The sequence below is a fragment of the Oncorhynchus mykiss genome, chromosome 9, assembly GCF_057628025.1.
Source record: "Oncorhynchus mykiss isolate SJ-2025 chromosome 9, ASM5762802v1, whole genome shotgun sequence".
NCBI classification, from domain to species: domain Eukaryota; kingdom Metazoa; phylum Chordata; class Actinopteri; order Salmoniformes; family Salmonidae; genus Oncorhynchus; species Oncorhynchus mykiss.
The window spans coordinates 40,229,410-40,373,588 of record NC_143030.1 but is presented as its reverse complement, the minus strand read 5'-3'; the positions used below and the strand labels follow the sequence as shown (position 1 = coordinate 40,373,588).

Genomic DNA, 144,179 nt, shown 5'->3' with positions numbered 1-144,179 from the left:
TGTCTAATATTGTTTGCGATGCGTGGTGTAGAGTTCCATTAATATTAAACCCAAAAACCCTCTGTGGATGTTTGAGATGGTTGACTGGGGATACAGAACAGCCTCATAGTCTGACCTGCCCATTGGCCACTCTTCTCTTTCAATAAATCTCTCCCTTTTTCACACTCTCTCCTTCCATATCTTCTTCTCCATTTTTGTGGTGGCAGGTGGCCGAAGGGTTAGAGCGTTGGGCCAGTAACCGAAAGGTTGCTCGATCAAATCCCAGAGCTGCCAAGGAACAAATCTGTCATTCTGCCCCTGAACAAGGCACTTAACCCACTGTTCCCCAGTAGGCTGTCATTGTAAATAAGAATTTGTTCTTAACTGACTTGCCTAGTTAAAAAAATAAAATAAATCTGCCTCAGTGTCAAGCTCTCTTTCTCCCTGTCTCTTTTTTATTCTAGGTCTCTCTTTCCCTCTCTCCCATTTTCAGTCCAGTTTTTTTTTAAATCTCTCCCTACCCCTCTCTCTTCCTTTATTTCTCTCTCTTATTTCTCCCTCATAAACCTCAAGGGTGCAGTTGATCCGATGGCACTTGATTAATTCTGTACAAAAAGTAATTAGATTGCCATTGTGTTGGTTCAAATTACTCTGACTCCTGATGCAAAGCTATTCTATTTTACTTTATGAAGCAGAATGATAAACATAGGCAGTTAGACTGAGGGAGCATATAGCCCTATACAGCCACTGGATTTGTCTGCCAGTGAACCAGTCATCCATGCTAGTCGTCTGTCCACCCAGTCCGTCAGTCAGACAAACAGGCCTTTAATTAGTTCCCCCTATGTGAGGCTCTTTGGCTTCCTCCCCAGGCCCTCTCTGTCTCCACATTGTCAGAATGACTCAGTGGGATAACTGTAATAAACATCATAGAGGTTAAAGTACCATCATACCTCTACTACACGCGTGTCCACTCTCCATTCCCCAGGGCTCTGGAGATAAATGAAATTACATTGGATGGAGGGATCAGAGTACCAGCCTGGGGTTAAATTACAGCGAGGTCAATTCCCTGTATGATGATCCAGCTATTTATTGTTAGTTATCTGTAGGACAGGGTGTATTTACTGGTCTGGAGTTTGCTAAATTTGACCTTTTATTTTTGTCCTTCATCCATATGACTCTTTTCCCCTTACCCATATCACTTCCATTTACTTTACTTCCTTACTCATGCTAATCCCATTCTGTCCTCCTTACCTTGCATGTGGCCCTCACCCTATTCTCTCCATCCACCCAACATGTGCTCTGCTCTCATCCTTTTCCCTCTTCTAATAGAATGTCAATAAAGTGGGACCCTGGTTCTTGGTCTGTCTCCCTACAGAGTAGTGCACGAGTCAACATTTCAGAGGGATCATGTCCAGAGAGGATCATCACCATCACCGGCTCTACAGACTGTGTCTTCAGGGCATTCACCATGATCACATACAAACTGGAAGAGGTAAGACAACACAATCACTGTTTCCCTAAGATACTGTATGTTCTTAAGCGGGGCAAAGCTGCCCCTCGGCTTCAATTGATTTGATTTACAGTACCAGTCAAAAGTTTGGACACACCTACTCAACTCAAGGGTTTTTCTTTATTTTGAATATTTTCTACATTGCAGAATAACAGTGAAGACATCAAAACTATGAAACAGTACATATGGAATAATGTAGTAACCCAAAAAATGTTAAACAAATTAGAATATATTTGAGATTCTTCAAAGTAGCCACCCTTTGCCTTAATGCAGCTTTGCACACTCTTGGCATTCTCTTAACCAGTTTCATGAGGCAGTCACCTGGAATGTATTTCAATTAACAGGTGTGCCCTGTTAAAAGTTAATTTGTAGAATGGTTTTCAAGGTAGAGGTGGTATATAGAAGATAGCCCTGTTTGGTAAAAGACCAAGTCTATATTATGGCAAGAACAGCTCAAATAAGCAACGAGAAATGACAGTCCATCATTACTTTAAGATATGAAGGTCAGTCAATCCGGAAAATTTCAAGAACTTTGAAAGTTTCTTCAAGTGCAGTCGCAAAAAACATCAATCTTAATGAGAAAACTGGCTCTCATGAGGACTGCCACAGGACAGGAAGACCCAGAGTTACCTCTGCTGCAGAGTATAAGTTCATTAGAGTTAACTGCTCCTCAGATTGCAGCCCAAATAAATGCTTCACTGAGTTCAAGCAAAAAGACACATCTCAAAATCAACTGTTCAGAGCAGACTGCGTGAATCAGGTGTTCATGGTCGAATTGCTGCAAAGAAAACATTTTTAACGGACACCAATAAGAAGGAGCGACTTGTTTGGGCCAAGAAACACGAGCAATGGACATTAGACCGGTGGAAATCTGACCTTTGGTCTGATGAGTCCAAATTTGAGATTTTTGATTCCAACCGCCGTGTCTTTGTGAGACGCAGATAAGGTGAATGGATGATCTCCGTATGTGTGGTTCCCACCGTGAAACATGGAGAAGGAGGTATGATGTTGTGGGAGTGCTTTGCTGGTGACACTGTCAGTGATTTATTTTACATTCAAGGCACACTTAAACCTCTACCCCCCTACTTTTTTAAATTTCCGCCTGAAGACATACCCAAATCTAAGTGCCTGTAGCTCAGGCCCAGAACCAAAGATATGCATTTTCTTGGCTTCATTTGAAAGAAAACACTCTGAAGTTTGTGAAAATGTGAATTGAATGTAGGAGAATATAACACAATAGATCTGGTTTAGATAATACAATGGAAAAAAACATATGTTTTTTTCTTCTTTTTCTTGTTGTATCATCATCTTTTAAATGAACAAGACAAAACAAACATTCAGATCAGATGATGGGGACAATTTCAGTGACAAACAGAAGAGGGCAACAGAGTACTTGTGCAAAGTTTCAGAATGATAACTTCCAAAATGAGTGTTCCTACATGACATTTATCATGAAGTCACCCAGGTGTCCCACACAAGTAACCCAAATGTACCCAAGTGGCCAAATTGGTGAAGTTATACATTTTGAATGGAATAACTATATACAAAATACCAAAATGGTATTATAACACAACCCCCCAGAAAATGGAGAAAAAACATGGGGGAAAAAATATACATTTACAAAATAACACTTTCAATATTTGGAAGACCCTCAGTCCTCTACGCAATATTGTGCTGCTGATGCCAGGTGCCATAGCAGTCTCTTTCTGCTGTAAAGCAGAGGGTCACCAAGCATGTGGTGCAGGTGATGGGGGACTTAATTTTGCAAAGAACACAGCGACGCCTCCATGCTGTGCCCTTTTGGCCCTGAGGCATATCCATGCCTGCAGAAATACATTTGGGCAGATGAACACCACTTGTGGCAGGAGCAGAAGGGACAGAGGTAGAGGGGCCAGAACATGGTGCAGTGATGCTGTGGTGCTGTAGCCAGCAAGCTCCTTGATGAGCAGCTCTCTGAAGGCTAGCTGTGAGATGGGGGGCTTTCCACAGCTCTTAGCCATTTCCTTGTGTAGGATGAATGCATTCACCACAGCAATGTCGATGAAATGATAGAAGAAGGTTTTGTACCATTTCATCGTCTTATGGAGAACATTGTAATAGCCTATCAGCGCATCTGACAGGTCCACACCTCCCATGCCCTTATTGTAGTCCTTTATTGCAATTGGAATGGGGACATTTTTTTGCGGTCCATGACCGAGTAGCGCTGAGACAACAGGTGTCCGGCTGGATGAACCAGCTTCAGTGGGGGATGGACACCTTGGCACTGGGGGCTCCCATTCGGAGTCAGTGTCACTGTGAAAGAAAATGTTCAGTTAGAATAGTTTCACATATGAGCCCTGTATCAACAGGCATAATAAACAGATATCTAGAGAGTACAGGGAACATGAGGTTGACTATATTATTATAGACCTGCTAGATCTACTGTCTCATTTATATTATGACATTTAAGCTAGATCTACTGTCTCTATTATATTATGACAGACCAGCTGTATCTACTGTCTCCATTTCACTTTGGCCATTGTTATGGGCCTGCCCTCCCCTCAACAGCCTCAAATAGGCTACAGTGCCTTGCGAAAGTATTCGGCCCCCTTGAACTTTGCGACCTTTTGCCACATTTCAGGTTTCAAACATAAAGATATAAAACTGTATTTTTTTGTGAAGAATCAACAACAAGTGGGACACAATCATGAAGTGGAACGACATTTATTGGATATCTCAAACTTTTTTAACAAATCAAAAACTGAAAAATTGGGCGTGCAAAATTATTCAGCCCCCTTAAGTTAATACTTTGTAGCGCCACCTTTTGCTGCGATTACAGCTGTAAGTCGCTTGGGGTATGTCTCTATCAGTTTTGCACATCGAGAGACTGACATTTTTTCCCATTCCTCCTTGCAAAACAGCTCAAGCTCAGTGAGGTTGGATGGAGAGCATTTGTGAACAGCAGTTTTCAGTTCTTTCCACAGATTCTCAATTGGATTCAGGTCTGGACTTTGACTTGGCCATTCTAACACCTGGATATGTTTATTTTTGAACCATTCCATTGTAGATTTTGCTTTATGTTTTGGATCATTGTCTTGTTGGAAGACAAATGTCCGTCCCAGTCTCAGGTCTTTTGCAGACTACATCAGGTTTTTCTTCCAGAATGGTCCTGTATTTGGCTCCATCCATCTTCCCATCAATTTTAACCATCTTCCCTGTCCCTGCTGAAGAAAAGCAGGCCCAAACCATGATGCTGCCACCACCATGTTTGACAGTGGGGATGGTGTGTTCAGCTGTGTTGCTTTTACGCCAAACATAACGTTTTGCATTGTTGCCAAAAAGTTCAATTTTTGGTTTCATCTGACCAGAGCACCTTCTTCCACATGTTTGGTGTGTCTCCCAGGTGGCTTGTGGCAAACTTTAAACAACACTTTTTATGGATATCTTTAAGAAATGGCTTTCTTCTTGCCACTCTTCCATAAAGGCCAGATTTGTGCAATATACAACTGATTGTTGTCCTATGGACAGAGTCTCCCACCTCAGCTGTAGATCTCTGCAGTTCATCCAGAGTGATCATGGGCCTCTTGGCTGCATCACTGATCAGTCTTCTCCTTGTATGAGCTGAAAGTTTAGAGGGACGGCCAGGTCTTGGTAGATTTGCAGTGGTCTGATACTCCTTCCATTTCAATATTATCGCTTGCACAGTGCTCCTTGGGATGTTTAAAGCTTGGAAAATCTTTTTGTATCCAAATCCGGCTTTAAACTTCTTCACAACAGTATCTCGGACCTGCCTGCTGTGTTCCTTGTTCTTCATGATGCTCTCTGCGCTTTTAACAGACCTCTGAGACTATCACAGTGCAGGTGCATTTATACGGAGACTTGATTACACACAGGTGGATTGTATTTATCATCATTAGTCATTTAGGTCAACATTGGATCATTCAGAGATCCTCACTGAACTTCTGGAGAGAGTTTGCTGCACTGAAAGTAAAGGGGCTGAATAATTTTGCACGCCCAATTTTTCAGTTTTTGATTTGTTAAAAAAGTTTGAAATATCCAATAAATGTCGTTCCACTTCATGATTGTGTCCCACTTGTTGTTGATTCTTCACAAAAAAATACAGTTTTATATCTTTATGTTTGAAGCCTGAAATGTGACAAAAGGTCGCAAAGTTCAAGGGGGCCGAATACTTTCGCAAGGCACTGTATTTCATGTGGGGGTGGGGTAGGGTGGAGCGGCAGACACACGCATCTCGGCCATGCTCCCTCTAATCCACAATATGTATATATACACACACAAACATAGGCAATGGGTCATACACATACATACAAACATAGGCTATGGGTCATACACATATATACAAACATACCCCCACCCACAATGTATAGCCAATGTGTACTTTACACATTTCATTACATTTTTATACATTGCTACTAAAAAAAATTTTTCAATCACAAATAATATTTTTGATTATTAATTTCAAACAACGGCATTAGCATGAGAAGAATTTACCAATCCAAAACGATGTCCTCTCCGTTCCAAAAATATTCCTCCATTTGGGAATCAAAGCTATGCTAGCTAAATGAATCGTCCTCCAACAATCTCTGTCTCACTTTCCCGATCAATTTCTTCTAAAATTGTGTGTACATCTGTATATCTAGACTTAGATTTAGCTTTCCCTGACTTATTTGCCATACTGATTAATATATAAACAGCTGAAGATGCGCTTTACCAAAATATTGCTGTGTGTAACATGCCAGGCTCTTTCCAGGATGAATCTTCAATGGTGAATGACCCTCTTTACGCCGGAGTTTACTACATGGGTTGGTCTTCCAACACATAAACATTACATATTGCTGTTTACCTCAGCTCATTGGCTATCTACCCAGCTAGATTTCAAGACGATCAGTGGTCATTGGGTTAAAATACAGTCAATCAACGAAACAGAGGTCATGTCATTGGTGCACAATGATGTCATTACTTGTTGTCTTTAAATCGGTTTCTTTCAGTCAATACGTCCCGTGAAATGACCCATCAAGTTTGGTTGTGTTACAAACAAACCAGTTGATTGCAATGAAACCAAACATGACTGGATAAAGTCACTTTAGTGTGTGTATTTACATTGAATGTGTCGTCGAATATGGAATGAGACGCAATTTATCAATCAAAAGACCATTCATTGTGCAACAATGAGCATTGGGATTGCAAACAGAGGAAGATCGTCAAAGGTAAACAATTTATTTTATTGCAATTTGTGATTTTGTCACGCCTGTGCTGGTTGAAAAAGTTTTTTTTATGGGGCTCTGTCCTCAGATAATCGCATCGTATTCTTTCTCAGTAAATCATTTTTTAAAATCTGACAATGCAGTTGGATTAGCAAGATTCTAGGCTTTTGACCCATGTGAGACACTATTTTCATGAATGTTTAATATGACTATTTATGTAGCGATCACCGTATGTTGTCGAATTTAATCACGCTAATGGGTTCGGTGCATTCTGCAGTGATACTCCATCCCATCTGGTTTGTGCTTAGTTTGTGCTTAGTGGGACTATCATTTGTTTTTCAACAGGACAATGACCCAACATACCTCCAGGCTGTGAAAGGGCTATTTGACCAAGAAGGAAAGTGATGGAGTGCTGCATCAGATGACCTGGCCTCCACAATCACCTGACCTCAGCCCAATTGAGATGGTTTGGGATGAGTTGGACCGCAGAGTGAAGGAAAAGCAGCCAACAAGTGCTCAGCATATGTGGGAACTCCTTCAAGACTGTTGGAAAATGATTCCAGGTGAAGCTGGTTGAGAGAATGCCAAGAGTGTGCAAAGCTGTCATCAAGGCAAAGAGTGGCTACTTTGAAGAATCTAAAATCTAAAATATATTTTGATTTATTTAACACTTCTTTGGTTACTGCATGATTCCATATGTGTTATTTCATAGCTTTGATGTCTTATTATTATTATTCTACAATGTAGAATATATTCCAAATTAAAAAAAAAACTTGAATGAGTAGGTGTGTCCACACTTTTGACTGGTACTGAATAATTTCCTGGTTTCCAATTCGGTAAAATGTTTTTATTTATACTGTACAGTTCATCATGTAAATTGAAGATATCGTGGAAAATCATTAGTCACATTTAATAGCAAGGTTTCCTCCCAGGTTGGCTTCTACTGCTGATTATTTTGACACTGGATACCAGTTAGACGTTTGCTGCTCTTGGTGCACGAGCCTTTTAGTTTCTCATTATAATACTGCAGTGTGAAGTGTAACTAGCACTGGGGCTTTTATGCAGCATAGTAACTTATTCAAAAGAGCTTCACATTGGAACAGCTCAAACAACAGGAGAGGAACAGACAAGTGTCTCCATGACTTTTATAGACAGTATATTGCATTGAGGGAGAACATGCATCAGTGCTCCAGGTCCATTGATGAAAGAACAGATGATAATGTGTTAACATGCTAATTAATTAAACAGATGAGGTTTGTGTTTAAAACCTTCATGTTTATATTTATCCATCAGCAAACTAATTGACATGGTAGATTCAGGAACATTTCGGTTGGTCTACCTGCAGTTACTCCCCGCATAGTCAGGCCAACGGTGCCTTAACAAATGCTGGCTGGGAGCGCGCGGAACTGCATTCATTAAAAATGTTAAGCTCTCACCTCTTTCCAACCCTACTGTCAGCCGGAACTCCCGAGTTGTCATGGTAACCTGTTGGCTGACCTACAGCGGCATGTCTCTCACCATGCCTGAGTGTTATGTGTCTGACATCTTTAATTAAAGGATCAAAAGAAGAAAAAACAACATCTCAACTCTTTTTGGCCAATGGGTAAAGAAGTTATAATGTTCTCTACTCTCTACTCTCATCGTTGACTTGATCATGATGATATAATCATTAAGGCGGTCAATTAAATACATTTTATCCAGTCATTATATGAGCACAAGGAAAGAGATAGGCCGAACTTGAGTCTGGGCAGAACGGCTCTCTAATCACAAAGGACCACAGTTCAGCTCCTAAGAAAGGAAATAGAGCATTTATTTGCAGCAGGTTAGTCATTCTCCATTGATGTCTTATTGTCCTAACCACAGCATACACGGGGGATTAAGCTCAGTGCCTCTTTGTGTGACTGCAGCTTCTTGTAACCCCCGGACTTATTTCCACCAATTTGCTTTTGAAATGTCGCTCACTGAGTATGGAAGGATCAGGCCGTTCACCGTTGTTATAATAGGATGCATATTTTTAGATCAAATATGGGAGATGATGCCCAGAGCTCTAATGAGACAACAACACACCAGCATTGCGGCCTTATCCATCCACCTCACGTAATATAGATACTGAGAGAAAAGTGTCAGAGCCGCATTAGATAGATACATGGGTTTTAAATTGAAAAGTAGGCCCACGAGAACTGTTGGAGAAATACATGTATTTCTTCTCAAATCCCCGCGAGGGCACCTCTGTAAAGTACGTGAAATTAATATTATTATTGCACACCGACTTGCTAATGCATTCTGTTTGAAATACATGTGGTGTATTTGCCATTCTGCCAGGGAAGGGCGGGAGAGAGAGAGAGAGAGAGAGAGAGAGAGAGAGAGAGAGAGAGAGAGAGAGAGAGAGAGAGAGAGAGAGAGAGAGAGAGAGAGAGAGAGAGAGAGAGAGAGAGAGAAGAGAGAGAAAGAGAGAGATTAAAAAGCAAATTCATATTGAAATACCTTTTAAAATTTGGCTAAAACTAATTGAATATGTCATTGAACCAACTGCACCGTATGGCAGCGAGGTGTGGGGTCCACTTGCAAAACAAGATTTCATCAAATGGGACAAACACCCCATTGAAACCCTGCATGCAGAGTTCTGTAAGATTCTCCTACATGTCCAGGAAAACGACAAACAATGCATGCAGGGCAGAATTAGGCCAATCTCCACTAATAATAAAAACTCAAAAAAGAACAATTAAGTTTTGGAAACATCTAAAATACAGTGACCCCTCTCATATCATTACCAAGCCCTGCAATGCCAAGAGCTGAGCAAAGAAAATAGTTCCCTCATCCAGCTGGTCCTGGGGCAGAGTTCTGAAGCCTCAGGACCAGAACATCCAATCAATCAGGATAAACCAAATTACAACACAGTCAAAACAAAACTATATTGCTTATAGGGAAGCACAAGCACAAACACAAAGCAAAATGCAGTGCTATCTGGCCCTAAATCGACAGTACACTGTGGCTAAATATTTGACCATGGTTACTGATAAAAACCTTTAAAAAATCTTGACAAAGTACAGGCTCAGTGAGCACAGCCTTGCCATTGAGAAGGGTAGACACAGGAAAACCTGGCTCCCTGTAGACGAAAGGCTGTGCAACCACTGCACAACAGCAGAACCTGAGACAGAGCTGCATTTCCTGACAAAATGTCAAAAATATAAAACAATTAGAGAGTGTCATTTCCCCAAATTTGAAACCCTTTTTCAGCGATGAGAGTAGGCTACCCGTCCTGTTGGGGGAGGACTCGGAGAGCTGTGGGTTGGCAGCGCACTACATTGCTGCCTGCCTTAAGTTGAGGGACAGTGTCTGACAGACCAATCAACCTGCACATGTACTCTACTGTATGCTTATTGTTGAATGTATGGTTAATGTTGTTACTGTTGTTACTGTTGACCATTTTGATTCTCATTTTGATTTTTGATTTTGTAAATATCCAAAATAAGCTTTTGCAATATGTACATTGTTATGTCATGCCAATAAAGCAAATGTAATTTAATTGAGAGAGAGAGAGAGAGAGAGAGAGAGAGAGAGAGAGAGAGAGAGAGAGAGAATTACCACACTTGAAGGAGAGGCTATTTACTACCTGGTCAGATGAGGGAAAATAGGAAATGGCGATGACTGAGGCCACGGCTACCTTTACAGGGCCACTTAAGGGCCCTGTATTATTATCATTATCATTTCCCTATCATTTCCTCCTCTTTCTCTCCCTCTCCCCAGGACCTCACCACACTGGTGGCCAACGGCACCATCAGCAACAAGCCCCCAGTGACCCTACGACTGGTCATCCCAGCCAGCCAGTGTGGCTCCCTCATTGGCAAGGGAGGGGCAAAGATCAAGGAGATCAGAGAGGTGATAGACTAATACAGAACAGCTGCAGAAGTAGGATCTTCATTTGAGCCAGTTTGCTGCAGCAGGAAAATAATCCTGCAACAACAGGAAATGTGAATTATTATGTGGATTATAATTAATGGACATTTTTGTGTGGGCTTTTACCTTTTCTGTAAGGGAAGATTAAGTCTGAAATGTCAGTGGAAATTTCACACTTCAGAAGCCTTTTTTAAACTTCAAATACACTTCAAGTAAAACATTTCCTGCATTGCAACAGGGCGATCAAGGCAAGAAACAAGACCCTTAACAGTGAGAAAAAGGCAGCCATTTCACTTGACTGTAGATTGGGGAGTTAGCTAGTTCCTTCCCTGATCAGCCCTCGAGGCCACTAAATGCCAGTCTGTTTCATGTCTGGTTTGTGTTTATTTCAAGGGCACCAAGCTTCTATAGCAATCTTACACGATATCCTGTGGTCAGGATGCATTATGCCCTCTGATTGTTCTCATAGAGTTGCTCTGTTATTTGATTTTACTGCAAGCTGACTTTCTTTGCAGATCACTACAATTTGTATGCAGGTCTTTGCATCCATCCATCCATGACCACCCAATGTTTAGTGCTAAGCTTTCATATTTATTAGGTCAACAAACCACAGAGGTGGACCCATGTCAGTGTGATTATTAGAATGCCATGTCTTTCTAAATCGGTGTAATCCTTTCTTTAAACTGCTATCATTGACAGAGCACGCGAGCACAGATACAGGTGGCAGGAGATTTGCTGCCCAACTCTACTGAGCGAGGGGTGACGATATTGGGGAGTCAGGACTCGGTAATCCAGTGTGTCAAGCTCATCTGCACTGTAATCCTGGAGGTAGGGTGACATTTATCTCCTTCTCCCTTTCCTATCCCCCTCACACACATCCATAACCAAGAGTGGAATTCAATCAAACCCACACTCCACTGCCACCGGAGTAACAATAACAATGGTTCTGTATTTTCGTAGCACAAGAGCAATGTTATATTTCTCCTGCCTTGGTATTATCCATAGTGTTGATTTGATTGAATTACTGCCCTACCAAGAATACAATTAGGAGGGGACGATAGAATTGTATTTGCTGTTATACTAACCTGAGCCTTAGGGAAATGTGGTATCCTTCCTGAAGAGCCAGCTATAGTTGACGTCTCCTAGGCTTAGTAGACATTAGTCAGGTTCCTCTGGTTTTGACCTTGTTGGATCCTGAGAGAAGATGAAAGAACCCTGGCTCAAAAAAACAAACTGACCTGCAGCAAAGTGTGTTTTCCTTCAAACAACCGCTCTCTTAAGAAACAGGAGTGGTGGAAAGGGAAGAAACAACGCAAAGGATTATTTCCCTCCAATGCGTTCATGCCGCCCTTTTTGTTTTTGCATTGCAGTTGGACCGGACTGCCTAATTGCTAGTTTGATCCAGTTTTCCAGGGCTTTCTTCAAAGGCTTGCAACTTTAATTTGGATTCTCTTCCAACGGGGCCTTCAGGATTTAAATTATGCAAAGTTATACAAAGAATCGGCTTTGACTGCTCCCACAGAAAAGATGCTACACATTTCCGGAAAACCCTGCATCCTTATGATAAATTATACAACTTCCGGTCTGTTGTTTTAACAATGTTTTTGTTTACTTTTTTAATTGGCGAGTTCATGAGTTCTCTCTGAAGGGGAGTTTTGTCTGTCTGTCTGTCTGTCTGTCTGTCTGTCTGTCTGTACAGTGCACACACCCGTTTGAAATATCCAAAGGAATGTTGAACAACTTGAGCCAAAGGCTGAGATTACAAACTCAAGAACAATCCAATCAGCCCTAAAGAGCTGCCGTTTCAATGGTTGAACTGTCACAGTAAATGAATGACTAATGTCACCAGAAGAAAAACAAAGGAACAAATATCATGTAACTGTCATTAGCAGTTTACAGTTTTTCTCAGTCGCTTTGGTGCATTTGTCACATCATCCCTAACATGTGCAAAATAATAAGTGCATTTCTCAGAACAATTTGTACAAACTGCAATATAGAATAGATATGTTTCTAAAGCTAGTCAGTCACTAAAAATCCTTAGTACATCTCTCAAAAGTAAATATTCATGCCAATGATCATGTCAGTATCATCAGAATGATAAGTCATTGAGTCATTGTTCACGAACAAGGTCGTGGAAATGTTTAGGCATGTTGTCAATGTAACTGTGTACTTTGACAGTATTACCCGATGTAAACTTAGGCTACAGTTTGGATGACAGTTACTGTATTGAAAATGCACAAGGCTGCACTTCTATGGCATATATCAATTTCAACAGTACTATTTACATACTACTATATGTGGGTTATTGATTGAAATAGACTGGACAACCCAACCCACAACTAAATTAGAAAGAAACACAGGAAACCACCCCTAAGGCACAACTTTGCCCGCAGCATTGTTGTGCTGTCTCTACACATCCAGACGTTCCTGTCTGTCGGCCCACATATTCTCATCCACATCACACCAGATATTTTCCCTTCCAATGCAACGTGGAAAAAATATTTTGGAATGCCTTATCCATCCTCTGCAGGCGTCTACTGTGATGTCCTCACATGCTGCATCCATTGCAGCCAGCAGTGTCATCTGTGTGTGTGGCTGACGATCGTACACCTTCCACCTCCATGCTGAAAATAACTCCTCAATTGGATTAAGGAATGGTGAATAAGGTGGGAAGAATTCTATGAGCATCCTCGGGTGGGTCACAAACCATTGCCTTATGATGTTTGATCGATGGAAACTCACATTATCACAAATGACCACATACTTTGGCAAATCATCTCTAAACAGACGCCTCTCATCATCAGGGATGAGAGCCCTGTAGAGAGTCTCTAAAAAGTTGCGTAGATGCTGGGTGTTGTATGGCCCTATAAGGGGGATATGGGTTAGGACACCATGCTCCGAAATAGCAGCACACATGGTGATATTTCCTCCCCGTAGGCCTGGCAAATCCTCAGTAGCTCTGCTATATTCCGACCCCGCCTTCTGCATTTGGTCAGGTTGAAGCCAGCCTCATCCACGTATACAAAGTTGTGAGAGGGTTCACTTGATTCCAACTCCATTATACACTATATCCCAGAACACACAGTTGAATTTGTTTTGGTAAGGAAGAGTGACATAAAATGTACATATATTGCATGTTCCTTACACAGCAATGGAAATGTGTGCAGTTTATGCTTCCTGTACTATGTATCACTATAAAATGTTGCTGTAAAGTAGTTACATAGATATATGTTTTACCTGTACATACTGGTAACGTAGCTCCTTAACTCTGTCCTCATTCCTTTGGAATGGTACACGGTACAGCTGTTTCGTACTCATCTGGTTTCTATGCAGCACCCTGTCGATGGTTGAGATGCTAACCGTACGAATGTTTTCAAAGACATCGTTGTCTTCTATAATGGTCCTTTGTATTTCCCTGAGTCTCATGGCATTGTTTGCTCGGACCATGGTGCAAATAGCCTCCTCCTGTTGAGGTGTGAAAAGGCGTCCTCTGCCACCGGTTTTAGGTAATCTTGCAGTCCTATGTGGGGAAAAATGCAGTGATGCATCGCACACTTTCACAAAGACAAAAACTATGCGAACACAAATTTTACTGTAAAACATACAGGTGGGTGCATGTAAGGTGCAGTATGTATCTGTATAGAGTATATTTCTGTATGCTGTGAAATACAAGTGGACTACTGTAATATGAAGCATTGTAGGAAGTATACAGTATACTGCTTATATACAGTAACAGTGCACTGTACATTGGTGGACATACCTGTTCTATCTTCGAAACGTTTGAACTATTTGAGGACACGGTTGATCTCCCAATATTCGGCTGCACCCTTCGACCCGCCTCAGCCATTGTAAGGCCACGATTGACAACATGGTCTACAATAGTGGCCCTTATGTCATCAGATATGCGCCTATGTCCTCTTCTGCCTCTTCCTCTGTTTTGCCTTCCACCACGCATCCTTGCTCCTCTTCTTCCTCCTCTTGGCTGTTGACCCTGTTCGTTTCCTGGTCCATCCATTATTGGAAAATTGCAACTCTGTGTTGTTGTCTGTCTATATATGCTTGCCAATTGATTCTTCATGAGATGCACCTTTGAGCAATTCAGACAACTGGTTGATTGTTGGTTGAACTAACACTTTACATTTGTTCATGAGTGAGGGTCAATTTCACCTGCACGATTCATCAATTCAGGTTTTTGTACAAAAGGTCTAATAGAAATGTGTAAAACTATGCTTGACAGTTTATGACAAATACTTCAACAATTTTGCATGTAATGGCTTATGCAAGGAACTAATGCCTAGATGTTTTGAGGGGTAAGACTATTCAACAGAGAACCATCTACTATATTTTGATCAACATGACATGAGCAATTGATAATGTGGAAAAAAGCTGACACTTGTACACTATCAATTGCAATTTGTTCAAAGGAACAAGAAATTGCTTTAATGATGTGCACAAGTGACTAGATGATTTGGAATTTGTACAAGATGTATCAAGAATTGCACTTTTGATCTAAGAAATGCACCAAAGCGACTGAGAAAAACTGTAATACACCATTAATTGTCCTTGTGTTTTATGTGCTTAATAGTTCAATGCCATTTGTTCAATTTCTTTCCCTCCTACACAACATAAGTGCCACAATAGCCAGACTTAAAATTAAACATCCTTCATACATGGTTTGACTTGCCTCTGTCATATTTATTTTGGTGATAAAGGTGTTTCGATATCTCACAACACCAGACCCCTTGACCTATGTTTGACTCCCCAGTCTCCCCCGAAGGGTGCTACCATTCCCTACCGGCCCAGCCCCTCCCCAGGAGCCCTCCTCATCTCTGGCAACCAAGTGAGAAAGCCACAAACCCATTTACACCCTTTATAGACGTATCATGTGAAATATAGTCCAGTGTACTTATTGAGGGACTTTAGAGCACTATTCTATGTAAGATCCTTAGTTATGGTACATGATGCACCTCAATGCCACCCCATGACTCAACCCATGAAGATATGAGGTAGTTTTGCTACTTGGGGGTTGTACTGTATGTACAGTATGTGTGTGTGTGTGGGGGGGGGGGGGGGGGGGGGTGAGATTGTGGGTGGGGGTGATGTTAGGATGCATGGAGTGAAACATTTTAGACACTCAGTCTAGAGACCTTTAGCATTCGGCTCGAACTGCGATGGATCCTGGCTTCTATGCCTGCCTGCGCTGGTGATCCAAAACCTGTTACAGCATATGAGCTGTCTGAGCATTACTCTCAAATGTTTGATGTGGTGTTGTGTTGAGATAGTGCTCATAATAACATATCAAATTAAAGTGCAGGGTGAATCTATGGTCAGAGGAAGATGAAGCACTTTAATGAATCCAGAGCAGTGATAAGGAGTGTTTGTGTAATTTGTCAGAGGATGAACAGGAATGGGAAAACACATGGCTGGATGGTGACTCATACCATAAGCCAGTTAGGTGAGAAAGTTTGACATGGACCACTCGGGACCTATTTGATCTAAGGAAGGAAGAAAACATTAATATATGTTATTTTAAATTTCAGTGGAACCAAAGGGGTTTTCAGTGATACATTTCAGTTGGAAAATGAATGTAGTCAGTGGGAATTTCCCATATTTGTATGGTATATGATGTTGAAAGTGCTCTAGGAGGACACTTTAAAAGGCTAGTTCTTGTTGATTAATTACATGATTTTAGCTTATCCTAGATAAACTGAGTTTACAGTATGTAATTAATGAGCTAACTAACATTATCTGGTCAAATAAAGGTAAAGAATAGTAATAATGTGTGTTCCCTGTGTGTGTTTAGGTGTTTGAGGCATCAGACTTTTCCCCCCACCCTCTGTACTCTCTCTCCCAGGGTGGTCTTGACCTGCATCAGGTGAGTGTCAGATGATCTGATGTCACCAACACCTTTAATGGTGAATAGTTGTCATTTTCATCCCTCAAAAGTGATCTTAAAGGTCAATTTCATTATCTCCATCACAATACCAGTGTATATGTGGAAATGGTGCATTTCTACGTTTTGTAGATAAAAATATAAAGTTAAAAAGTTACAGTTTTTCTTAATTTTAGTCCTGTTCTGTGATGTCACAGAAGCCTTGTTTAGGATCTTTCTTTATAACTACAGACGACACATACAGTGCCTTCAGAAAGTATTCATACCCCTTGACTTATTCCACAGCCTGAATTCAAAATGGATTAAATATATTTATTTCTCTTGCCCATCTACACACAATATCCCATAAGGACAAAGTGAAAACATGTTTTTAGATTTTTTTGCAGATGTATTGAAAATGTAATACAGAAATAGTTAATTTACATGAATATTTAGACCTCTGAGTCAATACTTTGTATAAGCACATTTGTGTCTCGTTTCATGAAACTAGGCGTATGTTGCAGGTCACTACATCACAGGAGAGGCATTTGAACGTAAACTTTTTTATATAAAAAAATGTTGTTTATTGGCCTTCTGGAAATTGTAAACTTTCATGTGCCTTAATAACAGACTTGTATGCCATCTGTAAATATTAATAAAATTGTTAAAATTACAAGCCTAGTCTAAAGCGGCTTTAAAAAAACATGTATCACGTAGTAGAACTGCTCTCCACTTTCTGGAGGACCGAGTTTTGAAATCAGCGGAATTAGAGTATGATAGCTAAGGAGACAGAGAAAACACCTGTGTGCGGATTGCATCTTCAAACTAAGGGCAACCATGGCATCCGCGACACGGAGAAGAATCCGCCCATGATTTACACGGGTAAATTACATTTTTGTGGCTGCTTTGTGTGATGTATTGTTGTCTCTACCTTCTTGCACTTTGTGCTGTTGTCTGTGCCCAATAATGTTTGTACCAGGTTTTGTGCTTCTACCATGTTGTGTTGCTACCATGTTGTTGTTATGTTGTGTTTCTACCATGCTGTGTTGCTACCATGTGTTGCTGCCTTGCACTATTGTTGTCTTAGGTCTCTCTTTATGTAGTGTTGTCTCTCTTGTCGTGAAGTGTGATTTGTCCTATATTTATATATATATATATATATATATATATATATATATATATATATATATATATATATATATATATATATATATATATATATATATATATATATATATATATATATATATATATTTTATATATATATATATATATATATATATATATATATATATATATATATATATATATATATATATATATATATATATATATATATATATATATATATATATATATATATATATATATATATATATATATATATATATATATATATATTTTATCCCAGCCTGTCACACCCTGACCATAGAGAGCCATTTATTCTCTATGTTGGTTAGGTCGGGGTGTGACTAGGGTGGGTAATCTAGGTTATGTTATTTCTATGTTGGCCTGGTATGGTTCCCAATCAGAGACAGCTGTTTGTCGTTGTCTCTGATTGGGGATCATGTTTAGGCAGCCATTTCCCCACTGTGAGTTGTGGGATCTTGTTTATATGTAGTTGCCTGTGAGCACTCCATAGCTTCACGTATCGTTTGCCTTTTATTGTTTTGTGCGTTTCACGTCAATAAATATGTGGAACCCATATCACGCTGCGCTTTGGTCCGAATGTTCTTACGACGATCGTGACATAGCCCCCATCCCCGCAGGAGGCCTTTTTCCTTTTGGTAGGCTGTTATTGTAAATAAGAATGTGTTCTTACCTGACTTGCCTAGTTAAATAAAGTTTTTTTTTATATAAAAAATAAATTGCAACATAAATTGCATGTTTCTAGTTTTGACAGAAAGTCTTTTTTATTTTAAGGTCAATTGTACTGTTAGCTAACTAGCTACGCTAGCTGTATGATCGTATTATTCCTTTCTCAGAGCCATTTGCTTTGCTTGTTATAGCCTAAATTTAGCTAGCTAACATTGATCCTGGTTAGTTAGCTACCTGCAGATTCATGCAGGGTAGTAACGTCATGAGTTGGTATTATGGTTCATTGTTAACCTAGCTGGCTTAGCTACATGTCTTAACAAAAGACTCCACTATGCCAGTAATCATTTCAATAGAATGTCATTGCGACAGCTGTTGATATTCATAGCTGGTAAATTCACTCTGGCTATCTACTCAGATTCCAGAGCACTCTCGTCTGCGTGTGCCAGAGCACAGAATAAATTACGAATTTACGAACGCTCAACACTCATTGAATATGGCCGGTGTCAGTGTAAATTGTTTCCAGCAGCACAGTTGTGGTCACCAGCGCTCTGGATAACATAACAACCTAACCAGCTCTGCTAGGGCGAGTAAAATGGTCAGTGAGCTGTACTCTCATTTGTGTCTGGAAGAAGCTAGCCAACGTTAGCCAGTTAGCTTCGGTGCTTGCCTGTTGTTGTTAGGACAGAATGCTCGGATTAACCCATAAAGAGATGGGTGGGGTTAAAGCTTAAGAGCGTGTGAACGATGAGGTTACAAGTTCATCAACTTTCAAAGTAGAATTACTTTCCCATTGTTCCTCAAATCCTGTGTATGATATACCATGTTGTATCTCTGTCTCTGCTTTTATGCAATGTAAAAAATATTTTTTTTAAATGTTGCTACATAAGACCGAATCAAGGCAGTCGGTCACATTTGGCAGCAATTACAGCTGTGTCTTTCAGGGTAAGTCTCTAAGAGTTTTCCACACCTAGATTGTGCAACATTTTCACATAATTATAATTATTTTTGAATTCTTAGGCTCTTTCAAATTGATTGTTGATCCTTGCTAGACAATCATTTTCAGGTCTTGCCATAGATTTTCAAGTAGATTTCAATCAAAACTGTAACTCCAGTGTAGAATTGGTCTTGTGGTTTGGGTTATTGTCCTGCTGGAAGGTGAATTCCTCTCCCGGTGTCTGGTGGAAAGCAGACTGAATCAGGTTTTCCCCTAGGATTTTGTCTGTGCTTAACTCCAGTCCGTTTCTTTTTTATCCTGAAAAACTCCCCAGTCCTTAACGATTACAAACATGCCCATAACATGATGCAGTCACTAATATGCTTGAAAATATGTAGAGTGGTACTCAGTAATGTGTTGTCACACCCTGATCTGTTTCACCTGTCTTTGTGATTGTCTCCACCCACCTCCAGGTGTCGCCCATCTTCCCCATTGTCCCCTGTGTATTTATACCTGTGTTCTCTGTTTGTCTGTTGCCAGTTCGTCAAGCCTACCAGTGTTTTTTCCTCTGCTCCTGTCTCTCGATTGTTCCTGTTTTCTTGTTTTCCCGGTGTTGACCTCACTGTCTGCCCTGATCTTGAGCTTGCCTGCCATCCTATACCTTTGCCCCACCTATCTGGATTACTGACCTCTGCCTATCCCTACCCTGAGCCTGCCTGCCATCCTGCACTTTTGCTCAACCTCTGGATTACTGACCTCTGCCTACCCCTACCCTGAGCCTGCCTGCCATCATGTACCTTTTCCCCACCTATCTGGATTACTGACCCCTGACTGCCCTTGACGTGTCTTTTGCCTGCCCCTGTTGGATTAATAAACTGTTGTTACTTCAACTTTGTCTGCATCTGGGTCTTACCTGAAACGTAATAGTTGTATTGGATTTGCCCCAAATGTAACATTTTATTCAGGACAAAAAGTTAATTCCTTGCCCCATTTTTTGCAGAATTACTTTAGTGACTTGTTGCAAACATTGTATGTACAGGCTTCCTTCTTTCACTCTGTTCATTAGGTTAGTATTGTGAAGTAACTGCAATGTTGTAGATCCATCCTCAGTTTTCTCCTATCACAGCCATTAAACTGTATAATTGTATTAAAGTCTTCATTGGCCTCAAGGTGAAATCCCAAGCGGTTTCCTTCCTCTCTGGCAACTGAGTTAGGAAGGACACCTATATCTTTGTAGTAACTGGGTGTAATTAATAACTTCACCATGCTCAAAGGGATATTCAATGTCAGCTTATTTTTTTACCATCTACCAATAGGTGCTCTTCTTTGCGGGGCATTGGAAAACCTCCCCGGTCTTTGTAATTGAATCTGTGTTTGACTGATCTCTTATTTGACTGAGGGACCTTACATATAATTGTATGTGTGGGGTACAGAGATGTGGTAGTCATTCAAAAATCATGTTAAACACTATTATTGCACACAGAGTGAGTCCATGCAACTTATTATGTGTCTTCTAAAGCTCGTTTTTACTCATCAACTTATTTAGGCTTGCTATTAGAATGGGGTAGAATACTTATTGACTTTTCAGCTTTTAATTTTCCCTTAAGTCGATCATGGTTATTGTTCCTGCTCTATCTCTTCTAGTGATAAAAATATGACAGTATTAACAATGATTTGACATTGTTTCCTGTGCTTAGAGTTGATTGTGTCATTTTGGTGCATAATAGGGAATTGCGTCTAACGTCTCCATGGAGCGGTAATACTAGCCAGACTGCTGCCGTCGGTCAGAATTGAGTTTAGCTAAGTGCTGTCTGGCCTGACAATGGGGATACATGGACACCACCCTGACTTATGAGGGATGAGGAGCAGCGAAAGAGAGAGGATGGGTGGGAGGAGAGGAGAGACAGGAAGTGGAGAGAGAGAGAGAGAGAGAGAGAGAAATTACAGGAGGCACGTTACAGAGTATGAAGGTTGGTTAAATGGCACTCTGCTGTGAAGATTGCAGACCCCTGATAATGTCCAATCTGGACTGAAGTGCAATCACATTAAAGATGCTGGAAACACTTTCTATGTGCAACATGTAGTGTAATGCATTATGGATGCATTTAATGGCATTATATAGCCTGTTATAGAGCCACAAGCTATACATTCCTATAGCAAGTGTATAATACTCAATAACCACTTTGCTTCCACATACTTAGCCATTGTTGATGTAGTATACTGTATAAATATTACATATGTCAGTGATGCACTTATGTACACTGTCTTCTAAGTGGTTATTGGCATAACAATGTGTTTTTTACTGTCATTTGCCTAATGCAGAGTGATCTCTTCCAGGCCTACTCTGTACCAAACCAATATGGCATTCCACATACAGAGGTAAGTGGGGTTATATAGACAGCAGTTCTATATAGTAACCTAACTATCCCACTGTCATTTTTTATGTAGCCCTTTCATGCAGTCAAATGACCACGTGGCCTTATGGGTGGAATATTATTCATATTTTTCATCATTTCATAATGAATAAACGTGTTTTTTAACAGTTGAAAATCCGGTGTTTGATTATATTTCAGTTTTCTGTAATATACAGTATATAAAGTGTAATATTGGGATGATAATTCAAAATGGAATACAGTTCAACTCTATAACTGACATGGTACATGTGTTTCATTTTTTGTAACCCCATAACTATGTGTGTGAGGTGTATACATTTGTTTCAAAGTAGATTTGTTTAAGACTACCAAGAAACACTCTGTGTGACCCTGCCCACTGCAGTAAAAGTTGAACATATATTTTGGATGCTCTTTCTTCCTGTATCTCAGTTGGCCAAGCTACATCAGCTATCCATGCAGCAGAACATGCAGCAGAGTCCCATGTGCCAGCCGACTATAACTGTTCTCCCTGGTATGAGCTTACTTTATTTAGCCCAAATGGCAGTCAAATACATTTAACAGTGAGTAACAATAGTCATAAAAGCTGTAGGAGAGGTAGGGATCAGAAAGCATGCAGCAAAACTGAACCTGATGTCCTCTCTTGATGGCTGATGTTAGTCCACAGCGAACATGTTCCACTAACTACACTACAGCTAGATTTTGGCTTGGCACTTACTGGTACTGTAACACTTATTGCAGCGGCAGGTAGCCTAGTGGTTAGAGCCAGTCACCGAAAGGTTGCTGGATCAAATCCCAGAGCTGACAAGCTAAAAATCTGTTGTTCTGCCCCTGAACAAGGCAGTGTTCCCCGGGAAGGCTGTCATTGTAAATAAGAATTTGTTCTTAACTGACTTGCCTAGTTACAGTGCTTTGCGAAAGTATTCGGCCCCCTTGAACTTTGCGACCTTTTGCCACATTTCAGGCTTCAAACATAAAGATATAAAACTGTATTTTTTTGTGAAGAATCAACAACAAGTGGGACACAATCATGAAGTGGATCGACATTTATTGGATATTTCAAACTTTTTTAACAAATCAAAAACTGAAAAATTGGGCGTGCAAAATTATTCAGCCCCTTTACTTTCAGTGCAGCAAACTCTCTCCAGAAGTTCAGTGAGGATCTCTGAATGATCCAATGTTGACCTAAATGACTAATGATGATAAATACAATCCACCTGTGTGTAATCAAGTCTCCGTATAAATGCACCTGCACTGTGATAGTCTCAGAGGTCCGTTAAAAGCGCAGAGAGCATCATGAAGAACAAGGAACACACCAGGCAGGTCCGAGATACTGTTGTGAAGAAGTTTAAAGCCGGATTTGGATACAAAAAGATTTCCCAAGCTTTAAACATCCCAAGGAGCACTGTGCAAGCGATAATATTGAAATGGAAGGAGTATCAGACCACTGCAAATCTACCTAGACCTGGCCGTCCCTCTAAACTTTCAGCTCATACAAGGAGAAGACTGATCAGAGATGCAGCCAAGAGGCCCATGATCACTCTGGATGAACTGCAGAGATCTACAGCTGAGGTGGGAGACTCTGTCCAACAATCAGTTGTATATTGCACAAATCTGGCCTTTATGGAAGAGTGGCAAGAAGAAAGCCATTTCTCAAAGATATCCATAAAAAGTGTCGTTTAAAGTTTGCCACAAGCCACCTGGGAAACACACCAAACATGTGGAAGAAGGTGCTCTGGTCAGATGAAACCAAAATTGAACTTTTTGGCAACAATGCAAAACGTTATGTTTGGCGTAAAAGCAACACAGCTCATCACCCTGAACACACCATCCCCACTGTCAAACATGGTGGTGGCAGCATCATGGTTTGGGCCTGCTTTTCTTCAGCAGGGACAGGGAAGATGGTTAAAATTAATGGATGGAGCCAAATACAGGACCATTCTGGAAGAAAACCTGATGGAGTCTGCAAAAGACCTGAGACTGGGACGGAGATTTGTCTTCCAACAAGACAATGATCCAAAACATAAAGCAAAATCTACAATGGAATGGTTCAAAAATAAACATATCCAGGTGTTAGAATGGCCAAGTCAAAGTCCAGACCTGAATCCAATCGAGAATCTGTGGAAAGATCTGAAAACTGCTGTTCACAAATGCTCTCCATCCAACCTCACTGAGCTCGAGCTGTTTTGCAAGGAGGAATGGGAAATAATTTCAGTCTCTCGATGTGCAAAACTGATAGAGACATACCCCAAGCGACTTACAGCTGTAATCGCAGCAAAAGGTGGCGCTACAAAGTATTAACTTAAGGGGGCTGAATAATTTTGCACGCCCAATTTTTCAGTTTTTGATTTGTTAAAAAAGTTTGAAATATCCAATAAATGTCGTTCCACTTCATGATTGTGTGCCACTTGTTGTTGATTTTTCATAAAAAAATACAGTTTTATATCTTTATGTTTGAAGCCTGAAATGTGGCAAAAGGTCGCAAAGTTCAAGGGGGCCGAATACTTTCGCAAGGCACTGTAAATAAAGTTACAATTAAATACCCCCCCAAAATGGTCTTATATTCTGTTAGTCATATTTTAATATCATCTGCCAAATATCAGTACCATCAACAGTTTGTCGGGGAAGGATGAGCTGCAGGGACAGAACATATCCTGTTACAACAATGCTAAGTGAAGGGATCCATGTCATCAACCCAACTGATTATGTGCTTGTGGCGGTGAAGATGAGAGGAAGCTCCCTACAGCTCTTCATATTTGGCAGTGAAAAGGGAACGTATTATAAGAAATGATGTGTTCCGCCACAGTTTCAGAGAGCCTGGAGAAAGGTGGCGTGTTAAACATAAGTCTATTCAAATGGAAATGAGCTGCTTAGCTAAATCTAGCTGTTATACCACCAAATATATATATCATTATGCTGGTTTCAGTGGAGGCTCTGCTTTGGGGAGGATGGCTCATAATGAATGCTGGAACGGTGTGAATGGCGTGGCATCAAACATAAGGAAACCCTGTGTTTGATGTTGTTGATATCTTTCCACTTATTCCTCTTCAGCCATTACCACGTGCCCATCCTCTCCAATGAAGGTGCCACCAACCTCATGTGTCTGGTTTGCTTGACCTGCAAACCACATTTAATGTATGAATATATGAATGAATGTATGAATGGGATTGTTAAGTTACATATTTTCTCTCACTAGGGATGGACTCAAACTCCCAGACATCGCAGGAGCTCCTTATTCCAAATGACGTGAGCAGTTAATTGAACATAATATTACATTCTACATTTAAATTATTTTTTTCAGATATCCTCTGGGTTAAGTCTATTCAGAAGGTGAATTGAACTTCCAATTAAATTCTAGGAAATTTGAAATATACTCATTGAAAATAATTGCCGCTTTTCAATCATTGAATGTGAATTTAAATGAATCTCCTAAATTGACTGAATTTAAATGGAATTTACCCGCAACCCAAAATGCTGTTATTCAGAACAATCTACTCTAGGCTTCATTCCAAACAACACATCAAACAGCAGCATAAGCAGAAATATCACATTGCACGTAAACAACTCATAGAAGCAGGTGACACCAGCTAGACAGATGCTCAAGGGTTGAAAGCGGGCGAGAGACTGTAGTCTTGGGTAACTTCAAAGGAGAGAAGGGAATACATCTTGGCAACATACTAATTATCCAAGTCATTATAACCCCAGACGAACCCAAGGTCGTTGGGATTTTGAGCCGATATGGATCCCCTGGTGTTATTGTCTGGGTTCCAGTTGCAGTGTCTCGGAGGGACTCCCATGAATACCCAGTAAATCCTCTCATGTTCCCTGACCTACTTAGACACTCTCTCTCTCTCTCTGCTGTCAAAACAGCCAATAAAAAAACAGCCAGCAATTCTCTCCCTCTCACTCAGACGCCGCATGTGAGGCCTCTCCAATCAGAGCAAAAGACAGAGATGCTGGAATACATTCGGAAAGGAAGACTACTCGGATTGTCCTCTGTGATGATCTAGCACTGGCTGTCTGACTATTTGAATGGATCAGAGACTGCATGTACTCTACAGTCTTGAAATGAATCACACCATGACAGAATGCAATAAGCTCTCCTATTCAAGATGACATGCCAACCAGACATAACTGTTGGACAACGTTTTTCACCCCAGCAAACCCTTAAATACCAAACCTTCCAATCCATCAGTGGAATGGCTGGTGCTGTAGAGTGGGGTACATGACTGGGACAGCTGAGTCTAAGCTCCCTCTCTCTCTCTCTCTCTCACTCACTCTCTCTCTCTCTTTCTCTCTCTTTCTCTCTCAGAATCAGAGCAAAAAACTGTAGGATTGAAGATCCATTCTTAGAGGTGCAGTGGGAGTTTTAGGCTGGGTCCATCTCAATAGTCTGAAACAGCTTCCTCTCCTCATCAGCTTATCTTGATCTGCACTGATCTGAATACATAGCAGAGGTAAAAAGCAATCTGTGGACATACGAGGCATTTGCTTTCCCCTGTCCTACCCTTCCATGGGACTGTAGCTGAAGAAAAGGAGATGAGGTAAATAGGTCACATATACTATTGAGATGCAGCCTTAGGGTACAGAGAGAGAGGCATTGAGGAAGAGCTTAGACATGGTCAGCAATATACTGTACTTCTGCCTAGGGAAGATTTAGCCTGGATAAAAATGGTGACTCTCCCACCACATCCTTCTTCCTGTGTCATTTTCCAAATGACTACTTCAGCAGGAATTCTAAGATAATATAGGCCAGTTACACAGTAGCAGCTGAGGTGAAACAGTTGAGGTGAGGCATGCAGTGTTACTGTACTGTGTATGCCCTGCTTAGGACTGGTAATCACCAGCGTACACAATGTTCTATTTGCTGCCTGGTATTTCACTTTCTCTACACTAAATCAGGAAGCCCCTAGAGCTCCTACACATACCTCTGAAATTGGCCCTTCAGACATTCAAAATTAGCCTTCTACTCCACATTGTTTTTGGATTAAAATGGTCTAAACAGAACTTTGTTTTTAGCAATCAATTTAATATAAGCATCAGGATGAATTGGTTCAGTTTGCTGATAATTCATGGATTGTTCTGAGGTACTGATTCTCCCTCCCAGCAGGGGAGAGTACTGGTCAAATCCCTGATCCCAGGTCTGTGTTAGTGGTGCTCATTGTCTCCCAGGGCCGCTCTTTAGCCTGGCTGGGCTGTGCCAGTGCCTAGCTAGCTGCTCCCAGAATAATCTGCTGTGCCAAGAATAGCCAGAGACCAACCAGGATGCTGTGTGACCAATCAGATGCTGCGAAACAGGACTGTGACTTCTCAGGAAAGGAATGTGAAATACAGAGAGAAGGACAGAAGCAGGAGAACTGTGTGTGTGTGTGTGTGTGTGTGTGTGTGTGTGTGTGTGTGTGTGTGTGTCGCAGGGGCCACTATCAGTCATCCATCATTAAACTGCCAACACACACATACTGGGGATACTCCATCACTGTCAAGGCCTCTCACCGTATATCTGACAGCATTTGTATTTATTTTTTTATTTCACCTTTATTTAACCAGGCAGGCTAGTTGAGAACAAGTTCTCATTTGCAACTGCGACCTGGCCAAGATAAAGCATAGCAGTGTGAACAGGCAACAACACAGAGTTACACATGGAGTAAACAATAAACAAGTCAGTAACATAGTAGAAAAAAAGAATCTATATACATTGTGTGCAAAAGGCATGAGGAGGTAGGCAATAAATAGACCATAGGAGTGAATAATTACAATTTAGCAGATTAACACTGGAGTGATAAATGATCAGATGAACTTGTGCAGGTAAAGATACTGGTGTGCAAAAGAGCAGAAAAGTAAACAAAATAAAAACAGTATGGGGATGAGGTAGTTAAATTCAGTGGGCTATATACCGATGGACTATGTACAGCTGCAGCGATCTGTTAGCTGCTCAGATAGCAGATGTTTAAAGTTGGTGAGGGAGATAAAAGTCTCCAACTTCAGATATTTTTGCAATGCGTTCCAGTCGCAGGCAGCAGAGAACTGGAAGGAAAGGCAGCCACACGAGGTTTTGGCTTTAGGGATGATCCGTGAGATATACCTGCTGGAGCGCGTGCTACGGGTGGGTGTTGCCATCGTGACCAGTGAACTGAGATAAGGCGGAGCTTTACCTAGCATAGACTTTTAGACGACCTTGAGCCAGTGGGTCTGGCGACGAACATGTAGCGAGGGCCAGCCGACTAGAGCATACAGGTCGCAGTGGTGGGTGGTATAAGGTGCTTTAGTAACAAAACGGATGGCACTGTGATAAACTACATCCAGTTTGCTGAGTAGAGTATTGGAAGCTATTTTGTAGATGACAACGCCGAAGTCAAGGATCGGTAGGATAGTCAGTTTTACTAGGGTAAGTTTTGTGGCGCGAGTGAGGGAGGCTTTGTTGCGAAATAGAAAGCCGACTCTAGATTTGATTTTGGATTGGAGATGTTTGATATGAGTCTGGAAGGAGAGTTTGCAGTCTAGCCAGACACCTAGGTACTTATAGATGTCCACATATTCTAGGTCGGAACCATCCAGGGTGGTGATGCTAGTCGGGCGTGCGGGTGCAGGCAGCGAACGGTTGAAAAGCATGCATTTGGTTTTACTAGCGTTTAAGAGCAGTTGGAGGCCACGGAAGGAGTGTTGTATGACAGCATAACTGACAGCATAACCCTGCCTCTGTGGCCTGACACCCTGCACTCACCCTTAGCCCCTTGGAATAGACTCCGATCTTTAGGCCTAGCATGATCCTCCGGCCTTGGCCCTTGTTCTCTAGAAACAGAAACTGATAGAAAGAGGATAACATCTTCTAAGACCCAATATAAACACGTCAGTATCTTGTGAACTAATGTCAGCAAAAAGACACTACACAAACCGTCCGGATTATACTGTAGAACATGTTTTGAATTATTTTCCTATTCTGTTTTCCATTAGCCAAGAGATGATTCTCTTCTGGGTCGTGTTTGGGAAGTGATTTGTTTGGAAAGTTGCCACGGTGATGGAAATCAATAACCTTTTAGCTACTCAGATTAATAAGAGGCAAATTTGCCGACTCTCGCTACCCTGTCTCTTTTACCGGGGCACGGCGCACTGCAATTAAGGAAGAGGTTGGAAAAACAGTGTATTTCACATGCGTGATAGATGACAGGGCCATAACATACAAACAATGTGATCACAATGTTTAGAGAGGAGTGCATTTCATACACAGACCATAGAAGACCAACAATAGCATGTAAGCACATTCTCAACACAAGCTTTTGCAATTATTGTTAGCATTTTTAATCATTATTAATACCACTCATCATCATCAACACCACTTTCATATAGCCTACAATAGCTTTGTTTGATGTATTGCAATATTGAGACTCTTGCAACAACTGTCAATGTAATAAATAACTCTTAGGCAAATCTCTGCTTAAATAGATATCCACTGGATATAGTTGTCCATCCATCCATCCATCCATCCATCCATCCATCCATCCATCCATCTATTGTTCTATGTCTTGCAGCTGATAGGCTCGATCATCGGCCGACAGGGCACTAAGATCAATGAGATCAGGCAGGTGTCGGGGGCTCAGATAAAGATCGGCAGCCAGCTGGACGGAACCAATGACCGACACGTCACCATCACTGGCACACCAGTCAGCATCAACCTGGCTCAGTACCTCATCACCTCCTGGTAAGGCCAATGCGATCCAGGCTAACCAATCAGCAGGAGAGGGGATTTGGCAGGTAGAGGGAATTCTGTTTCCATAACAGGCCAGGTTAAAGGTTAAATAACTTGGGGATAGGCAGTGATGAGGTCATTGTGCTCTTGTTCTGGTAATAACCCCTTAGATAATTCATACACCTGTATTGTATTGCATTGTACTGTATTCTAATATATAGTATTGTAAGCCACTCTTCTCTCTCCATAGTTTAGAGACAGCTAAATCCACGGCCCAGGCAGCCTCCATGGCCACCCCCAACATGGCTGACCTTAATATGGTCTTCACACATCCTGCTTCCCCGGCCTCCTCCCCCCACACCGCCTCCACTTTGGCAGCCATGGGTACCCTCTCCCCCACCCCCGTCATGGGCCACCCCTACGGCGCCCTACCCTTCTCCAGTCTGTTAGGGGTCAAGTCTGTCCCCTTCCTGACTCTCTCCAGCCCCGCCCCCCAGGTCGCTGTCACCGCCGCCCCTTCCCACGCCTCCCTGGCAGCCTACACTACCAAAATCTCCTCGGCCAACTGCATCAAGAAACCCGACAGGCAGAAGTTTGCACCCTACTGATGCTACATACTACACGTCGCTAGCCTTCTTCTGAAGGCTGAAATTAAGGACAACTGTCTCTTATGGCTACATCTCAAATGACACCCTATGTCCTACATAGTGCACTCTATGGTGAATAGGGTGCCATGTGAGACTTGCCCTATGTTCTTCCAATCACGCCCTGATGTAGCCATATCTGCTGCCAGAGATTATCTTGGCTGTACTTTATAATTCACCACAAGGAAGAGACCAACAGAGATTTGGATGAAAGCTATCATAAGGTATACTATACATTACCTATATAGATGATTTGTGAGTTCCCCATGAATTTATGGACCGCTTTCACCCCCACCTCATTCTACTGTATCACTCGTATAGAGCACAGTCCTAACTTGGGAAATGCACTAACTTGGAATTTCATGTAAATCATACACTGATGTAATGGTAAGTGTGTATCTCTCGAGTTAGGAATAGGCCCAAAAGTATTTATCCTTCAGTATAATCTGATACGGATGGCTGCTCAACTGTATGATGCTTTTATACAATGTCTGTGATTGCTTCTTGAAGTTTTTAAGAAAATCTGTAAATGTTTGGGAAGAAAAATATTGTTTTTTTTATGCCTTTGTGCTATAGCTAGTACTGTACTGTTCAGTGTTATGTTGTTTTGTTGGGTTTTTTGAAATGTGCAACTAGTTTTTATCTTGTTTCTTTGTATTGTTTTGTTTATTAAAAGTATTTGTTTCTTGAGGTAGCTGCAGGTATGCGTCTCCCTTTAAATTCTACCTTTGTCCATTAAAGGTGGAGTCTGCAACTTCTTTGTTGCCTGTGGTAACCAGAAGAAATGCTCAAACAGTCAATGTGCAAACAAAAACACACTCAAAAACAAAAGCCAGTCAGTGTGCTCCAAACATACTGCAAAATACATGAAACACCAAAGTAGTGGTCCTGCTTTTCTTTTACAGATAATCAATATTTTTTAAACCACAGTGAAGAAGGCGCTTGTCAAGACACTTTACACACCATACAAAAATGACATAACACCAATTCTCCTCCAGCCAGGTTATTTTTATTTCCCCCCTAACTGTCACGAGCCAGTGGGTGGCACATCATTCCAAATGCCAGGTTTTTGGAGGGATGCTCTTCGCATCATTGTGCTCTTGTCCTCGAACAATAACTGCAGTGAGACAGACAGGCTCCTCAACCCCACTGGAGCAGAGGGCTCCGCCTGCATTCACAAATACCCGGCACACACAGACAGGGTTACTATGTAAACACACACTGCACACACACTTGGATGGTGAACTCACACGCATGCTTGCACGCACACATATTTACGTTTTAGTCATTTAGCAGAAGCTCTTATCCATCCATACAGTTTGTGCATATAGTAAGCCAGCTTGGTCAGACAACCACATATCACAGTCATAGTAAGTGAAATGTTTCCTCAATGAAGTAGCTATCAGCAAATTCAGTGCTAGTAAGAAAAGAGAAGGGCTAGTGTCAGCTCAAGAAAAGTGGTGCTCATTCTACCATTTGAGTGCTAGGGCAGAGAAGAGCTTTGACTGGGCTGCCCTGTATTGAAATGGCGCCGGAGGAGATGGCCGCCATTTTACGGTCTCCTAACCTATTGTGCTATTATGTGTTTTTTTTGCAATATTTGTAAATTATTTTGTACATAATGTTTCTGCAACCATGTCTTACGGAAGAAAAGAGCTTCTGGATATCAGGACAGCGATCACTCACCTCGGATTAGACAAAGATTTTTTCAACAACAAGCAGGACTCACACGATATTCTCCAAACACCCCGCAGGGCAGACATCCCAATTATTCGCATAAGGAAGCGACGCAGAGGAAGTAGAGCCAGATGCCTCGTCTGGATCCGCAGAAGGCGAGTAGGAAAGCTGCCATTACCGTCAATATTACTCGCCAACGTGCAATCATTGGAAAATAAACTAGACAAAGTACGATCACGAATATCCTACCAACGGGACATCAAAAACTGTAATATCCTATGTTTCACGGATTCACGGCTGAATGTCGACATGGATATTCAGCTAACGGGATACACGCTCCACCGGCAGGATAGAACAGCACACTCGTAAGACGAGGGGGGGAGGTCTATGCATATTTGTAAACAACAGCTGGTGCACGAAATCTAAGGAAGATCTAAGGAAGATTTTCCTCGCCTGAATTAGAGCATATTGTGATAAATTGCAGGCCACACTACTTGCCTAGAGAGTTCTCAGCTATACTTTTTGTGGCTGTCTATTTACCACCACAATCAGATGCTGGCACTAAGACCACACTCAGTTAGCTGTATAAGGAAATAAGCAAACAGGAAACCACTCACCCAGAGGCGGCGCTCCTAGTGGCAGGATACTATAATGCAGGGAAACTTAAATCACTACCAAATCTCTATCAACATGTTAAATGTGCAACCAGAGGGAAACATTTTTTAGATCACTGGTACGCCACACACAGAGATGCGTACAAAGCTCTCTCTCGCCCCCCATTTGGGAAATCCGACCACAACTCTGTCCTCCTGATTCCTGCTTACAAGCAAAAATTAAAGCAGGAAGCACCAGTGACTCAGTCTATAAAAAAATGGTCAGATGAAGCAGATGCTAAACTACAGGACTGTTTTGCTATCACAGACTGCAACATGTTTCTGGGATTCTTCCGATGACATTGAGGAATACACCACATCAGCCACTGGCTTTATCAATAAGTGCATTGAGGACGTCGTCCCCACAGTGACTGTACGTACAGTGGGGCAAAAAAGTATTTAGTCAGCCACCAATTGTGCAAGTTATCCCACTTAAAAAGATGAGAGAGGCCTGTAATTTTCATCATAGGTACACTTCAACTATGACAGACAAAATGAGGAAAAAATATCCAGAAAATCACATTGTAGGATTTTTTATGAATTGATTTGCAAATTACGGTGGAAAATAAGTATTTGGTCACCTACAAACAAGCAAGATTTCTGGCTCTCACAGACCTGTAACATCTTCTTTAAGAGGCTCCTCTGTCCTCCACTCGTTACCTGTATTAATGGCACCTGTTTGAACTTGTTATCAGTATAAAAGACACCTGTCCGCAACCTCAAACAGTCACACTCCAAACTCCACTATGGCCAAGACCAAAGAGCTGTCAAACGACACCAGAAACAAAATTGTAGACCTGCACCAGGCTGGGAAGACTGAATCTGCAATAGGTAAGCAGCTTGGTTTGAAGAAATCAACTGTGGGAGCAATTACTAGGAAATGGAAGACATACAAGACCACTGATAATCTCCCTCGATCTGGAGCTCCACGCAAGATCTCACCCCGTGGGGTCAAAATGATCACAAGAACGGTGAGCAAAAATCCCAGAACCACACGGGGGGACCTAGTGAATGACCTGCAGAGAGCTGGGACCAAAGTAACAAAGCCTGTCATCAGTAACACACTACGCCGCCAGGGACTCAAATCCTGCAGTGCCAGACATGTCCCTCTGCTTAAGCCAGTACATATCCAGGCCCTTCTGAAGTTTGCTAGAGAGCATTTGGATGATCCAGAAGAAGATTGGGAGAATGTCATATGGTCAGATGAAACCAAAATATAACTTTTTGGTAAAAACTCAACTCGTCGTGTTTGGAGGACAAAGAATGCTGAGTTGCATCCAAAGAACACCATACCTACTGTGAAGCATGGGGGTGGAAACATCATGCTTTGGGGCTGTTTTTCTGCAAAGGGACCAGGACGACTGATCCGTGTAAAGGAAAGAATGAATGGGGCCATTTATCGTGAGATTTTGAGTGAAAACCTCCTTCCATCAGCAAGGGCATTGAAGATGAAACGTGGCTGGGTCTTTCAGCAAGACAATGATCCCAAACACACCGCCTGGGCAACGAAGGAGTGGCTTCGTAAGAAGCATTTCAAGGTCCTGGAGTGGCCTAGCCAGTCTCCAGATCTCAACCCCATAGAAAATCTTTGGAGGGAGTTGAAAGTCCGTGTTGCCCAGCAACAGCTCCAAAACATCACTGCTCTAGAGGAGATCTGCATGGAGGAATGGGCCAAAATACCAGCAACAGTGTGTGAAAACCTTGTGAAGACTTACAGAAAAAGTTTGACCTCTGTCATTGTCGAAAAAGTGTATATAACAAAGTATTGAAATAAACTCTTGTTCTTGACCAAATACTTATTTTCCACCATCATTTGCAAATAAATTCATTAAAAATCCTACAATGTGATTTTCTGGATTTTTTTTTTCTCATTTTGTCTGTCATAGTTGAAGTGTACCTATGATTAAAATAGGTCTCTCTCATCTTTTTAAGTGAGAGAACTTGCACAATTGGTGGCTGACTTAATACTTTTTTGCCCCACTGTACATACCCCAACCAGAAGCCATGGATTACAGGTCACATTCATACTGAGCTAAAGGGTAGAGCTGCCGTTTTAAGCTTACAAGAAATCCCGCTATGCCCTGCGACGAACCATCAAACCGCCAAAGCGTCAAAACAGGGCTAAGATTGAATCATACTACACCGGCTCCGACGCTCGTCGGATGTGGCAGGGCTTGCAAACTATTACAGGCTACAAAGGTTAGCAGAGCCGCGAGCTGCCTAGTGACACGAGCCTACCAGACGAGCTAAATCACTTCTATGCTCGCTTCGAGGCAAGCAACGCTGAGGCATGCATGAGAGCATCAGCTGTTCCGGACGACTGTGTGATCACGCGCTCCGTAGCCGACGTGAGTAAGATGTTTAAACAGGTCAACATACACAAGGTTGCAGGGCCAGACAGATTACCAGGACATGTGCTCCGGGCATGTGCTGACCAACTGGCAGGTGTCCTCACTGACATTTTCAACATATCCCTGATTGAGTCTGTAATACCAACATGCTTCAAGCAGACCACCAGAGTCCCTGTGCCCAAGAACACAAAGGCAACCTGCCTAAATGACTACAGACCCGTAGCACTCATGTTCATAGCCATGAAGTTCTTTGAAAGGCTGGTAATGGCTCACATCAACATCATTATCCCAGAAACCCTAGACCCACTCCAATTTGCATACCGCCCAAACAGATCCACAGATGATGCAATCTGTATTGCACTCCACACTGCCCTTTCCTACCTGGACAAAAGGAACACGTATGTGAGAATGCTATTCATTGACTACAGCTCAGCGTTCAACACCATAATACCCTCAAAGCTCATCACTAAGCTAAGGAACCTGGGACTAAACACCTACCTCTGCAACTGGATCCTGGACTTCCTGACGGGTCGCCCCCAGGTGGTGAGGGTAGGTAGCAAAATATCTGCCACACTGAGCCTCAACACGGGAGTTCCCCAGGGGTACATGCCTAGTCCCCTCCTGTACTCCCTGTTCACCCACGACTGCATGGCCAGGCACGACTCCAACACCATCATCAAGTTTGCTGTTGACACAACAGTGGTAGGCCTGATCACGACAACGACGAGACAGCCCATAGGGAGGAGGTCAGAGACCTGGCCAGATGGTGCCAGAATAACAACCTATCCCTCAACATAACCAAGACTATGATTGTGGACTACAGGAAAAGGAGCCACGAGCACGTCCCCATTCTCATCGACGGGGCTGTAGTGGAGCAGGTTGAGAGCTTCAAATTCCTTGGTGTCCACATCAACAACAAACTAGAATGGTCCAAACACACCAAGACAATCGTGAAGAGGGCACGACAAAGCCTATTCCCCCTCAGGAAACAAAAAATATTTGGCATGGGTCCTGAGATCCTCAAAAGGTTCTACAGCTGCAACATCGAGAGCATCCTGACCGGTTGCATCACTGCCTGGTACGGCAATTGCTCGGCCTCTGACCGCAAGGCACTTCAGAGGGTAGTCCATACGGCCCAATACATCACTGGGGCAAAGCTGCCTGCCATCCAGGACCTCCAGGACCAGGTGGTGTCAGAGGAAGGCCCTAAAAATTGTCAAAGACCCCAGCCACCCCAGTCATAGACTGTTCTCTCTACTACCGCATGGCAAGCGGTACCGGAGTGCCAAGTCTAGGACAACAGTTTTTACTTCCAAGCCATAAGACTTCTGAACAGGTAACCCAATGGTTACCCGGACTATTTGCATTGTGTGCCCCCTCCCCCCAACCCCTCTTTTACGCTGCTGTTACTCTCTGTTTATCTTATATGCATAGTCACTTTAACCATACATCAATGTGCATACTACCTCAATTGGACCTACCAACCAGTGCTCCCGCACATTGGCTAACCAGCTATCTGCATTGTGTCCCACCCGCCAACCCCTCCTTTTACGCTACTGCTACTCTCTGTTCATCATATATGCATAGTCACTTTAACCATACCTACATGTACATACTACCTCAATTAGCTAACTAACCGACTAACCGGTGCCTGTATATTGCCTTGCTACTCTTATTTTCAAATGTAGTTTTACTGTTGTTTTATTTCTTTACTTACCTACACACAAACACACCTGTTTTTTTGCACTATTGGTTAGAGCCTGTAAGTAAGCATTTCACATTTTAACTGTTGTATTCGGCGCACGTGACAAATAAACTTTGATTTGATTTTGACCGGGTGGGAGGGCCAAGAGACCCAAGGTGGCAGAATGGAGTGCTCGGGTTGGGGTGTAGGGTTAGAAAGTAGGGAGGGGCAGTTCCCCTTGCTGCTCTGTATGCACACACACACACTCAGATACTGTGTACACACACACACACACACACACACACACACACACACACACACACACACACACACACACACACACACACACACACACACACACGCACGCACGCACACGCACGCGCACGCGCACGCACACACACGCACACGCACGCGCACGCACACACATCCAGATCAACTGATGCACAGAGACGAGGGTACAGGTGGAGAGAGCAAGGAAGATAAGGGCACATGCAGTGACAGCTGGAAGGCAAAATACTGTGAAAGGAAATTCAGCAACAGCATCAACATTCACCACAGCAAAATCATCCTCTGGAGAGAAAACCAGCCTTGTTTCATTCCACTCTTAGAATACTTCTCAGTGGGATTGACAGGAGGCCTTGACAGTGACGTGTCATTACTGTTGCCATAGTTATTCACTTACACGTGGTCTCAGAAGACATGCAACAATATTACCCTTTCACCAGGCTGTGACGTCCCTTTATGTAAATTCAGCTGAGGGCCGTGAAAGTATTCCAATTATCCAGTTTCTTTAAGCTGCTGATATGGAAGAGCTATTGTTAGTGTTGGCTGTTTTGCCTACTGTAGAATTGGATCTCCCTCCCTCCCTCACTTTCTCTGTCTCTCTCTCTCCTCCTCTCTACAGCCTAATTCTGCTCCAGAGCATTGAGCCAAAGGTCATAAAATATCCATGCCCTCAATGGTCTGTCTCTACCTCCCGCATCGCTTTTCGCTCCATATTTCTACTCCCCCTCTCTTTCTTTCTTGCTCCTTCTCACTCACACCCTATTTATCTTCCTCTCTCATATTCTTACTAAGATCTCTCACTGCACACAATAATACAACAAATTGATTCATGCATACACTGAAAGCAAAACATCATTATCTTGCATTATCTACAAATCAGAAACTACTATCTTTGATTATGTTTACGTCCCAACACTACATCATTAACAAATATTGTGCTCTGTACAAATGCCCATACTGTATATATGAATGAGAATGCACAGGAGCACTTGTGCCACCTGCAGGAACAAGTATACATAGCACCATTGAATGCACGGCTGCCTAGGTCTGCTACCTAGTCTAATGCATTTTGACAGCTAACTGATGGAGTGAATTGAACAGCCGTTGACCTTTATCACACAATCTATCCATCTCACTCTCTCTCTCCCCCTTAATATGTACAACACCCTGTACAGGCCTCCTGTTTTCTATGTACGTTACATGGAAAGACTTTGGAATGAGAGCAAATGAGAATAAATGAGCTGTGATGTCAGACCACAGTAGCTATGCTACCTTTATTATTCAGGTTATTTTTCCTAATCCATTCCCAGAGTTTGTATTATTTGCTGCCTGAAGCACAGGAGGAGGGAATTGTGTAGGCTAAAGCATCTTCTAGGGTCTGCCATGTACCCAGGGGTCCGAAGTGAACCCTTTCGTAACACACACACACACACATGCACACACACTTTCATGTACGGACACTTTCTTACTTGCTTACACTGTAAAAAGAAAAGGTTCCTGGAGAATCCTTTAGGGATTATTCAAATTGAAAAAAAAGTATTTAGTCAGCCACCAATTGTGCAAGTTCTCCCACTTAAAAAGATGAGAGAGGCCTGTAATTTTCATCATAGGTACACTTCAACTATGACAGACAAAATGAGAAAAAAATCCAGAAAATCACATTGCAGGATTTTTAATGAATGTATTTGCAAATTATGGTGGAAAATAAGTATAAAAAGGAGGATGGTACATGTGATCTGCATAACATACCAATACCAATTTGTATACCTTTGTAAGCCTCTTCCTCTGTATACCTGCAGACACAAAAGTGAGCAGTTCAGTCATCTGCACCCAATACAGCTAGCCTTCAACATGTTCATTTTAATTGTTTTATTTAACCTTCATTTAACCAGGCAAGTCAGTTAGGAACAAATTCTCATTTACAATGACAGCTTACCCCGGTCAAACATGGACGACGCTGGGCCAGTTGTGCGCCATCCTATGGAACTCCCAATCACGGTCGGATGTGATACAGCCTGCATATTCTTAACTCTTTGTTGATTTAATATTCATCTTCTAAGTGTTTTGAGGATCTTAGAAGAACCCTTGTTGAACACCTCATTTTTAGAGTGTATGGCGGCACAATGCACACATACACAGTGTGGGTGACAATAACTGTGGTGTAGGCAACACAATGCAGTTACTGGAATCATCATGACCACAGCATCAAAGACCTGACAGATTCTCTACTATTTATTCAAACACAAAGCATAGCAAATGGATGGAGTTGAGTAGTTAACAACATTTCCACTGATGTCTGGCTTTAAGCAAACAAAGCATATTGTGTGCATGTCCTGAAGGAAAGTGTCCATGTTGTTTTAATTAGGCTACTAGTCAGCTTGAACTTGAGACCAAGAGTGCATTTTCTAGATCATCATCGGATATAACACATTCATATACCACACCGTTACAAAAGGCCTTAAATGAAAGATAACAATTTGCCATTTCTGTTCATTAATAGTCAATAAAAAAGGTGTTCACAAAAATGAATATGGATAGCATCTTTTTTTTTAAGTTGCTTGTTGAAGCATGTCACATGAGGGAAGTTTGTCCCCAAAGACCCATCAAAGCCTCATGTACATATACATTAGTCTATAAAACAGTTTTCCCCTATCTGTAACTTGGGGACCCCTAGGTTTGCACATCTTTGTTTTTCAAATCAAATCAAAATGTTTTTGTTACATATGCCAAATACAACAGGTGTAGACTTTACCGTGAAATGTTTAATTATGAACCATGCTGTAATATTTGTGTTGTGGAGAAATGACCAGGCAGGAGACGGGAGTACAGTTAGTTTTCGTTTAGTCAAAACCCCTCGTGCTCTACAGTTCCCGGCATTCCAGTGCGCATGTGCATTTCCTATTAGGTGTAGTAACGTAACACTGCCGTAATGCATTACTGCTTAGTAACAGCACAGTAACTAATATAAACAGATCTTAGATACTACACCTGCATTGTTAAAAATAAGAAAAAAAACGAATAAGTAACATATCGGATTAAAATACACAAGAACTTAGCTATATACGAGGAATACATTTTCACGCCCTGGCCTTAGTATTTTGTGTTTTCTTTATTATTGTGGTTAGGCCAGGGTGTGACATGGGTGATTTATGTGGTTTGTTTTGTCTAGGGGTTTTGTAGTTTATGGGATTGTGTTTAGTTAAGTAGTCTAGGAAAGTCTATGGTTGCCTAGAGTGGTTCTCAATCAGAGGCAGGTGTTTATCGTTGTCTCTGATTGGGAACCATATTTAGGCAGCCATATTCTTTGGGTATTTCGTGGGTGATTGTTCCCGTCTCTGTGTTTTGCACCAGTTAGGACTGTTTTCGGTTTTCTTGTTTTGTATAAGTATATTGTTCACGTTATCATCTTTATTAAAGATGTTTATAAATAACCACGCTGCGTTTTGGTTCGCCTCTCTTTCACCAGAAGAAAACCGTAACATAAATACACAATGAGTAACGACTTGTCTATATACACAGGGTACCAGTACCATATCAACGTGCAGGGGTACAAGGTATTTGAGGTAGATATGTACATAAAGGCAGGGTTTAAGTGCCTAGGCATCAGAATAGATTATAATAATATAAGTAAAATAAAGAACAGGGTACCAGCAGCATAGGATGTGTGTGCGTGTGTGTGTGTCCGTGTAGTGTATGAGTTTGTGTGAGAGTGTCAGTTGAGAGTGTGACTGAGTGAGTGAGTAGAGTCTTGTGAGTGTGCATAGAGTCAGTGTGAGATAAGGTCAATGCAGATAGTCCAGGTAAACATTTGAGTAACTATTTAGCAGTCTTATGGCTTGGGGGTAGAAGCTGTCTGTTGGTGCGAGAGGCGATGCTCTATTACCATTTGCCGGATGGTAGCAGAGTGAACAGTCTAAGTGTAGCAATTTTTTGGGCCTTCCTCTGACACAGCCTGATATAGAAGTCCTGGATGGCAGGGAGCTCAGCCCAAGTGAAATCCGCACCACCCTCTGTAGCTTTGCGGTCGAGGGTAGTGCAGTGGCCGTACCATTCAAGATGCTCTCAATGGTGCAGCTGTAGAACCTTTTGAGGATCTGAGGGCCAATGCCAAATATTTTCAGCCTCCTGTTCCAGCCCAGCATTTGCATACCTGTTAAAAATAAATGATGAAGCGTTTAACTGGTTAAATCAGGTGTGCTAGTACTGTGACATTGAGTAGAGACGTTACTATATCTGAAGAGAGATGGAGAAGAAGAGGGATATACACAATATCCTTAGCAGATGGAAAAGCTTTGGATCTGGAACCTCAGCCATTCCCTTTGTAGGTAAGAACTATTCTCTTTTATTAAAAAGACTGGTATACCATCTTGACTTGGTTGTTTAAAGGTATTCCAAGGAAACCTGACATATTAATGAATCAAACTTTGAAAATAATCATAATGACAAATACTGTAAAAATAAATATCATGCCATTGTCACTATCTTAGAATGTAATCACCGAAATTTGAACGTTCAATGTTGAATAGGGAGGAATTATATAATGTGTTACGTAATGGACAAAGGAGTTTGACCATCGTTACTATTATTCCTTGTTTTACAACTAACTCCATTACAGCTATGGAGGGGAGGACATTTCTCGTCTTGCCCCTCTCAGGTCAGTGGCACTATTTTTTTGTCTGTCTGTCTGTTCATCCGGCCGTCTGTCATTCTGTTTGTACAGTTGTGTGTGCGTAGTTGTGAAGCCCAGAATTACTGCAGAGGGAGGTACACTGACCTGGCCACCATGGACAGCATGGAGGACTCTGTAGGCGGTGGTTATAGAGGATTAGTCTGGATAGGGCTGCAGAAAGAGGATTCTGTCAGGTGGTATTGGTTACATTCAGGGGAATGTCTAGACGGAAACTTGGGTGATGACAACCCAACACTATTGTGCACAAATGCACTGGACGACTGGAAGATGGTACGGTACAGATACGGTACAGATTTAAAAACTGCATAATAGTGCGATTAACATTTTAAGGTATTATCCGATTGAACCGACATATGTAGAAGTTACCGTGAATGCATTCTCAGCATTCAAATCTTCCACGATACGGATTTAATCTCGGCCATAACATATTTTTGTTTTTATCAATACATGTCTTTACTTCCCCAACCACTTAAACACTAACCCACAAATCCCTTGACAGTAGTCCTTGTATTTACAGTAACTATTGGGGTTATGAAATCTGCCTATTTCTCTCATTTCTGAGAAAAATTCCTCAGATGTTGCTGTGGACTTAGCATTTATCTGGGAAGATTATCAGAAGTACCGTCGACAGCACCACACAGACCTAGCCAGTGCCCTGAACCAGAATGAAAACCAGAGGATCCAGACAACTACAAAGTGGGGGTATCACATGTGGATCGGCCTGCACAGAGACTCCTTCAAGTGGTCAGACCAGAGTGCCGACTCATTAAAAAACTGGGAGCAAGGACAACCTCAATACAATGTGACCCACAAATGTCTGGTGTCTTCTACACACAAATGGGAATGTGAAGTTGAGAGATAGGAAATGACGTAGCCATGGTGCCCTCCATGTATGAAAAGATAAGCAGTCAGAGTGAAGCTGATGCCAGACTCCTCGTGACCATGACTGATCCGGCTGTGCTGGAGGCCACCTTAAAGGTACAAGTATAAAAGGATGGAGAAAGAGATGTCTCAAGCTGCCAAACCGAGTTGGAAAAGGCAGCCAGGCGGAGAAGACTTCAAGGAGAAGGAGATGTCTCAAGCTGACAAACTGAGTTGGAAAAGGCAGCCAGGCGGAGAAGACTTCAAGGAGGAGAAGGAGATGACTCAAGCTGCCAAACTGAGTTGGAAAAGGCAGCCAGGCGGAGAAGACTTCAAGGAGAAGGAGATGTCTCAAGCTGCCAAACCGAGTTGGAAAAGGCAGCCAGGCAGAGAAGACTTCAAGGAGGAGAAGGAGATGTCTCAAGCTGACAAACCGAGTTGGAAAAGGCAGCCAGGCGGAGAAGACTTCAAGGAGGAGAAGGAGATGTCTCAAGCTGACAAACCGAGTTGGAAAAGGCAGCCAGGCAGAGAAGACTTCAAGGAGGAGAAGGAGATGTCTCAAGCTGCCAAACTGAGTTGGAAAAGGCAGCCAGGCGGAGAAGACTTCAAGGAGGAGAAGGAGCTGGAGAGATGTGAGAAGAAAAGGGGGAAGAGAAAAATGAAGGGAAAAAGATATTTATAACTTTGTGAAATATCATCTGATCTACAGTTAATCTCCTATGTTCTGATGGGATATTTAGTATTGTCACATTTTTTGTCAAGAATGTATTGTGAAATGTGTACCTTAACTAATACAAAAGCATTTACTACATGCTAATAAAAAAAGATGTTAAAAAATGTATTGGTGGAGATTGTGGAGAACCACAACTCCTCTGTTCTAATAAGTGGTAGCCGTGGTACAGGCCGGTTAACCCCATGCAGACATTTTGTTTGTTTGCAGTAAGTTATGACATACTGTACATGTAGCCTGCACAGCTCAACTCTGAATATTTATTACTGTTTCAAATACATTTGTTTTTATTGTCTAACATTACCATTAACTTGCACCACTGTCTTTGGCTGAGTTTGGTGGAGCAGGAACAAGCAAGTATCATGCACTAGGGGTCAAAGTGTGTTCCCGAAACAATGCACATACTTGCTAGAGCACCTTTACACTGCGCAGGCGCTACTCTGTTCTTGAAGAAGGGGTGGTATCATTTTGGTTCATTAATTATTTTGCCAGTAATAAAATGTGTATGCTCAGCATTTATATATTGAAAAACTAATCTAAAATGTATATAAAGAGAATAAATAAATAAAAATTCTATGCATGGAATGTTTATGTTTAAAATATGTTTAAAATATGTAATCATTTGACTTATGCTCCTTTTGTAACCAGGAGAGAAGTGGGAATTTACCAGTAGTGATACCATTCCATATTTCCCGCTCCTAGCCATTACTACAAGTCCATCCTCCCCAATTAAGTTCCCACCAACCTCCTATGATTCATGTGCTTTGAACTTGTTGAGAAACACTGATTGGCTAATGGCCAAAAAGCTACATAAACCATCAACTAAAATTAGGATTACAGCTATCATGTTTGTAAACAAATGATAGTGTTCAACAACCATATTAATGGAGAGCTTTTTATAAATCATGTTTTGCTGCATTTAAGTGCAGAAAATGCGGTTATCAAGGTAATTTCCTTAGGAGAGTGGGAGCTCTGGATAATAGGCGAGTTTCCACTAGTAAATACCAGTTGGAGCGCCGTTCAAATCGATTATTCACAGTCGTATGTGGTAAATGTCCACTTCCTACTTGGTTACGAATGCAGCATTACACACCTGCCCTTGCTGTCTTCCAGATATGTGGCAGGTAATGCTACGATCCTAACCAAGTACCACTGGGGAAAATCCACTTGAACGTCACTCCAACTGGTAATTACTAGTGGGAAACTCATCTATCGTGCCTGAGCTCTGACTTACCCACATGCTGACCTCTGGCCAAGGCAGCAGCTACTCTTCCTGGGGTCCAGCAAAATTAAGGTAGTTCATACAATTTTAAAAACATAACAATACATTCACAGATTTCACAACACACTGTGTGCCCTCAGGACCTTACTCCACCACATATCTACAGTCCACAATCCGTGTATAGTGCGCATGTTTTATAGTGTGTGTATGTGTCTGTGCCTATGTTGCTTCACAGTCCCCGCTGTTCCATAAGGTGTATTTTTAAAATCTAATATTACTGCTTGCATCAGTTACTTGATCTGGAATAGAGTTCCATGTAGTCATGGCTCTATTTAGTACTGTGAGCCTCCCATAGTCTGTTCTGGACTTTGGGACTGTGAAGAGACCTCTTGTGGAATGTCTTGTGGGTTATGCATGGATGTCCGAGCTGTGTGCCAGAAGTTAAAACAGACAGCTCGGTGCATTCAACATGTCAGTACCATATCATATCATAGTGTGCTCCTAATCTCAGTTTGTTACCTGTATAGAAGACACCTGGGAGCCAGAAATCGTTCTGATTGAGAGGGAGTCAAATACTTATTTCCCTTATTAAAATGCAAATAAATTTATAACATTTGACATGCGTTTTTCTGGATTTTTGTTGTTGTTATGTCTCTCACTGTTCAAATAAACCTACCATTAAAACTATAGACAGATCATTTCTGTCAGTGGGAAAACGTAAAAAATCAGCAGGGGATCAAATACTTTTTTCCCCTCACTGTACTTAAGTCGTTTTTTTGGGGTATCTGTACTTTACGACTGATATTTTTTACAACTTTTACTGCCACATTCCTAAAGAAAATAAAGTACTTTTTACTCCATAAATTGTCCCTGACACCCAAAAGTACTTGTTACACCTTAATTCTTATCAATAGAACATCCCTACTGCCTCTGATCTGGAGGACTCACTGAACAGAGAACATCCCTGGTCATCCCTACTGCCTCTGATCTGGAGGACTCACTAAACAATTGCTTACTTTGTAAATTATGATGATTCTGATTGTTGAAGTGTGCCCCTGGCTATCTGTATAAAATAAATGAAAATGGTGCAGTCTGGTTTGCGAAACTCTTTATACTTAAATATATTTAAAGCAGCTGTCAATTTAGCTTTGCTTTTGGTGAATTATCTTCACTTCATTTTCTTTTTAAAACTTTCTATACAAAGTTCCTACAAGAGGTCATGCCTTTGAACCTTACAAGGGAAAAAACTTTTCACAACCAAATGTCTTTCTTAATAGCTAAATATGTGTATTGAACTGTCACATTTGTCTGCAACCAAATGTCCTTCTTATAAAGATTGACTGACAGTGATTTGTGTATGTGGAAGTAACGGTGTCACCTACTGTCAATTTCCATTCCCAGTCAAACATACTGCCAATCATCGGTTCTATTTTCCACAGAGCAGCAAGCGATGGAAATGACAGAGACAGAGCTGATAAAAGATTGTCTTTAATGTTTGGCATTGTTAATGAATCCATACCACAGCAGTTATGGGAGTAGGAAAACCACCTTTACAACCAAACACTGTTTGATCATGCTAACACCATCTGTACAAGAAAGCACATTGAAAAGTGTATAAAGTATTTATAGTTGAAGACTTGAAGTCAAGAACAATGCAGACAACCACAGTCTAATGTATTTGTCTTCTTTAAACATCGATTATAGATATTCATCAATTACATCGATTTCTGGAGTACATGTATTTACACAAAACAACAATAAAATTATTTTAGGGGGGTCTGCAATAATTTTCAAAAATATTTCACAATACCGCTGTATGTACAGTAACAGAATTTACATTGAAAAATTCTATTGTACCTATATTTGATCTGAGTATCGCTCCTCTTCACACAAACATCAGCCTCCCCATACATCTGACTTTCATCTTATATTTGATCCATAGTTCTGTTCTTCCATACTAATTCCACAGTCTGCAAAACATACCCTGCATCCTGCATCACATCGGTGAACTATGTCCTCACAACTGGATGTACCTGCATACAAAAATAGATGTTGTCTGATCAGTGGACAACCTAATGTGCAAGAACACAAAGCAAAGCATTCACCTGCAAAAAAACTACACGGGGAATTTTTTTTCCAACCCACTGGTTGGTTATACATTACATCTCAGCAAACACTGTCTGTTGTACTTTCATTGCCCAAGGAGGTCAACCTCATGGTCCTGTCTGAGCTTCTCATACTCCTCCTCTGTACACACAAACATCTCTCTATTGCAGATCAGAGTGAAGAGAAACTGCAGGCAAAAACTAAGTATACTGTAGCTCTACAAACCAAGGCAGGACAAAACAGATGCCACACATAGATATCATGAGGTTTGTTCGGAAAACGTAGAGAACGTGATGAAAAAATGAGAGCTGTCATTTCATGAGCTTTACAGAAACAGTCAAGTGAGGTGTCAGAATGAGAGACTGATACTGCATTTCAGTGCACTTAAGGCAGGTAGTTGTTTTAGAACACTGTTTGAGGGAGTTTGGATTTGCCATTCGGTGGGCAGAGGGGGGTGACGGTGAGTAGAACAGGTAACTGACAGGAGCAATGTCATTGCCTTTAGTCCTTTTACACACAGTCCATATGTATTACTTGTTAATTGACATGGTCTTGAAACATAGAGAGGCAGAGAGTGATGTGTGATAAGGTGTGATAATTGTTTTTACGAGTATAGTTAGTCCAGTAGGTGGTTGAGGTACTGTTGAGGCATTATTCTTCGCTACTTCTCATCTTACTCCTAGTTGAGGGTTAAGGATGTTTTCACCATGGTTCATTTTCTCCATCACTATCTCCTTTCAAGGAACAATCCAGTCTTATGGAATCCAACTCAACCTGTGCAACTGACATTGGGAACTCGCTGTTGTTCCAGAGCTCTCTGTGGCACCGGACAATCCCACCCCTCCCTCATAGTCCTCCCAAGGATTTATCAGCTCTTTCAGTCTGGGTCACATTCACGCTCCTCTCATGAGATATTTCAGTCTGTTACACAAAAGGCAAGAAGACTGTAATAAAGACAACTTCACATGAACAGAAAAGAAGACCTGCCACTTGTGTCATACAAAACAGCACATCTTGTTTGAATACATTCACATTGTTTTCCATACGTACTGTATGGAGGGATAATCCTAAACTGAGGTTTATATGTCCCTAGAGGCTTTGGTCAAGAAGAGTGACCCAGGTCCAAATAACAGACCTGCTTTCAATGAGAAGCAGGTAGCAGAATAGAACAGAAGATTGGAGAATGTCATATGGTGAAGCACTATACAGCGTTTTGTAAATCAGAGGATGAAAAGTCCATTTGAAAACCCCATACATACTGTAGCAAGTGTATCAAAATAATAGGATAGATATATGGAGTATTAAAAGCAGAAAAGTCATCATGACTTTACTAAGTGTATAACTTTGTGCAGTTGCCTTTCGTTGTGGAAAAGGGAGGGGGGATTCTATTTGGGGATCGTATGGGTTGATCATGTTGATGAGGATCGTCATGTTTCACAAAACGGCTGTATAATGTTCTCAAATGAAAATAAACATGCTCACAGACTAGTTGTACAACAGTGTACAGTCAACATCTATTTAAACAAAGTGATTATTATCGGTCATATTGTCCAACAGATACTATTCCCTTATTAATTCCTATGATGCTGCTTCATCCATTCAGAATCAGACTGAATACACTGGGGAGAGTGAAGGTGTAACTCAATAGTCTAAAGTGGCTTCCTCTCCCCTTCATCTGCTCTGATATAAAAACATGGGATGGATGACAGCAATATTGTTAATGCCTACAATGTATTTGCATGATTCACCAGCCCATGTTCTTTCACATCAATTCAGATGATGGTAAGGAGACAACAGGAAGGGAGCCACTTTAGACTAGTAAGATGTACCAAGAGGCCCAGCCCTGTAGTCTCCTCATGGTGTCTCCTCGTGCTCCTCGCTGATGCACTGCTCCCAGGCAGCCTTGGCTAGCTCCTCTCTGTGGCTATGGGGGGAGTGGAAGATCCTCCGAGGAAGGGGGATGGGCTGGGGCACCAGGGAGCTCAGGTCCTCCTCAGGGATGCACCCTTCCCTCAGGTAGGGCTTGGGGGGCACAGCTGGGGGCTGAGGGCGCCGGTAAGGAATGTGGTGTGGGCCGTGGAGGGGTACCTGGTGGTGGGTGGGCCCGTGGGGATGAGGGTGGCCGTCAAGGATGGCCGGTTGGTGGTGAGAGTGGGGGTGGAAGTGAGTTTGGGATTGGGGGAGGTGTGAGACAGGGTTACGGTAGTGAAAGGGTCGGACATGGTCGAGGGACTCTGGTTCTGGCCCACTGTAGTGGATGTGCAGATAGGGAGAGGCCAGGTACTCATCAGGGGTCCACAGGTGGCTGGGTAAGGGCTCCATGGCGTCATTCCGCACAGTTTGGGCATCGGGGTACTGGGCCCCAAAGTTACTCTCACTCAGAGAGGAGACCCCGCTGCTGGCACTGCCCGAGAGGGTGGAATTACTGCCCCCCAGGGCTGACTGAGGACTAGTGGGGGAGCCAGGTATGGGGTGGAGAGGAGACTGGAGGGATGGAGAGAGAGAGAAAGAGGAAGATAAGAAATGGGTTGGCATCTGTTGACCAAGTAAAGAAGATGTACCGGTACAGTATGTTGAACGGTCTGTTACCTTTCTGAGAGAGCGAACAGGCAGTGCCGGGGGTGGGTCACTGTTCTGGTGGTGGAACGCATCAAAGTGCATCAGGAAGTGGCCTAAAGCAGAGGTGAAAACAGTCATATCAGAATAAACTTCCAAAACCTCCTGTCTAGTGGACATGACAGCCAAGGGACTCTTACCCATAGATAAGGTGTATATAAATTGGTGGTACCTGGTGGGAAGGACCTGGGTGGGACAGGGGGCATGATGATGCCCCCTGTAGGTCCCTGGATGTAGGGCAATGTCTCCCTGCCCTCGCCATCTAGACTCCAGCTGCTCGGGCCACTAGGGAACACTGGGGGAACACCAGCAAACCACAGGCTCACTACAGAGCTAGGACTAAGTTCTGTCCTACTTAGGTCATTTCTCATGAACACTAGAGAACACCAGCATTTACCAATTTTAAGACAGGCATACAGTATACTCACCTTTCTCTGGCAAGCTCGTGGGAGGGTCAACACACGGCTTACAGGGGTTCACTTGCTGGAGTAAGGCACGTTGCTGATGGTTGCTCTGCAAACAGAGAGACACCAGAATCTAAAGATAACTGAAAAGGACAAGAACAAACAGTGTGTTCTGGGGGCTCAGTACCAGCCTATTTCTGCTTTGGCCAGCCTTCTTTTCTCACGCTCAGTGAACTAGCTGTCGTCTTCTCCTTAACTAACGCAGCAATGTCATCAGTTCACTTCAGTGCTATTTTAACATAGTTTGGTCTGTAATGTCAGCACCTGTCCGTTCTCAGTCATGGTGTAGTACATGGTGTTGTTGACTCTCTGGTGAGGCGGCAGCAGCATCATCACCTCCCGGTTGTGTTTGGCTTTATCCGGCAGGGACGGAGAGCCTGGGGGAGGAAGGGGGGAGAGGACAGGTCAGACAGACATCAGAGACCCATTGGGAGAATCTCAATTGGATTTGCTAAATTCTTCAGGTTCTCTTCTTCATCCTCTCCTTCCCTCCTTTTAAAAAAAAAAAGGTCAAAGATAATTGATGTGAGGAGGAAAGGAGAGGAAGCCTGGAAACAAATGCTCTTGTATGAAATGAGATTCTCCTTCTCCACTAACCCGTCAACAGGCAAATTACGTTTACAGATGAGGAATCGCGAAACATGTGTAAAGTGGTAAAAATAAATGTTGCTAGTTGTGCCAGACATTTTATAGTAGATAAAAATATAAGTAGCATTATGTTAACGTGCGAATGCTTTTCTCCTCCGATAAAACATGAGATGATTCAAAAGGGGGTTTGGCAGATTTCACATCTCTTTCGAATAGGATACATTTGCGTATCCAAGGCCAAAGGAGGCTTTCAAGGAGAGGAGCAAACTCCTCGGTTCGCCAATTAACAAATTGACTCTCCTACATATGGTGACCATTTATCGGTTCCCAGCTCACGGAGGAGTCGAGGAGAGGACAGACTTTTCCCCCATTCATACATTGGAAGTACACTGACTAACAGTAAAATAGGCTCATATCACAACCATGAACATAAGTTTAAAATGGATGCTTACAGATCTGTTAGGGATCCCTGTTTGCCAGAAATAATTAAAGCAAAGCATGAAAACCATTATCAGAGATATTTGATCTGATGTTCTACAGTATCTAAGCTTGCTAATACTGCTGTTTCTCAGCACAACATGTCAGGTAAAATATATAGGACCAGTCAAAAGATTGGACACACCTCATTGCAGGGTTTTCTTTATTTGTTAGTGAAGACATCAAACCTATGAAATAACACACATGGTATTTACCAAAAAAGTGTTAAACAAAACAAAATATATATGTTATATTTGAGATTCTTCAAAGTAGCCACCCTTTGCCTTGATGACAGCTTTGCACACACTTGGCATTCTCTCAACCAGCTTCATAAGGTAGTCGTCACCTGGAATGCAGTTCAATTAACATATCCTTCTTAATGTGTTTGAGCCAATCAGTTGTGTTGTGACAAGGTAGGGGTGGTATACAGAAGATAGCCCTATTTGGTAAAAGATCAAGTCCATATTATGGTAAAAACGGCTCAAATAAGCACAGAGAAACAACAGTCCATCATTACTTTAAGACATGAACTTCGAAAGTTTTTTCAAGTGCAATCGCAAAAACCATCAAGCTCTATGATGAAACTGGCTCTCATGAGAACCACCACAGGAAAGGAAGACAGAGTTACCTCTGCTACAGAGGATAAGTTCATTAAAGATAACTGCAGCTCAGATTGCAGCCTAAATAAATGCTTCACAGAGTTCAAGTAACAGACACATCTCATCATCAACTGTTCAGAGGAGACTGCGTGAATCATGCCTTCATGTTCGAATTGCTGCAAAGAAACCACTACTAAAGGATACCAATAATAAGAAGAGACTTGCTTGGGCCAAAAAATATGAGCAATGGATATCAGACTGGTTGAAATCTGTCCTTTGGTTTGAGTACAAATTTGAGATTTTTGTCTTTATGAGAAGCAAAGTAGGTGAACTGATGATCTCTGCATGTGTGGTTCCCACCATGAAGCATGGAGGAGGTGGTGTGATGGTGCTTTGCTGGTGGCACTGTGATTTATTTAGAATTCAAGGCACACTTAACCAGTATGGCTACAATGGTATTCTGCAGTGATATACCATCCAATCAGGTTTGCGCTTAGTGGGACAATCATTTGTTTTTCAACAGGCTTTTTCAAAGGGTGGCTACCTAAAATCAAAAATATATTTTGATTTGTTTAACACTTTTTTGTTTACTACATGATTCCATGTTTGCTATTTCATAGCTGTAATGTCTTTACTTTTATTCTACAATGTAGAAAATAGTAAAAAATAAAGAAACTTTTGACTGGTACTGTACATTGTTGAGAATGTTAAATGTACAACTGGCCAAGAACATGATAATGATGAGTTGGAAGTATTTACTGCCTGGTGCAGGTGACACTCACCTCTGGCACTAGATGGGGCAGAGTTAATAACCTGGGAGGAGGTGGACCGAATGGAGCTCAGACTGGAGGAGGAGGGGCTTGGCTGTAAAATAATACATATGTTCATTCACATATCTTCAAAACATACAAAACCTGCATGTGTGTGTATTCATTCCACCCACCTCCATGTGAGCCGTGTCCTCAGGGTGCTCTCCCAATAGGCCGTCTGTCAGGATGACCAGGTTTCCTCCTGCCTCGCTGGAGGTGTGAGAAGAGAGAGAGGAGGAGGACTGACGGATAGAACCCTGCAGGTTCATAGGGCTGCAGAGAGAGAATCATATTCTAATCTCACAGATTACTGTAGCATCTCTTTTTTGCAAGTTAAATCTTATACAATATGTGACTGACCTGTGTCTGTGAATCAGACGGACACTTTCTGGGCTCATGTGGCTGTGAGTGGTCAGGATGCCTCTGGGATTGTTGACTCCAGTGCTGGCTGCTGGCAACCCCTGCTGGGCCACATATAAACACTGCTCTGAATAATCACTCTGACTGCACACACACACACACACACCAACTCATTAGGACACACAAACAGAAGAGTATGTAGAACCACTCACCTGATGTAAACCAGTCCTCATCATGTGGAACTGATCTATCAGCTTTTTGTGCAGGGGACGCATTTCTGGGTGCACCAACTTCTCATGGACGGCCAGCCCCACTCCAAGGATGTGAACCTGTGACAATGAAACGACACGTAGGAAAGATATGGTTTCTGTCTTCTATACCCATATACACTGTGTGGACCACTGGCCAGTGACGAGTTAAGAGCTTTGTCTGACCTGTTCCTGCATCAAGTCTTTGAGCTGAGTGATCTTCTCTGTGTCCTCTGTGTGGCTGTTCATGTAGTCCTTTTCAAAGAACGCCTGTGGAGGAGGAATATAGGATATGAATGCATTACATGGCAGATAACAATATATGTTCTGGAAGTTAGTTACCAAAGTATCCATTCAAATCCACCGACCAACCAACCCCCATCTCCCTCCCTTCCCTTAGTACCTCCTGGTATCTGGCAATGCCCCCATTGACGGCAGCGTCTATGACCCCGTTGAGCAGCATGCTGAGGGGGTTAATGTTGCCATGGTGCTGTCTGTTCTGGTACTGGCTAATCAGGGTCCGCAGCTCCTGGGTCTTATTCTCCACCACGTAGATGGCATTCTCCAGAGGGCTCACCTCCAACTGCACACACACACACACACACACGCACGCACACACACACACACACACACAGTACCGTCAGAAAGTATTCAGACACCTTCACTTTTTCCACATTGTTACGTTACAGCCTTATTCTAAAATGTATTAAATAAAAAATAATAATCTACGCACAATACCGCATAATGACGAAGCCAAAACAATGTATTTGCAAATGTATTAAAAATAAAAAAACAGAAATACCTTATTTACATAATTATTCAGACCCTTCGCAACGAGACTCGAAATTGAGCTCAGGTGCATCCTGTTTCCATTGATAACCCTTGAGGAATTGTCTGTAGAGCTCCGAGACGGGATTGTGTCGAGGCACAGATCTGGGGAAGGGTAACAAAAAATGTCTGCAGCATTGAAGTTGCCCAACACAGTGGCCTCCATCATTCTTAAATGGAAGAAGTTTGGAAGCGCCAACACTCTTCCTAGAGCTGTCCGCCCGGCCAAACTGAGCAATCAGGAGAGAAGGGCCTTGGTCAGGGAGGTGACCAAGAACCCGATGGTCACTCTGACAGAGCTCCTCTGTGGAGATGGGAGAATGTTCCAGAAGGACAACCATCTCTGCAGCACTCCACCAATCAGACCTTCATGGTAGAGTGGCTAGACGGGAGCCACTCCTCAGTAAAACGCACGACAGCCTGCTAGGAGTTTTCCAAAAAGGCACCTAAAGGACTCAGACAATGAAAAACAACATTCTCTGGTTGGCCTGAATGCCAAGCATCACGTCTGGAGGAAACCTTGCACCATCTCTAAGGTGAAGCATGGTGGTGGCAGCATCATGCTGTGGGGATGTTTTTCAGCGGCAGGGACTGCAAGATTAGTCAGGATCAAGGGAAAGATGAACGGAGCAAAGTACAGAGAGATCCTTGATGAAAACCTGCTCCAGAGCGCTCAGGACCTCAGACTGGGGGCGAAGGTTTATCGTCCAATAGGACAACAACCCTAAGCACACAGCCAAGACAACGCAGGAGTTGCTTTGGGATAAGTCTCTAAATGTCCTTGAGTGGCCCAGCCAGAGCCCGGACTTGAAACTCTTCAAACGTCTCTGGAGAGACCTGAAAATAGCTGTGGAGCAACATTCACCACTTCCAACCTGACAGAGTTTGAGAGGATCTGCAGAGAAGAATGGGAGAAACTACCCAAATACAGGTGAGTCAAGCTTGTGGCAACATACCCAAGAAGACTCGAGGCTGTAATCGCTGCCAAAGGTGCTTCAACAAAGTACAGAGTAAAGGGTCTGAATACTTATGTAAATGTGATATGTTTTATTTATAAAAAAAATATATTAAAAAAAATAATAATAATTAAAAACAAGTGTAGCGAAATGCTTGTGCTTCTAGTTCTGACAAAGCTAGATTACTTGTTGGTTATTACTGCAAACAATTCCAAAACTACTACCTTATAGACACAAGTGTAAGGGGATAAAGAATATGTACATAATATATACCAGAGTGCAGTATGTACCAGAGTGCAGTTTTCTGCACCAGAATGGCTAGATAATGCTAACAACAATTATAGTCGATTTTTGATTCAAGCTTCTTGGAAAAAGCTGCATCGATCATGTAAATGGACAAACGTCTGTGTATTCAAACTATGCGACACAATGAGAAGTTAAGAAGAACAGGATCACAAGCAGTTTAAGAGTTGGCTTTTACTTAGGGGCACGATGGGAAGGAACGTTCAGCTAACTGAACTATAAGGAGCTTGCAGAGGTAATTTTTTATTTAATTTCACCTTTATTTAACTAGTCAAGTCAGTTAAGAACTAATTCTGATTTACAATGACGGCCTACTTGTAAAGCCCCCCCGGCCAAACCCTCGCCTAACCCGGACGAAGCTGGGCCAATTGTGCGCAGTCCTATGGGGCTCCCAATCATGGCCAGTTGTGATACAGCCCGGGATCGAACCCAGATCTATAGTGACACCTCTAGCACTGAGAAGCAGTGCCTTAGACCGCTTGCCACTCGGGAGGCCCAAGTTATGATGCTTTACTTGCTGAGCATATAGAAGTTTCTACTGTCTTCTCCGGGATGTCAAAAATCAATTCAAAATGATTTGATTGCTTCCATTGCATCATCCATGAATAGTAAGGCACTGCATCAAATGTTTTGAGCTCCACCTGTTGAGCTAAACAAATATTCTAATAATACTTTTTTGCATGTTATTTCGGCATTAATACATGTTACATATCGGATTGCAAACAAAATTGGTTGAGTTAATAAATCTGCATACAAACATGGTCTCTTTTTTGCTTTCTTGAGTAAGGCAGCTCCAAAATGTTGGTGTTTCAGCTTAGCTCAGTGCTCTCTGTGGTGGAGGGGCAGCCAGCGTAAAATACAGAGCGTAGGGGCTGGCAATCTTCTAGTTGCAGCGTGATTGGCTCAGCGTTCTGTCACCCATGGTGACACTACGTCACCGCAAAATCTACAGGGAGAGCTAGAAAGTTCAAGCCCCCTTGGGTGTTGCCATAGAGTTCAATTAGAAGTGCCCATCCAAGAAAGGTCATTAGCCACAGAAAAAATGATGTCAAATATTGTCATATTATATCAACCATAGCTTTGATTGGACAGATCATGTCAACATCATACTTTCAAAATCTTAGCTAGCAAGCTAGACAAGCAGTCATCATCATGAATCACGTCTACAATGTACTGGCAAATCCTTTTCAATCTTTTCAATCAAATTATAGATAAAACATATCGGTGCTCATCGGCCATTGCACATAAACATTACACAACAAGTTGGAAATCACAAATTACACAATGAGTGGATTGGAAGGAATCAGCTGCAGGCGTTGCAAAGCAATCCCTTTCTTGCTTCCCCTGCCTGCTATTTGGTGAAAAGGGTGTGTGGTCCAAGTCTGGGTTTAAGGGTCTCTTTTCCAAGCTTAAAAGTATAAACATTCACACGCAACACCATGTGCCAGAAAAGGTTGAATACATAGGCCATGCTGTCAATCCAGCATGACTTCTGCCACAACTGGGTCTCTGAAAACTGAGAAAATACATCCAACTCCGAATTCCAAGTTGGGAACTTGGGCCTCTTTCTATAGCGCTGACCTGAAGATCACTGACGTTATGATTCAGCTTTTTTTGAGTTCCTAGTTGTCTTGAAAGAACCATAAATCCAGAAAATGCCCGACTTTGATGACAAGGTTTCATGACAAAATTAGCGAGAGAAAGCAAATGACGTAATATGCCAGGGAGAAAGCAAATGACGTAGTATGCCAGGGAGAAAGTAAATGATGTAATATGCCAGGGAGAAAGCAAAGAAAGTAATACTAAGTATATGTTGATTTTGACATGAGATGTTTCTAAGTAGACCCATGTGGGACATATGTATTACCAGACAAGGAAAAACTCCAGGCCCCAGTGGGGAAAAAAATTCCCCACCACAGTCTGCTCGCAGATGTCAGTTATCGTCAGGTACATGGATGATCAGGGCTTGATTCATCCACTGACATTGTTCCATTGTTTCCTCTCCAAGCATTGTGAGCAAACCTGTCAATTGTCTCTCATTACTGTACACAAAAACTATCACATTATTACACACGTAAATGATTTTACTCCTTGCTTGGACTAACTCATTCTTAGCTCTATTGTCTAACTGTGTAGTGTGTCGTGTTATTGTTTTTTGTCTTCCCAGTCAAGTCCTGTCCTCAGTGGAAGAGTTGACCTCTTCAACACCATCCATCCATGATGAGCCTGTCCTGCACTGAAGCCTATGAACATCTCAACCCCTGTTCTGCACTGAAGTCGAGCCTCTGAACACCTCAACTCATGCCTCATACCCTCATTCAATCACTGCTCTTGATCCCTTCCCAACACTGCAAGTAGCCCTCTCATTCCCATTCCCTATAATATTGTACTATAAAATGTCTTTATTAAATGCTTTAGTTAAAAATAATTAGTATTCGCCGATTTTAGAAACACACTTTGTCGACTCCGTACGGTCCGCTCCTATACCGTGGGTCTCCCATCCTCCTTTTAAGTCACCAGCCTACACTGGTGTACGCGACCAATAAACTTAGATTTTGATTCGACACAAATCATGCACTCGCTTGCATCATTTCCCTGAGGCGTCTGATGTCACAGTGTGAGATGACAGTTTATGACGCCAGTGCTCCTCACCAGTTCTCTCCTCTCCACCTCAGCCCAGCGGGAGATGCCAGGGAGAGGACGAGACAGAATCAGGGTGGTTCTCTCGATCCACAGGCTCTGAAGACACACACAAAACACTTCTGTATAGTAATTATACACAGCTTGTATCAACAGACAATTTTAGTTACATTCTATTCTAATTCCTTCCACACACACACATACCCTGAACTCATTCTCCCTGTCCTTGGGTCCCTTGTGGAAGGGTCTGTCATAGTGAAAGCGAGTGACATTGTTAATGCGGTAGAAGCTCTTGATCCTCTCGGGTACGCGCTCCAGCTGAGGCACGTCAGTGATGTCTGACACTGGGGTAACCGCATAGATCTGCAGGTCTGAGGCCAGGTGTTAAGGAAAACACACCCAAATATACTGACAGTTGAGTTGACAGACACAACACACAACACATTGACCATGGTTAGGATACACTGAACATCACTTTGTAGGAGGGCGTCATCTGGTTGGTTGGGGTGCTGCATGGCAATGGCATGTGGGAATTCTCCCAGCATCCTTTGCTGAAAGTCCTCCAGTCGTTCATAGTTATATCCCCGGCAAACAAACTCCTTATTCTGGAGAGAGAAGGGTTGTCATCCAACTGATACGTAAAACCAGTTCAATATAATTTAGATAAAAGATTGTGTGTTCATCTCACCCTGAGGAAAAAAGGAAACTTCCTGCCATAGAAGCCCATCCTAAAGAACTCTGGTTCAATCCTCTGCTGTTCTATGATGTTGTCATAGTACGCAGCCTCCATTTTCTATAAAATACAAAAATACTTGATTCAACTCTAAGAGAGCATCTTGAGCTTTTATCAGCAACCCACATCAATGAGGTTCCCTTGATCATAGGGCTCATAAGGTTTTTGGTAATTCATCAGTCTGTTGCAATGTGAATACATTTCCACATTGTGAGGAATTTATATTCAATTCCATTCTACTTACTTTCCATCTTCGTGATGATGAGTAGTCACTGGGGGATAAAGGAGAGAGCGAGAGAGCGAGGGAGAGAAGACAGTGCTGGGTTGTCAGACAGACTCACCCGTATCCAGCTCAGGCTCTGGTAGTCATATAAGGTTTCATACTGGAAAGCCAGTTCCCGGCAGAGTGATATTCCATATTCCCAACACTGGAAAGAGATAAACAGACAGCTCTCACACATATGGAATCTCTTAATACATGTTTACAATATCCTGTCTATTGAACATCATTCTCATGAGGATTTGAAGGGGAAAATGTTGGATTTCCAGAATTGAACAGCCATCAACGACATCATGAACATCGAGAAGTGTTTCGACTTGAGATTCTGACTTGAGATGTTTCTAAGTAGACCAATGTGGGACTTATGTAAAATAATATGTTTGATTTGAGTGTCTCACATGAAACACTACCCAAAGTGACTGGACATAGCCTGACCTGCATTCCCCTTGTTGTTTAACTTAGCTTGACTTGATTTAGCTTGGCTTGCCTTTCCCTTGTTAAAGTAGTGGAGCACTTTGCGGCTGAGGCCCTCTTTGCGTTGCCACTCGCTCTGTGTGGGGTAGTGGAGGAACTCTCTGAGGGGTCGGTCCTCCCAGTGCAGCAGCTCCCAGTACAGCAGCAAGGTAAATGCAGCCTCTGGTGGTGGGGAGGACACAGAGGTCAAAGGTCACCACGATTAACCATCATTGACTTCACATGGTAGTCCTGACGATCACAGGGTTCTATGCAGTGTGAGCACGTTGAACGTGTTATATACATCCCAACCAGTTACCCGTGTAGTCCTCTGCATGCAGGTGCAGGTCACACAGCTTGTGGATGTAGCGTATGTACATGTCCTCCTTGTTGATCTCTGATTTGTAGAAGTTCTGGGGAGGACAGACAAATGGAAGCAACACATCACTACATGGACATACTGTAGCACACACGGGTATTATTATCTGGCCATAACTGAGGTACTGTCAAGGTTCAAACATCAAATGCCTCACCATGAGGTTGGAAGAACCACCCATTTTCTTGTTCTCCATCTCATCTCCTTTCATACAGTCCCTAAAAGCAGAGCAGGTTTGTAAAGTCCCATCTCTACAGTACATCCCTGAATCAATAGTCAATGTTAGGATATTAACATGTTGTTTGTAATCTGTAATCCAGTCGATCAGTAGTAATAACACCTGTAGTCTAGCAAGCGCTCCATCAGTCTCGTGACGGAGGTGACAAACGAAATGCCTGTCTCTCTCCATGTTTCCTGCTCAATTTTTTCCAGTAGGCTAAAAGACAGAGACAGACAAGCTCTATGTTACTTATGCACAGTAACATTGGACATGGAACTGTAAGCACTGGTATGTTTGAAAGGACCGTGATAGTGGTAGAGCTATAACTTACCTGGGGTAAGGCCCAAACAACTGGGTCCTGAATGGCACAGCAGAAAGACCCAAGAGAAGTCAGAAGCATAGAAAATAACAGTAGTGCAGCACACTCAAGTAACAATTTGGCACTGAGTATGAATAGAAGACGGAGGTTGTTGGTGCTTACAGCAGGCCAAAGAGCTCTCTGTGATTGCCGTCCCCTTTCCCATCAGCCACCATACTCTCCAGCTTGTCCATCAACTCTGCTTCCACCTACACAACATAGATGTTGGTGTATAAGCAATCAATCACCACAACATTTTCCTAGACACTTATAGCAGTAAAATCATAGATCCATAACATAGTTCTGATATTGGGTGATAACCTGTAGTAATACAAGGCCTTACAAAGGATGAGTGGTGTCACGCAGCAGGGGACATTACTGACCAGCTTAAAGTTGCCATTCTTCCTCTGCTCCCAGTCCATCATGTCATGGAAGATGGGGATCATGATATTCCGGACTTCGCTCTGAGGCACCAGCGTCACTCCCAGGAACGGACCCATCATTCCAGGGATAAAGTGAGGCTTATTCTCACCTAGCGCACACAGAGAAGTTAGAAACACACACGACATTATCCGTGAAGGCTAGAACGACAAGACAATTGATTAGGAATGTAGTGTTATCTTACCAAGCTTCTGCCACATGCTGAAGAGCTCATAGGCCATCATCACCCTCATATCTCCATACCTGCAGAGAATGTACATGGGGAGAATGTGGAGAATACTAGCTACTGAGTGACCACACATAGGTAGATGTGGGAAATATGTCTTTAAACTATATATTTCCTGAGTGTTTCAGGATATAATTGATGGACATTGAACAGAGGTCCTTACTTGTCCAGGACTTTCTTCCTCTTGGCCTGGGTCAAGGGCTCCAACTGCAGACTGGGCTGGTTGATGTACAGGACCGTCAGGCTGAAGAAGGAATTCCACACCTGTACAGAGAACACACATACACAACACATACAAACATCAAATCGTATTTTGATTCCAATAAAGTTCTAACTACTGTATACACCTTTTTATTGGCCCCTTGGAAACCTGATGGTGAACTCTCTAGGCATAATCCAGGTTGGACAAAAAAAAAAAAAAATCAGCCACATTGGATTGGAGACAGATCAGAGAAGAACAGCATACATGGTTAGGAAACCATGTACAGAAATAAAGACAGCCCTTCGTAAACAGAGAAAGACATGGAAAGAGCAGCAGGTTCGGGGTTGACTTCTCCGGGATAGTGAAGGCTCTCTTGTTTACTTGCTTACTGCTCTTGTTCAACATGACACTTCTCGTTTCTCTACAGAGGCACACCTTGAAGTCAAAATCCGCCTCTGAGAAGTTCTTGTGTAACGCTGGAGACAGGTACTGTGTTGTCGCCACAATGACACTGCAGAAGGAAACAGCAAAACGTTATGATAAAAATAGATGACGCAACAGCTACACTAATGTCACATGCGATCAGAGTCAGGAGAGTGTCATCTCATGTTTGGATATGTTCCCTTATCTCATATAGGAGGCAATATGAAGGCAGTGTTATAGGTCCTCTGAGTCAGACTTACTGACTGGTCAGTAGCCTCATGACACTCCAGTCTCGGGGGAAGATGGTGAGCTTCATCAGGTTCCGGAACACGCAGAAGATCTTCAACAGGAACTCCTGGAAGACAATTAATTAGCTGGTGTTGGGTACATGATCTACATACTATAGCTCAACCCCAAGTTCCTCTGTCAGACTAAGACTGACACAGCAGCACTCACCTTGAGTTCCTCTTTGCTGTGGAAGTTGTTGAGCAGGTGGTGGAAGTGGATCTCTGACATCTGTCTGAGTAGAGACAGCAGAGTGGACACATACTCCCCCTGGACAGGCAGAAACCCACCCATATTAGAGAGGTTACATGCATTACGAAATATATACAGTGTCTGTTCCATGTAGTGAATAAAGATCCAGCCAGACAGGGTAGGAGAGGAGAATCGCTGACCGTGATCTCAGCGGTGCACTGGGGACAGCGCTGCCCCCTAGCTGTCTCCAGAGACTGAGACTTGGACATGATGGACAACAGAGTCTGGAGCAGAACATCCAACAGGCTCTCCACCATCATCTCTACCTCCTCCTGCACAGAAGACTCCTAGGAAGAGAGGGAGAGAGAAACAGAGAGAAGGAGAGAAGTCATGGAGGAGACAGGTGAAGACCGAGATAGAAGGGGAGACAAAATGGTGGGAGCGATGAGCAGTGGCAGAGGTAGAGAAGAAGAGAGAGACAGGGAATTTAATGAATAATTCATGTATTTGCATAAGCTGCTTGACAGACCATTTAAAAGATAAATGCATCCCTCAACATGAAGTGCCCTACATAATAATGCCTTGACAATAATGTCTAAACAATGACATGGTGTTATGCTTGCCTTAACAAGCCTTGACAGTGTATAACGTTTTACCAACTACTCAGTCGTCTCATATTTAATTCCATTTGAAACAGGAAATGTGAAAAAATGTTTAGCTAGGATTACTAGGTACAGCAGATGTACTAGTAACCAGTTATGGTACAGAAAAGTAGCCGCTAACCACTGATACAAGGTCAGATATAATTGAATCCCCCTAATGATTAGGCCTGGGGGTAGTGTAATCTGATCCTTGATCTGTAGTTAAGGGCATATTCTTCCAACCCTTACAGCTACAGTAGATTCAGTGGTGATATACCATAGAGCTGGTCTTGATGATGGAGAAGATGCTGGTGAGGATTCCTGAGCAGATCAGCAGCTCCCTCTGCTGGCGTAGGTGCAGGTGGATGTGATGCAGGACCACCGGCAGCAAGATACTACGAGACTCTGAGGGGGAGAGAGAAGGAAGGAGAGGGGGAGAGAGTGGGAGGGAGGGAGTATGGAGAGCGAGTGAGATGGGGAGAAAGTGAAGGATCAAATGTAGAAAGATATTTAACCAGCTTTAACCCTTGACCTTTAGATTTTTTTTGACCCAGTTACACCTTCTATTAAATTCCCACTTTGGGAGCAACAAAGTGTTCACAGACACATTTAGTGTAAGTTAAGTTGTCCGGTAGTCTTACCAGGGAAGAAGAAGAGCCTGCTATCGACGGTGCGGGCGATGGACTGCAGTTTGACCACGTCCATAGACTGGCCGATGTCCACCGTACTGGGCATGCTCCCCAGCGTGCCCCGGACGTACTCAGCCACCTCCTGCACTGTGAACATCTGCAGCAGCTCGTCAAAAATGTCTGGGAAACTGTTCAACAACGCCGCCTGACAGGGTCAAGTCGAAGAGAGAAGAAGGGAGTGAGAGGGAGATAGAGGAACCGACAGACAGAGGGAGACAGACCGACAAAGAGAGAAGGGCAGAGAGAGAGGAGCAGGTCTTTAGATCATTCGTATTCCTCCATTCTATAAATGACACTATGCCATCGGTAAGGTAGTTATAGTAACATCCATACAGGGTGCGTAAAAGAGACAAATCGTAAAATGTCCTATACAAAGAAGACAAACAAAAACAGGGCGGGTCCATACTCGCAAACTCTTGCTTAAACCGGAGGTTTTGTATATGTATAAATCTCCGGTTTCAGTAAGAGTTCTCAAGTATGGACCTGGCAGTGTGACGCATATCTGATTGCGGGAGGTTCACAAGCTGACAGAGAGCAACTGCTGCACTGGGTCACCAACACAAGGTGGCACTGTGACTTACTGAGACAGGAGAGACCCCTGGAGCATGACTACCATAGAAAGGCATGCAGTTGATCACACCCCTAAACTGTCCAAGAGCAAGCCAAGGATGGGCCAACAGTAAAAGGAGGGATCAGAGCAAAAATACAATTATACAAATGACAAATGCATTACATGCAAGCAACAGATAGACAAATCAGTGCATTTTGACCGGTCTTCTATGTAGAAGAGGAGGACAATACCCAGGGTCAAGAACTATAACATTTCAGCCTTCTGGCATAAAGAAAAGCTAAGTTATATACAGACAGACATGACGTCTTGATGTTCTGACCTGTGTGAAGACGAGGGTCTCAGAGCTGCGGCTGTCCAGACTCAACACAAAGCGGATGGACTGGAAGAGTTCCTGGATGCTGGCTCTGAACTGGTCCTCCTCCATACCACAGGTCGCCCGCGAGTACAGGATCCGAGACTGGACAATGAACTTAAACAGGTACTCCAAAGCCTGCAGGGTGGACAGAGGACGGAACAAGTTACAATTACCTGTAAAATACCATTCGTTTATATGATGTGTTCTGTTGTGTTGTGTCAAGTCATATTTCCTTTCATCTATATGTTGCATGTTTGGTAAAGAAAAGCATGTTGGGAGTGTAACCGTTTTAAGTTTTGTCCAGACCTCCTCTCATGTCCCGATGTGAGCTTTACCTTCATGGCCTCTTGGATGTGGTCCTGTCTGACAACCTCAGCAGAGCGGTCCATGTACCACTTCAGACAGCGGATTAGCTCTCTACAAGAAGACAGAGGAAAAAAAGTGTGTAAAACATGGGGGATCCCATGGCCATATAAGACAAACAAAATGCACAATAGCGTCATACTATATTTCTGTATTATTGCAGAGAGCAAGACAAATCTTGTATAATACGTTATGAGCAAAACAAAAACTGCTATGGCTTCCACTCAGCTACATGATACTGACATCAAGACCTCTCAAACAATAGAAGCAGTTTAAATGGTATACGTGGCACATTACTTGTAGGCCAGAGCTCCTGCAAAGTGGTTCTGTATGTAGGCCTCCATAACAGGCCGGAAGTGGTAGAAACGACTGTCCCTGAGAAGGTTGATGATAAACACCTGAGGGCAAAAAGACAGACAGAGGAAAACAAAAGATAGGTTTTAGCCATAATGGAGAAAATTAGATTATGATGTAGTCACACACATGCAGGCATTCACACATGTAGTAACACATACACAATATTCCATTACATTGAATGAGGTTGATCTCTCCATCTTGACCTACCAATGACTGGAAAACCAGTGGTCCGTATTTATCGGTGTTGTCATCCAGGAGACAAAACAGTGTATCCAGGACATCTCGTAGGAACTGCAGGAGAGAGGAGCCAGCTCAATCATTTCATCATCATAGTTCCCCATAAATATGTCTAGTCACAGATCTGTTAGTGTTTGGCCAAACAGTCAGGAGGGGTTTTTCCTAGATGCATGTATTGATTGACTAAAAGAGTGTTGCCTTGACAATCTCCTCTCCATTGATGTGGCGTAGTCTGCCCAGGATGTCCAACACCCGGTCAGTGTGGGCTTTCCAGTTCAGTAGGGCCAGGAGGTCCACTGGAAACAGAATAGAATAAACATAAATACATGTAAAGCTCTGGCTAATGGCTGAGGCTAGGACAGTCAAAGCTCTGTTATAGCGCTGTGTGAGTGTGGTGAGATGCACAGTGCAGTGAGTTGGCCATACCGTTCTGGGTGAGCTTGGTGGAGCAAAGCTGTGTGGAGACCCAGAAGGTCTCCTTGGGGTTCCTCTGGAAGGGCAGGGTGGAGGGCAGGTTGGGGCAGCTGTTGAAGTCCTCCTTACAGCAGGGCATGCTCAGGTACAGGCCCTGGTTACTGAACGTTGTATTCTCATCACACTGGGGAACAGAGGCACAACATAGACACATGTTAGATAGAAATGGCAGAGAATAATGTAGAATAGCTGCTATATGCAAGCATTGGTGCAAGTTAGTGTGACCCCACCTTATAGACATAGAGCTCATGGCTCTCATCTGATAGCGTGGTCCCATCCTCCCTCATCAAAGGAGTGAAGGAAAAACCAAACAGCTTCTTCTCCCCTTTGTCTTTAGCTGAGGAGAGACAAAGGCATTACCGAATAGTTTATACCATCTACACAGCATAGACAACACCATACACAATTCTGTATTGCTATCAAGTTCATAACAATAATATTTTAAGTCATGTTGACCTACTGGAGCAGTGTCTGAACTCGAAGCGCAGGTGTGATCCTCTGAAGCGGTCTATGGGGATGGGTAGTTTGATCATCTCACTCCAGCGAGGGCTGTTGTTGTGGTAGAGGACAAAGGACCGGTGCTCACTTGTGTTTGGCTCCCCACTACCCAGACTGATACAGTCCTGGTGGTGGGAACAGAGAGAGGACAGGTACTCTTAATTTGATCACTGTTTTGCGGCGGCAAATGTTCCTGCGTATCAGCAAATTTAAATGAGCCCTGTGATTTAGATGCCGTATGTTCACTGATTTAGATACGGTCTCTTTCTCACCATGCAGGGGCAGTCAAGTAATTCAGACCAGTGCCAGCTGTCAAGTCTATTCAAAATGCAGCCATACAGTAGACTACACCTAACCTATCAAAACTACTCACACACAGGCCTAATACCAGATGTAAAGAAAATATGAAATTCAGAATAGTGAGGCAGCCTTTGGAATGGAAAAAAAAAGAAGAAAAAAAAAGCCCAAGATATTTTAGATCTACAGTATACCCTGAGTGTACAAAACATTATGAACACCTTCCTAATATTGAGTTGCACCCCCTTTTGCCCTCAGAACATTCTCAATTCTTTGGGGCATGGACTCTACAAGGTGTTGAAAGCTTTCCACAGGGATGCTGGCCCATGTTGACTCCAATGCTTAAAAACTCAGCAAACAAAAGAAATGTCCCTTTTTCAGGACACTGTCTTTCAAAGATAATTCGTAAAAATCCAAATAACTTTACAGATCTTCATTGTAAAGGGTGTTAACACTGTTTCTCGTGCTTGTTCAATGAACCATAAACAACAAATGAACATGCACCTGTGGAACGGTCGTTAAGGCACAGTTATGAAAACATAGGACACTAAGGAGGCCTTTCTACTGACTCTGAAAAACACCAAAAAGAAAGATGCCCAGGGTCCCTGCTCATCTGCGTAAACGTGCCTTAGGCATGCTGCAAGGAGGCATGAGGACTGCAGATGTGGCAAGGGCAATAAATTGCAATGTCTGTACTGTGAGACACCTAAGAAATCGCTACAGAGAGACAGGAAGGACAGCTGATCATCCTCGCAGTGGCAGACTACGTGTAACACCTGCACAGGATCGGTATATCTGAACATCACACCTGCGTGACAGGTACAGGATGGCAACAACTGCCCAAGTTATACCAGGAACGCATTATCCCTCCATCAGTGATCAGACTGTCGGCAATAGACTGAGAGAGGCTGGACTGAGGGCTTGTAGGCCTGTTGTAAGGCAGGTCCTCACCAGACATCACCAGCAACAACATCGCCTATGGACACAAACCCACCGTCGCTGGACCAGACAGGACTGGCAAAAAGTGCTCTTCACTGACAAGTTGCGGTTTTGTCTCAACAGGGGTGATGGTCGGACCCTTGTTTATCGTCGAAGGAATGAGTGTTACACCGAGGCCTGTACTCTGGAGTGGGATGGATTTGGAGGTGGAGGGTCCGTCATGGTCTAGGGCAGTGTGTCACAGCCTCATCAGACTGAGCTTGTTGTCGTTGCAGGCAATCTCAACGCTGTGCATTACAGGGAAGACATCATCCTCCCTTATGTGGTACCCTTCCTGCAGGCTCATCCTGACATCACCCTCCAGCATGACAATGCCACCAGCCTTACTGCTCGTTCTGTGTGTGATATCCTGCAAGACAGGAACGTCAGTGTTCTGCCATCGCCAGCGTAGAGCCCGGATCTCAATCCCATTGAGCACGTCTGGGACCTGTTGGATCGGAGGGTGAGGGATAGGGCCATTCCCCCCAGAAATGTCAGGGAACTTGCAGGTGCCTTGGTGGAAGAGTGGGATAACATCTCACAGCAAGAACAGACAAATCTGGTGCAGTCCATGAGGAGGGGAGATGCACTGCAGTACTTAATGCAGCTGGTGGCCACACCAGATACTGACTGTTACTTTTGATTTTGACCCCCCCCCCCCCTTTGTTCAGGGATACACTATTCAATATCTGTTAGTCACATGTCTGTGGAACTTGTTCAGTTTATGTCTCAGTTGTTGAATCTTGTCATGTTCATACAAATATTTACACGTTAAGTCTGCTGAAAATAAACGCAGTTGACAGTGAGAGGACGTTTATTTTTTTCCTGAGTTTACAATGAGTGAGAAAGTTACAGGCACACGAATATCATAACAACCCCCCCCCCCCCCCCCCCCCCCAAAAAAAAAATGTATCGGGGGTAAGATATTTGTGCGTCTAACTTTCTCATTCATTATTATTCACGGTTCATTCAGGACTATCTGTAATCATAATAGCATCAACATTAATGTAGAAGAAGTGTTTAGAAACATACTCTATTCTTATTTATAATAAAAGTGACTCCAAAATTACAATACATTATTTATATTGGGCACAAAACAATCTGAAACACAACCAAAGTGTGTTAACTGGCGCCCAGTGGACCTGCAGTTAAGGCTCGCACACATGCACAGAATTTGGATATAGCTTTTGTCTGTCAGTCGTTCAGGGCGCTGTGTTTTAGGTAGCACCTGCTGTAGGTGCCTGACTACCGCCATTTGTCTTGCGGTTCCACATGTAAAATCAGTGTGCACTCTGTTTGCAAATTACATTCAGAGGTGCTAAGTACTCTTGACCAGCAAACAATATTGGTGTGTCTGAGCCCTAAGGTACAATGTTGGTACGGTAGTGCATTGTATATAAACACTGCTTACAGCTGCCCCCTGGCAGTGATTCTACATATTTCTTCAGATGATCAATTCCTCATGCTGTAGGATTATTTTCCTCCTGTGACGAAATGGGTCAAATAAAGATTCAACATCTGTAGCTGGATGGATAAATAAATGGATGGATGTATAATGGTGTTATAGTCTATCAAATTATCGAAATAAAAAATCCCAAACTACGACAAACCAACAGAAATATTCTCTCTTACCTTGAGTGTGTCCCCATCAGCGTAAAGCACATAGACAGTGACCTCAATGTTTTTCTGGACACTCTTGCCCCCCCTCTCAAAGTCCCCACGCTCCAGGGTCAGGTACAGGTCATTACGAGTGTCACCTAGGATATGGGCACAGTCAAACCATGACGTTAGGCACAGTGGTCAGTTTTAAACTATTCTCTCAGGCCTTCCCAGATACAATGTCACTACAGTTCAGAGGAACAGGCCTTCCAAGCCTAGTACAAAACTTGTGCCATATGCTGCGAATGGAAGTTTGATGAGCACGGAATTGTTAGTTTACCTTTAATTATACTCTGTTTTTGTCTTCTTCTATAATTTACCTGAGCCCCAAGTGATCCTGGGGTAGCACAGATAAGTGTGAACATGATGAATAAGGATGCAGCGATGACGCCAAACATTATTGTTCTTGTCAACAACAAAAAATTGCCCTCCTGAGCTGTAATGTAAACCCTAGCTTATAACTGTCTCAGCACCCCTTATGAGGTCTGTGCTTAATGGAAAATATAGAAATGACTACAGTCAAAGAAGATATTGCATTTATTTATAAAATCAGATTACTGTTATTAACAGTACCAGTCAAAGGTTTGGACACGTACTCATTCAAGGGTTTTATCTTGATTTTAACTATTTTCTACACTGTAGAATAATAGTGACGACATCAAAACTATGAAATAACACGTGGAATCACGTAACCAAAAAAGTGTTAAACAAATCAAAATATATTTGAGGTTTTAGGTACACTCTTGGCATTCTCTCAACCAGTTAAAAAATATGGTTATAAAATCTATTTTGATTTGTTTAACACTTTTTGGGTTATTACTATTTCTTCACTACTATTGTTCTACAACGTAGAAAATAGTAAATATAAAGAAAAGCCCTTGAATGAGTAGGTGTGTCCAAACTTTTGACTGGTACTGTGTGTGTGTGTGTGTGTGTGTGTGTGTGTACACTGTAGTATTAAAATCTCAATTGAGGCCTAGAAGAGGAATGCTGAATGATGAAACAAGTTGAAATAAACATGAGAGAAATGCACACATCTCACAAAAGCGCGCACACACAACTTACTTTATGGTCCTTTACTCCTTTATTCTTTGAAGACCTTTACAAATGGTCATGGTTTTAGCCTCTGACCAAAATGTTGTCAGAAGTATAGAACTGCCGCCTACATTCTCCCTAGTACAGACCTAACTGAAATGTGTTTATTTCAAGTGAAACATCTGGTTGTGAGCATTTGTGTCTGGTGTCCAACTGGGTCTGTCCAACTGGTGTCCTCCTGAACATCTGGTTTGCTCACCTAATTACTCACTTCCCTTGAACAAAACACTAGCCATAGTTTCTGGAACCCCTCCCTACTTCCTACCCTCTACTCCGGTCGTCACTACTTACGACAGCCACAAAGTCATAAACCCCGCCTATATTTACAATTTATCATTTTTAAATCAGATTTTAAACCTAACCATAGCCTTAACCACATTGCTAACCCTAACTGTAAATTAAGACCAAAAAGCACATTTTTGTTTTCATACATTTTTACGATATAGCCAATTTTGACTTTTACCTACTACCTAACACCCTATCCCCCTATCTACTGGCCCATGGGTGATTTTATTTGCCTTCCCTGCCAGTTTTATGAGCCCCAAAAAAAACATTACTATAGGACAATTATTTTTTGACATAAGACTGTAAAAACACCAGCAAATCAGCTCCAAGTCATTTTAATTTTGGAAATCTTTGTCATATTTTTGTCATTCCCTGTCATAGGTCAGTTGGTATCACCACTTTATTTTAAGAATGTGAAATGTCATAGTGGAGAGTAGAGAGAATTATTTATTTCAGCTTTTATTTCTTTCATCACATTCCCAGTGGGTCAGAAGTTTACATACACTCAATTAGTTTTTGGAAGCATTGCCTTTAAATTGTTTAACCTGGATCGAACGTTTCGGGTAGCCTTCCACAAGCTTCCCACAATAAGTTGGGTGAATTTTGGCCCATTCCTCCTGACAGAGCTGGTGAAACTGAGTCAGGTTTGTAGGCCTCATTGCTTGCACAAACTTTTTCAGTTCTGCCCACAAATTTGCTATAGGATTCAGGTTGGCACTTTGTGATGGCCACTCCAATACCTTGACTTTGTTGTCCTTAAGCCATTTTGCCACACCTTTGGAAGTATGCTCGGGTCATTGTCCATTTGGAAGCTTTAACTTCCTGACTGATGTCTTGAGATATTGCTTCAATATATCCACATAATTTTACTCCCTCATGATGCCATCTATTTTGTGAAGTGCACCAGTCCCTCCTGCAGCAAAGCACCCCCACAACATGATGCTGCCACCCCCATGCTTCACAGTTGGGATGGTGTTTTTCAGCTTGCAAGCCTCCCCCTTTTTCCTCCAAACATAACGATGGTCATTATGGCCAAACAGTTCTATTTTTGTTTCATCAGACAAGAAGACATTTCTCCAAAAAGTACGATCTTTGTCCCCATGTGCAGTTGCAAACCGTAGTCTGGCTTTTTTATGGCGGTTTTGGAGCAGTGGCTTCTTCCTTGCTGAGCGGCCTTTCAGGTTATGTCGATGTAGGACTCGTTTTACTGTGGATATAGATACTTGTGTACCTGTTTCCTCCAGCATCTTCACAAGGTCCTTTGCTGTTGTTCTGGGATTGATTTACACTTTTTGCACCAAAGTACCTTCATCTCTAGGAGACAGAACGCGTCTCCTTCCTTAGAGGTGTGACGGCTGCGTGGTCCCATGGTGTTTATACTTGCGTACTATTGTTTGTACAGATGAACATGGTACCTTCAGGCGTTTGGAAATTGCTCCCAAAGATGAACCAGACTTGTGGAGGTCTACAATTTTTTTCTGAGGTCTTGGCTGATTTCTTTTGATTTTCCCATGATGTTTGAAGGTAGGCCTTGAAATCCATCCACAGGTACACCTCCAATTGACTCAAATGATGTAAATTAGCAAATCAGCTTCTAAAGCCATGACATTTTCTGTTATTTTCCAAGCTGTTTAAAGGCACAGTCAATTTAGTGTACGTAAACTTCTGACCCACTGGAATTGTGATACAATGAATTATAAGTGAAATAATCCGTGTGTTAGAATTGTTAGAAAAATTACTTGTGTCATACACAAAGTAAATGTCCTAACAGACTTGCCAAAACTATAGTTTGTTTACAAGAAATGTGTGGAGTGGTTGAAAAACAAGTTTTAATGACTCCAACCTAAGTGTTTGTAAACTTCCAACTTCAACTGTATGTGATCAAATCAAAGTTATTTGTCACATGCTTTGTAGACAACAAGTGTAGACTAAGAGCAAAATGCTTACGGGTCATTTTCCAACAATGCAGAGTTTAAAGATAAGTAACAAAATAAAATTGAATCGTGTACAAATTTTGAATTGATTATGTTTTAGTTCAATATTATATCTGTTTGGGCTTTTTGCGGTCATTTTGCAGTCTTCAAATCATTTGTTAATATTTTCCGGCCCCCTGATCATCCGCTCAAGATCGCACCATGACTGAACAAATCGCACCATGACTGAATCTAGTTAATGATCCCTGCCCTACTCCCTATCCCCTACCCCTGACCTGGCACAATTATGTCAGGGAAGCCCAATTTGTGTGTAATGGCCAGGGCCCTGCTGAACATGGCCAGGTTCTATCATCCTACCCCCCTACCCTTCACCTGGCATGATGACATCAGAGAAGCCGAGTTTGCGCATGATGGCGAGGGACCTGCTGAACACAGCATGATTCTCCCTCCTGATCTGATCCATCTCCCCCCGCAGCAGCTGTAGAGAGATGATGAGGCCTGGGGAGGGGGAGGTAGGGAAGGAGGGAGCACGCAAGCAAAAGGGGGGAAAAGAGGAAGAGGATGATAGAGGGAGGAGAAGGAAAAGGGAGAGAAAGAAGAGAGAAAGAGGGTGAGGGAAGAGGGGTATTTAAGGGACGTTAATCAGAGTGCGGGGGAGGTAGAGACAGGAGCATGGATGGAGAGATGGGAGTCAGAGCACGGAATAGGAGAGAGAAAAAGTGTTTGGTATTAGGAATAGAAAAACAGAGGAGAAGGGTTTTGGAGCAAGACAAGATGACTGAATTCAGTGACTCACATTATGCTGTAGAAATATACCAGTGAGATTCGGAGAGAAAAAACACTGAGGGACATAAAGATGTTTGTAGTACAGACATTGTATCAGTCCAACTAAAACGAAATCACATACCTAACCATAGATAATACAGTATATCTTCTATCTCCTGGACATATGCAGTTAAACATCAATAATAACAGCCCTTTCCTTCAGCTTAACCTCAATATGGATTGTCATGGTGATCAATACTCAATCTTCGAGGACAGACAGGGCCAGTAACGTATGCATCTCATAACACGTCTAAAACGTTCTTTTCACATTACCTTCTTTCTTAGTCGGTAATTCACACCCTTTAACAACATACAATGTCCTAGAATTCCATTTAAATTTAGTCAATTTAGGAGATTGTCATTTCAATTCAAGAATTGAAAACTGCCATTTATCTTCGATGAGGATGACTCATTTCCCATTTTTACTTCCTGAATTGACTGAATTGAAATGGAACTGACCCCACAGATGCACAGTCCTGAATGATGCCATCATATGTACCATAGTTGGTGCTAGGAGCTGAGTACTTGGTACTAGACTTGCGGATGATGTTCTCGTGGATCTGAAACCAGTCGTTCTCATTATTACATCTGGAGAAAAAGAGAAGATGGAGAAAAGCATTAACGACACACACATTAGAGGGGGGCAGATGGAGAGATTTGGACGGTTGCCGGGGGACTAACTGAACAGCATGTCCCAGAAGCGTTTTCCTCCGGGACAAAAGGTACCAGCTGGGGGGGACGCTATCAAGCAGCATATTACCCCAAACTCACAGGCCACTAAGCTGAGCTGACAGCAAGTTCTCTCCTCTCCACTAGGAGAGGAGGCCCAAGGGCCCCTGGGAGAGGCATGGGGGGAAACGCACATGCTGAAGCCTTATCGGAGCGGACAGTTTAGGAGGCAGCTCTGTGCTCACAACGCTGCTTGCTTTTTCTGAGACATGTGCAAAGGGCTAATTATAATCATCATCATAAAAATAGTTCATTTTATAATGCACAATTTCTTTAGTGTACGGTATCAAGCCGTTTCAAGGCAAGATACATTATATATACAGAAGTATGTGGACACCCCCTCAAAATTAGTGGATTCGGCTATTGCAGCTACACCCGGTGCTGACAGGTGTATACAATTGAGCACACGGCCATGCAATCTTCATAGATAAACATTGGCAGTAGAATGGACCTTACTGAAGAGCTCAGTGACTTTCAACATGGCACCGTCATAGAATACCATCTTCCCAACAAGTCAATATTGTCAAATTTCTGCCCTGCTAGAGCTTCCCCGGTCAACTGTAAGTGCTGTTATGTGAAGTGGAAATGTCTAGGAGCAAAAATGGCGCTACCGCGAAGTGATAGACCACACAAGCTCACAGAACAGGATCACCTAGTGCTGAAGCGCGCATTGCGTAAAAATGATCTCTCCTTGGTTGCAACATACACTACCGAGATTAAAACTGCCTCTTGAAGCAACATCAGAACAAGAACTGTTTGTCGGGAGCTTCATGAAATGGGTTTCCGTGGCCGAGCAGCCGCACACAAGCCTAAGATCACCATGCGCAATGCCAAGCGTTTGCTGGAGTGGTGTAAAGCTAGCCACCATTGGACTCTGGAGCAGTGGAAACGCATTCTCTGGAGTGACAAATCACGCTTCACCATCTGGCAGTCCAACGGACGAATCTGGGTTTGGCGGATGCCAGGAGAACACTACCTGCCCCAATGCATAGTGCCAACTGTAAAGTTTGATGAAGGAGGAATAATGGTCTGGGGCTGTTTTTCATGGTTCAGGCTAGACCCCTTAGTTCCAGTGAAGGGATATCTTGACGCTACAATGACATTGTAGATGATTCTGTGTTTCCAACTTTGTGGCAACAGTTTGGGGAAGGCCCTTTCCTGTTTCAGCATGACAATGCCCCCGTGCACAAAGCGAGGACCAGTGATTGGTGTGGAAGAACTTGACTGGCCTGCACAGAGCCCTGACAACCCATCAAACACCTTTGGGATGAATTGGAACGTCGACTGCAAGCCAGGTCTAATCGCTCAACATCAGTGCCCGACCTCACTAATGCTCTTGCAGCTGAATGGAAGGCTTTCCATCTAATAGAAAGCCTTCCCAGAAGAGTGTAGGCTGTTATAGCAGCAAAGGGGGTCCAACTCCATATTAATGCCCATGATTTTGGAATGAGATATTCGACTAGCAGGTGTCCACATACATTTGGCCCTGTAGTGTATGTGGGGAAAGAGCATTTAAAAGAGCATCAGTGCCACTGTAGAAATCAGTAGTGTCGGGTTTGGCCACATCCAAAACACATGATACAGACCCCTGAGGATGACAGAGGTGGAGGAAGAAAGGAAGAGGATATAGGAGGACAGACAGTAAGGGATGTGCTATCTGTTGAGTCACTGAGTCAGAATGCTTCATTCGGTGTTATTTTCCCCTTCTACTCCTCATCAAGCTTTGTCCTCTAACTTTGTTCATTTGTCTAAGTGTCATCTCCATCATGCTCTCATACACACACATTCTCTCTCTTTCAGTCTTCCTCTCTCTCTGCCTCTCTAATCTCTTCATCGCTTGGCGGGGGTACAGGAGTGTCTCTTGAGTGGTGCCTAACAGAGGGAGCCAGATTCACATCACACCAGGAGCACAATCTTAGGCCCTGGTTGAGCAGATATGGATTTTCCAGAGGACACTTCATTATCATTCTGGTCCAAGTGCACAACACATCAAAACAGTCAAGCTCTTGGTAGGGAACATTCACACAACATTGGTAGAACATTCATGCCTCGGTAAAAACAACAGAATTACAGCCAATGGCTTTGTCTCCAGAGATCATTTTTCAGTCATTTTAATAGAGATATCTTTGTGAAAGGCTGATGACACACTACAGTGTTCAGTTATTCTGGCTATCACCTCATACTAATTTAGATGGTGTCCCTATTTACAAAGACTCCAGCTACATACGTTATAGTATGAGGTATCAGCAAAAGAGCAGTTTAGAATAAAAAAAAAACTTTAGTTTAAATGTTAGTTCATGTGCATTGTCCCCGTCAAATAAATAAATACATTGTAAGTCGCTGTGGACATGATCATCTGCTAAATGACTGAAAAGTAGAATGCGAGTCAGGATCAGACAGTGACTCACGTGTAAACTTTGAGCACAAAGTCCTTCTCCTCTTGGAGGTCTGTGATTGTGTGGAACACGTCACTCATGGCCAGAGCAGCACAGCCGTACGGTCTCCTGTACTGCACGTGGGGCGGACCCTTCTTTGAGTCATTCAACAACATACGACCTGGAGGCAACATCAACAACAACGCATTAGCTCGATATGAGGAATGCTACTTTCCAAGGTTTCCTGGAGTGAACATTGTGATAATTCTGTTACTCCATCTCACATAGGCTTACCAGTTCGTATGACATGTGCTACAATGTACAGGTCTCTCTTCAGGTCTTTACTGCTCAGATCCTAAAAATAAAACATAAACCCACTATTAACAAGAAAATACTGGAGCTTACTCAACGCACATGGATGTGAGGCATGCGTTTACGTACACAACACATTATTTACTTACATTTGTTGCTGTTTTACCGTGGTTGCTGTTGAAAAACATATCTAAGAATAGCTCATCTAAGCTAAAATCCTATGAGCCATCATCTAAGGGTGGAGAGCTGAGAGTTACCGTGAAGAGAGCACAGAGACGGTCCACCTTCTCTGGGTTCTTTGGTCCTCCACTTTTGTTCAGTCTCACCATAAACTTCTCACTGAGGAGGAAGACATATGTTACAGTACATGAATCAAGGCACACTGTTTTTCATTTACTCATTCAACCAAGTAGTCCCATTGAGATCATTCTATTTTGCGAGTGTAAGAAACCTTGAACTTCACAATGTGGTGCTGTCTGGAGGTGTAAATGGGTCACATGAGGGAAAGGCCTTGCGCTGAGTAAGGGTGACATGTTGTGGGTGTGGTGTGTGTCTACTATGCCCTCTAGCACTTGCTCGACTTGGGTTGTTTGAGTGTGTGTGTTCTGCATGTGCATGCCCTGTGTGTGTATGAGTTGTGTGTGTATGAGTTGTGTGTGTGTCCGTCCTGTATGTTTGCTGTGTGTATACTGGAGCCCTCCCTCCAGTACCGGTTCTGCTCATTGTCACATGTATCATAGAAGTAAAATGTCCTGTGGCTCCCTCTCAAGTAACTGACCTGCTTGCTTTTGCACAAGTGCCTGCAGAGGTTGTGTTCGTGTGTCCGGTGTGTGTTTATTTAGTGTTGACCGTGCATATACCTGATCTGTTTGTTGTCACGGGTGTCGTAGAGGGAGAAGAAGACATCTGCCTCCTCGCTGATGGTGTTGTAGGTGAAACTCTTCAGGTTGATGAAGAGGTGGTGCTGCACCGGAACACGGCAACCATCTCCATGGCGCTGACGCACGCTGTCGCCCTGAGAACGATCGGACGACGAACACTAACAAGACAGGTCCTTACCGAGGGCAAACCTCTGACTGCACTGCACACATGCTACGTCTATCTACCCTTCGAAGGTTGTCACTGTGTGGTAGACATGTTCGTGGATGCGTTTTGTCAGCTTGGTGATCGTTCACATTGAATGGATTTGTGATAGTGTTGATGGTTATTGCGATCATTCAAAATGGTGGCATGGGTTTTGTCAGTAAAGTGATGTCAAATTAGTTCTCATGCATATAGTGTATCTCCATCCATTATCTAGCTACCGCATAGCAGATTATATTGAGTTCATACCTGGTTTGTGCTTGGCTGGCCACAGTGTCTGCTGGATGCATGCTGTGGGGTACATAGAGAAGAGTGATTTTAGTTTAGTCAAACATTCTATTCATGATCAATACACTAGTTCCTCACAAAAAGCCCTGATATTCTGATAAATTGAAAAAAAGCCCTGATATTCTGAATTCTGATAAAAAGGCACCCACCAATTTTGCCTAGAGGTTGCTTCAGTGAGCAGTATCCCCAAAATAAGTCCACATGAGGCAAAGCATGAGCCCATGGGAGAGGAGAGGACAAAGCACATATCTCCCACACACACACACACCTCTCTGCTCCGCAAACTGAGAGATCTCTTTTACTCCCACCTGAAGAGGTGCCAAGGCCTGTGTGCCCTGCCAAAAACAAGCTCACTTTCATCGACCTAGTGAGGAGGCTTTTGGCAGGGATGAACCACACTGTTGTTTCTGGACCGAACACTTAATGCACTAACAATCTGCTTGCAAAGCCGATAAAAATGGCACAGGAATAAAAGGCGACTGCAGGGCAGTAGGAGACGGTATTAGACCAGCATATTGACCCTCCACTATTGGTCAAGACTGGGTCTCCTGTTTCCAAGACGGCCTCCCCCAAAACATGACATCTGCGTCTGAGCAGTGATTACACTTTCCTAATTCTGGATCAGGCTGAGAAATTCTAAAAATCGCCTTTTACTGGGGGTGTACACTTAGCTTACAACTCCCTAATACGTTACTACAGCTTATTCCAAATTCCAAGAGCACATTTGGGATATATCTTATTTATAGAATTGTGTCTCAACTATAGATGTGGTTAGTTTACATAACCCAGACTGTAGTATTGCAATTACAATAACCAAAACTATTGTTTTTTCAAATACTCTCACAGGGTTGTCACAGTGCATCTAGTGAACATTCAAGTTTTGGTCACGTGTGCGCTTGTAGAGGGACACTCTCAATATGGCAGAAACGTGGGCTTAAAGAGCAGGGGGGATGAACTGGTTTGCGCCACAAAAGCGGAGTTGTGCCGTACGCACACGCGCTCAAACACCTTTACTAAGAAAATGCATTACAAGACACATACATTCACAAGTGTACAAGGCAGACAAACACAAATCATACAGCACACACAGATTCCAACATACATTTGCATAAAACACACTTGTCAGTAAATACAAAAAAAAATACAGTAATTCACACTTACATTAAAATATTACCACACAAAGGAAGAACAGTTTTAGTCAAATATATGGAAGTACCCTGTGCCTGTAAAATAATATCAATTCATAAATACATTATAATAATGCACATCTTGAGGGTCACTGTTCTCTTATTTCCCAGGGGTTTGATAGGGGAAATTATGTGTATAGATTTGCATTCACACATAACACCCATATAGAATGGCCATGTATAGAATGCAACATTAATACCTCCCTATGTTGACCATACCATTTTGTAGAGTTCAGATGCACTGATATGATCCGGATCCACCATTTCAAACTCCTTTCTAGGAACAAGGTCCAGGCCAAGGTGCCTGTTGAGAGAGAGAGAGAGAGATGAGGAGAGCGAGAAAGAAGAGCCAACGAGAGGTGGGAGGTAACAAATCATAACATTAACCATCATAGAACACACAAAAAGCATTTCCTCTTATCTAAAAAAAAAATGCCCCTTACACATCTTAAATACTCTTATAAGCAAGCATAGAAGGCATTTAGTTCTTGTTCAGAAAGCTATTATTAAAGGGATACTTCAGGATTTTTGCGAAAGCCCTTTATCTACAATCTATGAGATGAACTCATTGATATTATTTTGATGTCTGCGTGCAGTTTGAAGAAAGTTGCTAACTAGCGTTAGAGCAGTCGCTAACTAGCGTTAGTGCAGTCGCTAATTTGCGTTAGCGCACCTCCAGTCATTGCATCAACTCTAGTTAGCATTGGCTGGCGAAACTACATCTAACTTCCTTCATACTGGATGCAGAGACTTCACGGTATCATTGAGTTCATCTGGCTCCTCGTTCAGCTGGCTCTCGTGCGTCATTGCCAACATTCCGAAATATCCCATTTGTAAACAGGGTTTGAACAATAGCTAATTGCCTTTTATACTTGCAAGAGCACCTGGCTTTGTCTGAAAGTGGTGGTGCATTTTTTTGTTGATAAAATAATTTGTTAATATTTTTTGGAATTGCAGAAAAACAATTTCCTGCAATTTTACACTGTTTCTTCACAGGGGAATCCATATTTATGAACAGAACAACTATTTGAACATCTTGAAGAAAAATCTGGCCTTAATGGCCATGTGTATAATCTCCACCCGGCACAGCCAGAAGAAGACTGGCCACCACTCAGAGCCTGGTTCCTCTCTAGGTTTCATCCTAGGTTCCTGCCTTTCAAAGTGCTTCTACATCTGCATTGCTTGCTGTTTGGGGTTTTAGGCTGGGTTTCTGTATTGCACTTTGTGACACCTGCTGATTAAAAAAGGGCTTTATAAATACATTACATTGAAATTTGATTGACATAGGATTTGCCACAACAAATTACATTGGAAATGTGTTTAATGACTAGATTACTAATCTACTCCCTTGCCTGAAAGTCCCACCCCCAATAATTAATCCTTGAGAGTCCATAATCTAATTAACATAATAAAATGATCCCCATCAAAATCTGTCAGTTTAAGCTAGAGATAATGTATATATTTTTTTTTTGCATGGGCCCACATCTCAATCCATTACATCGGCTTTGGAAAGTGACAGAGCTACAGCGCTGTTTGTAAGAGGAGGAGACATCCTGAAATCGGTCTTCTCAAGAAAACATCTGTAGTATCTGAATGGTTTGGCCTACTGACTAATATGGCCACTATTGAGAGACGAGACTATCAGGAGCACGATGGTGTTCTCCGTTTTGCTCTACAACCCCCACAAGCCCCTCGGGACTCGTCTGCCAACTTCTGTCTGTAGCATCTGAACTGTTTGGGCTACAAACTAATTTACCCCCACTCTGGAAAGGGGAGACTCCGTTTTGCTCTACAACCCGATTTGCGGGCGGTTTCCTGGTCTGACAAACAGCGCTGTAACTCTGCCACTTTCCACTGCAGACGCAACAGGCTGACATAGGGGTATGTGGTGGATTGAGATGCAGCCCATGCAAAAAAAAAAAAAACATCTCGAACTTAAAAACTGAAGGATTTTCATGGTGATTTGAATATTATGTTAATTAGATTGATGCAAGGGGGCGTCAATAGACTTAAGGATTAACCGATTGATGTTGGGAAAATATATGGCAACAATGCACAGTGGTGTTAAATGTCTGCAGGTGCCTTTGGATTTTAAAACAAAAGTGGTGCAACTTATGCTTTCTAACTGAACCAAAAAAAGTGGCATGCAGGAGGGAGGCAAAAAAACTTTCAAGTGGGACAAACCATTCATCTTGAGGGGGTGCAAAATGCAATCTGTTAATTATATAATAAATAAAGTTGACATATACATCTTAGTACAGACTGGCTAAAAACATTACTAATCATTGAAAATGACAAATTTTCCAATGGATCATGGCACTTTTCTGGTAAAAATGTGGGGATGCAGCTGCTCCATTTTCTCCATTGCTCAGGCGCCTGAGAGCCCAACTATGACCTCGCTCTCCGTAGTCGACGTGAGTAAAACCTTTAAACAGGTTAACATTCGCAAGGCCAGACGGAATACTATGACGTGGATTGAGAGCATGCACTGAACAGCTGGCACATGTATTCTCCTATGCCTGACCCGGTCTGTAATATCAACTTGTTTCAAGCCTGTAGCACTCACATCTATAGTCCTGAAATGCTTATCATTCTGGCTCATACCAACACCATTATCCCAGAAACCAGAGACCCACTCCAATTTGCATACCGCCCCAACAGAGCCACAGATGATGCAATCTCTGTTGCACTCCACACTGCCCTCACCCACCTGGACAAAAGGAATACAGTTGAAGTCGGAAGTTTACATACACCTTAGCCAAATACATTTCAACTCAGTTTTTCACAATTCCTGACATTTAATCCAAGTAAAAACGTCCATGTTTTAGGTGAGTTAGGATCACCACTTTATTTTAAGAATGTGAAATGTCAGAATAATAATAGAGAGAATAATTTAGTTCAGCTTTTATTTCTTTCATCAAATTCCCAGTGGGTCAGAAGTTTACATACACTCAATTAGTATTTGGAAGCATTGCCTTTAAATTGTTTAAGATGGGTCAAACACTTCGGAGAGCCTTCCACAGGCCCAGGAACTTGGCCCATTCCTCCTCACAGAGCTGGTGTAACTAAGTCAGGTCTGTCGGCCTCCTTGCTCCCACACGCTTTTTCAGTTCTGCCCACACATTTTCTATAGGATTGAGGTTGGAGCTTTGTGATGGCCACTCCAATACCTTGATTTGTTGTCCTTAAGCCATTTTGCCACAACTTTGGAAGTATGCTCGGGGTCATTGTCCATTTGGAAGACCCATTTGCAACCAAGCTTTAACTTCCTGACTGATGTCTTGAGATGTTGCTTCAATATATCCACAATTTTTCTTTCTCATGATGCCATCTATTTGTGAAGTGCACCAGCCCCTCCTTCAGCAAAGCACCCCCACAACATGCTGCTGCCACCTCCGTGCTTCATGGTTGGGATGGTGTTCTTCAGCTTGGCAAGCCTCCCCCTTTTTCCTCCAAACATAACGATGGTCATTATGGCCAAACAGTTCTATTTTTGTTTCATCAGACAAGAGGACATTTCTCCAAAAAGTACGATCTTTGTCCCCATGTGCAGTTGCAAACCGTAGTCTGGCTTTTTTATGGTGGTTTTGGAGCAGTGGCTTCTTCCATGCTGAGCGACCTTTCAGGTTATGACGATATAGGACTTGTTTTACTGTGGATATAGATACTTGTGTACCTGTTTCCTCCAGCATATTCACAAGGTCCTTTGCTGTTGTTCTGGGATTGATTTGCACTTTTTGCACCAAAGTACGTTCATCTCTAGGAAACAGAACTCGTCTCCTTCCTGAGTGGTATGACGGCTGCGTGGTCCCATGGGGTTTATACTTGCGTACTATTGTTTGTACAGATGAACATGGTACCTTCAGGCGTTTGGAAATTGCTCCCAAAGATGAGCCAGACTTGTGGAGGTCTACAATTTTTATTCTGAGGTCTTAGCTGATTTCTTTTGATTTTCCTATGATGTTAAGCAAAGAGGCACCGAGTTTGAAGGTAGGCCTTGAAATACATCAACAGGTACACCTCCAATTGACTCAAATTATGTCAGTTAGCCTACCAGAAGCTTCTAAAGCCATGACATAATTTTCTGGAATTTTCCAAGCTGTTTAAAGGCACAGTCAACTTAGTGTATGTAAACTTCTGACCCACTGGAATTGTGATACGGTGAATTATAAGTGAAATAATCTGTCTGTAAACGATTGTTTGAAAAATTACTTGTGTCATTCACAAAGTAGATGTCCTAACCGACTTGCCAAAACTGTAGATTGTTAATAAGAAATTTGTGTAGTGATTGAAAAACGAGTTTTAAACTTCCAACTGTATACTCTACCTTTCAAAAGTTTGGGGTCACTTAGAAATGTCCTTGTTTTTGAAAGAAAAGCACTTTTGTTGTCCATTAAATTAACAACAAATGGATCAGAAGTACGGTGTAGACATGTTGTAAATTACTATTTGAGCTGGAAACGGCTGGTTTTTATGGAATATGTACATAGTCGTACAGAGGCACATTATCAGCAACCATCACTCCTGTGTTCCAATGGCACGTTGTGTTAGCTAACCCAAGTTTATCATTTTAAAAGGCTAATTGATCATTAGAAAACCCTTTTACAAATATGCTAGCACAGCTAAAAACTGTTGTTTTGATTTAAAGAAGCATTAAAATGAAATCTTCAGTTTCTTGGTAATTTCTCACATGGAATAGCCTTAATTTCTTAGAACAAGCATCGACTGACGAGTTACAGAATTAAGGTCTTTGTTTCTGGCCATTTTGAGTCTGTAATCGAACCCACAAATGCTGAAGCTCCAGATACTCAACTAGTCTAAAGAAGGCCAGTTTTATTGCTTCTTTAAATCAGCACAACAGTTTTCAGCTGTGCTAACATACAGTGGGGCAAAAAAGTGCAATTTCTCCCACTTAAAAAGATGAGAGGCGCCTGTAATTTTAATCATAGGTACACTTCAACTATGACAGACAAAATGAGAAAAGAAAACCCAGAAAATCACATTGTAGGATTTTTAATTTATTTATTTGCAAATTATGGTGGAAAATAAGTATTTGGTCAATAACAAAAGTTTCTCAGTACTTTGTTATATACCCTTTGTTGGCAATGACAGAGGTCAAATATTTTCTGTAAGTCTTCACAATGTTTTCACACACTGTTGCTGGTATTCACACACTGTTGCTGACTTTTAACTCCCTCCAAAGACTTTCTATGGGGTTGAGATCTGGAGACTGGCTAGGCCACTCCAGGACCTTGAAATGCTTCTTACGAAGCCACTTCTTCGTTGCCCGGGCGGTGTGTTTGGGATCATTGTCATGCTGAAAGACCCAGACACGTTTCATCTTCAATGCCCTTGCTGATGGGAGGTTTTCACTCAAAATCTCACGATACATGGCCCCATTCATTCTTTCCTTTACACGTATCAGTCATCCTGGTCCCTTTGCAGAAAAACAGCCCCAAAGCATGATGTTCCCACCCCTATGCTTCACAGTAGGTATGGTGTTCTTTGGATGCAACTCAGCATTCTTTGTCCTCCAAACACGACGAGTTGAGTTTTTACCAAAAAGTTCTATTTTGGTTTCATCTGACCATATGACATTCTCCCAATCTTCTTCTGGATCATCCAAATGCTCTCTAGCGAACTTCAGACGGGCCTAAACATGTACTGGCTTAAGCAGGGGGACACATCTGGCACTGCAGGATTTGAGTCCCTGGCTGCGTAGTGTGTTACTGATGGTAGGCTTTGTTACTTTGGTCCCAGCTCTCTGCAGGTCATTCACTAGGTCCCCCCCGTGTGGTTCTGGGATTTTTGCTCACCGTTCTTGTGATCATTTTGACCCCACGGGGTGAGATCTTGCGTGGAGCCCCAGATCGAGGGAGATTATCAGTGGTCTTGTGTGTCTTCCATTTCCTAATAATTGCTCCCACAGTTGATTTCTTCAAACCAAGCTGTGGGGGGCCAGAAATCTTGCTTTTTTGTAGGTGACCAAATACTTATTTTCCACCATAATTTGCAAATAAATTCTGTCTGTTTTGTCTGTCATAGTTGAAGTGTACCTATGATGAAAATTACAGGCGTCTCATCTTTTTAAGTGGGAGAACTTTTTTGGGAGAATACTTTTTTGCCCCACTGTAATTGAAAAAAAGGGTTTTCTAATGATCAATTAGCCTTTTAAAATGATAAACTTGGATTAGCTAACACAACGTGCCATTGGAACACAGGAGTGATGGTTGCTGATAATGTGCCTCTGTACGCCTATATAGACAATCCATTAAAACTCAGCCGTTTCCAGCTACAATAGTCATTTACAACATTAACAATGTCTACACTGTATTTCTGATCAATTTGATGTTATTTTAATGGACAGAAAATGTGCTTTTCTTTCAAAAACAAGGAAATGTCTACGTGACCCCAAACTTTTGAAAGGTAGTGTGTTATATACAAATAAATAAATAAATACACACTATAGTGTACATACATATAAAGTGCTTTCAGTAAGTATTCACACCCCTTGACATTTTCCAGATTTTGTTGTGGTACAACCCAGTCACTGCAAAGATAGTCCTTCCTAAATCAGTTGTCTGAGACGAAGAAGGAAACCACTCAGAGATTTCTCCATGAGGCCAATCATGACTAAAACAGTTACAGAGTTTAACGGCTGTGATAGAAAACTGAGGATGGACCAACAACATTGCAGTTAGTCCACAATACTAACATAAATGACAGTGAAAAGAAGGACGCCGGTATAGAATTAAAATAATCCCAAACAAGCAATCTGTTTGCAATAAGGCACTAAAGTAAAACTGCAAAACATGTGGCAAAGAAATTCAATTTATGTCCTGAATTCAAAGCATTACGTTTGGGGCAAATCCAACACACAATGCGGTGGCCACATCATTTTATGGGTATGTTTGTGAACGTCAAGGACTAGGTAGTTTTTTTAGGATAAAAAATAATGTAAAGAGAGCTAAGCACAGGCAAAATCCTACAGGAAAACCTGGTTCAGCCTGCTTTCCAATAGACACTGGAAGACAAATTCACCATTTAGCAGGATAACAACCTAAAACACAAGGCCAAATATACACTGGAGTGCCTTACCAAGATGACATTGAATGTCCTGGAGTGGCCTAGTTACGGTTTTGACTGAAATTGGTTTGAAAATCTATGGAAAGACTTAAAAATGGATGTCAACTTGGCAGAGCTGGATGAATCTTTAACAAGTAATATGCAAATATTGTACAATCCAGGTGCGCAAAGCTCTTAGAGGCATACCCAGAAAGACTCACAGCTGTTCTAACATGTATTGATTCAAGGGTGTGAATACTAATTGAAATGAGATATCTCTGTATTTCATTTTCAATTCAATACACGTGCTAAAATAAAAATATGTTTTCACTTTGTTATTATGGGATATTGTGTGTAAATGGGTGAGGAAAATCAACAATTTAATACATGTTTTGTTAAGGCTGTAACACAACAAAAAGCTGAATAAGTCAAGGGGTATGAATACTTCAGCCACACAGTAAGTCAAAAGTTTGGACACACCCACTCATCCAATGGTTTTTATTTATTTTTACTATTTTCTACATTGTAGAATAATAGTAAATATATCAAAACTATGAAATAACACATATGGAATCATGTTGTGACCAAAAAAAAGTTACATCAAAATATATTTTAGATTCTTTAAAGTAGCCACCTGTTGCCCGGATGACAGCTTTGCACACTCTTGGCATTCTCTCAATCAGCTTCACCTCGAATGCTTTTCCAACAGTCTTGAAGGAGTCCCCACATATACTGAGCACTTGTCTGCTTTTCCTTCACTCCGCGGTACAACTCATCCCAAAACATCTTGGACTTCCTGTGACACTGGGTGCTGTAGATGTGCTGTAGGGCAGGCAGTGTGCCCCCAGTGATGTGTTAGACTATGCACTCTGGAGAGCCCTGCAGTTGCAGACGGTGCAGCCCGACAGGATGCTCTCTATGATGCATCTGTAGAAGTTTGTGAGGGTCTTAGGGGCCAAGCCAAATTTCTCCAGCCTCCTGAGGTTGAAGAGTGCACCTTCATCACCATGCCATCTGTGTGAAGGGACCAATTCAGGTTGTCAGTGATATCCACGTAGATGAACTTTAAGCTTTGGCTCTCTCCACTGCGGCCCCATCAATGTGGATTGGGACGTGTTTTCTGCCCTCTCCTGTAGTCCACGATCAGCTCCTTCATTTTGTTGACGTTGCGGAAGCGGTTATTTTCCTAGCACCACTCCACCCGGGCTCTCACCTCCTCCTTGTAGGCGGTCTGATCATTGTTGGTAATCATGCCTACCACGGTTGTTGTCAGCAACCTTGATGATTGAGTTGGAGACATGGGTGGCCATGCAGTCATGGGTAAACAGGAAGTACAGGAGGGGGCTGAGCACGCACCCCTATGGCGTCCCCGTGTTGAGGATCAGCATGGCAGAGTGGTTGTTGCCTACCTTCATCACTTGGGGTCATCCCATCAGGAAGTCCAGGACCCAGTTGCACACAGAGGGGTTCAGTCCCAGGGCCCTGAGCTCTGATGAGCTTGGGAGGGCACTATGGTGCTGAAGGCTGAGCTGTAGTCTATTAACAGCATTCTTACATAAGTATCTCTCTCCTCCAGGTTGGATAGGGCAGTGCAATTGCAATTGTTTAATCAGTGGATCTGTTGGGGTGATATGCAAATTGTAGTGGGTCTAGGGTGTCGGGTAAGGTGGAGGTGATATAGTCCTTAACTAGCCTCAAAGCACTTCATGACCGTTGTTCTGCCCCTGAACAAGGCAGTTAACCCACTTTTCCTAGGCCGTCATTGTAAATAAGAATGTGGTCCTAACTGACTTGCCTAGTTAACTAAAGGTAAAATAAAAATAATAAAAATGACGGAAGTGAGTGCTACGGGACAATAGTAATTTAGTTCAGTTACCTTCAATTTATTGGGTACAGGAACAATGGTTGACATCTTGAAGCAAGTGGGGACAACAGATGGTGATATGGAGAGATTGAATAAGACATCTGGGCCGGTGGCCTTGCGAGGTTTAACACCCTTAAATACCTTACTCACGTCGGCCATGGAGAATGAGAGCACAGTCCTGGAAGCAGGCGGAGGTGTTTAGCTCGTCCGGGAGTGAGGTGTCGGTGTCCGCAACGTGGCTGGCTTTCCCTTTATAATCCGTGATTGTCTGGAGTCCCTGCCACATATACTGTGTACAAACCATTAAAGATGCCTGCTCTTTCCATGACAAACTGACCAGGTGGATCCTGGTGAAAGCTATGATCTCTTATTGATGTCACTTGGAGTTAAATACACTCCAATCAGTGTAGATGAAGGAGAGGGGAGGAGACAAGTTAAAGAAGGATTTTTAAGCCTTGTGACAATTGAGACATTGATTGTGTTTGTGTGCCATGCAGAGGGTGAATGGGCAAGACAAACTATTTAAGTGCCTTTGAATGGGGTATGGTAGTAGGTTGCCAGGCACACCGGTTTGTGTCAAGAACTGCAACACTGCTGGGTTTTTCAAGCTCAACAGTTTCCCATGTGTGTCAAGAATGGTCTACCACCCAAAAATCCAGCCAATTTGGAAATCCAGCCAACTTGGAAATCCAGCCAACTTGGAAATCCAGCCAACTTGACACAACTTTCAGAAGCATTGGAGTCAACATGGGCCAGCATCCCTGTGAAATGCTTTCGACACCTTGTAGAGTCCATGCACAACCGAATTTAGGTTGTTGAGGGTAAAAAGGGGGTGTATGACTCAATATTAGGAAGGTGTCCTTAATGTTTTGTACACTCAGCGCAAGTCACGTTTTGCCTCCGATTGCCTTAGAGGTCGTAGCTGGTCTGTTTGTACACGTCCATGTTCCCAGTCACATTGCCATGGTTAAATGTGGTAATTTGGGCTTTCATTTTTGCTTGAATGCTGCCATCTATTAAAGTGTTTTGGTTTGGATAAGTATCGAATCGTCACAGTGGGAACAACATCCTCTATGCCCTTCCCGAGTCAGTGTATACATCGATACTATTCTCAGAGGCAACCCAGAATATTTCCCAGTCCGCATGATCAAAACAATCTTGAAGCATAGATTCCGATTGATCAGATTGATCAGATTAACGATGAACAATCCTTACCACGGGAGGTGTATTCTGCCTATAGGTGGGGAGGAGCAGAACGGAGGCGGGATCTGATTTGAAAAAGGGAGAGCGAGGGAGGGCCTTGTAATCAAGGTATATTAGTATTTTTTTTTTTAACAAATCCAAGGGGGGGTGAATACTTATGATACCCACTGTATAGATCATCTAGGAATCGCTTTGTATAAACAAATCTGCTAAATGACCGTGTCAATACATTACATCTACATTATGTTCTGTAGCAGGATACAGTATTACAAATGCACACACAAACATGATATGGGCCCTGGCCCATGCGCCACACTACATCAACTCACTCGTTGCCCCAGTCCAGGCGCACGGTTATGTGGCGTTTGATCTCTCTGGTCTGGTCCTGGGCCAGGTGACCCTGGATGAGCTGCCGGCGCAGGTCAATGAGCTCATTCATCACATGACGCAGCTTGTGGAACAGGTCCACCTTGTGCTTCTGTGGGGATCACACACACAACAATATGATCAAAACATACATGTAACATAACAAATTGGCTCTTGGACATTCCCACAATACAGTATGTCTATATTGATCTGGACTCTGACGTTTCTATGTCAGTATCTCTATTCTTATGAGAGTTCCCTGGTCTGCTATGGAAGTAACAGCAACTCCAGCTCCAGGCACCCTCATGATTCAATCCATGGTTTTAAATAGACTTCCATTATGAAACACACAACTAAGCAACTAGCTGCTGTTAGAATGCAAGTGTTCCTCCTGACAGTAGTAGAAGGTCAGGGTTATGAAACTGTAATGAGTGTTAATGAAACACACTAGCATGGCTGTGTCATTAAATAATTATGCAGGAATTATACAGCTATAAAGGAAAATGGGTGTTCGGTGAAACCTGTTTCTCTGTTAACAAACAACCAACAAGGGTCTTTCTTTTCTACTGGAGGCTACATAGTTACCACATGAGTTCCACTGATAGAGCTAAAGTACCAGCACAATTAATTATACAAATAAAAATATATGTCCAACTCAGTCCTTACAGCAAATGTAGTTTTTCTCCATGACCAAGGACAGCACTTTTAATTGAAGCATTTTATATTCCTCCCATTGGCCTGACAAGCCCACACTACCTCCCAGTTTTGTTTAGATAAGTGCAAAGTTTAACCGCATCTACAACGTTCATGGACATTTAATTAGGGTAAACATTCCATGTTCTCAACCTGCTGGTGGCTGTAGGAAAACAACGATTTTAGTCAGAGCCGATTAGGCCTCTCGGTTGGCTGTTCTGTGAGGCCTAATTATGTACATTACAACAGATACACACTAATTCAAAGGCCATCGCTCCCTGAGGTACCGCGATGCATTCTAATTGCAATATGCCTTGAGCGCAAAACATTAAATGAAAACAAATAAAATGTGTAAACATCTAGCCCAGGGGTGTCAAACATATGGCGTGGGGGCCAGATCTGACCCGCGAGGAGGTCTAATCCGGCCCGCGAGTTATAAATAATACTCCAAGAATATATCTACTTGCAAATGACTAAAATCAAATCCAAACTGTGTAGAAATGACAATGGACCTACATTATTAGTTTCTTCACTGTGTCCAGCTCACTAATAATCACCGAAATGAAAGCTAGAAAGTCAAGGAGCATAAAAATTCCAAGAACGATGGATAGAGGACCATTTTTATATACAGTGCCTTGCGAAAGTATTCGGCCCCCTTGAACTTTGCGACCTTTTGCCACATTTCAGGCTTCAAACATAAAGATATAAAACTGTATTTTTTTATGAAAAATCAACAACAAGTGGCACACAATCATGAAGTGGAACGACATTTATTGGATATCTCAAACTTTTTTAACAAATCAAAAACTGAAAAATTGGGCGTGCAAAATTATTCAGCCCCCTTAAGTTAATACTTTGTAGCGCCACCTTTTGCTGCGATTACAGCTGTAAGTCGCTTGGGGTATGTCTCTATCAGTTTTGCACATCGAGAGACTGAAATTTTTTTCCCATTCCTCCTTGCAAAACAGCTCGAGCTCAGTGAGGTTGGATGGAGAGCATTTGTGAACAGCAGTTTTCAGTTCTTTCCACAGATTCTCGATTGGATTCAGGTCTGGACTTTGACTTGGCCATTCTAACACCTGGATATGTTTATTTTTGAACCATTCCATTGTAGATTTTGCTTTATGTTTTGGATCATTGTCTTGTTGGAAGACAAATGTCCGTCCCAGTCTCAGGTCTTTTGCAGACTCCATCAGGTTTTCTTCCAGAATGGTCCTGTATTTGGCTCCATCCATCTTCCCATCAATTTTAACCATCTTCCCTGTCCCTGCTGAAGAAAAGCAGGCCCAAACCATGATGCTGCCACCACCATGTTTGACAGTGGGGATGGTGTGTTCAGGGTGATGCACTGTGTTGCTTTTACGCCAAACATAACATTTTGCATTGTTGCCAAAAAGTTCAATTTTGGTTTCATCTGACCAGAGCACCTGCTCTCTGCGCTTTTAACGGACCTCTGAGACCATCACAGTGCAGGTGGATTTATACGGAGACTTGATTACACACAGGTGGATTGTATTTATCATCATTAGTCATTTAGGTCAACATTGGATCATTCAGAGATCCTCACTGAACTTCTGGAGAGAGTTTGCTGCACTGAAAGTAAAGGGGCTGAATAATTTTGCACGCCCAATTTTTCAGTTTTTGATTTGTTAAAAAAGTTTGAAATATCCAATAAATGTCGTTCCAATTCATGATTGTGTCCCACTTGTTGTTGATTCTTCACAAAAAAATACAGTTTTATATCTTTATGTTTGAAGCCTGAAATGTGGCAAAAGGTCGCAAAGTTCAAGAGGGCCGAATACTTTCGCAAGGCACTGTGTATGTGTATGTGTATGTGTATATATATATATATATATATATATATATATATATATATATATATATATATATATATATATATATATATATATATATATATATATATATATATATATATATATATATATATATATATATATATATATATATATATATATATATATATATATATAAATAAATATATAATATATATATAAACGAATGCGGCCCCCGGGGAAAATTAGTTTGACACCCCTGATTTAGCCAATGATACATCCTGTTTTTATGGATGGTAACCGTGGTGACTGGCTACACTGGCTACCACACAGGGGGGCAGAGTGAGTGCCCGAAATGAGTAGTGTTAAATCAGTGGTTTGAATTTGTTGTGCTTGACAGGAAGTTACATCACCACAGTCCTTGGTTGCTCTGAGCATGAGCAGTCCTCAGTGATAGGTTATGTAAAAAGTCGCTGGCAGCCAAGCTCGACAAAATCTCCCTCCCTCTGCTCAGGTCAAACCTCAGCTACGTATATCCCCTCCTGCCCCTTCCACACTTAGCAGGATTAGGGTTTATTTAGGTCTCCATAAACATTTATAGAGTGGGAGGGTGATGATGATGCTGGCTTAATGTACAATACTGCATTGAGTTTTAAGATGACTGTATAATAGCCCATAACATAAACATTATCCAGGGACAGATCGGTGTTCCTTAGCCATCTCCTCTGACTGTCATTGTCATGAATGGCATGCCAATGATAGACGAGTTGGCTACGGCACAGAGAGATCTGGGACCAGGTTAGGCAAAGAAGTATAGTAATGGCAGAGTTACATTCTGTGAAATTGCCTATGATAGCTATCTACTACGACATTATTTATAGACAATGACTATTTTGGGAGATACATAGGCAGGATAAGACGATGAAGAGTGGAATTACAGCCTATATGACACGCTATGGGGAATCATGGGAAGGGGATGTATATACAGTATGTTCAACCCCAATGGTTTTTGCTATCCCCCAGTCTTTTGCAAATAGACATGGCTTTTTCAGCTATTGAATGAGGTGAACATTGTATACTGCAGGTAAAAATGTATATCTCATCAAATCTTTTGAGCTAGGTATGTAACACAGGGGTGGGTGCAGCTCCTGTCCTCTTTCCCTTTCTGATCAACCACTCTTCTAACCCTGTACGTTGCATTTAAATGGAGTCCGTGTGAGGCGATACTGACCACGTAGAGTTGCTTCCACAGCACGCCCCATTCCTGCAGGGTGGAGGTGGTCTCAGTGATAATGGGATCTTCCAGAGGCACCACCGTCTCACACAGCCTAGGGTGAGACACACACAGTTATAGAAACAGAGTCAGACACTCGAAAACTTAAAACTGACAGACATAACTGCCGACAGTACAAATAGAGAAAAACAAAAACACAATTGAACGAACCAACACACACACACTTCGATCACTGCCCTGTGCTGGCACTGTCATGACATAACTCTTTCATGATGGGAAAAACTATATTTCACTCAATTGTGAAATTAGGATTATAAAGGATCACTAGAGCAAAACCACAACGGACAATTTATATTTCAGAGTGCCAACCATGAGACTAAATGAAAGACAAGAGAAAGACCTTAAGCAGGAGAAAAGGAGAAGATCGCCAGGTTATGTTGTGAAATGTGGTTCTCTGCACTCTGGCTTTGGATTCTATAATGGATTCTATAATGTATTGCATACATTTGTTCTATAGAAAACGTGTCTAGTTAAAAACACAAGACAGTCATTACATAACAAGCCAGAATGATACTCTATAGCTCTGATGCACTGGGAGAACCTGTAGGTGTTTTCATACCATTAACCAGACTAAACTGCAATGCACATTTCCCAAATTCAACTCTTTGAGCAGGGAAGTGTAATAATGACAATTTCCAAGTCTGCACCTGTTTTAGAAGCAAACGAGAGCTCTCTGAATGTGTGTTATAAGTGCACAGGAGGGTGGTGATATAACACTATGAACGATCCTCCCAGTCCACACTGTCACTGATCCCTGCCTGCAGATCTAATCTCCATCAACACTGGCTGGTATAAGAGCTTGCCTGCCTCCCTTTGTCTTTGCACTGCCCTCTCTCGGCTTCCACTGCCATGAACACCTTGTGTGCCTTAAACAGCAACACAACTCGGATGACCACTGGTGTCGTGTGTGTCCGTGGGAGAGTAGTATGTGTGTGTGTGTGTGTGTGTAGGAGCATGCTTCACTGGCAGAGCAGACCTAATGCCATTTAACTACAGATCCTCACAGATCAGTGATGAGGGAAACGAGGCAACAGAAATGGGTGGGACATGCACACACCACCCCATTGTTGATTAATAAATCTTACCCAATGGCAGCTCTACATTATGTTGTGGAAAATATAGAGCTTCCTTTGGCTTCCATTAACCAGTGATTCTCCACCTTATATCTGAAATTATTGGCACCCTTGATAAAGCTGAGCAAAAAAAAGACTGTATAAAATGAATACAAATATTTACCTGTTGTATGCAACGACAAAAAAAAAAACAAAAGGGGAAATTATACAATTTCTCAGAGAAAGAAACAAACATTTCTGAGATTGGAGAACACATTGGGAGGGATCTTAGACAATTCCTCCATACAGAATATTTCCAGATCCTTGATGTCCTTCGTCTGTACATTTTGCAAGGGTCATCACAGTCTCCGGACTTAAACCCCATTGAAAACCTGTGGTTTGAATTGAATGGGGCAGTCCATAAGTACAGACGAAGGACATCAAGGATCTGGAAAGATTCTGTATGGAGCAATGGTCTAAGATCCCTCCCAATGTGTTCTCCAATCTCATAAAACATTTAGGAAAAAGGCTCAGTGCTTTTATCCTCGCAAGGGGAGGGTGCTGGAGTATTGAACAGAGGGGTGCCAATAACTTTGACCCTCATCTTTTTTAGTTTCAACAAAATCTCTTTCTCTGAGCAATTGTCGTAAAATAATATAATTTCCCCATTGTTTTTGCAGACAATATAGCTCAGTATTTGTATTATTCACTTGATATAGTAGTTTTTGCTCATCATTATCAAGGGTGCCAATCATTTTCAAACCAGGAATGTATCTCTGACAAACTGGGCTCATATGATTTAACAGGAAGAGACTCACCCTCTGTTGGTGACTGTGGATTTCTTCAGGTGGACATAGTTGGTTGGGAATATACCCTGATGGATGGAAAGGGCGGAAGTAGAAGAGAAAAATGTAGCAAGGTGCTGCAACTGAAGACCGTAGTCCTGTGCTCTGCATGCATGTAAACAGTATGCCCCACATGTTGCATGTGTGTGTCCCTGTGTTGTACATGATATGCATTGGTCAACTGTAATGTGGAGCAGTAGTTAGAGGAGCGGAGTTCTTGACAGACAAAAAACTACTGTAGCCACAAGCTACGCTTAGATTGTGGCTATTTTAATACTGCTCTAACTCTCTGACACACACAAACTGAATATGCAGCAGCTCAGCCCCAATTGTCGCTTAGCTGGGAAGGGCATGAGAGACAGAACAGTGCCAACTGCCACCCTTGCAGTTCCTCTCTCTGGCTCTAATCTGCCAGATGTGATGAATTGGGCACAGTGAGCACAGTTAATTGTGGCAGCTCAGGGAGAGTATGAGGGCAAGTGAGGGAGCGTGGGAGGAAGAGTACATAAAAATGGAGGCGTATGGGTGGGGGACTGTAACTAGCTGATGAGAGTAGTGAGAGCAGAACGGGCATTGGCATCCCATAAGACCTCTAGCTATCTGGCAGGATTGTGAGGAGTTTTAGTGTGTCTTTCTGGAACAGTATGTTACCTGACAACTCAATCTGACTGACCTTTTATTTCAGCTCGACTCAGAAGAATGATGAGACAGCAGAGGTATTGTCTATCACTGTCATGACATTGAAGAGGAGTAAAACCACATACAGATCTGGGACCAGGGCCAGACTAAGGTATCACAGGTTCTTCACTGGTTTCACAGCTTATTAAGATACTGACTGAATGAGGCCTCCCGAGTGACACAGTGGTCTCAGGCACTGGGGCTGTATCACAACCGGCCGTGATCGGGAGTCCCATAGGGTGGCGCACGATCGGCCCAGCGTCGTCCAGATTATGGGAGGGTTGCCCCGGAGGGGGGGGGGGGGGGGGGGGGTGCTTTACTTGGCTCATTGTGCTCTAGTGAATCCTTGTTGTGTGCCGGGCGCCTGCAGGCTGACCTCGGTCGTCAGGTGAACGGTGTTTCCTCCGACACAGTGCGGCTGGCTTCCGGGTTAAACAGGCAAGCTCAGTTTGGCGGGTCATGTTTCAGAGGACGCATGACTCGACCTTCGCCTCCCGAGCCCGTTTGGGAGTTGCAACGAAGAGACAAAATCGAAATTGTGAAGAAAAAGGGGGTTTGAAATGTTTTTTATAAAAAGCTACTCAGTGATGGGTATCATGTGTCAGACATTTTGATTTGGAACATGAAGCCGAAAAAACAGGTACAGTTATAAACATGGTTTACTGAACAATTGATTGGATCGGAAGTGGATGCGTCAGTAATATATATTAACCATGAACTGCAGTGCAGAACAGATCGATGGCAGCAGCTATAGTGGAACATTGCCTGGAGGTGCTGAACCCATTTAGTTCAAACATAGTGTACGTACACATCCAACAAACTTCCACAGGTGCAGGCAGGTACTAATAATACCATAGAAAAAATTAAGATGAATGCCTGCATACTTTGTAATCGAATTCAAATCGAAAGGAAACCCTGTTTGTCATTTCGTGATGTATTGTTGCATTTCTGTGCATCTTACTGTACCTTTTGGAGACAGTGTGTTAATGGAGCTCTACCTGGAGGTGAGGTTTGCCAGTTTACATGGAACTGCATGTCAAAACAGCAGCCTGAGCAGGCTCTCTGGAGGGAATGTACTAGCAGGAGACGCCTGATAGTGGGTGGGTGGATGGATGGGTCGGTGTCTCTCGCTCTCAACACAAATGGCTTCATGCTTTTTATCTTAGATGCAAGTACCAACGTATTCTCCCATTGCACTCATCTCATTGGAAGCAAGATGAAGTGTACAGTAAACACAGTGCCACATTGTAGGCCTCTGTGTGAGCGGTAGAAACACTTTTTAACACAGATGATCCATCAGTATGTATGTGTGGGTGTGGAAGGTGAACTGATAAAATAAATGGTGTAACTCTTATTGTATATGTACTGCTACTCATCCAATACAACGCCTCCAGAAATCCAAAGTGTGCATCGTATTCTCTGCCACACAGAGAGGAGAGAAAATATGGTAGCTTGCACCTAACACATACTAATTGCGGTGCCCAAACATGACAACACTAAGAAAAGTAAGCATGCTGAAGTTGAGGTTTGCATGAGGAATCACTTTGCTGTGAATAAATAGCTTCAAACAAACAGTGGCTGATAGCTGCCTGGTCAAACAGGACCACTCTCAATAATAGCGGCAATACAAGCAGTGAATGTAAAGTGTGATTCTAAAAGGAAAAGGCTGATGTGTTTACCTTGATTGAAGGCTTCTTGGTGGAAAACCCTCTGTACCAACCTAAAGAGAAACCAAAGATTCATAGTCTGTTCAGCTGGTTGATATGTCCACACACACACACACACACACACACACACACACACACACACCACAAAGTGCTTTTTTAGATGAAGGTAAAGTGAGTATACTATACAATGTTATTCTCTATAAACTGTTATTCAGCAGCTCTTACCTTCACTCTTCTCCAGGATCTGCACCGTCTCTCCTATCTCCAGAACCAGGGCCTGACATACTGAGCCCCGGAAGTTACAAATAACTGAGAAAAAATAAAAAGGGTAAACATTATAAACTTCATGAAGTTATGTCTGTTTCTGTTTTAGCCAACGTGTTTGTTTTTTATGATATTGTTTATTCAGTGAATAGATATTACTCAAAGACTCAAAGCTCTGCTCATCATTACATCCCTTTCCTGTAAACAGAAACAGTCAAGTGCCCAGCCTAAAGATGAGATACTCTGTCCTTGGCTTTATCCTTGTGTTACTTTCCACGAGGTGCATCCCTCCCCATCAGTCATGTTTTCAAACAGCATGTGTTTTGGTTTGTCGCCGAGCTGTTAACAGCTTCTTTTTTTTTTTTAAATAAGCCGTTTCCTGCAAACAGTCCTCGCAAAGGAGCCCCAGCTCAACCAACTGGAAACAGGCCCCCCTCCCTGAAGTGTGTAGGCATTTTAAAAAGGCAATTGATTCTTAAGCATTCCTGATTTTAATACAATGTAAAGTTAAGTCTCCAAATATGGACCCTACAAATAGCACATATTCTGCTGCTAAACAGTAGGGGTAAACGCTCCTCCATCATATCTGTGCATAAATCTTCAATGCTGAACTGAGTGCTGTCTGTTTGTTCTCACTGCAGCATAAACTCAACCAATGCCCTTTAAAGTATGCAGAGTACTGCTGGCTGAATCAAATACTGTGACTCAGAGAACATGATTAAGGATGCATTAGCGCCATCTTCAGGGGACCCGTACTATAGAGTACCACCTTTAATACCTCTTAAATGGTGCATCAGTCGAGGAGCAGAGTAACTTAACAGCAGAACAGAGATGTAATGTCTACAGGCCTCAGTACAAGGCAAACTTGTTTGGCGACGACAGGGCTCCATTCACGATTCCAAAACCCACAAATGGTGGCCCTTGGAGGAGAGTTCTGTGTGAGTCATTATGCTAATGACCCAGTCAGGGGACCCAATGAGTGGGGGGAGGGGAGAAGGGAGAGGCCAGAGCACTTGTTCGGTTTGTAGGAAACGAGCACTTAGTTCCTCTGCTACGGTAGCTATGGCAACAGATCATCTATAAAACTGTAGGGCTTTCTTCCCTGTATAACTGCTGCAGGGATCTGGGCATTTTAAAAAAGGCAGGAATATAGATGTGCTGCTGCTGCGCACAGGGTCCAAATCACAAGCACAGGGCATAGATCAGATGGAGAGAGAGAGAGAGAGATGGAGCGAGATAATCTGAACATATAACCATCTAAGTGACAAGAGAGAAAGACTTGAAAAGGGATCTTCTTGTCCCCTTCTCTAACTCTGCTTCAGGTCTATTACCAACCTGGCCTAAACATTCTCTACTTCAAAGTCCTTGTCTTTTAATGTCCCCTAGTTTGTGTAAGTTGCTTAATTACACTGGAACCATTATGAGACCCTCAGCAGAGTGCCCATTTCAGAACAAGATGGGACTGTTTCACTGGAGATTGTGGTTCTATTTCACAGGCTCTGTTGACTCTGCTCTTTACTTGGATTTGAAATATTCCCTTGCTGAAATGTGGATCCATGTTTTATCACTATTCTCCATGTGGTGCCTCAAAAGTAATGCACTATATAGTATCTTCAATTGCATCACTATTCCCCATGTTGTGCCTCAAAAGTAATGCACTGTATAGGGAATTAGGTGTCATTTGAGACGCAAACTCAGAAATAAACAAGCAAATCTGCATTACTAAAAAGTATTGAACTCACTTCCTTTTCCATCTATCAATCACAGGCCAACAGTATAGTTACTGTACAATGCAGCAATACAGGGAGTGACTGTAACAACAACAGTTGAGTTCAGATTCAAACTGAAAATGTTGATGTGCGAGTACAGTAGGGTGTGTGATAAATGAGACCTGGCAGAAGCAAGGCATTTCCACAATCAACAACCAGTGTGAGTAAAATAGTAGCCAACAGTGAACGGTAATGGCAGTGTTCACTCATCGGAAAACACAAGCCAAGACAGAAATGTACAGTAAAAGTAGTGAAGTGAGAGTAATATCTAAATGGGCAAAAGGAAAAATGTATGAACTATGTTAGAGTATTAGGTTGCATGAAGTGCCACTGTTGATGATTTGCAACAAACTGATGTTAGTTGAGGAGCCTGCTTATGATAGCTATTAAGTCTGAATATGGCATAACTGTTAGGAAGTTGTTCCTTAATTCCTCAACTTTGGAATTCAGATTAATCTTATTTTTGCAGAGATTCAGCTGAAGCCATTTTTTTAACAGCAGTTTATGTGGGCCCACAATGTACAATGATGGTAGGCAGATGCTGCAGTTTTGTGCTCCCTGCAGTGTGAAAACAGAGAAGGGCCACACACACACAAACCCACCCAACCACCCACACCAACAGAGAGAAAGCGACTTACTTACACACACCCACACAGAGAAAGAGACTTGCCTACACAGATGACAGAGATCAAGGTTAAGTCAGTGTTGCTTTGTAAATTAGTAAACCAATGTGGTGGAGTTACAGGCAGTTATCAGTCATCCTTTGTTAGGTTTGTAAAGTGAACAAGAGAAGAAAAAAAGCTCAGTTGAATTGATCCTTGCTTTTTAAAACAGTGTTTACATTGTTCACTTTTATATCACATGGATGTCTACAAAGCCTTTTGTATAGTTTGTCTATCTATTCAACCTAGGTCTTTACAGTGTGTGTCCCTCTCTCAGTCCCCAGGCTAAATCAACCATGCAAATAGCCTCGTTCAAATATGCACAGCACACAAAATTATCATTACTATGCACCAATTTGTGTGGTCATCAAAATTACACAACGTGGGGAAAAAAATGTTTTATAGAACTATTCATCAAAATGAAAATCAAAGTAGTTTCTCTGGCGATAAGATAATGAACTCCAGACTGAAGTCACAGTCATCCAAGAATGATCTATCTATTATTTCACCACAGGCATACACATCACTCATTGTAAATATTGCTTAATGGAACATGGAGGTAAGTAGGTTACTGCTCTCTCTGTTCAGCTTTGATTCTGTGTTGATGGAAACATTTAGCAGACAGACAGCACACATGGTCAGGAAAACAAAGCTGAGAGAGACAGACATACTGTACTAGATTGTACTGTACTATGCCCTGAAGGGCAGTTTAAAGGGCAGCGAGCATCAAACCCCACCAACAAGAGTAAATGCAACCCTACATCTCTTTTTGGGGCAACTTCACATGAACTGAAGCAAAAGCAATGTATTTACATAGTAAATTGTTGACAGGGACAGCATAACAACAGTACACAGAGGGTGAGCATTGTTTCTGAGGAGGCTTTATGGTACCATAAAGAATGTACAGAAAGGAGTACACTAGCAGATGGATGATAAAGGGACAGTTCACACAAATGTTAAAAAATGACATATCCCATTCAAGTCACGGGACAATATCAGAAACTTTCACACATCGTATGAAATCATATATAAGCAACTTTGTTGAGCTTCACAATCAATTCTAGATGTTTTCAGATTATGTGCAAAAAAAATGCTGATATTGGTCCCATGACTGGAAACAGTGCCAGGGACACTTAAACAAAGCACAGATTGCTGTCATACCTTGCCCATTGAAAGCTTGCCGGATAATGAAACCAATGTGTCATTTTGTAACGTGGGTGTACTATCCCTTTAAACTGCGGCATCTTTACTTGCAAGATCATCTAAAACTACAGAGAAATACATGTCTTGAAGGACATCACATTACTGATGTACAATGCGTCTTACCCTTTCTGACCACTGTATGCAGTTCATTCTTAAATCTGATTGTTTTACTATTATTTGAGTGCTGTATTGAATAGAAACTTCCTGGATGCTTTCAGAGCCAAACCAAAACATTACTGGTAGGGCTGGTGATCACAGTGAAGCGCATCACAGATTAGTTCCTTTAGCCATTCCAGTGATGCATTGTGACTAAGCATGCAGACCCCGGAGGTCCTGCTTCTCTCCTAGATTTCAGTAACCCTGTCCCAGATACTCAAATGGCAAAGTAAAAAATGACACAAGAGCCTTTTCTGTTTGGCCCAATGAGTCATGCTGTTCAGCATGACCTGAATGCACGCTCACTCAGACACACACCGCATCACTGGGCTGTTCTCGGGTCCTGCTAACCTAAGGACTTCTGCCACGCGAGTGCCCGGGTGCTTTTGTCAGATCTGATTTCAGAACAGCAACCAGATCTGTCTGAGTGAGCATGGCACCCATCTGCAGTGGAGAGCACATGACTACTTGATGACCACGTTACCTTTTATTACATTTCAAAAGAGCAAACACTCACGAACACATACACAGATGCCACCAGACACACATGCCGCCCACCTACATACATACATGACGCACGCAACACACACATACACAAATGCTTAAAAATAGGCCATATTGGACTAACGCTCAACTTTCTACTGATGAGAGCAGAAATCCCATTGTTTCCAGAAGCGTTGTTACTCAAACTCTGTTGAACAACCTGCAGCAAAGGAGGTGATGAGTGGTTGTGTCCTCAGCGGGTTAAAACCATTAAGAAATGGTGCTTAGGGTACACCAAACTCTGTAATCCCCCTACCAATTGGACATTAGCTGTATCTCCTGCTTTACTTAATTATGGCTGTCCATTCATATTATTGTCCAAGATGTCATAGCTTCAAATTGCCATGACTTTCTAATTCACAGTTATATCGGAAGTTTACATACACTTTGGTTAGAGTCATTAAAACTCATTTTTCAATCACTCCGCAAATTTATTGTTAACAAACTATAGTTTTGGCAAGTCGGTTAAGGACATCTACGTTGTGCATGACAAGCAATTTTTCCAACAATTGTTTACAGACAGATTATTTCACTGTATCACAATTCCAGTGGGTCAGAAGTTTACATAAACTAAATTGACCGTGCCTTAAAACAGCTTGGAAAATTCCAGAAAATGTCATGGCTTTAGAAGCTTCTGATAGGCTAATTGACATAATTTCAGTCAATTGGAGGTGTACCTGTGGATGTATTTCAAGGCTTACCATCAAATTCAGTGCCTCTTTGCTTGACATCATGTGAAAATCAAAGGAAAATTAGCCAATACGTCAGAAAACAAAATTGACCTCCACAAGTCTGGTTCATCCTTGGGAGCAATTTCCAAACACCTGAAGGTACCACGCTCAACTGTACAAACAATAGTTCGCAAGTACAAACGCCATGGGATCATGCAGCCATCATACCACTCAGGAAGGAGACGCCTTCTGTCTCCTAGAGATGAACGTACTTTGGTGCAAAAAAGTGCAAATCAATCCCAGAACAACAGCAAAGGACCTTGTGAAGATGCTGGAGGAAACAGGTACACGAGTATCTATATCCACAGTAAAAGTCCTATATCGACATAACCTGAAAAGCCGCTCAGCAAGGAAGAATCCACTGCTCCAAAACCGCCATAAAAAAGCCAGACTACGGTTTGCAACTGCACATGGGGACAAAGATCGTACTTTTTGGAGAAATGTCACCTGGTCTGATGATTTTTTTTTTTTAAACTGTTTGGCCATTATGACCATCATTATGTGTGGAGGAAAAAGGGGGAGGCTTGCAAGCCGAAGAACACATCCCAACGGTGAAGCACGGGGGAGGCAGCATCATGTTGTGGGGGTGCTTTGCTGCAGGAGGGATTGGTGCACTTCACAAAATCGATTGTATCATGAAGAAGAAAAATTATGTGGATTTATTGAAGCAACACCTCAAGACATCAGTCAGGAAGTTAAGCTTGGTCGCAAATGATTCTTCCAAATGGACAATGACCCCAAGCATACATCCAAAGCTGTGGAAAAATGGCTTAAGGTCAACAAAGTCAAGGTATTGGAGTGGCCATCACAAAGCCCTGACCTTAATCCTACAGAAAATTTGTGGGCAGAGCTGAAAAAGCGTGTGCGAGCAAGGGGGCATACAAACATGACTCAGTTACAGCTCTGTCAGGAGGAAGGGGACAAAATTCACCAAACTTATTGTGGGAAGCATGTGGAAGGCTACCCGAAACATTTGACCCAAGTTAAACAATTTAAAGGCAAGGCTACCAAATACTAATTGAGTGAATGTAAACTTCTGACCCACTGGGAATGTTATGAAAGAAATAAAAGCCTAAATAAAATCACTCGACTATTATTCTGACCTTTCATATTCTTAAAATAAAAGTGGTGATCCTAACTGACCTAAGACAGGGAATTTTTACTAGGTTTAATGTCGGGAATTGTGAAAAACTGAGTTTATATGCATTTGGCTAAGGTGTATGTAAATTTCCGACTTCAACTTATTTCTATATTGAGTTGCACTTGAGCCGTTGCATGTGGAGGTGCAAGGGCATGCCAATGTCAGAGCCACATGAGGGGCAGATGTTTCTGAACCAGAGTGAGAAGTGAATCCAGTCATGTGTACAGCTATTGCCAACTACCATATCACCTCACTACCACCAGATACAACTGTTGGAACTACCTGCAAATCACCTGCTAAGTTTGGGAAGAGGACACGGGGTGAGATACTGTATAGTGATGAAGACATTCACAGAGACGTATTATGTCCAATAAAAAAAACAAGCAAACAAATAATGAGGTTGTCTAAAAGGAGATATTCTATTTTTCATTATTTGGGTTCTACATGTTCTCTTTGTTAGCCTGTGCCCATTAAGATAAGATGGGAGGAATGAGGCCCACAGAGAAGAGTACAGCAGCTTTTAGACAGTATGGTAGAAGTTACCTCTAAAAAAGATCTAGGATCAGATACCGCACTTCGTTGTAAACTGTATAGTAGAAGTTGCCCCAAACGCGGATCTAGGAACAGATACAATTGCCCCAATCCTGACCATTGGGTGGATGAAAAAATGTGTCCCAAATGCAATAGTCAGACTCCAAGTAGATACTTCCAATCAAAACTGAAAACTCAATGTCAGTTTGTAGCTTTCAACATGGGACATGGTTTTCACAAGGACAGCTTCAAATATCAAGCATCAAACCTTAGCAGCAGCCCACAAATCTGATGAATATGATGTGGCTTGTTTACTCTGGCAAAATTCTGAGTAGTAGAGCAAAATGGACACCGCGGGTCTTCTAACAGTGTGCAGTCCTATGCCTCTGGCTGTAGCCTACGCCGGTGTTTTTCAAATCGTGGGCCTACGTACTGGGTTTCACATTTTGTTCTAACCACCACTAACACGCGTGACTATTAGTTGATTAGCTGAATCAGGTGTGTGCACTGCAATGTTGCGCTTACAAAATTGTGCCACCGGAATTGACAAAAGCTGGTCATATTCGCTGCTTTCTGCGTTTCAGCACCCTGGACAGCGACACGCGGTTGGTTGAAGCATAATTTTCAGCACCGCGGACAGCGAAACGAAAAGGATGGCTGGTTAAATCAAAAGGTACAGTACACTGTGTGCTCTCAAACTGTTGCTTCTCTCCCGTTCTCCACCAATGACTTCTCTTTGTTGAACACAAATCAATAGTTCTGGAGTCTGGGTATTTATCGAGCAGTGCAGTGTGTGTTCTGAGCGAACTGATTCAACATGACTCATTCAAATCGCCAGGAACATTTTGCAGATAGTTCCAATACTCCTGATATAAATGACCCATTACCTCTGGGGCTACTAGCACTTTTCACAATGATTCGGCTTGAGCATTATGACATAGTGATTGGAGATCACAGATGGTAGTAGTAGCTAAGTAGTCGTGGCGCTGTGTTACAAATGCCGACAGGTAAGCATGCGCATACTCAGACTCTAGGCTACACCTGTTGGCATAACGCTATCCCATTGCCCCCTCGTGGTTTCCAGTCGAATGCCTTTTCAGATAGGCATTGAAGAGCGTCAGAGCCTATCTGAACACAATTATTGACGCATTTTCAAAACATACAATGTAGCCTAGTATGAATGAATGATAAGCATACTGTAGGACTGGGTTATGGATGGCCACTGGTGATACAGTCATAGAGAGGTAGCATGCCTATACTAGGCGATATCATCCCACGCAATAACCGATATTTTACCTTTTCTTATTGTCAGGTTATCCTTAGCCATTAAGCACAGCTGATAGACTTGTGTTTTGTAAGCTATAGCCTCATTACAGGAATTTAAAACACTAGACATTGTGACTGTTTGATGCGAATACCTTACAGTTACATATAATAACCTGTATGACCAAACAGGATATCAAATCCGAAGCTGTGATCGTCACAGCGCGTCTTCATAAGAAAATAATCCGTTTTGAATGAGAAAAGTAAATCACATTGAAAATAATTCATTAAAAAAAAGAAGACAAATAGCCAGATAAATACTGAATCGACTCACCAACTCCGATTTTTTCCTCTTCTGTCGGTATCCACATCTTGGGATTTTTGTTATTTTCCCACCTGGAGACCAAGCCTCATTCTGTCGATATCGTGGGAGGATGTGGCTAAATGAAAGCTATAGGAATAACCCCGGCTCTTTATGTATCGAACGGGACTAGGCTACAACTCGTTAGAAATATAGGCTATTATAGGCAACAACATAAAATGGACCACCAATGTCTTCGCCCGCGGTTCCTTTATCTCCCGGTCTGCTCTGCTCGCTGTGTCTCCTAGTCACACAAGATGCAGTCTCCGTGTCCACCTACCCAATACACACGGTCATCTAAATCTCCAAACGCTATTGTTGCAGCAGCATCTCGATAGGAACTGATTTTTTTTTTTTTTTTACGGTTTATTTATGTATTTCCAGGTTAGTCATTAGCCTGTGGTTCATTACCAAGTCGGATTCCCAATGATCAACAACGCCATGATATCGGGTCCCCGCGATTGGGTTGAGTCAGACGATAATTAACACTCGTGATATTGTCCGCCGGTCCAAACTGGTATTGAGGGGCAAGACATTTTCAGAAAACTGCTATATACTGTAAGATGCGCCATCTTCATGGTCGTCACATGACTCGTTTTGTCAATACGGATGTGTTAAGCATTTACAAATGTAATTTGACTGTCGGAGCGCAACTGCATGGCAATTGCATCCATCACTAATTGCACTTTCACTGTCATGGGAAGCCTAGTTTTCATTCTTCCTTAAAATTGAATCTTCAGCTCCTGGGCTAAACCAAGCTGTCCATGCTATTACATCAGTTACTGGAACCAAGACTGAGATGTGGTAGGCTTTCCTTACAGGGTCTGTCAAAAAATGGTTACAGAACCTCTTTATTGGTCTATATACACATTTAAAAAAGGGATCTGCCAGGAGAATGTTATTTCAAATCAAATTGTATTGGTCACATGGCTAGCCGATGTTATTGCGAGTGTAGCAAACACAGTGCATTAATATCTAACAATTACCTAATATACACAAATCAAAGGAATGGAATAAGAATATATACACACAAATACATGCATGAGCATTGACAGAGCTGCATTGTTTCCTAGGAACGCGAAGCGAGGCGGCTATCTCTGTCAGAGCCAGAAGTTCAGTATATACATAGATGAGTAATGCCAGATATGTAAACAATATTAGTGGCGTTATTAAAGTGACCAGTGATCCATTTATTAAAAGTGGCCAATGATTTCAAGTCTATGTAGGCAGCAGCCTCCCTGTGCTAGTGATGGCTGTTTAACAGTCAGATGGCCTTGAGATCTAAGCTGTTTTTCAGTCTTTAGGTCCCAGCTTTGATGCACCTGTACTGATCTCACCTTTTGGGGTTGTAGCGGGGTGAACAAGCAGTGGCTTGGGTGGTTGTCATCTTTGATGATCTTTTTGGCCTTCCTGTGACATCGGGAGCTGTAGCTGTCCTGGAGGGTAGGTAGTTTGAACCCTGTGATGCGTTGAGCAGACCGCACCACCCTCTGGAGAGCCGTATCAGGCAGTGATGCAGCCCGACAGGATGTTCTCATTTGGGCATATGTCAAAGTTGAGGGTTTTAGGTGACAAGGCCAATTTCTTTAGCCTCCTGAGGTTGAAGAGGCGCTGTTGCGCATTCCACCTTCTCCACTGCTGTCCCGTTGATGTGGATAGGGGGGTGCTCCCTCAGCTGTTTCCTTAAGTCCACTCTCATCTCCTTTGTTTTTGTTGACGTTGAGTGAGGTTATTTTGCTGACACCACACTTCGAGTGCCCTCATCTCCTCCCTGTAGGCCGTCTTGTCGTTGTTGTTAATCAAGTCCACTACTGTTGTGTCGTCTGCAAACTTGATTGAGTTGGAGGTGTGCATGGTCACGCAGTCATATGTGAACAGGGAGTACAAGGGCCTATGTTTAATGCATATTAATCAATCAGAAATGGAAAAAGGTTAATCTTATAGTCTATCAATCAACATACATCAATCACTCAGTGAGTAGTAGGCTATTCCTCCCATCACATTGTCACTATTGTTCCCCTGGCTTATGGAGGACATGACAAACTGGTAGGCTGTGCTCAACAACAACAAAAAACACTTGAAAAACAATGTAACTGGGAATTAAAATGACATGGCCAGACTCCAAAATGTCACAATAATGCCTTGTTATCTGAAGGGTGGCCTTTTGTATCCCCACCCAATGGTCCAAATGTGGAATCCGTATACCCTTGACGATATCATGGACAGCAATGGTTTGAGAACATTCCATGAATTAAGACAGACCATTCCTTTTTCTAGATTTACCATTTCGGTCAGCTATGCCCTTGGGAAACCCAACTGCCAAACCATCCAATGATGAGATTTATAAATAAATAAATTCTGGGCTCCCAAATGGACAGCTATAATATATTAACAACTTTGGAAAAGCTCATTTGGAGTTAGCCATTAAAAACAGAGGTGTTTTTCCCTACCTTCACCACCTGGGGCAGCCTATCAGCAAGTCCAGGACCCAGTTTCACAGGCCGAGGGTCAGACCCAGGGCCTCAAGCTTAATGATGAGCTTGGAGAGTACCATGGTGTTGAAAGCTGAGCTTTAGTCAATGAACAGCATTCTTACATGGGTATACTTCTTGTCCAGATGGGACAGGGCAGTGTGCAGTGCGATGGCATAGTCTGTGGATCTATTGGGGCGGTATTCAAATTGAAGGAGGTCTAGGGTAGACTGGGTAGACTGGGTTAGGGACAGATTGAATATGTCCGTAAACACACCAGCCAGCTGGTCTGCGCATGCTCTGAGGACGTGGCTAGGGATGCCATCTGGGCTGGCAGCCTTGCGAGGGTTAACACGCTTAAATGTCTTACTCACATCGGCCACGGAGAAAGAGAGCCCACAGTCCTTGGTAGCAGACGAAGAAGGTATTTAGCTTGTCTGGAACCAAGACGTTGGTGTCTGCAACATGTCTGTTTTTCCAAATAAACCATTTCCCAATATATACAGTGCCTTCAGAAAGTATAAAAAGACCCCTTCCCCTTTTCTACATTTTTATACGTTACAGCCTTGTTCTAAAATTGAATAACCCATAATGACAAAGCGAACACAGGTTTAGAAAATTCAACAAATAAAAAAAATCTGAAATACCTTATTTACATTAGTATTTAGGCCCTTTGCTATGAGACTCAAAATTGGAGCTACGGTGCATCCTGTTTCCATTGATCATCCTTGAGATATTTCTACAACTTGATGAGTCCACCTGTGGCAAATTGTGTCGAGGCACAGATCTGGGGAAGGGTACCAAAACAATTCTGCAGCATTGAAGGTCCCAAAATACTCTTCCTAGAGCTGGCTGCCCGGCCAAACTGTGCAATCGGTGGAGAAGTGCCTTGGTCAGGGAAGTGACCAAGAACCCAATGGTCACTCTGACAGAGCTCCAGAGTTCCTCTGGAGATGGAATAACCGTCCAGAAGAACAACAGTCTCTGCAGCACTCCACCAAAATCAGGCTTTTATAGCAGTGGCCAGACTGAAGCCACTCCTCAGTAAAAAAGGCAGATGACAGTCCGCTTGGTTTGCCATAAGGCAACTAAATGACTGACCATGAGAAACAAGAGATTCTCTTGTTTTAGGACACCAAGATTGGACTATTTGGCCTGAATGTCAAGCGTCACGTCTGGAGGAAACCTGGCACCATCCCGATGGTGAAGCATGGTGGTGGCAGCATCATGCTGTGTGGATGTTTTTCCGCGACAGGGAGACTAGTCTGCATTGAGGCAAAGATGAACGGAGCAAAGTACAGAGCGATCCTTGATGACAACCTGCTCCAGAGCTCTCAAGAGCCTCAGACTGGGGAAAAGGTTTACCTTCCAATAGGACAACAACCCTAAGCACACAGCCAAGACAAAGCAGGAGTGGCTTTGGAACAAGTCTCAATGTCCTTGAGAGCCCGAACTTGAATCCGATCGAACATCTCTGGAGAGCTGAAAATAGCTGAGCAGCAACGCTCCCCCACCAACCTGACAGAGCTTGAGAGGATCTGCAGCGAAGAATGGGAGAAACTCCAAATACAGGTGTGCCACGCTTGTAGCGTCATATCCAAGACGACTTGGTTGTAATCGCTGCCAAAAGGTGCTTCAACAAAGTAATGAGTAAAAGGGTCTGAAAACGTATGTAAAAAAAAAAAATTGTTACTAAGGGGTATTGTGTGCAGATCGATAAGGGGAAAAAACAATTTAATCAGTTTTAGAATAAGGCTGTAACCTAACAAAATGTGGAAAAAGTCAAAAGGTCTGAATACTTTACAAATGCACTGTATGTGTGAAATAATGAATGGAAAATATATGAATATGAAATGATATGAATTTAAATATTGTACCTAACTAGTTCTGTCTTCTACAATTACTGTACAATGTAATCATTGTTGCCCTAGATTGCCTCAAACATATCAGTGGGTTCTTGAATCCAGTCAGCTTACTGCATTCAGAATGGCAGAGGGCTCAAAGAATGTGGTCTTCCTGCCAGTACTGAAACCCATTAAAGTCAGAGGAAAATATATTTTGGGAAACACAACCTAATATTTTTGCCTTGAAAACCAGCACAGCTACCTGGAGTATAACATCATCCTCCTGCCGCCCTGGGTCAGAGCACGATATGCGGAATATCATGCTGTACAGTGAGAACAAATATATTCCAGGTGAAATAACTTCACTGTACATAAAGATTTATAAAAATACAATGATCCGATGATTGAGTCTCAGAATGTTTGATGTGTACAGTCCTGGCCAAAAGTTGAGAATGACACAAATATAAATTTTCACCAAGTCTGCTTCCTCAGTTTGTATGATGGCAATGTGCATATACTCCAGAATGTTATGAAGAGTGATCAGATGAATTGCAAATAATTGCAAAGTCCCTCTTTGCCATGCAAATGAACTGAATCCCCCAAAAAACATTTCCACTGTATTTCAGCCCCGCCACAAAAGGACCAGCAGACATCATGTCAGTGATTCTCTCGTTAACACAGCTGTGAGTGTTGACGAGGACAAGGCTGGAGATCACTCTGTCATGCTGATTGAGTTCGAATAACAGACTGGAAGCTTCCAAAGGAGGGTGGTGCTTGGAATCATTGTTCTTCCTCTGTCAACCATGCTTACCTGGAAGGAAACACGTGCCGTCATCGTCGCTTTGCACAAAAAGGGCTTCACAGGCAAGGATATTGCTGCCAGTAAGATTGCACCTATATCAAGCATTTATCGGATCATCAAGAACTTCAAGGAGAGCGGTTCAATTGTTGTGAAGGCGGCTTCAGGGCGCCCAAGAAAGTCCAGCAAGCACCAGGACCGTCTCCTAAAGTTGAGTCAGCTGCGGGATCGGGGCACCACCAGGACAGAGCTTTCTCAGGAATGGCAGCAGTCAGGTGTGAGTGCATCTGCACGCACAGTGAGGTGAAGACTTTTGGAGGATGGCCTGGTGTCAAGAAGGGCAGCAAAGAAGCCACTTCTCTCCAGGAAAAACATCAGGGACAGACTGATATTCTGCAAAAGGTACAGATTGGACTGCTGAGGACTGGGTTAAAGTCATTTTCTCTGATGAAACCCCTTTCTGATTGTTTGGGGCATCCAGAAAAAAGCTTGTCTGGAGAAGACAAGGTGAGCGCTACCATCAGTCCTGTGTCATGCCAACAGTAAAGCATTCTGAGACTATTCATGTGTGGGGTTGCTTCTCAGCCAAAGGAGTGGGCTCACTCACAATTTTGCCTAAGAACACAGCCATGAATAAAGAATGGTACCAACACATCCTCCGAGAGCAACTTCTCCCAACCATCCAGGAACAGTTTGGTGACGAAAAATGCCTTTTCCAGCATGATGGAGCACCTTGCCATAAGGCAAAAGTGATAACTAAGTGGCTCGGGGAACAAAACATCTATATTTTGGGTCCATGGCCAGGAAACTCCCCAGACCTTAATCCCATTGAGAATTTGTGGTCAATCCTCAAGAGGCGGGTGGACAAACAAAAACACACAAATTCTGACAAACTCCAAGCATTGATTATGCAAGAATGGGCTGCCATCAGTCAGGATGTGGCCCAGAAGTTAATTCAAAGCATGCCAGGGTGGATTGCAGAGGTCTTGAAAAAGAAGGGTCAACACCGCATATATTGACTCTTTGCATCAACGTCATGTAATTGTCAATAAAAGCCTTTGACACTTATGAAACGCTTGTAATTAAACTTCAGTATTCCATAGTAACATCTGACAGAAATATCTTAAGACACTGAAGCAGCAATCTGTGAAAAGTAATACTTGTGTCATTCTCTAAACATTTGGCCACGACTGTACTTACAGATTCTTGCGGTCAGCATGCAAATTATTTGCAATTATGTTCTGGCCCCCCAACACTCAGCTAAAGAAAAATAAAACCAGCCCGTGGCTGAATCTAGTTGATGATCTAGTTGATGATCTCTGATCTAGCTTGACATTTGATTCCTATTCCTACTGACAAAAATAAGAACTGATGTCAACACAATATAATTATGTTTAACATAATTGGCTAGTGACAGCCAGTGAGAGAAAATAGTATGGTAGAGTAGCGAAGTACATTCTGCACCATCTGGGAAAAGCAAACCTGGTATTTTAGAACCTGTAACAGGGGCACAAGAACATTTTAAAATTAAAATTAACTTTAAAACATTAACCAAACTATACAGTGTGATTTTCTGGCTCTACTTTCATTGAAGTTGATACATAGAAGACATCTAATGAACGCCTTGATTGAAAGACGTTTTACAGATGTTATTGTACACAGTAGTTTAGTACCGTTTGCCCTAATAAGATTGGCTGAGGGAGTGTTTATCCCCCTGTCATACACACGTGCAAACAAGACATACGCAGATAAAATCTCTTCGGTCTCCCTCTCTCTTACACACACACAAAATTCTCTGCTCAAACATAACAGACAGACACTATAAGCTACTCTATTATGGGCAGACACAGAATCAGTCCTCCATCCCAAATACTATATTCACACAGACAAGATAGCCTCTGCTTGTAACATCACCCACAGACAGGAATACATCTATTTTTCTATCTTAGACAAGATCCTGCCTGTTTTCAGCATAACACAGACAGCTCCCATGCACTACTCTAGCATGCTCATACAGACCAATACCTCATACATGCACACATTTTTAAATCACTTTTAATCAAAACAAGGTTGTTTTTAGAATGTTATGATTCCATTCTATAATTATCTAAGAACATTACATAATCCAATTTAACATATGGTAACCAATGGTGATGCAACAGCACACCACTGAATTAGCTGATTATATAGCAAATAGCCCATGTCTGTAGACAGAGCATATAGTCTACAATAAATAGTAAGTGAAGTATGAAACAAATGTGTGTATTATAATATCCATAAAATTGGCTTAAATTGGGTATGACAAATGACTAAATCTTTAGTACATTTCTGAGGTATATTCTATACGTTTATGTTCTGGTCGTGAACCCCTGGCTCCTACGTAGGTTAGAGATGAGTGAACTCTTCCATCACAGCAACTGAATTATAGCTTTTGGGTGCATGATGCAGGTCATATATGTTCACACCAGGGCCGTTAATCTCTTAATGTCAATGGGTCAGGGTATTCCAATTTAGGCCTAAAGATGACAGCGCTCAATCTTTAAATTAAATGGGAGCAAAAATACTTTTAGATACATACTGTACAGAACATGTTTCTTATGGCTCGTTAACAAGAGCGCCTCTAACAAAGAAATGAATGAATGAAAATCAAAACTAGGAAAAGATCATGATTCGGGAAGAAAAATCATGATATGTTGGCAATACATGCGAGACCATCCTACATTTGAATCTTGACTGTCTTGTTAAAAAGTAGCAGCAACTGAATAATACAGCTGTGCACAATTTAATACTTACCAGGAATAGCTTCTAAAACCACCCTCCCTTCCACCCAACAAAGTTCAAGGTCAAAACCATAATCCAAACAAAACACACCTCAGCCAAAATACAGTGCGCTTGTTTTGCATAGCCGGGGGAACAATTTTCATTGTTTTGTTTTCAATGGTATCCCTATAACCGGCAGTTTTGAGGGTGGGATTCTGTGTTTTCCACCAGGCTCCTAAAATCGCCAATCAAGTGCCAAATTCACCCACCCGGACACCCCTTAATGCAAAACATGTGCACCCAGTGTCTCTGCATTATTGACAGTCAGCAACTAAAACATCATCCAATGCACTTCTGTCAGGGGTGTTCCATGAGAGGACCAAACAAATCCTAAGTGTTGTTATAATATATATAAAAAATAGGTTGTAGCGAAATAACAACTGAATACCAAGCAATGTCCACTAATGAACCCACCAAAAGATGTTAACCCAGAATGTAAGGTAAAGTTTGCTTTCTGTCTTACAATATAACATTTCCTGTGTGTAGACAGCATAAACCCAATGTTGACATCAAGCACTCAAAATGTAAAATCTAAGCCAAATTCATACACGGTGTAAAAAAATAAAATGTCAGGCATCATTTAAGGCCTCGTTATGTAGACATACACCTACATCAATCACGTGCTGACAATATTTGTGGAGTCCACGGTTTTACACTCACTAATGTGAGTACAGTTCCTAAATTGCCAGCATTCAGCATTTTTAAAGAGCACCATGTTTAATCCGTTATGATTACACAGTGAAACCCAGTGGTGTTGGTCATTGATGGCACTATTGTGTGTGGTGTCTTGGTCGTTAGTTACGTTTGTATTGTAGGTGGTGCAGTGGAGATGAACCTGAGGATATGGCTGGTTTAGCTCCACAGATTATCAGCTCTCTGTGTGAGTGTTTGTTTTTACAGTGGCAGCCTCAAGCAGCACCTTAGTCTTTAGCAGACCACATGGGAGCTGATGCAGTACAGAAAGCTTGAGTCAGCGAACACTCTGCCTTATCAATCCACAGAGAGATGTGGTATACTTCAGTTTCCCCATCTAAAACAGTCTACACATGACGGTGGTCATTCAGCATTCTAGAAAATGACCAATAGTCCATAAGGGGGACAAACTTTGAAAAGAGTTTTAATGAAATCAACATTTTAAAAGAATCAGTCTGTTGTGTGTACCAGTTTTTTTCCCCACTCATCAAGCAAACTGTGCAATATAAAACTATATCATAAACAAATCTTCAGGTTTTTTTTCAGGAATACCATTTCCGTGGAAACTTTTTGAAAGGCGGAACTTTCTTCTGAACCTCTACTTCGGACTCTCCAATCAGCTTCTCCCACTATTGCTCCTGGGCGGTAGGTGGGCATTGGGACAATATTCCAAACTCGCAGTGCTGTCGGCTCTCGCAGTTCATTTCCCAAATCCCATCCTTCTTTCTCTCCAACTCTATCCAACTGTACCTTACCGTCTTGTCTCAGTTGTTAATGAGTGTTCACCCACGGGAGAGCTCTCACTAGATGTCCGGACATGTTGTCCTAGTTTCTCGGTCCCAGACAACTCCTCACTCATTCAGGGACAGGATTATGTCATCCTCAAGGTCTGAGCTGTCTGCTGGGTTGACAGAAAGAAAGAAAAAACAGATTTAAAGGTCCGGGGAATAACAGGACAGAATACTGTACAAGTCACGGTGCTGGAGTAAAAATGCCACAAAGTAGAAACCTGTCTCCTGCAACAGAGTGTGTGAGGGTTCATCTCTCTGTTTTTCCTTACTCACTCTTTAAAGATGAAATGTCCACGCAGCAGTTTAGTAACACTTTTTTGAAGCAATAATTTTGATAACAAGCTTCACAGAGAACGAGGACTATTTAAAAAAAAGGCAAGTAATAGCCGGCATACAAAACACTGATGCGCACCGTTTAAAAAAAAGTATAATAAGTCTATGAACACCATCAATAAATCCATTATTTTAGTCAGATCTAAATTAACATTATGGTAAGAAAATGTATTTCAGAAGAACAGAATATGAGTTGGCCTACTGTATGTTAGTTAGCAGACATTTAGCAGACAAGATATGCTTATAAGTCCCGTGCCATTATAGTTAGAAGAATATAATTGAACTTAACTGAATAAAATAGTAATGGGAAAATATCCTTAAGTTTGTGCATACAGTGCCTTCAGAAAGTATTCAGACCCTTTGACTTTGTTATGTTACAGCCTTATTCTAAAAGGTATTAAATAAAATCTTCAGCAATACCCCATAATGACAAAACGAAGACAGGTTCAGACATTTTTGCAGATTTAAAAATAAAAAACAGGAACACCTTATTTACATAAGTATTCAGACCCTTTGCTACGAGACTCAAAATTGAGCTCAGGTACATCCTATTTCCACTGAGCATGGAATGTTTCTACAACTTGATTGAAGTCCACCTGTGGTAAATTCAATATAAAAATGTCCCACAGTGGACAGTGCATTTCAGAGCAAAAACCAAGCCATGAGGTCGAAGGAATTATCCGTAGAGCTCCGAGACAGGATTGTGTCAAGGCACAGATCTGAGGAAGGGTACCAAAACATTTCTGCAGCATTGAAGGTACCCAAGAACACAGTGGCCTCCATCATTCTTAAATGGAAGAAGTTCGGAAACACCAAGACTCTTCCTGGAGCTGGCGGCCAAAAATGGAGCAAAGTAAAAAGAGATCCTTGATGAAAACTTGCTCTAGATTGCTCAGGACCTCAGACTGGGGCGAAGGTTCACCTTCCAACAGGACAAAAACCCTAAGCACACAGCCAAGACAATGCAGGAGTGGCTTCGGGACAAGTCTCTAAATGTTCTAGAGTGGCCCAGCCAGAGCCTGGACTTGAACCCTTTCGAACATCTTTGGAGAGACCTGCAAATAGCTGTGCAGCAACACTCCCCATCTAACCTGACAAACCTTGAGGATCTGCAGAGAAGCATAGGAGAAACTCCCCAAATATAGGTGTGCCAAGCTTGTTACGTCATTCCGGAGACGACTCAAGGCTGTAATCGCTGCCAAAGGTTCTTCAAAAAAGTACTGAGTAAAGGGTTTGAATAGTTCAAGAATATTCCAAGATGGCGTAGCAGTCAGACGGGTGTTTTTGTCTTGTCCCTTCCTGTCCCTTGTAAACATCGTTTTTCCTTTTTTTTTCATATATATTTAATATTTTAAATATCACCTATCTACGGACTGAATATTTTTGTCCTGCAACCCGCCTCACCCAATGTGGTACAGATCTGCTATTTTTATACTTAAGAACTCATCAAAAGCTACCAGCTAACTGGCTACTAGTTAGCCACGGCCTGGTAGCTGTCTAAAGTACATCAGACTGTTAGCTTAAGAGGCCCATCGGACAAATTCTTTGGCCACGATACCCACCATACGGAGCCCAGCTGATCCGTTGCCTGAACCGGAACCCCAACAGAAGCTAGCCAGCTAACTAACTACTAGATAGTAGTCAGCTAGCCATTGCTAGCGGTCATCAGCCACCTCTAGCACAGACAACTCTCGCCAATCTGCACAGTGCGACTCAAACCAAAGCAAATCGGACTAACTTTTCTCCATATCTCCGAATTCCTACTGCAAGCTCTGAACCTTTTTTTTTTCTTCACCTGGATTATCACAGCTAACTATTCGAGTGGCCACTCCTGGCTAACGTCACTGTCCCAAAGCAAGAACCAATTAGCCTGGAGCTAGCCTTGCCTGGCCCATCTCCCGGCTAGCTAAAGAGGTCCATCAGCCACTACAATACCTCTTTTTGATAACTGGCTTGGACCCCTGCCGACTCATCACGACTGGACCTCCGATGTGAAAAAACCCCGGTGGGGTTTTTCTCAACTGGCTCCACCGTCGCTTCGTCCCCTGAAATCCCATCCACTAGCATGCTAGCCGCAGCCTGCTAGCTGTCCAGAGCACATCGGACTGTTAGCTTAAGAGGCCCACCGAACAAATTCTTTGGCCACTATACCTATTCTGGGCATGCCGATGTAATAGCACGAGGGGGCCAAAACAGACATTCTTCCGTCGTGACGTCCCTCCAAGGCCCTTCTGTTAGCTTGCTAGCCCCGGCCCGCAAGCTGCCTGAAGCCACTCACTGGACTCCTATAATCACTCGGCTTCACATGCCTCTCGCTAACGTCAATATGCCTTGTCCATTGCTGTTTTGGTTAGTATTTATTGCCTTATTTCACTGTAGAGCCTCTAGCCCTGCTCAATATGACTTAGTTAACACTTTAGTTCCACCTCCCACACATGCGGTGATATCACCTGGTTTAAATGATATTTGTAGGGACAATAGCGCTTTCATCGTCACTCTATGCACAGGTTTACCCCCACTGTATTCACATCCTACCATACCTTTGTCTGTACATTATGCCTTGAATCTATTCTACCGTGCCGAGAAAACTGCTCCTTTTACTGTCTGTTCTGAACGTACTAGACAACCAGTTATTTTAGACTTTAGCCGTACCCTTATCCTACTCCTCCTCTGGTGATGTGGAGGTTAATCCAGGCACTGCAGTACCTAGCTCCACTCCCATTCCCCAGGCACTATCATTTGCTGACTTCTGTAACCATAAAATCCTTGGTTTCATGCATGTTAACATTCAAAGCCTCTCCCCTAAGTTTGTTTTATTCAATGCCCTAGCACACTCTGCCAACCTGGATGTGCTAGCCGTGTCTGAATCCTGGCTAAGGAAGACCCCCAAAAACCCTGAAATTTCCATCCCTAACTATAACATTTGTCCGACAAGATAGAACTGCCAAAGGGGAAGGTGTTGCAATCTACTGCAAAGATAGCCTGCAGAGTTCTGTCTTACTATCCAGGTCTATACCCAAACAATTCGAGCTTCTACTTCTAAAAATGAATCTTTCCAAAAATAAGTCTCTCACCGTAGCCACTTGCTATAGACCACCCTCTGCCCCCAGCTGTGCCCTGGACACCATATGTGAACTGATTGCCCCTCATATGTCTTCAGAGCTAGTGCTGCTAGGTGGCCTAAACTGGGACATGCTTAACACCCCGGCCATCCTACAATCTAACTTTGCTGCCCTCAATCTCTCACAAATTATCAATGAACCCAACAGGTACAACCCCAAATCCGTAAACACAGGCACCCTCATAGACATCATCCTAACCAACTTGCCTTCCAAGTTGCTGTTTTCAATCAAGATCTCAGCAATCACTGCCTCATTCCCTGCATCCGTAACAGGTCAGCGGTCAAATGACCACCGCTCATCACTATCAAACGCTCCCTAAAACACTTCAGCGACCAGGCCTTCCTAATCGACCTGGCCCGGGTATCCTGGGAGGATACTGACCTCTTCCCGTCAGTAGAGGATGCCTTGTGGTTCTTTTAAAGTGCCTTCCTCACCTTCTTAAATAAGCATGCCCCTTTCAAAAAATGTAGACCCAGGAACAGATATAGCCCTTGGTTCTCTCCAGACCTGACTGCCCTTGACCAGCACAAAAACATCCTGTGGCGTTCTGCATTAGCATCGAATAGCCCCCGTGATATGCAACTTTTCAGGGAAGTCAGGAACAAATAAACACAGACAGTTAGAAAAGCTAAGGCTAGCCTTTTCAAGAACAAATTTACATCCTTTAGCACAAACTCAAAAAAGTTCTGGGACACTGTAAAGTCAATGGAGAATAAGAGCGCCTCCTCCCAGCTGCCAACTAAACTGAGGCTAAGAAACACTGTCACCACCGATAAATCCACTATAATTGAGAATTTCTAAGCATTTTTCTACAGCTGGCCATGCTTTCCACCTGGCTACCCCTACCCCGGACAACAGCACTGCACTCCCCACAGCAATTCACCCAAGCCTCCCCCATTTCTCCTTCACCCAAATCCAGATAGCTGATGTTCTTAAAGAACTGATAAATCTGGACCCCTACAAAAATCAGCTGGGATAGACAATCTGGACCCTCTCTTTTTAAAATTATCTGCAGAAATTGTTGCAACCCCTATTACTAGCCTGCTCAACCTCTCTTTCGTATTGTCTGAGATTCCCTAAGATTGGAAAGCTGCCACGGTCATCCCCCTATTCAAAGGGGGAGACAATAGATCCAAATTGCTACATACATCTAATCCTACCCTGCCTTTCTAAGGTCTTCGAAAGCCAAGTCATCAAACAGATTACCGACCATTTTGAATCCCATTGTACCTTCTCCGCTATGCAATCTGGTTTCAGAGCTGGTCATGGATGCACCTCAGCCACGCGCAAGGTCCTAAATTATATCATAACCGCCATCGATAAGAGACATTACTGTGCAGCCGTATTCATCGACCTGGCTAAGGCTTTCGACTCTGTCAATCCCCAAATTCTTATTGGCAGACTCAACAGCCTTGGTTTCTCAAATGATTGCCTCGCCTGGTTCACCAACTACTTCTCTGATAGAGCTCAGTGTGTCAAATCAGAAGGCATGTTGTCCGGACCTCTTGCAGTCTCTATGGCGGTGCCACAGGGTTCAATTCTCGGGCCGACTCTTCTCTGTATATATCAATAAAGTTGCTCTCGCTGCTGGTGATTCTCTGATCCACCTCTATGCAGACGACACCTTTCTGTATACTTCTGGCCCTTCTTTGGACACTGTTAACAACCCTCCAGACGAGTGTCAATGCCATTCAACTCTCCTTCCGTGGCCTCCAATTGCTCTTAAATGAAAAAATGAAAAAAAGTAAAACTAAATGCATGCTCTTCAACCGATCACTGGCCGCACCCTGCCCGCCCATCCACCATCACTACCCTAGACGGTTCTGACTTAGAATACATGGACAACTACAAATACCTAGGTGTCTGGCTAGACTGTAAACTCTCCTTCCAGACTCACATTAAGCATCTCCCATCCAAAATTAAATCTAGACTCTGCTTCCTATTTCGCAACAAAGCATCCTTCACTCATGCTGCCAAACATACCCACGTAAAACTGACCATCCTACCGATCCTCGACTTCAGCGATGTCATCTGTAAAATAGCCTCCAACACTCTACTCAACAAATTGGATGCAGTCTCACAGTGCCATCTGTTTGGTCACCAAAGCCCCATATATTACCCACCACTGCGACCTGTACACTCTCGTTGGTTGGCCCTCGCGTCATACTCTTCGCCAAACCAACTGGCTCCAGGTCATCTACAAGTCTCTGCTAGGTAAAGCCCCGCCTTATCTCAGCTCACTGGTCACCATAGCAGCACCCACCCGCAGCACGTGCTCCAGCAGGTATATCTCACTGGTCACTCCCAAAGCCAATTCTTCCTTTGGCAGCCTTTCCTTCCAGTTCTCTGCTGCCAATGACTGGAATGAACTGCAAAAATCACTGAAGCTGGAGACACCCATATCTCCCTCACTAGCTTTAAGCACCAGCTGTCAGAGCAGCTCACAGATCACTGCACATAGCCCATGTGTAAACAGCCCATCCAACTACCTCATCCCGATACTATATTTATCTTGCTCCTTTACTAGGGTGCAACACTACATTCCAGTGTCTAATTGCTATATTGTAATTACTTTGCCACCATAGCCTATTTATTGCCTTACCTCTTTTGCACTCACTGCATATAGTTCCTTTTTCTACTGTATTATTGACTGTATGTATGTTTGTTTATTTATTCCATGTGTAACTGTGTTGTTGTATGTGTCGAACTGCTGTGTTTTATCTTGGCAAGGTCGCAGTTGTAAATGAGAACTTGTTCTCAACTAGCCTACCTGGTTAAATAAAAAGGTGAAAAAAGGTGTTTTTATTTTTAATACATATGCAAAAATGTCTCAAAACAGTTTTTGCTTTGCCATTATGGGGTATTGTATATACAGTGGGGCAAAAAAGTATTTAGTCAGCCACCAATTGTGCATGTTCTCCCACTTAAAAAGATGAGAGGCCTGTAATTTATCATAGGTACACTTCAACTATGACAGACAAAATTAGAAGAAAAAATCCAGAAAAAAATCCAGAAAATCACATTGTAGGATTTTTAATGAATTTATTTGCAAATTATGGTGGAAAATAAGTATTTGGTCAATAACAAAAGTTTCTCAATACTTTTTTTTTATATACCCTTTGTTGGCAATGACAGAGGTCAAACGTTTTCTGTAAGTCTTCACACACACTGTTGCTGGTATTTTGGCCCATTCCTCCATGCAGATCTCCTCTAGAGCAGTGATGTTTTGGGGCTGTTGCTGGGCAACACGGACTTTCAACTCCCTCCAAAGATTTTATATGGGGTTAAGTTCTGGAGACTGGCTAGGCCACTTCAGGACCTTGAAATGCTTCTTAGGAAGCCACTCCTTCGTTGCCCAGGCGGTGTGTTTGGGATCATTGTCATGCTGAAAGACCCAGCCACGTTTCATCTTCAATGCCCTTGCTGATGGAAGGAGGTTCACTCAAAATCTCATGATACATGGCCCCATTCATTCTTTCCTTTACACGGATCAGTCGTCCTGGTCCCTTTGCAGAAAAACAGCCCCAAAGCATGATGTTTCCACCCCCATGCTTCACAGTAGGTATGGTGTTCTTTGGATGCAACTCAGCATTCTTTGTCCTCCAAACACGACGAGTTGAGTTTTTACCAAAAAGTTATATTTTGGTTTCATCTGACCATATGACATTCTCCCAATCTTCTTCTGGATCATCCAAATGCTCTCTAGCTAACTTCAGACGGGCCTGGACATGTACTGGCTTAAGCAGGGGGACACGTCTGGCACTGCAGGATTTGAGTCCCTGGTGGCGTACTGTGTTACAGATGGTAAGCTTTGTTACTTTAGTCCCAGCTCTCTGCAGGTCATTCACTAGGTCCCCCCGTGTGGTTCTGGGATTTTTGCTCACCGTTCTTGTGATAATTTTGACCCCACGGGGTGAGATCTTGCGTGGAGCCCAGGATCGAGGGAGATTATCAGTGGTCTTGTATGTCTTCCATTTCCTAATAATTGCTCCCACAGTTGATTTCTTCAAACCAAGCTGCTTACCTATTGCAGATTCAGTCTTCCCAGCCTGGTGCAGGTCTACAATTTTGTTTCTGGTGTCGTTTGACAGCTCTTTGGTCTTGGCCATAGTGGAGTTCGGAGTGTGACTGTTTGAGGTTGTGGACAGGTGTCTTTCATACTGATAACAAGTTCAAACAGGTGCCATTAATACAGGTAACGAGTGGAGGACAAAGGAGCCTCTTAAAGAAGAAGTTACAGGTCTGTGGGAGCCAGAAATCTTGCTTGTTTGTAGGTGACCAAATACTTATTTTCCACCATTATTTGCAAATAAATTAAAAATCCTACAATGTGATTTTCTTTCTCATTTTGTCTGTCATAGTGAAGGTGTACCTATGATGAAAATTACAGGCCTCTCATCTTTTTAAGTGGGAGAACATGCACAATTGGTGGCTGACTAAATACTTTTTTGCCCCACTGTAGATTCAGGGGGAAAAAAATAAATATTTACTTAAATTTAACTAGGCAGTTAAGAACAATTTCTTATTTACAATGACTGCCTGGAACAAGGCTGTAACCTAACAAAATGTGGAAAAAGTCAAGGGGTCTTTATACTTACCGAAGGCACTATGTTGAGCGTAAACGTGATTATTTGAAACAGTTTGATGAACACAGAATGTCAGAAATCAAAACATATGGGCTGAATGATGCAACATTGATGATTTGAGAAAGTAGAAGAAAAAAAGAAGCTTGCACTGTTCATTGCCTCAGGCTGCACAGATGTTCTCTCATCAAGTGATTATATTTTCACCCATCAGAATACTCTCAATTTAATCTAGTCTTTACTAGTATGGACATTTGATTTAGAATGGCCCATTATCAAATGGACAGGAACAGGGGCAAAAATACATGTAATCTGTATGCACTCGAATAGCGAATGGAGGCCGCAAATATTCCCGCCGGTCCATATGAGCAGCTGAGAAATAAATACAAGAACACTTATTTCACTCCATGCATCAAACACTGAGGAGCATGCCCTCGCTGCCCGACAGGTGATATTCTGCCCAAAACTGTATGCCATGAGCTCTCCAAATTTGTTCCTGCAGCTATCCAGTAACTTAATTTGGGAAACCAAATCTGTTCAGGAACATCGATAGTAATATGTTTTCACAACAAAACATATTTCACTAAAACTGTTGACAGCACGTCTTCGCACTTGAGAAAGAAATGAAAGGAGGGAGCGGAGGAGATGGAAACACATGGTAGGGAAATCTTCTGTATTGCTTAAGGTCACCCAATTAATGAAATAGAAAACATTTAAATATAGAGATTTTAAATCCCTATTACTAGGCTTTTCAAAATCCAATTTTGTAATGGTAAGCTAACTGTAAGACACCCAGCACAACCAATGAAACAACATCATCGCCTAGGCCTATTCATTCTCTCCCACTCATGGATCTGCATTTCGGAGTGTAGCATAAGGTAACCAGTCCATCCAGTATGCATAATAATACAGTCCACACTCAAAGGCTAAAATCAGTTTTGTTTTATGTGTTTTTCTGCCAAGCGTAATGTGCGGTAGGACATGTATTGTGTAATGGCAAAATCATAATTTTAATTCAGTTATGTTGGCTTGGGCTCATAAGCCTATGCATAAGCTCTAATATGTGTACGGGTTATTTGAATTAATCGTCACCTTAGAAAGCGCTGTCCATTTCGTTGTATTAGGCTTTGAAACAACATACACAACCATGTTTTACACGTTTCAACCTGCTGTTAAACCTCGCTCTTCAAAAAAAAAGGAGCCCCCCCCCAAAAAAAACCAACTGTTTTTGTGTATGCATGACTGACTGGTTTCATGTGTACAATGTGAATTTTTTGGCAATTCTCTTCGTACGGTAATGCCAAAGGAACATTTCCATCCTGGATGGACAATAAAGTTGCAATCTATTAATAACATAAATGGCTATGACGTCTATGGCTCTTAAACTCAACTCTTGACCTTCGAAGTTAGTTCCACTGGCGTTTTTTCGTTGTTCCCCTCTAATCACAGACTGATTTAAACCTGGCACACCAGGTGGGTGCAATTAATTATCAAGCAGAACAGAGAACCAGCAGGCTCCGGACCTCATAGGGTAAGAGTGGAATGCCCCTGTTTTATGTCATTATTAAAAAAACATTATGCATCCTAGCCCTTATGACAGAAGGTTAAAGTTCAATGTTACCACAAACTTCAACCCTGCCCGGTCCTCAGCCACGCACCTAGATGAGTGCGTGGCTGAGAGATACACTGACACAACTGTTACTCACTGTTATCCAGGGCAAGGTCCCCATCTTCCTCATCCGAGTCATCGTCATCATCCCCCTCAAGCAGACGAGCTACCTCTTCATCGTCAGAGGGAGAGAATTCATTGTTCCCATCTTCCTCGTCCTCTCCTCCATTTTCATTTTCCAGCTCGGCAACCAGTGGGTCTGTGTCGATGTCGTCGTCAGAGTCATCTTCATCATCATCGTCATCCTCTTGATCGTCATCCTCCTGATAGGGGACAAGTGTTCCAGAACAGCCAGATCTTATATTTCGATGTTTAGGCTGGATTACTTGCAATAAAAAAAAAAATCTTGCACAACCAACCAATAATCAATGCCAATGTTAGCAATTGGTTATTTGATGGATTATCAACCAACATAACACAAGAGGGGGCGCTTTGTGAAGGGGTACGTTGGGTCCTTTACCTGATCTTCCTCATCCTCCTCCTCCTCAGCCAGTCTCTGGCGTCCCACCTCGTACAGTCTGCACACCGTGTCTGTGTTGACAGAGTCTTGGTTCTGGAGGGGAAACACACAGAAGGTCTGACAACAGTTGTATGTCTCAATAGTACTAAGCCCCACCACCACTAAACTCAACATCTGACTGAACAAAGTGGGGTATGTGATACAGCTTTATTGAATAATCTAACAGATGACAGAAGATGGACCTCGATCACAGCCAGGTAGCAGTCCTTAGTATCCGTGCAGAGGTCAAATATATTCCTCTTCACGTCGATGGTGGCTGGGGGGGGAAATAATAAACCTCTCATATGACTTCACAATATTGAAAGGAGTTGATACAGGAAGAATAAACTATTTTGTAAAAAATCAATTTGAAAAAAGCTAATCCGACTCCATTTCCAACGCATGAAGCTGTAGTTTTACAAAACTAGTGTTTCCCAGATGGTGGGTCAGGACAGGAGCCACTATTGAGTCATGCCTGGGTTGCAATTTAAAATAGGTAAGTCTACTTCTGATAAATGCAAGGCCTAGGGACTGTTGTGACAGTGTGTCTTAGAGCAGTCTTACCAATGGGTTTGTAGTCAGTGGCGTTGAACGTCCTGAAGGAGGAGCCAAAGGGAGTCTTCATCTGCATTTCCAATAGATCATCATCATTATCTGCCTGTAGCATCGCTGGAAAAACAACATTAGGGTTACGTTTCCTGTACACGCCACAACTAGAGCAAATCTGGCCAGACCGATGGACATGGACCCATGGTTCTGGCTACTAAACAGAGTGGTGTGGGTGCGTGTGTGGGCAGAGCCTTCATGGCATCCACATGGCCCTAGGTAACAGGGTTGGTGTCAATTCCATTTATATTCAGTCAAAGCAAAGAAAAAGTGAATGGGAATTCCAATGAAAGACTTGAAAAATGCTGCTTGAAAATAGGCATTGCTCAATTCTGGTACCATAGGGCCACATTGAGGAAAACGCAGAGGGTCTCACAGAATCTGGACAGAACGGAATTCAACAATGTTCCAGAATGTATTAAACGTAGTAGGAAAGCAACTAAATGTATTGAACCAATTAGAAAATAAATTAAATTTGCCCAAGTTCATCATAATAAAATGCATCCGCGATTTGTATTTTCCAGCAACTTTTGGAAACGGCACAGGAATGCCCGTCTGTGCGTGTTGTGTGCAGTGCGTTCACGTATCTAGTCTACACTTTGAAGATGTGAAGGATTTCCCCCCAAAAACACTCCATGAAATGTTAGACAAAAAAGCCTACGCCTACCTAGCAGAATGATATCATGCTCATTTGCATCAATCGAGGCCATTTGTTTAGCAAACTCAAGAATCACATGGTCTCCATCTGATGCTCACTTCTGTAAGAATATTTTAAAAGATAAATACACAATGCAGAGGACTAAAGGTCAAGAGGACTGAAGGTCAATAGAGTACTAACGATCAAAGGAAAGTGTTTTTTCTGTAATAGGGAATTAATGCGCAATGGGTCAGAGACATGGGAGGAATTTGTCTATACATTAAGCCTGAAATAGGATACTTATTTGGCCATTGTCCCAGTTTAATTGCAAGGAATTCCAATTGGTCAACCACAGGCTAGGGTTGGGTAAAAAAACTACATCCTCTCCATTTGCTCTTTGTTGAGAATCACTGAGGAGAGAGTCACTGAGGAGAGGGGAGAATGAACATCTACCTCTCAGCATAACATCTATGATTTGTCCTCTTTGAATAAACCCATTTTTCTCCACCTGATTTGCGTTGGAATCTGTGTTAACACCAACTGCTAACACTTCGATTAAAACAGGTATTAATTACAATTATTATATATATTTTTTAATGTTCTATTAAAAAAGTGAGATGTGAAAAGATTACCAAAAAAAAGACAGATATACAACTAAATTTGGGGAAAATGTAATGAATTTTGGCAATGCGAGGATCCATGATCACAAAATCAAACTGCATGGATGTACGTATGGGTGGATAAAGAGATTGTATGAGACGAGTGATACTGCTGCTCGAGTACCACTGCTGTGGTTGGCTACATCTTGGCCTCCACATGGCTCAGGCTACGGAGACATTCGAGTGATATGGATGTGGGTGGATCCATCATGGCCTCCCTGTGGCTCTGGCTGTGAGGTGGTGTGAACCAGCTGGTGCTCTCCTCTGCCAGCTCAGGGCACAGCCTCCTGGCCATATGGTTCAGTGGGGCAGTGTGGCATCAAACACACACCTCTACATGCACCTCCAACACTTCAGAAATACACAAGCCCCAAGCACTCACCTTTTTACACACATCTATAAAGTGCTAGCTGTTCAGCAGGTGAAATTGGATTAATCTCGCTAACACAGGATACAGTACTGTATTTCCCACCATGCAGTGAGTTCAGTCCTCACCTCCGTAGATGACCGTGCCGTTGTTGTTGAAGACGATCCTGCACTGGTCCAGAGCTGGCACTGTGTGGAGCAGGTGGAAGGTCCGCAGGTCCCACTGACACACTCATTAAGAAATCACAATGTCACATCACTTTCACTATAATGTAATGACTATTTTTTCCAATTCATTTGGTGTTGGGGTATTTTACTGGATCGACACAACAGATGATATGTGACAAACTAATCTTGACACGAGGCCACTTGAGGCTTGATAACATCTGACCAACTGATGTAGGCGAAGTACCGACAACTGAGCATTGGGAATGCTCTTTAAAAATGTAGTATTACTATTGTACAGTAAGTGAGTAAAGGATACAATCTCAGTGTTGACAATGAGCTCCAGGCCGTTGGGGTGGAACACTCCGCTGATGTTCATGTTGAACTTGTCAAACTTGTGGATGGCCTGAGCTGAGCGCACATCCCACAGAACGCCGTCGTTCAGCACCAGGTCGTCGGTGGGGTTAAAGGTTGCACAGTTCCTCTTGTAGTTGTTGGACAGGTCCGGGTAGTGGAGGGTGAGGGTCTTCTGCCCTGTCTGGATGTCGTAGATCTGAGACCCAAAGACGATGACATGATTTCAGATTATACACAGAGTATAGAAAACATTAAGAACACATGCTCTTTCCATGACAGACTGACCAGGTGAAAGCTATGATCTCTTGTTGATGTCACTTGTTAAATCCACTTCAACAAAGGGGAGGAGATGGGTTCAAGAAGGATTTTTACGCCTTGAGACATTAATTATGTGTATGCCATTCAGAGGGTGAATGGGCAAGACATGATTTAAGTGCCTTTGAACGGTGTATGGTAGTAGATGCCAGGCGCATCGGTTTGTGTCAAGAACTGCAACGCTGCTAGGTTTTTCCACGCTGAACCATTTCCCGTGTGTATCAAGAATGGCCCCCCACCCAAAGCACAGACAAATTGGCTACTTGACGACAACTGTGGGAAGCATTGCAGTCAACCAGGGGAGGTGCAACTCAATATTAGGAACGTGTTCCTAATGTTCGGTATATTCAGTGTATATACACATGGTTGTTCAGTTTCACCTTTAGATGTTGAGAAAGAAAACTTACGTGAGCTATGTGTTCCTTTGTGCCAATGACTCGGTCTTGTGAAAGTTTACTGAACTCCACATAATGGTCATCTAAGAAGGAATGCCTGGAAAGAAAAAGGCAAATCAAACATCTAAAAAATAAAGATAAATGATAAAGATAAACACATTAAAAAAATAATAATAATTCCAAGGCAATCCTTACAACCTCTGACTTCAGTTCATATTGAAAAAGCCATTTTGGTTAAGCAATGAGGGACCGATGTTCTAGCTAAAAATCACAAAAGCCCCAATGTTGCTTTTGTTAAACTGTGGCCCCACTACACTGTCTGTGTTCTATGAAGTGAAGATTCCAGCCCTAAGGCAGTTCAGTTAGTGTGCATAATTAAAGAACCTGTCAGCCCCTTTCTGCAGCTCCCTGCTCTGAGGACACAGAACCAGTAGAATGAACCATAGAAATGGAACGGTAGAGCAGTCATCCCCATGGAAAGCAATAACCAACTGTATTGAATTGACTGGGCAGAGGTTAGTCTTATGTGAGTCACACTTACTTCATGATGAACACTGACTTCATGCCCCACAGTGCAGACAGAGGATAACTCCATGATGCTGACGTCAACAACAAAGAGCCATCCTGATGACAAAAGACAAAAATAAAGGTTTAATTAAATACTATGTTTTAGATATCCACAAGATAGGTAGATTTGTAAATGTGCCAATGTGCCTCACTGACCCGTGATGGCTCTAGGTGTGTGATGGCAGAGCTGTGGCAGCTATAGCTGGCCTCCTCCTGGCCTGTGAACACATTGTAGAGTTTGAGTTGGCCAGTACATGTCCCCAGCATCAGGAACCGCTCACGGGCAGAGAAGGCACAACACATGAACCCACTCTCATCCTCGTCTGCTTCCCTGAACACAGAGATGGGTCGGAACCTGTGGGGGAAAAAAATACATAAAAAAACTCGCCCCTTTATCAGGACCCTGTCTTTCAAAGATCTTCATTGTAGGGTTTAAACACTGTCTCCCATGCTTGTTCAATGAACCATAAACCATTAATGAACATGCACCTGTGGAACAGCTACAGGATGCAGCTTATCGACGGTAGGCAATTAATGTCACAGTTATGAAAACTTAGGACACTAAAAAGAGACCTTTCCACTGAATGAAAAACATCAAAAGAAAGATGCCCATGGTCCGTGTGTGAATGTGCCTCAGGCATTCTGCAAGGATCCATGAAGACTGCAGATGTGGCCAGGGCAATAAATTGCAATGTCCGTATTGTGAGACGCCTAAGAGAGCGCTACAGGGAGACAGGACGGACAGCTGATCGTTCTCGCAGTGGCAGACTACTTGTAACACCTGCACAGGATCGGTACATCCGAACATCACACCTGCGAACAGGTACAGGATGGCAACAACAACTGCCCGAGTTACACCAGGAACGCACAATCCCTCCATCAGTGCTCACACTGTCCGCAATAGGCTGAGAGAGGCTGGATTGAGGGCTTGAAGGCCTGTTGCAAGGCAGGTCCTCACCGGCAACAATGTTGCCTATGGGTACAAACCCACCGTCGATTGACCAGACAGGACTGGCAAAAAGTGCTTTTCACTGACGAGTCGTGGTTTTGTCTTACCAGAGGTGATGGCTGGATCCGTGTTTATCGTCGAAGGAATGAGCGTTACACCGAGGCCTGTACTCTGGAGCGGAATCGATTTGGAGGTGGAGGGTCCGTCATGGTCTTGGGTGGTGTGTCACAACATCATTGGACTGAGCTTGTTGTCATTGCAGGCAATCGCAACACTCTGCATTACAGGGAAGAAATCCTCCTCCCTCATGTCCGGGAACTTGCAGGTGCCTTGGTGGAAGAGTGGGGTAACATCTCACAGCAATAAATGGCAAATCTGGTGCAGTCCATGAGGAGATGCAGTGCAGTACTTAATGCAGCTGCTGGCCACACCAGATACTGACTGTTACTTTTGATTTTGACCCCCCCCCCTTTGTTCAGGGACACATTATTCAATTTCTGTTAGTCACATGTCTGTGGAACTTTTTCGGTTTATGTCTCAGTTGTTGAATCTTGTTATGTTCATACAAATATTTACACGTTAAGTCTGCTGAAAATAAACACAGTTGACAGTGAGAAGTTTTTTGTTTGTTGCTGAGTTGATATATAAAAACCCAAGGTCCACCTCAGCCTGAAAGGCAAGTGTAACAGTGTAGCTTCTGTCCCTACCTGGGCTCGAACCAGGGACCCTCAGCACACATCGACAACAGCCACCCTCAAAGCATCGTTACCCATCACACCACAAAAGCCGCAGCCCTTGCAGAGCAAGGGGAACAACTACTTCAAGGTCTCAGATCAAGTGACATCACCGATTGAAATGCTATTAGCGCGCACCCCGCTAACTAGCTAGCCATTTCACATCGGTTACTCAAGGACTTTGTGCTGAGGCACCAGTGTAGTATGAAGAAATCATACCTGCTAAAGATGAGGTGTCGGTCGAAGCAGCCGCCATCCACCCCTCCATATTTTGGGTAGACAACCCTGCGTGTGTGTCGGGAGGTGAAGTTGGTTGGGGCCTGGCGCCTCTGCTTGGGCTCAGGGCACTGGTGGGGGGTGAAGAGGGAGAAGGGGGGGCAGGTGGTAACAGGGTTCTTGCAGCGCGCGTGCTGCTCCCTCAGGTACTCTGTGATGATGCTGTCCAGGGCGGGAGGAGAGGGCAGGTGTCTGTCCAGCTGTTTCTTCATGGCTGGACTCTGGCTGAAGGCACCGTAGTCTGACTTCTGCCTCAGCACCCGCGGCTTCTTACAGATGGCAGGCACAGGGCACAGCGACGGGCGCTCTCGCATGAACACGATCCGCCCAATCAGGGGAGAGCCGTTGCTTTGGTGAGGGGTCAACAGGGGAGGGGCGGCCGGAGGTACCATGAGGAGTTGCGAAGTCGAGGGACGAGGCTGAACTGACAACGGCACGGACGGATGAGAGCTGTGGCTCACCAACCGTGCTGTGACCCCATTGGCCAGCCGAGGGGTCCGGGGGAGGGCAGGGGCAGGAGAAGCAGGGGGAACAACGACAGGAAGCAAAGCTGAGGAAGATGGGTGGGGGAGGATGGCCATGGGGAGGTCGGCCTCCTTGGTGAGTGTGGTGGCAGTGTCATGCAGACCCTTGACCACCAGGTGGTTCCGGATCAACAGCAGTAGCTCCTTCTCAGGAAAGGATATTCTGGACTGGGCCACCACATTTGCCCTCTGCAGCCAGGCCAGGGAAACATCCGTCCCGATCATGAGGGGTTTACCAGACACCCGCTTGATTAGCTCAGCCGCAAACTTGCAGAACTTGACGTGTTCGCTGCGTTTGTCCTGGAGCACGGGCTCCTTCATGAGCTGCTGGATGTGTCCACTGCTGAAGAGAGGCAGCTTGCTGATAATCTGTCTGACTGAGCTGGAGCGGGACAGACCCACCAGGGCCTTACAGGCCAGGGTCCGAATCTGATCCGCATCTGTGATGGGCATCTTCACCGTCAGCAGGGACAGCAGTACCTACAGGGAGATGGCAGAACTATGAGACCAGTAGAGCCCAAAAACATTCAAGCGTAAGAGATTGATTATTTCTGAAATAAATATTTTCACCTTGATGCCATTGTTGGACTGCACCACATTCCACATCTTGTTGAGCACGCTCTCGCTGTTCTTGGTGGTCTGGGGTAGACGTCTGAGGGGCGTGCCAGAGATGAACTTGCCGATGCCGGACATGCGTTTATCTGGAGCGCACACACAGTTGATGACCACCTGCAGAGCAGACTTCTGAATCTCGGCATCGTTCACAAACACCTCTCCCTCTGCCACCACCAGGACTACACCCATACCTGAGGAACAACAGAACATTAAGATTAGAACGCAAAGCCAAGAGTACTGGTCTACTGGATATATGGGGTTGTGTAAATAGAAAGCCATGGCAGGTGGGCTATACACCAAGTGTACAAAAACAAATGAGGAACACCTACTCCTTTCATGACAGACTGATCAGGTAAACACTATGATCCCTTATTAATGTCACTTGTTAAATCCCCTTCAAAATCAGTGTAGATTGGCTATTCCCAAACAAGTGGTACGCACAATGCCATCGTGGGGAACACCAAATATACAGTGCCTTGCGAAAGTATTCGGCCCCCTTGAACTTTGCGACCTTTTGCTACTTTTCAGGCTTCAAACATAAAGATATAAAACTGTATTTTTTTGTGAAGAATCAACAACAAGTGGGACACAATCATGAAGTGGAACGACATTTATTGGATATTTCAAACTTTTTTAACAAATCAAAAACTGAAAAATTGGGCGTGCAAAATTATTCAGCCCCTTTACTTTCAGTGCAGCAAACTCTCTCCAGAAGTTCAGTGAGGATCTCTGAATGATCCAATGTTGACCTAAATGACTAATGATGATAAATACAATCCACCTGTGTGTAATCAAGTCTCCGTATAAATGCACCTGCAATGTGATAGTCTCAGAGGTCCGTTAAAAGCGCAGAGAGCATCATGAAGAACAAGGAACACACCAGGCAGGTCCGAGATACTGTTGTGAAGAAGTTTAAAGCTGGATTTGGATAAAAAAAGATTTCCCAAGCTTTAAACATCCCAAGGAGCACTGTGCAAGCGATAATATTGAGATGGAAGGAGTATCAGACCACTGCAAATCTACCAAGACCTGGCCGTCCCTCTAAACTTTCAGCTCATACAAGGAGAAGACTGATCAGAGATGCAGCCAAGAGGCCCATGATCACTCTGGATGAACTGCAGAGATCTACAGCTGAGGTGGGAGACTCTGTCCATAGGACAACAATCAGTCGTATATTGCACAAATCTGGCCTTTATGGAAGAGTGGCAAGAAAGCCATTTCTTAAAGATATCCATAAAAAGTGTTGTTTAAAGTTTGCCACAAGCCACCTGGGAGACACACCAAACATGTGGAAGAAGGTGCTCTGGTCAGATGAAACCAAAATTGAACTTTTTGGCAACAATGCAAAACGTTTTGTTTGGCGTAAAAGCAACACAGCTGAACACACCATCCCCACTGTCAAACATGGTGGTGGCAGCATCATGGTTTGGGCCTGCTTTTCTTCAGCAGGGACAGGGAAGATGGTTAAAATTGATGGGAAGATGGATGGAGCCAAATACAGGACCATTCTGGAAGAAAACCTGATGGAGTCTGCAAAAGACCTGAGACTGGGACGGAGATTTGTCTTCCAACAAGACAATGATCCAAAACATAAAGCAAAATCTACAATGGAATGGTTCAAAAATAAACATATCCAGGTGTTAGAATGGCCAAGTCAAAGTCCAGACCTGAATCCAATCGAGAATCTGTGGAAAGAACTGAAAACTGCTGTTCACAAATGCTCTCCATCCAACCTCACTGAGCTCCAGCTGTTTTGCAAGGAGGAATGGGAAAAAATGTCAGTCTCTCGATGTGTAAAACTGATAGAGACATACCCCAAGCGACTTACAGCTGTAATTGCAGCAAAAGGTGGCGCTACACAGTATTAACTTAAGGGGGCTGAATAATTTTGCACGCTCAATTTTTCAGTTTTTGATTTGTTAAAAAAGTTTGAAATATCCAATAAATGTCGTTCCACTTCATGATTGTGTCCCACTTGTTGTTGATTCTTCACAAAAAAAATAAAAAAGGTCGCAAAGTTCAAGGGGGCCGAATACTTTCGCAAGGCACTGTAAATGCAAATCACATTTTCACACAGTCCATTTAGATTTTCCAACAGGGCTATACATTTGGGTGAGTTTCCCCCCACGGCCTGAGTAGCCTCATTTCACTGACAAAAATAAAATTCCGCAAACCAGGAGAGGATATTTTTTAAAGTTACTGGACAGCTTTGTGTCATCAAATGGTCTTTGGTGTGTTAGATGTGTTGGTATCTGTACTGATGGAGCAAAAGCCGTGACAGGGAGACATAGTGGAGTGGTAACGCGCGTCGTGCAAGCAGTTTCTCCCGACGCCACTTGGGTACACTGCAGCATCCACCGAGGCTCTTGCTGCCAAGGGAATGCCTGACAGCTTGAAAGATTTTCTGGGACACTTCAGTGAAAATGTTTAACTTTATAAAAGGAAGGCCCCTGAACTCTCTTGTATTTTCTGCATTGTGCAATATGGGCAGCGACCATGTAAAGCTTTTACAACATACAGAAGTGCGCTCGTTATCAAGGGGCAAAGTGTTGACATGTTTTTTAAATTGAGAGACGAGCTTAAAGTTCTCTTTACTGACCATAATTAACACTTGTCTGACCACTTGCATGACACGACTGGCCTATCTAGGTGATATTCATTCTCGCCTGAATGACCTGAAGCTAGGATTACAGGGACTCTCCGCAACTATTTTCAATGTGTGCGACAAAATTGAGGCTATAATTAAGAAGAAGTTGGAGCTCTTCTCTGTCTGCATTAACAATGACAACACACAGGTCTTCCTATCATTGTATGATTTTTGTGTGTAAATGAACTCAAGCTTACGGACAATGTAAAATGTGATATACCAAAGCACCCGAGTGAGCTGGGTGCTCAATTACGCAGGTAATTTCCCGAAACGGATGACACAAACTGGATTCGTTATCCCTTTCATGCCCTGCCTCCAGTCCACTTACCAATATCTGAACAAGAGAGCCTCATCGAAATTGCAACAGGCGTTTCTTTGAAAATTGAATTGAAATCAGATTCCACTGCCAGATTTCTGGATAGGGCTGCGCTCAGGAGCACATGCTGTTCCATGTGTGTTGGGATATGGTGATTGAAATCTCGCTGTTAAGACAATGATGCCCTTTGCAAATATGTGAGAGTGGATTCTCAGCCCTCACTAGCATGAAAACTAAAATACAGGCACGGACTGTGTGGAAAATGATTTAAGACACTCTCTCCAATACAACATTGCAGAGTTATGTGCATCCTTTCAAGCACACCCTTGTCATTAACCTGTGGTGAGTTATTCACCATTTTTGAAGAACAAATAAGGTTTTATATGTCAGATGGCTAAATAAAGAGCAAAATTATGAATTATTATTATTCTGTGCCCTGGTGCTATAAGAGCTCTGTCACTTCCCACGTGTGTGGCAGGCTTACAATGATGGCAAAAAATAAAATTTGAGAGTGCGCTAACCCTGGTGCTAGAGGGGGTAAACAGCTGGAGGTTGAATGTTTGAAAGGGTACGGGACTATAAAAAGTTTGGGAACCACTGGTGTAGATGAAGGGGAGGAGACAGGTTCAAGAAGGATTTAAGCCTTCAGACAATTGAGACATGGATTGTGTATGTGTGACCATCAGAGGATGAATGGGCAAGACAAAAGATTTAAGTGTCTGAACAGGTTATGGTAGTAGGTGCCAGGCAACTGTGTCAAGAACTGCAACGCTGCTGGGTTTTTCACACTCAGTTTCCCATGTGTATCAAGTGTACCACCAAATGGACATCCAGCCAACTTGACAACTGTGGGAAGCATTGGGGTCAACATGGGCCAGCATCCCTGCGGAACGCTTGACACCTTGTAGAGTGCTTCCCCGACGAATTGAGGCTGTTCTGAAGGCAATAGGAGGTGCAACTAAATATAAGAAAGGTGTTCCTAATGTTTTGTACAGTGTACATTGACTTGTGTAATATTCATATCGCAAGAGATCCATATCGCATGAAATATTTTGAAATGCTAATTAGCCGCATGTGACGTGTGTTTTTACAGTTTATTCGGTTGTTGTCCCTCTCCTCTTGTGGCTCCTTCCCACACACAGATGTCCCAATGACCTTTTGCCCATATCGTGCAAATTTAATGACAAGGCAGGGCAGTGTAACATACCCACGGTGGAGATGGCGTTGCCCCCCTCCCCATCCAGCACGGCCACAGACTCCGACATCAGCAGCTGGGTCTTAGGGACCACCGTCAGGATGCTCAGTATGTCCAGGGCATAACGCACTGTGTCACTCCTAGGGAACAAGCCAACACAGGGTGAAATAGTCACAGGGTACAACTTTGTGTTCACTTGAATTTGTGAGAAATGTTCTCCATAACAAACAGAGGTGTAATTTTAATATAGAGCAGATGGAGTTGATAAATAAGTCCATCCTTCTCATCAGAAGGAAGGATGTGTTTATTTTCTGTCCTCACCTGCCGTAGTAGGTCCTCCAGTCACAGGCAATGGAGATGAGCTGCAGGAGAAGCTGCACACAGGAGAGCTTATGGAAAACATCTGCAGGCTCCCAGTACAGCCTGACTGGGCCGTACTCAATCAGGAACTCCATCATCTCCACCACCTGCTTGTGGGTGTAACTACATGCCTGGGGAACATAAAGAGAATGAGGCATCACTGAAGGAAAAGCATCAAAGTTAATCTGTGATGATGGGTTCCAGGGGGATGGCGGTAAAATCCATTTCAATTGAAATTAAATTTCATAAATTGAAGGAGGACCCAAGATAATTTCAATCACCATATCCCAACACACATGGAACAGAATGTTCCTCCTACCTTGTAGTAAGGCTGTGGGTGAATGGGAGCGCCCCCTTCAGTCCGCTGCAGGGACTGCTTGACCTGCTCCACCTTGATGGCCAGATGGGCCTCGGAGTACCTGCGCAGGGCCATGCAGGTGTGCTTGGCCGTCTGCCTGCTGGAGAAGATCTGGTCATCACTCAGCAGGGCACCCTGGTCCTCAGGGTTCAGGATCTCCAATGTGCTGATCTTGGGACCGTAGAATACAAAATAAACAGCAGTCTAATACACACTCCAACACAGAGGATGTTCAGAGAACTGCTCTGGAGACAGTGAAAAGCACTTGGTATTTCAATAGGATACAACTGGATGTAACAGAAGCATGACTAAACCACACAGGTCCTCCTACCAGGTTGACCATGCGCCGGAGGCCGTCCTGCCTGTCGAAGAGTTCCAGCACTGCTCGGAAGGAGAAAGAGATGGAGAAGAACATGGTGGCGTGGCAGCAGCCCGAGGCGTGGGAACACTCCAACAGCCACAGACTGTAGCTCACCACGTCAGACAGGATAGAGTGGGGCAGCATACACACCTAGGGGTAACAAAGACAGATTTAATGGGGACACATGAACGCATGTTTGTATTGACTTACACATTTACATGGAAGTAAATAATGTTACACCCATGTACCACAGGTCACAACTTTTATCAACAGTTGACCTTTATGTAGTGTGTGTTTGTCCTACCCTCTCCATGGCATCCTGGTTGTAGGCCAGGTAGTAGAGGCACAGAGACACCCCTGTGGCGGCCATGGAAGGCTTGGGGATCTCCAGCAGCTTCTGAACCCCTCCATGGACCACAAACTGGGCGGCAAACTTCTTATGCAGGAGCAGGGAGGCTAGGTACTACAGGTAGCGAATGAGAATCTAAGGATAAGGCTGGGATGCTCCTCTTTAAACAATTGAGATGCATTATAGGTCAGTTGTAGAAATGTTACCTTGAGAGCCTCAAAGGTGAGCTGTACATCGTTGGTCTGCTTCAGGTCCATGTAATGGATGAGCAGCTCACAGGCTCCCATCTGCATGAAGACAGCCAGAAGCTGAAAGGCAAATGAATACAGAGAAATAAAAAATGTATACAGAGAACTACTCGTCTGTCTACCAGTCATTTATGGCATATTGTCTTCAACGACTACAGCACTAGCTCTTATAAAGGAGTTTGATAAGACTGACATCTGCTGGTAGGTTTATATAGCAGACACTAACCTCCTGGTACTCTCCCAGAGGGGTGAGGTACTGTAGGATGAGTCTCTGCTCCATCTCTGGGGTCAGAGGGTAAAGGTGATAGTTGTTCCCAATCACCCAGGGGCTCATCTCAGACCAGCTGCTGTTGGACAGCTCGCTGAAGTTCCTCTCCGGGTCTGGCAGGGAGAAGTTCAGTTTCTGTTTCACCTTCCGTCCATTCTCCCTCTCTGTTCTCCTCTTGAGGTGAGTGCTGCCCTCCTCCCTGCCGTCGGGGAAGTCCCGGTGGGACAGAGGCGGCGGGGCAGACACAGGCTTCATCAGTCCTTTGACAGCGGAGTTAGCGCAGCTACTGGTCTTGTAGGTGTGGTTAAGGTAGTTGAGGTGGAAGGAGATCTCGCTGTAAGACTCATGGCTGTGGATCTCCACTCGGTCCTCATCTGATCCCTTCTCATTCCTCTCAATGCCTTCATTCCCCGTGGGGAAAGGGTTGTCCTCGAAGCCCCCGTCGACAGTCTCCTCATCCAGAGGAAGGAGAGATTCCCCCAGGCTCTTCCTGGGACCGGGCCGTTTAAACCCCTTCCGGTTTTCAGTGTCCTTGGCCTGCAGCTCGCGTAGCCGCTGCAGCATCAGAGGCACCTAAAGAGAGAAGGATGCATCTAGCATCATTCACAGATACTGACATCTAGCATCATTCACAGATACTGGTGATGGACACCCACTTGTGGTGACAGGGCTAAATTCAATTGAACCCACATTACCGTATTTACACAAGATCTTATGTTGATGTTGATAAACCTTCTCAGGTAGTAGTAGGATGTTGCCACTGACCACGACAGAGTTCTCCTCCCTGTAGTTGGCAGCGATGTCCTGGTTCTCCATTGCTCCAGCCAACAGGCCTGTAGCATAGATTCTCAGGGGCTGCTCCGCCTCCTGGGCCCATTTAAAAAGCCTCTCCACTATGCCCTCCTGTCATGTACACACACAAACAAAGACATCATGATTATTGAATATTTGAATCAGTTGCATATTATAGCTGACTAAATGTACAAACATGTTCAAGTGCATCTCCACAGATTTAAGTTACAGCCTACCTTCTCCTGAAAGACCACAGCAGTCTCCAACCCAGGCATGATATTCTGCAGCAGGCGACAAGCTGCAGTGTTGAGGGTGAGCTCTCTACTGGTCATCACATAGCTATTAACGAGCTAGAAAAAGACAGGAGTTAAAATAATTCACATTTGAACAAATACCATTCTGTAAATGTGTGGGGGGAAAAAGACATCTAAAAAAAGTTCAGGTCTTACAGCATTCATGAAGTCATCATTTTTGAACAGGATCTTTAGCAGCTGACCCAAGACGCATTCCGGATCCGCTCTCCCTAAGTGGAAAGGGGTTGGGAGAATTAGAAAAACCTACAGAAGGTCAACAACTATCACTGTTGCTATAGCTAATACTATAGTTATGACTACATACAACATAAATACATCATCTTACCAGGGTGCCTGTCATCAAAAGGATCCGGATCAGCTTTGTGATATTCCTCAGTCTCCCTCTCCACCAGCTCTGAAATCCTGAGGGGAAAAGAAAACCCATGATATACTCAAAAACAGACAACCACATATTCCTTAATGTTCAGAGACTTAAAAAAAAAAAAAAAAAAACTTAACGTAATATGTGGCATAAATAAATAAGGTGAACGCAAAAAAATAAAAATTCAGTGATGTTACTTCCCAGAATATCCACTGGTGTTACCAACCATTATCCTCCTGTATTACTCAGACACTCACTTAGTCAGGATGTTGACCAGGTCCGGTGTGCTGGCCTGCTGCTCCCTCTCCCACTGCTCCAGCAGAGAGGTCAGCTCTGCCTTGGAATCCACACTAGCAGATGCCGACGCCATGGTCTGGCCTGACACACAGAACAAATCATGTCATCAACTAAACTTTACTTGGGGTCTAGAGAGAACGTGCAAAAAAATAAAAACTGCATTGGTGCATGCAAAAGGAGAGAGTCACCTGTCATTGTAAATGTTGATATGAGCTAGATTGATTCCCTACTCCCTCCTCTTGCATGCACCAACACAGCATTTTTAGCATATAATCACTAACACTAGCTTACTGATTTGGCCTACTCCTCAAATAAAATATAATTATGCATGATCCATCTATGCTCACAAACCATGACTTCCTCTCCAGTTGCAAACAGTGACACAAAATTGACCTTTATTTTGGCTCCAGTTCAGAACCAATCCAACTATACAGGTTCTTGGGACAGTCAACAGGTGATTTGGTCATGGCCTTGAGCATGAAGCTAGAAACCATAGCCATGTTTATGGCTCTGCTAGAAAACATCCAATAACATTCGCTATTGTGCAGTAGCTACTAGCTAGCCTGCCCTGTATAATTAATGTTAGCTAGTTACTAGTTCTCTTTATCGAGACGGAGCATAGTTTTGGTGACTGGTCGAGGGATTTGCTTGCAACAACATTGAGTCACCACCATCAATCGATTATTGTAAAAAGGTCAATTCTGAAAACGCTTACGTGTACCTATGTTGGTCCTGTACAACTCCGGTCCATCCGCGAGGTGCTAAAATTAATAATTCTAATAAAAAAATTTAACTAACACAAACGACTTTTCCTTCATGCTCGTATTACGTAAACTGCGATTAAATTGGGTCCGTACTATCAGGAATCCTTGGGACGTCCCTAACCGTACCATTTAAAATGTAAACTTCCGGGATCTTTGCGATGTCCATATCACAGTGATAGCACTGACCCATTTTTTTTTTTTTTTATATATATATATATATATATATATATATCTCAGTTTACGTAGTACAAGCAAAAAAAAAACCTCGGTTGTATTCGCTACGATTTTTTATTAGAAGAATGCATTTCAGTACCCCGCGGAAGGATCGCAGTTGTACAGGATAAACATAGCTATAGGTAAGCGTTTTCAAAATTGACATTTTTACAATAATCAACTGATGGCGACTCAATGACGTTGCTAGCAAGTCCCGCGACCAGTCATCAAAACTCAACTCCGGCTCGATATAAGAAAAGGGAGTTGCGTTCCTCAACTAGCTACTTAACTTACACTCTCTGGAATATATATAGCTAATAAGTTAGCTTCATCATGATGACAAACTAACGTACACACGTGTTTTGTAGTGATTTAGCTAGCCAACTACTGAACTGGTTAGTCATCCGTACTTTGCTACATATTGTACATTAGTTAGCTAACTATCATCGATAGGGATATTTCACATCTGCAGAGTATTTTAGCTGCGCTACCAACTAGCTATGAATATGCCCTATATAAAAGGTTAGCTAACTAGTACAACGTTGGAACGTACGCTGTGTAAGAGCTACAATCAGTTCAGTGTTGTTGTTCCGCACCAGAAACAGCTGTCTGCGTTGTGTGCACTCGAGCTAGCTACAAGACCGTCAAGGAAACCGCTTGTGTGCCAAACAGTGTTGTTGGCTGGCTAGCGAATACGTACCCTTTTCTGCTCAATTTTCCTTCGCTCTTTCCGTCTTCCTTATTTTTTTTACAATGCCGACAAAACACTTGCTAACTACACCAATATTTGTTGATAAAAATACAAACGCCACCTTGTTGTCACTCGTTTTAGCACAGCATTTATTTGGCGAACACGTTCTATACGTCAAAAGTTCAGCGTCGACTTTTGATGACGTAAAAATTAGCAAGCTCAACATGGGCGGAGTTCAGCAGGAGTGTAATTCCACTTAGTTCAAAGCAAAGGGACACACAGACTCGGTGCATTCGAGCTGGGCGCACGTTGCATTTCTGCAGTGGCGTGTATTCATGGATGCACGTTGCAACCTCGGATCTGTCTCCCTCTCCGGTGGGTTCTACCCCGGGTTCAGATTCTCGGAGCTCCCAGCCTCACCAGACCGTGAGGCTGCCTGAGAGACCGGTCCATTCAACACCACCAGCTGTCATCATAGGCAGCTCTATGGTGAGAAACATCTCGGTCCCCAAGGCAAAACCCCTGTGCTACGAAGGACCACGAGTACAGGACATAACAAGGCTGCTTCTGACTGTTCTACCACAGATGCCGGGAGCTGACGACATAAGGAGGGCTAACTCGGAACATTTGAAAATGTATTTTAAAGAACTGATTTTATCATTAAAAGACTACATAAAACGGCCAATAATTTCAGGTCCAGTACCATCGTTGGGCCGCGGGTGTGAAAGATTCAGCAGACTGCTTGCATTACACATCTGGCTAAAAGACTGTAGCTCTGCTGTAGTCACTTTTATTGATAACTTTGACACCTTCTGGAAACAGAAGATATTCTACAGGAATGACTAAGCCCATCCAAATCTTATTGGCTCCTGGACTCTGTTCATGCATTTCAAGGCTGTGTTGAATCAATGACTGGTAAATGATCCAAGACCAGCTCAGTTAATCCCTACCATTGTGACAATAAGTCGTCAAAATGCTGCATCAAATGTACATGATCTTAGGGGCATTGGCAAACACAATGTAAGTAATTTAATTTATATACCCCTAATTGCACCGAATACATCTGTTTATCCTACAGCTATTGTAAGCAGTAATCATGAGCCTATAAATCAGAGTTACACTGTTAGCACTGAGGCGGTGTGCAATAGTAGGAAGACCACTTCATGAAGCTCACCCTGCACTATCAGCTCCAATGTAAATAACATGAGTAAGCCTACCTCTGACAAGCTTCCCAGTTAAAGCATTCAAAACAATCAAGCAACCCAGAAAAGTGCTAAAAATAGCCCATATTAACATGTGTAGCCAACGAAGGAATGGCTTCGTAAGAAGCATTTCAAGGTCGTGGAGTGGCCTAGCCAGTCTCCAGATCTCAACCCCATAGAAAATCTTTGGAGGGAGTTGAAAGTCTGTGTTGCCCAGCAACAGCCCCAAAACACCACTGCTCTAGAGGAGATCTGCATGGAGGAATGGACCAAAATACCAGCAACAGTGTGTGAAAACCTTGTGACGACTTACAGAAAACGTTTGACCTCTGTCATTGCCAACAAAGGGTATATAACAAAGTATTGAGATAAACTTTTGTTCTTGACCAAATACTTATTTTCTACCATAATTTGCAAATCAATTCATAAAAAAATCCTACAATGTGATTTTCTGGATTTTTTTTCTCATTCGTCTGTCATAGTTGAAGTGTACCTATGATGAAAATTACAGGCCTCTCTCATCTTTTGGGAGAACTTGCACAATTGGTGGCTGACTAAATACTTTTTTGCCCCAATGAATGTGATGGAGTAAGGTCCTGAGGGCACACAGTGTTTTGTGAAATCTGTGAATGTATTGTAATGTTTTAAAATTGTATAAACTGCCTTCATTTTGCTGGACCCCAGGAAGAGTAGCTGCTGCTTTGGCAGCAGCTAATGGGGATCCATAATAAATACAAAAATATTTAACAAAATACAAAGGAAGCCAGACATCCACATAAAATTGACCAATTAGCCATGGATGGAGATCAGGATTAGGACTTGTGGTATTACTTAATTCTCCGTACTGGCCAATGATGATAACGGTAATTCTGATCCATCCATTAATTAATACATTGTTGTGCACCTGGCCTGAGAGGATGGAAGTTCAACGTGTAGCTAGATGTAGAAGGCTAATGTTAACTAGCTAATGTTGCCCATGAATGGGGCTCCCGAGTGGCGCAGCGGTCTCA

At 42.8% G+C, this 144,179-nt stretch overlaps 3 protein-coding genes across 17 annotated transcripts in view; 1 reads left to right on the top strand and 2 right to left on the bottom strand.

Annotated features, from left to right (window-relative positions):
- Positions 1 to 30,626, top strand: part of LOC110531947 (poly(rC)-binding protein 4) — a 53,598-nt gene extending 22,972 nt beyond the window's left edge. For 2 of the 6 annotated variants that reach the window (XM_036987833.2, XM_090184199.1), the window contains 10 exons: positions 1,355 to 1,471; positions 10,441 to 10,572; positions 11,290 to 11,418; positions 15,356 to 15,430; positions 16,394 to 16,465; positions 21,552 to 21,593; positions 22,037 to 22,118; positions 24,801 to 24,850; positions 29,131 to 29,300; positions 29,539 to 30,626. In XM_036987833.2, the coding sequence (XP_036843728.2) occupies positions 1,355 to 1,471; positions 10,441 to 10,572; positions 11,290 to 11,418; positions 15,356 to 15,430; positions 16,394 to 16,465; positions 21,552 to 21,593; positions 22,037 to 22,118; positions 24,801 to 24,850; positions 29,131 to 29,300; positions 29,539 to 29,896 (1,227 nt within the window). In that variant the 3' untranslated portion in view covers positions 29,897 to 30,626. Of the gene's footprint in view, positions 1 to 1,354; positions 1,472 to 10,440; positions 10,573 to 11,289; positions 11,419 to 15,355; positions 15,431 to 16,393; positions 16,466 to 21,536; positions 21,594 to 22,036; positions 22,119 to 24,800; positions 24,851 to 29,130; positions 29,301 to 29,538 lie in introns of all 6 variants that reach the window. The other 4 variants (XM_036987832.2, XM_036987834.2, XM_021615485.3 and 1 more) reach the window with 3 other exon arrangements.
- Positions 30,627 to 45,557: 14,931 nt separating this feature from the next.
- LOC110531948 (dedicator of cytokinesis protein 3) lies at positions 45,558 to 106,440 on the bottom strand. 5 transcript variants are annotated; one of them, XM_021615487.3, is made up of 54 exons: positions 105,618 to 106,440; positions 97,246 to 97,329; positions 97,033 to 97,073; positions 94,649 to 94,704; positions 92,716 to 92,812; positions 88,962 to 89,110; positions 78,720 to 78,804; positions 77,275 to 77,316; positions 76,803 to 76,981; positions 76,200 to 76,281; positions 75,925 to 75,985; positions 75,664 to 75,811; positions 73,026 to 73,114; positions 72,074 to 72,199; positions 68,361 to 68,485; positions 65,416 to 65,578; positions 65,186 to 65,292; positions 64,908 to 65,079; positions 64,680 to 64,777; positions 64,452 to 64,535; positions 64,185 to 64,285; positions 63,860 to 63,941; positions 63,489 to 63,659; positions 62,551 to 62,743; positions 62,187 to 62,314; positions 61,469 to 61,615; positions 61,248 to 61,346; positions 61,052 to 61,146; positions 60,804 to 60,879; positions 60,330 to 60,430; positions 60,125 to 60,183; positions 59,883 to 60,031; positions 59,623 to 59,708; positions 59,473 to 59,499; positions 59,262 to 59,357; positions 59,079 to 59,139; positions 58,865 to 58,958; positions 58,580 to 58,728; positions 58,154 to 58,240; positions 57,768 to 57,872; positions 57,543 to 57,684; positions 57,284 to 57,450; positions 57,092 to 57,178; positions 52,756 to 52,935; positions 52,539 to 52,622; positions 52,317 to 52,433; positions 52,105 to 52,226; positions 51,879 to 52,017; positions 51,718 to 51,799; positions 49,536 to 49,648; positions 49,236 to 49,320; positions 48,980 to 49,102; positions 48,781 to 48,863; positions 45,561 to 48,675 (listed from the first exon to the last, which is right to left on the bottom strand). In XM_021615487.3, the coding sequence occupies exons 1-54, from the start codon at positions 105,652 to 105,654 to the stop codon at positions 48,046 to 48,048; spliced, it is 6,285 nt and encodes a 2,094-aa protein (XP_021471162.3). In that variant the 5' UTR covers positions 105,655 to 106,440; the 3' UTR covers positions 45,561 to 48,045. The 5 variants fall into 5 exon arrangements, with proteins under 5 accessions (XP_090040323.1, XP_090040322.1, XP_090040324.1 ...); XM_021615490.3 differs by having other exon boundaries at positions 76,803 to 76,957; XM_090184197.1 differs by lacking the exons at positions 64,680 to 64,777; positions 64,908 to 65,079; positions 65,186 to 65,292; ... (14 more) ...; positions 97,246 to 97,329; positions 105,618 to 106,440 and having other exon boundaries at positions 45,558 to 48,675; positions 51,879 to 51,954; positions 64,452 to 64,651.
- Positions 106,441 to 112,797: 6,357 nt separating this feature from the next.
- On the bottom strand, positions 112,798 to 142,291 carry LOC110531949 (DDB1- and CUL4-associated factor 1). 6 transcript variants are annotated; one of them, XM_021615492.3, is made up of 25 exons: positions 141,977 to 142,291; positions 140,260 to 140,380; positions 139,967 to 140,043; positions 139,777 to 139,850; positions 139,564 to 139,677; positions 139,301 to 139,438; positions 138,494 to 139,108; positions 138,226 to 138,327; positions 137,975 to 138,133; positions 137,641 to 137,820; positions 137,271 to 137,480; positions 136,913 to 137,082; positions 136,604 to 136,731; positions 132,389 to 132,624; positions 131,238 to 132,298; positions 129,492 to 129,690; positions 129,310 to 129,392; positions 128,781 to 128,865; positions 128,021 to 128,254; positions 127,666 to 127,759; positions 125,833 to 125,937; positions 125,472 to 125,545; positions 125,230 to 125,322; positions 124,807 to 125,032; positions 112,798 to 115,172 (listed from the first exon to the last, which is right to left on the bottom strand). In XM_021615492.3, the coding sequence occupies exons 2-25, from the start codon at positions 140,370 to 140,372 to the stop codon at positions 115,123 to 115,125; spliced, it is 4,620 nt and encodes a 1,539-aa protein (XP_021471167.2). In that variant the 5' UTR covers positions 140,373 to 140,380; positions 141,977 to 142,291; the 3' UTR covers positions 112,798 to 115,122. The 6 variants fall into 6 exon arrangements, with proteins under 6 accessions (XP_021471167.2, XP_021471168.2, XP_036843734.2 ...); XM_021615493.3 differs by having other exon boundaries at positions 112,798 to 115,169; XM_036987839.2 differs by having other exon boundaries at positions 141,830 to 142,136.
- Positions 142,292 to 144,179: the final 1,888 nt, after the last annotated feature.

Excerpts from the sequence above, each read along its gene's own strand:
- LOC110531948 (XM_021615487.3), bottom strand. The coding sequence starts at position 105,654 with ATGTGGATACCGACAGAAGAGGAAAAAATCGGAGTTG. Across the intron at positions 75,812-75,924 it reads AGCACATGTCATACGAACTG|GTCGTATGTTGTTGAATGAC; the intron begins GTAAGCCTATGT and ends TGTTGCCTCCAG. Across the intron at positions 49,321-49,535 it reads CCATGACTGAGAACGGACAG|AGCAACCATCAGCAACGTGC; the intron begins GTGCTGACATTA and ends CTCTGTTTGCAG.
- LOC110531949 (XM_021615492.3), bottom strand. The coding sequence starts at position 140,372 with ATGGCGTCGGCATCTGCTAGTGTGGATTCCAAGGCAGAGCTGACCTCT. Across the intron at positions 139,109-139,300 it reads GGGAGGAGAACTCTGTCGTG|GTGCCTCTGATGCTGCAGCG; the intron begins GTCAGTGGCAAC and ends TTCTCTCTTTAG. Across the intron at positions 137,481-137,640 it reads TCCGGCGCATGGTCAACCTG|ATCAGCACATTGGAGATCCT; the intron begins GTAGGAGGACCT and ends TACGGTCCCAAG.